This window comes from Sycon ciliatum, chromosome 6, assembly GCF_964019385.1.
Source record: "Sycon ciliatum chromosome 6, ocSycCili1.1, whole genome shotgun sequence".
In the NCBI taxonomy this organism is placed as follows: domain Eukaryota; kingdom Metazoa; phylum Porifera; class Calcarea; order Leucosolenida; family Sycettidae; genus Sycon; species Sycon ciliatum.
The window spans coordinates 10,457,002-10,601,180 of NC_088648.1; the positions used below are offsets into that span (position 1 = coordinate 10,457,002).

A 144,179-nucleotide genomic window follows, 5' to 3' on the forward strand; every position below is an offset into this window, starting at 1 on the left:
TAAGTTACTTGTACTTGCTCACGGCCAAACAGTTCGAAAACTGGTCACGTGGGACTCCCGGGAGAGGTGAGAGAGATTCAAAAGGGCAGTCCTTGCGGACACTCCCTGAAATCCCCAAACTCTGGGTGGACTTGGAAATGATCTCAACACACCTCTGTATTAAAGTAGGTTAGGACAACATGCAAAAAAGGATTGATGGCATCAGGGTATCTGTCCAAGGATCCAAACGCATTTACCCCTGCCCCCCCCCCCCTTCACAGTGAGGGTCAGATGTGCTACTAATGTGGGTGGATAAATCAGAGTGGATCTGATTATCATTATTATTATTATTATAAGCTTATAAGCTTCGCTAGCACCATTGATTGCACAAGAGTTAATCTAGCCAGAAGTATTCCATGGTTAACCCCGAAATCAAAAACGGTGGCAGGTACACTATTACACCTTCAAATAGCCGAACCCGTTGGAAGCAGACCCTACGCTATACGTGGCATAAGTGTAGACACCAGCCGAACTAGCTGGCATGCCCATCATTCTGATCAGAAATACTCTAGCCGCCTTTATTTTGGAGCTATACCACGTTCTACATGTAGCCTTCCTAAGTGTGTGCAGACTCCACTGTAGCCACTTCATGTTTCACACAGTTATACACCACTACTCAAAAACGGTCTCTTGGCTACAAATTCTTCCAAAAATAGTAAAATCCAAATTTTCGGGCCAGGCCCATCTTCAGGAAATGCGTCTAGTCATTCCCAATATTCACCACGATGAAGCAGCACAGGGCACACAACACAGCTGTAACTCACCGTGTTACTTGTGTTCTGTCCTCAAACTTGAGAGAACGCATCGACTTGAAGATCTTCATGAGCCCCACATACTGAACACAGCACACAGAACACAACAGAGAACACATTACAAAATGGAGAGAGAAAGAGATCGGGGGGGGGGGGGGGGGGAGCGGGAGATAGATAGATCGATAGATAGATAGAGAGAGATAGGGAGAGAGAGAGAGAGAGAGAGAGAGAGAGAGAGAGAGAGAGAGAGAGAGAGAGAGAGAGAGAGAGAGAGAGAGAGAGAGAGAGGAGAGGAGAGAGATAAGGATATACGGAAATCCTTGCAAGTGCAAGATCACACTGACATGCAGAAGGTACAGTATTGTAGACATCGATACAATGATACTGTAGGTACAGAAGACCATGACAGACTGAAATAGTATACTGATTATGGAGGTGACAATACGAGTCGTACATGACTTCACGCATTCCTGCACAGCACTGTATAACATGTCATCGTATGTGTCCTAAAATTACGGTGTATTAACATTTCACTGTCAGGAACCTGTCAGGTTTCAGGTGAAATGCAATACTAGGTGATCAGCAACCCCCGCAGGCACAATGCATATTACAGTGCCTGTCAGGTGAAATCTAAATATGGTAGCCTGGTTTGTCAGTCGAAATTGCCGAAATTTACTTGTAAGTTACACCGAAAAGATGTGTTCTAAAGTGCTGTAAGCAGTCACACCGGAATGGTAGCCCCGCTATCTGAATGCAGCAACCTTCCAGGGAAATGTCAAAAACTATACACAGTGACAACCTGTCCCTGAATCACCACTCACAATAACCAGTTGAAAGGGAATTGCAGGCCGCTGGGTGGGCTACACACAACCAGTACAGTGTGGTCGATATGTCCGCCCACGACTAACAAGACAAACAGCAGTCATCTTCTGCTTCATAGCCCATTGAATGATGTGTGGCTTGTAGCACTGCCCAGCTTATTATAATCTATAATGGACTCATATGCAGCGTGGTGCATGCCTTCTGCCACCAGGCCCACCAACCATCATCAACAATCACATGAACAGTTTAGCTGCATAATGACTGTGGGTGGGTGTGCTGTAAGTACAATGAATATGTACAGGGTAGATCTGCATGCACAGTTTCCCACCAGTCACCTTTGGCATTGTAATGGGCATCAATAAGAACAATGCGCCCTGTCAGACATTACTATCCACAAACACAAATTGCCCAGCAGTCACACAACAAGAGAGTGTGTTATGACTCAAGAGCACATGAGCATATGGTCTACGTAGTAGCAACAGGCATAGACCATAACCATTGTTTGTGACAGCTATAGGCTGCCAGTGATTGGTAGTGTGTATGTACTGGCCAACTAACTGTTACGTCCCCAAGTGCCCATTATCCCATTATACGACCATACCGCACATACCCTATTGTTTCGGCTCAATAGTGATGATGTCACCATCTGGAAAGTAATGTCACACCTCATGTCCTGGAAGACCGGTCCTGGACTACTGGCCTACCTGCCCTGGAATGGAGAAACTCACTGGCAGCCTGGACAGGCTAGACTGCTTGTCCTGGATGGAACCACTACTCCGGCATACACTGGACTGCTTTGTAGATAGACTTTCCAACAAGTTCTCAGATGTAGATAGCAGTGTTCAATGTTCTCTGTGCGTGGCCACAGTCTTGCTCTAGGCTTTTCGGCACCATGTAATGTTTGTGTGCATTTACATCATCATTCTGTATATGCTCGGATTATCGACTGATTATTGGCACTGCCACAACTGCGGTGATCTCGTGCGCAGAAGAACCATGACAGGGTAAACCGATCGAGCACAACATGTTCATTTTTTCTTCAATGCAATATTTATGTACACTACAATTCTGTTGTCGATCGTCAAAGTCCGGCGCAACAACCCTTCTTCATACAATGCTGTTATTTGCGAGAATTCCAGTCTGGACGTTCTTCACTCAACCCCTCAGTTCTTGACCTTGCAAGATCACCCTATTCCACATGGCTCACATGTCAAGCAAGAACGGAACAGCTCAGGAGTCTTGACTATTTCTGATTACTAGTGCCAGCTATGGCAGAACGATTGGTTTTTACAATCCATGAAGTGAACACTGACTACTAGTATGTTGATTGTTGTGTCCACTTCACACCATGACATGGCTACAGACAGTGCATTTACTGAAACAACTAACTTCAAACAAGCACAACACACAGGCTGTCAACACCGGGCCTGACTAAACTAGGCAAGCGCTGACAGTTTCACTGAACAAACCCCGAGTGCACCAACAACAACGACGTGGTGTAATGACTGACAGAGCCTGTGTTTGGTAGGGTTTCTCCTACCCATGTTTCCAACTCAAACTAGATTGACTGCAACGAGGCGTATAAAATCCGAACATGACAACTGGTGAGTACTAGACTGTAGTCATTCTGGTGAGTGGTGTGTCCAAATAATCGCCGTACGACTAGGCAACGAGAAACGGAAGATACCTTTGTGATAGCTAGTTTTTTCGTTTTGTGATCCGCCCCGAGATGGTGAGTGTGCAGCAGCTGAGCAGGAGCTGCGGAGCGCTTCAGGGTGGAGCGAGTCGGCTGTCTTCTCCCGTTCGTGGGCGCTACACTGGTGGCAGACGAAGCGGCATGGCAGCACTGCTAGCCACATCCTGCGCAGAGCGATTGTCTACAACGCGCGAGGCCGGGCCGTCACTTGGCTTGAAGGCCAGAGTGACATCGCAGTAAAAGATCGCTTGTTCCACGTCGAGTGCAAGTGCAAGAGGAATGGGGATGCAAGTCACTGCTCATTCGCCTGGCCGGAACTTCCGAGAGCAATTGTGACAAGAAATGTAGAAAGCGTTCGAAGAGCGGCGGATCACGATCATGGCTATCACTATCAGTGACACACGCACACCGCGTAGATCTACTATACCGAGACAGACGACCTGCAAGAAAATCTGCGAGCGCTCCGACAACACACACACACACGGCTATTCCATGTAAAACCCGAGAACACATGCGTGGTTTCCTCCTGCCACTTGCCAGTCATGCGACAGAGATTTCTCGTTACCTTTAGACTTGGTGTAAAAGCACAGTACACTTTGCATGCTCATGCGAGCAAACAAGGCACGCACATCCGATATCAAAATTTTGATCAGAGTCAGCGACTATCTCCAACAAACAAGAAGAAATAGTCGAATGCTGGAACCATACGACCAGCCCACCTCCAGGACAGTACACACAACAGCTCGCTACAGCACTACAACTGCACGCTACAGAACTGCACATGCACGTTAGACATAGACTAGGCAGAAAGCACCACCAACCTGCACACAATAGAGAACACCTCCGCCGTCGATAATGGCAGTATCAGCGTGCAGCCAACCACGAGGAGGTTTGTGTACCAGCGTGCCAGTTTGCGACCATTCCTTGTCCGTCCCGGTTACCGTCTGTGGAGTAGATTTCTTTCTCGGCCACATGGCGACGAAGCTACAGACTACAGTGCACACACGCAGCTGGGCATTCGCAGAATTCCAACCAAGTGCTGCCAAATCGCCAAAGACTTCGCGTCGAGATAGGGAAAAATAGTTTGTCCTCGTCGGGGAACACACAGCATGCACACTAGGTCATGCAGGCCTGGGGCTGCTTGATGCCACAGAGCGTCAGAGGACGACAGTCAGTACCTGAACGGCACTACCGATCTCTCACGGCCAGAGTGCAACAACTGCAGTGGCACTGCAGGTCTGAGACGAAGATGCACAAAAAACTGCTCCCACAGCCACACGTCTTACACCCGTCCAAATACCATGAATACTGGGGAAATACTAGTAGCCGACTACCCAGTCTCAGGTATGGCAACACTGACAGTGTGTCAGTAGATCTAGTGCATGCTGGCAATGACCTGAAAGTGGAAGATGTCACTGTTCGCGAGCGGACTCTCTCACTCTCAGTACAGTGAAGAGTGTGTCTGTAGTCGTGTGTGCAGAGGGTCACACTGACAGAGTCACAGTATGTTATGCACGTAGCGTGTACGTATGTCATGTCTCATGATGCACTATATGTGACTATACTATACTACCATGTACTACAGCCAGGCAAGAGTCATTAGATCTACGGAGAGTAGTGTTGTAGACTCTGATCTGCGTGTCGAGCCAGTGTAGATTTACAGTCATGACTCATGTAGATGGTGTCGGAAGATCATCACTAAAATCACCCGCTTCCAAAGTCTTTCTTTTCGAGCGGTCAAAATGATCATGCATGCATTAACCGCGCATGGCTAGGCTATGGAGTATGGTCGTATGCATGTAATGGTCTTATGCGATCCACTGAACATGCTGAACTGAGCAATCTGAGTCATTTCTGACTCATTATCCTGAGGTCGAGAGTGAGAGCGATAACCGTGGATCACGATAACCAGATACATGTACGTACCTCGGGAGTTCTTTTTCACGACGACCAGCTGCATACAACAACATACAGCATAGACCATGTCATGTACATGTAACGTTGGATGTACAGTGCTGGCAACTGAAATCCGACCCCCGGAGGGGTGGGTTCACATTCTTTGCGATGTGAGCGTACTGCTCAGGGGGTCGGATTTCAGTTGCCAGCACTGTACATTGTACAATGTACAGACATGTACAATGTATAGTGTACATGATGCAGACCAGGCCCAGATCCAAGATACAGTGTGCGAACAACATCTCAGCGCCCCGGCCCGTGTCGGTGAGAAACGAAGGCTTGGGAGCATAGAATACAATCATGTACATTGTAGAGGATGTATCTACTACTATCTATCTTCAATACTTACAATTGTTTTTTAAAAAGAAGCATGGGAGGCTTTAGGTCTGGTCAGAAGGAGGGAGAAGTAAATCATAAAAATAATAATAATGCACTACTTCCTGGAACAATGTTACATGGTCAGAACAGATTAAAACTCCAGCATGATCAGACAGCGAGATAAACATTTGAGAAAGACAGATAGCCAGACGGAAGAGCATAGTCATAAAAAAATAATAACATAATTTTTGATAGTAAAGAACTCTTCCTCTCCTCTCCTCCATGCGCTCTCACAGCCGACTCATTGCTACCCTCGGTAGCCATTACACACACCAACAGCCATACAAGGAAGAGGAGAGGATGGAGGAGAGGAGAGGAAGAGTTCTTCACATTTTATTGGCCGAATAGTACCGTTCACCATTTGAGATTATTGATAGTGTCAGTTTTTGTCAACTATCATGTCATGTACACGTACATGTACATGTACATGTACATGACTTTAGTGATAGTCTGTCCCAGGCTTTCAAATCAAGTGGCAAGAAGAGGAGAGAGACGATTAGTCTCTGAAATCGTCTTTGCAGTTGAGTCAGTCTGCCAGTGGTACATGTACATGGACATGTACATGACATTGTAGGTTTACTGCATCTGGGGGGGGGGGGGGGCAACGGGACGGGGGGGGGGGCAAAGGGCCGGGGGGGGGGGAAGCAGCAGTATTGCATTTTGTGTGGTATCATGTAGGGTATGTTTTGACACCTGAACTAGTCGGAGACTTGACATACCGGTATTTGAGGATAACAGCAGATGACAATGCGGAGGACACACTGTGTTGCAGTCAGGAATACAGTGTACTGTTCTCAACACAGTGTGTCATCCCGCACTCCTCCACATTGGTACCAGCTGTTGTCCTCAAACCTGTTAATTACTTATACTATCAAGCAAGGCTTGCAGATCATACTACTAGTAGTAGTCGGAGACTGTTGTTGGTTAACAGCATGTAACAAGGTGGAGGACACCGTGTTCGGAAACAGTGACCTTTCTACAACCATCCACGGTTACATGATGCGGTCAACCAACATGTTTGAACAAAAACAAGGTTTACATGTATCTCGGAGACTCTACTATCTGCGTGCCTGCTGTGCCAGTGCGAGTAGAGCATCATTCTTAGTATTTCTTACGGACATGGCTGCATATAACAATAAACAATGGACTCGAACAATAATTACAGTGGTGGCCAAAAGTTTTGACCCACCCCATGGAATCGTCAGTACAGCTCAGCCTGGCTCCTAAACACGCCGTTTTTGACTTCTTTGAGGCCAAAGCCGATTGAAACTTGGCAAGGACACTAAAATTTGAAAGAATCCGTTGTCAACTGAGATTTGTGATGGATCACGATACATTTGGGTGGGTCAAAACTTATGGCCACGTGACCAAATTTTGCTCTACCGTACCGTACGGTTTCAAAAAAGTTGTCAGGCTGATGCACGTGCCGGGAAAGTTGAAAATCAACACTTGACTTCTCACTTTGAGAGTTTGCGATATCAAACTTGATTATTTTGACGACGGAGATGGTATTTTCAGCCAGGATAGTGAACCGAGGTCAGATTAGCAAGGATGTGAGGGAAATGGTCGTGAAGCTGAGTGTTGACGGTCTCTTTTGGCGTGGTATCGCTCCTCTGTTGGATTTGAGTAATCCTACGATACGTAGAATTGTCAGGAAACAAAAATTGACTACATTTCACCTCGATCAGACCGACCAAGAGAGACCAGTGCAAGACAAGATCGCCACCATATCATGAAGTCAATGGAGAATCGCCTCAAATCCATCACTGCCTGCGAGCTGAGATGGTGAGCGACGGTGATAACGCGATTTCTGTGCGTTCTGTGAGACGCAAGTTGCAGAGAGCAGGCCTTCGTGGCTGTATGGCCATCAAATGGCCCTTCATCAGTGCTGTGAATAAGGCAAAACGCCTTAAATTTGTATAGACGCACAAGGACTGGAGCAGTGATGACTGGTGGTAAATTCTGTGGACTGATGAGTCTAAAATCAACCTCAAGGGCTCTGGTGATGCAGTTTACGTCAGGAGGTGGACAGGATAGGCTCTGGCTGGCACATGTACCCGCAAAACTGTGAAGCGCCGCGACGGCAATATCAATGTATGGGAGCCATGGCCAGCAACGGCGTAGCGCGCATTTGCCGGGTGATGGATACGATGAATGCGGACCAGTACCTCGCATCATCCGAAAACATGATGTTGCTGAGCATGATGCAGCTTGTGGGTGGTGTGGGTGGTGTCTTATGGCCGCAAACGCTCCGCAAACAGAACGGAGGCGCGGCGGACGGTGAACGGCATCACCGTCCTGACATGGCCCCTGCAGCCACCTGACCTCAATCCAACTGAGAATCTCTGCAAAATTGCTGGGCTGAAGCAGCACGATGTTGAAATCACCCCCAGAAACCAGTATGAGCTGTGGCGAGTGTGCCGGGAGGCATAGAAGTTGATTTCTCCTCACGAGCGCAAGAAGATCGTCAATTCAATGCGGCAGCGTATGCAAGCGATCATCAAGGCCAAGGGAGGGGTTACAAAGTGGTGGATGTATCTGGAATAGGCCAGGACTGACTTCTAGACTTTAGTTTAGTTGAATACTTTTTAGAAATCACACTATTCCGTGTATCCTGTTGGCGGTTTATGATAGTGCGGGCGTTGGCCATAAGTTTTGACCCGCCTTTTACATATACTTGACCACAGTAGTCCCCAGATGACTCCGTCTTTCAGCATTTTTCATTTCTACTTCACTATTCAGCCTGATTCAGAGGTCCTCGACCAAAAATTTAGTAGCTTACAGCACAAACCTTCAGAATTCGAAAAATCTGCATGGTGGGTCAAAACTTTTGACCACCACTGTATATCCGTTTCGGTCTCTTCCTCTCTACGCTCCCATAGGCATAGACGAAGCTTAGTCCGTCCCCGTCTCTCACTGTCTTACTCGGTGCCTGCTTCTCAGGCTGAGTACCGGGAGTGCATGCAGCCTGAAGCTGCTGAAGTCTGTGAAGAGTAGACCAGGTAGACAGGACGCAGATTGAGTAGCCAGGACATACACATGTACATATACATGCATTATGTAAGCAAGAGTACAATCATGGTACTACTCTTGCCTTGATGTACCTGATAGCAATGATAATGTAAGTACTTTGCGATGAGCAGACATACAATTCATGTACATGTATGTGACCGCCAGTCAGAGTGCAGTCACAGCTGGAGTGGGAGGGGTAGAATCGGAGACACCGTGTCAATGCATGATGCCTGCAGTCATGTCTGTCGAGGGTGCTAGCGGTACAATTAATTTATATTAGAACATGTTCCGTTTACGGAAGGTGCTGTACATGTACGACTCGACTAGTCATGTTGTTGGTTTGACAGCATGAAACAAGGTGGAGGACACTGTGTTCGGAAACAGCGACCTTTCTCCAACTATCCACGGTTTATGTCCTAGGCACCAGAGCCCCTCAGTTGAAGCCAATGAAGGATCAGCGGAATTAGTTACCCTACGCGTGGGAAAGGTGTCATTTTCTACGAAGACCTATTCTTACGTCAACTACTGCTGCACAGTGAACTCGACTTGCCTTAACACCCCCCACCGAAGTCAGAGCACTCGGATGTCCTGGCCTCCGGCTCCCAGAGTGCGGACAGTGTGTCTTCGTTGGAGTTGACCCTGCAGGAACACGTTTGGCTGCCACCACTGCACCAGGCAGTCAGTCGTACCCTAGGCCCTAACCTGTAACCAGTCCAGTTCGGGCACGACTGACGCCCTGCTGGCAGACACTCGTTCAGGGTATGATGTACATGTACATGTAACTGCGAGCAGGAGCAGAGAGGAAGTGTTCGACGTTGCAAGTAACCAGTTTCCATATACAGATAGCGGCTTTGTTTGACATTTTCCTCGCCATTGGCATTGGGTGAGACTCGCGGAGACGCTGAGTGAGAGCCCTGTGCCAGTGTGTCAGACTATTCCTGCATGCCGCGTGTGCTGCATGTCGTGTGACCGCTGCCCGTGTGTATCGCAACCTGAGTCAACACTAGTTCAGTATAAAGCATTTCGTCATCCTTTACTGTCATTTTGCTTTATTAGGACTACAGTCAACATCGCTAAGGCCATCATTTTTTATATCTATGTTTCGCGTCGTCCGCACGCATACGTTTTGATTTTTTCCGGAAAAAAATAAAATAATCGAACATGCACAGTGAGTGTACGATCGTGCGAGTCATCAGTGTGGACTGGTTGCATACGGCGAAGCTGGGATTCAGAATTGGCCTCGAGGCCAGGGTTGGTAGATCGTTTGTTCTGCATCTGCGAGCAGAATTCTTTGAGCTTACACCAGACCGCATCGATCGCCTCAAGCTGAGAGGATGCGTCGTTTCGGAGCTCTTTGCACCGCTGCTGAAGGCTGAGTACAATAATCCAGCGAAGCATGGGCACCAACGGTTGCCTCCTCTGTCCAAAGTGATATTTCCTCTTGCTGATAACCCAGATTTTGTGCTTCGATGTACGATTTTTCTTTCCAATGTACACCATGCACGAGCTATTGACAATAGTCAATAGGCTATGTAGTATGTACAGTGCTATACACCTCTGATGATCCTTTTTTTTATTATTTTGCAACTTTTTATTTCTTTCCACCTCTCGCATACGATTCTGGAAGTTGACCTGACGCGAAACATAGATATAAAAAATGATGGCCTAATAACGACTGCGGATATAACGACAATTCGTGAATAACGACAGAATGTCCATGCCCAGAGCAAAGTTCCATCCAACTGTAATACATAATGAGACTTCGGGTATAACGACAGTTCACGAATAAGGACACTTTTTTGATGCCATGCCGAGTGTCGTTATAAGCGAAGTTGACTGTATCTATTAATTTTGGTATTATCATGCTCTGACTGTATGGTGCATGTGATATCTCTCAGCCAACGCACTCCCATCAGCCACGCTAGGAAGCTGCTGGTGTGCAGTACATTCATTTTAAATGTACACAATAGCGACAGTTCCCAGATTGCCTAGAGTGCTCAACACCACAAGGATGGAGCATTACCACAAAGGCAGAAGAGAACAGAGACAGCCGGCTAGGTCATTGTTGTAACGCGGCGTTTCATGCACATAGCAAAGCTAAGGCAATTCTCAGACAATTCAGTTGTCTGAGGATTGCCTTTAATTAGCTTTGCTATGTCCATGAAACGCCGCGTTACAACAATGACCTAGCCGGCTGTCTCTGTTCTCTTCTGCCTTTGTGCATTTTAAATGTACATGATTGTAGATTGTAGGTCCGGAGGAATGAGTCGGATTGCCCAGCAGGCACCATACCATACTACCAGGCAGATTGGCAGCAGAGTGTCCTCCTACCCAGTTAGTCAAGTCATTACCACAGTTAGTGTATGACTGTCGCGAGTGTCGGTGGTCAGTGGTGCCTTCCAGTGTGACTGATACCAAGAGTACATAACCCCCGGGGGTTTGTGTACGTGGTGCTGATACGAGGGCAAAACGCACTTCCACCTATTAAGAGTTCGAAATTCAGTGTGCAATGCTATAACTAATAAGTACAGTGTTGTGATGTTACGAAGAAATGGCATGAGTTTGAGCCTTGCACACAACACGGTGACACAACCCCAGGCCTTTTGAGTTTGAGGCAGTTTCTGGAATTAATTTCATGTCATTCACTACACTCACTACAATCACTACATGATGTACATTGCTGCTGTGACCGGTGCTCTACATGAAGGAAAGCCAGCCAGGAGCCGGAGAGACAGAGGAGGAATATGGAAAGAAAACTGGCATAAGGCATAGTATGATACAAAGCACAGGCACAATACCGAAGACAGGCGAAGTACCTGCGCCTGCAGCGGTGATCAAACGGAAATCAACATACATTGTACAGTCATTGTAATAGCTTTGCTGGAGCGCCAGACACAAGCCTGACAAGGTTTTAAAACCAGGACGCAACTAAAACCAAGTACTACCTTGTACGAGTCGTACTGCATGCACTTCAAGTATCTGAATCACCCGAATTCAACATGACTTGTATACGTGTAGTGTATCAGATGATTCCCCCCCAGGAAGGCCTAGCTTCATTATCAAAGCGTAGATCTACGTGGAAGTACATGTACAAGGAGAGGCAGGTACTGTAATGCGGACCAGGGATCATGGCATGGCGGTTAGATGTGCACAGCATGGGTCAGTTTGTAGCAATCGAAACACCGGCTGCCCCAATGTCAATGATCTAGAGGATTCACGAGGGAATGATGAACTTGACACGTGAGATACTTGGCATCTGCTCGGCCCCAAATTGGCCCAATTCCCAAGCGCTTTAAGCCAGGGCTCATCAACTTTAATAACTCATTGCTTCGAACTGTTGTTGTGTAGCGGTTCCAACATGAACGACTGGCTCCAGAGCGAGCATGGTCAAAAATTAATACAATGGTTGATTGAGTACAATGCCAATGCCAATGGTACATAATTGTAGATTAGTAGCAGTGCTGAGTAGTGCTCCAGTCGATCAGCTAATTACTGGTACATGTAAGCAACTCCTCATGCACCATGGGGTACAGTGCAGTAACGGTTAGTTGTGATGTTCAGTGCACTGGTGCCTGGTGGCGCCACAACACCACAAGCCTTGAGAGTAGATCTCGTGGTACCGCATGTAACATTACTACCGGTATGTACTTGCTTGTAGGTGGGATCAGGAAGCTAAGCATGCATGCAGAGTGCAAGCTGCTCTCTCCAAGTCAGACATGGGAGTACATGAATTGTATTGTATTACTATTAGAACATAATTAATCACCATGACCATCCTTACCCCAACCCGCCCTAGCCCTAGCCTAGGCCTGGACTCTGGAGTGCATGCAGTGTATCTCTGCCAGATACTGAACTGCACATGCCCTGGATCGTCGACTACATTGTGGCTGTGAAGTATGGTAGAACTGCACCAATCCATTATACAATACTTCAAAGCCAAAGGATCGGCGATGGCAGTCTTTCGTGTATGTATGGTCCACGCAGGACATCCGTAATTGTACATGTGCATGACATTGTACACGATTGTAGTACATGACAATAGTAATAGTAGGTATAGCACGGTACATAATTTACAGATGTACATGACTGTATGTCTGCAGTCACTCACTCAGCCCAGTGTATGCTTGACGACCATCTGGAGTACTAATTCAGAAATACCTAAATTCTACATGACTGCCATTCATGGATTTGCAGGAACATCATGTAACTATTGACCAACATCTATACCACAGAGTGCAGTTACATGGCTGTACAATTTCCTGATGAAACCCCGAGGGCGAAGATTTCGAGATTAATTTAAAATTGCAATTGCAGTGGAACACCTCGACTGTGAAGGTGTTCGAGAGATGTACTATTCTGCTCAGAGAAATCCAATCCGCTCATGAATAACATATTGCCACGCTCGCGCGTCCGGACGGTGTACCTTTATGTGGTGCTAACGTTAGGGCAGCGTAGCCATCAGCATTATCACATGTATAATTGTAGTGAGCTTTGAGATCGGATTTCTCTGGCCAGGGCTGTGCTTCTGCAGTTGGTATGGCCAAGGGAGTGGAGAACTACTACCTTTTAGAGACGGTTGCGGGGATCTAGCTGATGCATACATGCTTTTTCCGTGCTCTATTCTACCAGTGTCGAAGGCCGGGGGTGGTGGGGTCAGTGCGCTGAGGTCAAATCAAAAGACAGGACGTCACAGTCTGATGATGACGTGCAGCAAGGACCTCCACCCACATGCAGTCTTGTCCCAGTATCTGAAATGTGAATACAATACATGTATACCTGCTGCCTACTACACTAGCACAAGCTTCAAATGTAATGAAAAATGGCGCTGGGATTTTTAGAAGCAATTTATAGTTTGTCACTGGGTTTCCAGCAATGCACGTACTGGTGACCCCAGGCATATATTGCAAGATTTGTGACCCTGAACTGTCCCCGGGGAAAACCGCGGAAAAAATACCAGAATTTGCGGGTAAATATGGCATAATTTGCGGTGAATTTGCGGTAAATATGCAGTGAATATTTTTGATATGTGGCAATGTTGCAGTTGATATGAGGCAATTTTCAGTGAGTATGTAGTGAAATCAATCAGTTACAAGTCTCTGGTGTAAGCACTCGTCATATTTGAGTACAAAGTCGCCACGATGAGACGTTGCTGACCGAACAGTGCACTGTGTGTAAGTATAGTGCAACAAAAAAGTTCAAAATGGCGGGGAAAATCGCGGTCTTTTAAAAAATCGCAAAAAAACGTGGCCGCGGAATCGAAAATTTCCCCGGGGACAGCCTGAAAAATTTGGGCATGGACCTGTGGCAATTTCTGGTTTTGCACCTGGTTTCCATGCACTGCATGCATTGGTGCACCTCATGAATTATTTGAAATATTCATGCACCATCATCCCCCCCCCCCACTGCTAAAGCTTCTATGAAGAACTCAGATTCATGTCTATTTGGGCAACAGTCCATTATTCATCATTATTAATTTTATCAGTATTCATCCTATTTGAACCCAATATTCATGAGCGGAAACACAACTGCCCTTTTCTCAGGGAATGACATTTTTCAGGATTCCAGATAAAACCTCAGCAAACAAAGAACGCATTGGCCCATACATGCACATTTTGTACATGTACGTCCTGAGGAATTATAGCTGAAATCCTGAAAAACTCAATCCTTCGAACAAAGGGAACAACAACACAAGCCAGCCAAATGCAACACAAAGAACATAACAGTGTGGTTTCTGTATCATTTCCAATAAAATAATATAACCCTTCCCCACCCAGGACGACAGGTGTTCTGTTCAAGCCCACAACCCCCGAAAAAACCTAAAGGGGAAGGGAATGCTGGTGATGACAGGCTTGGTCGATCCTTGACTTGGCATTTGGCAATTACAGTCGCACAAACGTACGATCAGCGCCATCTGGAGAGGCTCAGCGTGCGACACTGGTTGTGGCCTGAGATTCAACGAATGAAAAGGCGGAACAAAACCGAGTACAAACAAACAAGAGCAGGGAGTGCATAGACGAGTGCTGCCTATCATAATTATATCATGGAGCGCATGTTTAGCCTACCAATGACAGGATTGCAAGTTGTGATGGGCTCGCTCAACATTGGTCAATGCTAGATATCACAAGCTAGTATGCTCTCTCCTGGGGTTGCAAGCGCTGCACGGCAGCAAAGGGCCAGGCACTGACAATATCCAAGTTCAAATCTTTGTCTTGTGTGGATATCAGTTCAGAGAAAGTCAGTGCTATGGTTACAATGGCATGGACCCTGCCGGCTACCATGGCAAGGGGCTCAAATGAATAGAATTTTGCGAAACCTAACTACACTAGCTTGCATCCACTTGCTACAGTAGAGCGGAAAACACGGAAGCGGTCTTTACCTTGCATGAGCCTGAAAGATACAGTGAAGTCCTCCTCCGTCAAGCCGTCGACCCTCGACCTGGGCTGGGAGTGAGAAACACACAGCAAAAGAACAAGAGAGATGAACCTGTACTACTACGGCAACATGTTTATCCTAACTATGCACCCACCCAATGCATCGGGGGTTCAACACATGCACAATGGCATTGTACCCAGGCAATCGGGCATGGACAGATGGTGCAGTGGTGCCTCCCAGGGTGGACAAGGCATGCATTGCAATTCAACAGCTCTCCCTGACTGTAGAGTGTGCTTACACAGGGGATGGGACTGGGGGAACATGCACACCCACCCAGACTTTCAGAACAGACCAGTGCAAAGGAGACTAGGATGGACAAAATTCAATCGGAACTTTGGGCAACGTGAAACAGATTTCCATAGGGTCAGGCGAGCACAAAACTTGATAAATGCCCTGAAACTAAGACTAATCATTCTGATGAAATAAGCCGAATGCAATATGGAGAGGCCGGTATAAACCTTTGCACTGATCTGTCTGAATATGAACATCATGCACAACAGCACAAAGATACTTAGTTGACTGCTAGCCGTGATGGCAGTAGCGATCGGTGTGGCGAGTGGCGTCCATCTTGACCCTTCGTCGTCTTGACAATCCTGGACTGAATGGAACGAGAGAACACAAACTGGTGACTGACAGGAACGAAACTAACAACAGCATGACCAGTGTGCATGAATGCATCAAGTAGAAATGCATGCAGAAAATGGCATCGTCCTCTCCCCATTCTTTGCAAAACTGAGTGCTAGAAAATGTTCATTGTAAGTAGTATAAGGCAGAGAAAGGAATGTCCAATAGGCTAGACTGCAGTAGTGGGATTTCAAAGCTGAAAGTATTCTGGAATTGTGTGTTGCTCCCTACATGGGAGCTAGCGCTTTTCTTGCCGATTTGAATTCTCACTTGAAAGTGTTCTGCTTATGCAACAGTATCAGAAGGATATTTCGAACTTTCAATGAAAGGATGACAATTTCTTTGATTTTGCTTATTGAATGGGGAGAGGAAAGTTGACCAAGCTAATCCATGAACAATCTCCCCTTTTTTTGGATATCTTGAGGAATGTGTAGGTTGCAAAGGATGTCCAGCTTTGCACCCCAAACTGATTCAGGCAAGGCAAGTTCAAAATTCTGCGCAAATTTCATGCTAACCAAATTATGTAACTAAGTGCAATAAAGGGGGAGGTCAATTTCTTTGAGAATCTCAAAACCTTCAAGCAGGATTTTTGAGGCAGCATCAAGATATCTCCAAGAGGAATTGTTCATGGAAAAGTGTAAAATTTACAAAGACAACACAGGGATACTTAGGATTTGAAGCTGCAGGCTCCCGGCAGTCCCAATGCTGCTGTGAGTCCTGTAGAAGCAAGGAATACAGAAGGCAAGACAACAAAAATCAGCCAAAGGAGCAATGTATAAATGTGGTGCAAACAAAGGAACTAGGAGCCATAATTGCGCAGTTTTTGCCCCTGCAACACCGGCAATGATTAATTTTGCATATGACAAATCACTACGATGCTCCACTTCCATTCGAGCCTTCCTACCTCGTCCCAGTGGTGACGTGATCCTTCCCAGCAAGCATCCAGCCCCGTTCATGCCGCGAGCGGAACTACAAGGAGCAAACAGCAAGGCAAAGAAAACATAAGAACATGTGGCCTGCAAAACCTGTCAGACTATGGCCGAACAAGAGCATGCAAGGCAGAGATCACTAAAACATCGAAGCAGCTAGGATATCACATAAGTACATTCTACTCACAATAGAGGGTGGACAGCAACCCAATAGAGAGCGGCGGACAGCAACCTGTTATTGTAAACTATGCGGCAGACTCGATGCAAACTCTCCGTATGCCAGCTCACATGCGGTTCGTGAAAAGAAAAGCCACTCGAAGCAGGTCATACTACCTTCCTATTCACTAGACCATTTGGAACAAGCTGCTAAAGGAATTTTTGTCAGACAAGCACTCAATATGAAGAAATGCATTCTTTTCTTCAAATAAATTTTCAGGTGGATATCATGCCATGTTTGACATGATATCCATGCCAAGTCAAGGCATCGACCAAGCCTGTCATCACCAGCAAGCCCCCTACCCCAACCATGACCCATACCCGATCCCCGTGGGCTGAACAGAACACCTGTCATTTTGATGGCAACCCTTTTTTTTGAAGATTTCCCAAACCCGAAACTGGAGAACAGACTGATATGGACCGACTCATCGCAAAATTTACAATTCCCATGGAACATTGGGGGTGAAATAAAAATAATAATGATGGCAATAGCTGGATATCCTGTAGAGGAATACAGTGGTAAGCAGGAAACAGAACAAGACATACCCGGAGCATGTGCCCATTCCAAATGCACAGAAGCATGCGTGTACACCCCACATACCCACACAGTGCATATGCAACCACATATGCCGGCATTCACAGGGGAAAAGAAAACAAACACTGGGTCCAGCAGTGTGCAACTTGTGCCTGGCTCACACTGGGCCGATTTTTCGGCCAATGCTCCTACGCCGACCTGAAATCGGCCGACTGTGTAAGACTACCTATATACACACACAAACTTGTCGGAGACATGTACGACAACACGATCCTCACCAGGCGATTTTCGTGCCGATCTGGAGGGTTTTCTTCTTCTTCGTACAATTCAATATTGGCCAAAAAATCGGGCTAGTGCGGACGTGCTTACCCCAACATGAAGCTCGGACTATTGATGCAGTATGCGAGGGTGGATAAATCGGCCCCTCCTAATGGAGAATGACTTAAAGTTGCCTGGGTGCAAAACCCATAATTATTCAGCAACTCCATTCACTGCTGTTGTCTCCTTTGATGCAATATGCCTATAACTCCGCACTGTATACAGTACACTACACGAGAATGCATCTAATTTGAGCAAAGTGCACTAACGCCATCATAAATCACCATGTTAAGATTGTGTCTTTCCCTTCAGCATGAAATTTACCTACAGGCAGCCCATCTGGTTGAAGACTCTTGGCACAATCGGCACTTTTTGCAATGCTGTAGCATGTTTTCACACATCTCATACATTTTTGTGAATTTCCCATCAAAAGTGGCAAAGCCATGGGTGGTTTCCATTCAAATATGGAAGAACGTGGATGCTTGGCAGCTCTATGGGGGATCCTGCAAGCGAGAAAGGAAGTGAAGTCCCGGCCATTTTTAAATCTGACGCCTGGCACATTTTGTCTGCGCGAAAGTCTAGCCGCTTCCGAGCCACTGCATCGCATTGGTAGGAGTGTCGGAAGGTACTCCAGGGGTGTATTCAGCATTTACGATACCCACGCGTAGATTTGTTTGAAATTTAGAGCAACAGCCAGCAACAGAATCTTTTTTGTTGCCTGATAATTGCATGAAACCCAGAGCTGCACCAAGCTAGACTAGTGCTTTGCTGTTCTGTGTAATCTAGAGCCCAGATCACTTCATTCCACTCCGTCACGGGGTACGCGGGGCAAAACAAGTGGGGTGATCAATACTGTCATGGCCGTCGCCTCTGATTGGGTGCAATACATTGAATTCAGCATTGTAGTGCAGGGAGTAAAGTTTAGGTCATACGTCTGCTCCAACTTCGGCACAAAGTAGAGTTCAGGCCATTATAACACCAATGTGATTCTGGGTACTCCTAAAAAAATTCAGCGTTTTCAAATGCTGCAGGTGCCGTATCGTTTCCCTATCTTTCGTTGCATGATTTTCGACAAATACTAATTGCTGCACTGCAACTCAAGGTGCTTAGATATCCAAATCATAGTAACAATGCTATTAATTTTACGGTATTTTCCGGAGTATAAGCCACACTTTAAACACTCATAATGGCCCCAAAAAACGCCGGTGCGGCTTATGCTACGCTGGTCAAATGAAACGCGGGATAGAGGGTAGACGTCTATATTTTTGTAAACAAAACTCTGGGTACGTCTTGAACTCCAGAAATACGGTCTAGTGTATAGCTCATGGTGCCCTTCCTGACGGTGTAACCTCAAGCTCCCCTTAAGTCGGACACTGGTTACTTGAAGTGACTTCTGCTAGGCAAGTTAGGAACAACATCGTACTGCCCACCCCCTTGCAGTGCATGCACGGGTCTGCGATAGTTTCTATTGCTTTCAATATTATATGCCCCTGGTTGCTAAAAGTTGTCTTATAGGCTAGCCTAACAACAGACAAACATCACAGAATTGCTCAAAGCGGCTTGCGGTTGCTGTGAGTTCATTTTCTTCGTTGGAGAGTTGAGCTTGTCACTTGGTAACCTGTATTAGATCGCTCACGAGAGTCACATGCTCACAGCCGCATGCATACTCGTACTCTCGCATACCAACACCAGTAAAACAAAGCAAGCGATCAAAGCTCGTACTATTTTGGGGACAAACGTATTTTGCGCCCTATCGTGAGTCCAATTTTGACCAGCACACTGCACATCTTGAACGGCCAGGGCGTTGCAGGGAAGGTTCCCGTGAAGAATTTAGAATGGCTCAACCCGTGCCACAGAGCTTCCCCGTCCAGCATCTTAGGCCTCATGATTGGGAAGTTGTCATGCGAGACATCGGTCATGTTAAACTTGTTCTGAGAACAATGCTAAAACGAATACGAAATCCTATCGGTATGGTGGTTCCATCTGCTTTTGATCATTCATTCGAACAGAACATTGCATTGTTTACCCCAAAGATGTTTCCCTGAAGGTACTCGACATGAGACACGGAGTGGGGTGGAGGTACGTAGAAGAGTCTCCACTCTCGCAGAAAGAAATGAAAAGAAGAAAATGATAAAAAGACATGGAACTCATAAAATGATAGGCACACTCGTGGAGACAACTCTACCATCACCAACCCACGCCATGCCCCACTCGACACAAACACCACACAGAACGCACCAGCAATCTGGGCTATTGAAAAAATGAAGCACCATACCAAGGACTTCCGCTTAGCCGGAGGAATGATCGGAAAGATCCGGTTTCCCCTACAGGTTATATCCCATAGCATGTTTAGACTCTGCTCGTGCCAACACGATCTAAAACTACTTGTAAATTCATGCACTGCAAACAGGCCCTTACTGGCCTTACTGTTAGGCTTAGCACTACGAAGGACCACTACATACCCGAGTAGAGTCAAGAGCAAAATGGTCCTAGTAAGGAGACCATCATTAGAGCGGGCCGGGCACGACGCTGCCGCCGGTGCACTCTGCCGGACGTGGATGTCGATTCGGCAGACCGGTAGAGCAACGACTGAACGAGCGAGTACTCACTGGACTGCAACGGTCTCACGACGTCCGACGACGATTGGTGGAGCAAAATACTGTCAGACTGCCCTCCACCTACGAACACGATGAACGAAGAATAAAGAACAGAAGAGGCCCTTTCGAGACCAATGCGGAAACATCGTAGATAGTGCATGCCAATTGAAGGTGCAAGCGAGTACGTTGACAACAAACTGCATTCGGAAGAAACGACAAAACAATTCGGCGTCACTTTGAATTCACACTTACAAACTAGCGAACCTGGATGCCTGTCCGTTCTCAGAATTACCGGAAGAGAATCGCTGAAGTCCTTCACCGCCCGCAGTTGTTTCGGATTGAACGTCGGCCGCCAGCCATGCCGCTGAAGATGAGGGCAACGAAGATTGGAGGATTGGTTTTAGCCGGTGCATCCGTGGCGTGCAGTCCAAGAACAAGAGCAGTATAATTTTTGAGGTTCTGAGAACGATTCCGTTCGAGCGGGAAACGTTGCCACCATGTTGTTGGTTGCGCATGCGCGAACTGATGTTTTTTTAGCAGCACGGCCATCGCTGAAAGCCTACAAGCGAAATGCCCTCGAGCCTTGAAGTTGGGGAGACCATCTGAAAAGGAAGAGAATCACGCAGACCACAAACAAATCTTCGGGACACTTGACAAACGAATATTCCAATTCAATAGACGGTTAGCAAGCAAGTGCATACCCCAAAAAGAAATGTCCGACAAGTGCACTGCAAAGAGGTTTCGACCGTTACCAGTCGTATGCATCTGTTGTATGAACGATTCAAACAAACATTGTCTCCAAGAAAGTTTCATACAGATCTTGCAAGCACCAGAGCAAAAAGGTCCAATTGAAAATGAAGAATGAGAGCAGGACCTCACTTTTGTTTCGTAGCCTCCGCTCTTGGACATACGCACGTTAGCAACTGGCCAGGCTAGCAAGCACAACACTAGCGACGCGTCTTCAAATAATCAGTGGTAGCAGTCGACGCAGTCACAGGGTTGAAGGTGGAAAAGCAAAAGGAACGGAACGAACTCTCCTTCCCTCCACTCCAGAGACAACAGCAAATGAGGAAGAAGACCGCTATGCAGGATTTGTGGAGCATGCGCACTACTTGAAAATTCAAGGAGGGTGCTGATTGGCTGAAAGCTGTGTCGTAGCACCATACTAGTGCAGCTGCTTGATCATCAAACTGATGATCACTGACGCCACTGTGCTGGGCCTGGGGATTGGAGATGAATGCGATCTTTGCCGTTGGCATTGGCTTTGGACTTTGGAAGTTTGGTCTTGATAAAGGCTTTCACGACTTTCCTGGCTGAGCGATATCAAAGGAGATTGAGGTGTTTAGTTGCTGATTCAGTCCCGGTTCCTTTTAATCATGATACTAGTATTACTTGTAGTGATGTGCAGAAGACATAAGCTACATGTACGAGTACCGGTATGCATTTATAACTTTATAAGGCAGTTTTAAGCTCAGCCATAAATAGAATCCACAATAATCATCAACATCACAACTCCAAGCAGCTCCAGCTCCCTGGCTGATTGCGCTGCGATGTTCAGACTACACCGTCCGCGATCCGAGTGAGTGAAAGTCTCGTCACGGCCAGAGCTGAAGTGATCAATGTAGACTGTACTGGTGTTGCTAGCCTGTTTGACGCCGTGACATGTCATTCTTCTTCCATGTCATAACGAACCAATTACTGGAAACAACGGCGGTAACTGTAAACATGTGTACAGTGTATACTCTCAGCGTGATAGAATCTGTCCTCGAGCCAAATCCGGGCTGAAAGAACAAGCAAACACAAGTTGATACTTCAGTAGTTGTGATCCGGAGCGGGGGCTGCATTGACTGGTTTGCCTCTCCACCACCCCTCCCTCCGCATTGCCAACATTACCGCTACTACTAGTAATACTATGATACTCATGATCATGACATGAGCGGACTTCTGGCAATGTCTTCCATCTTTTTTTAGGTGGTTTACTCAAGACATAGCCGTTGGAAATCATTGACAATTCCAGAAGGTTGGTGGCCAGCCAGCACTGCGGTCGATGCACAGTACGCCCAACTCAGTGCTTGTATGCGACAAGCTACTTCGAAGTACAAACAGAACACACTGCCATATTGGCGTACATGTAATACCATCCATATGGAGTCACACACACTCCAGACTCCCATATTGCATACCAAGCAGCAGTAGCAACAGCAGCCGCAGAACACACGCACGCACGCACGCACGCACGCACGCACGCACGCACGCACACACACACACACACACACGCACACACACACACACACATGCACGTGTAACGGTGACCATCGATGAAACACAGTCCATCACCAAAAAGGATAGATACCTGTGATCTCTTCCCTTATACAATTCATGCACATGTGTACAGTTATAGCACAAGCAGTGTATCTTATAACGTTAAGTTGCTCTATGTACAAATTTGCGATACGCATACACGCAGGCACTATCAGGAGGAAAAATGCTCGAAGAAAGTTGCGTGAGCCAAAAAGACGAAATTAATGTCGTTCTCAACAACAACAAAATTAATAATATATACTTTGAGATTATAATTATGTACATCATACCCTTTTAGAAGCATTCACAGTTCAGAAAAGCAGCATAGCATGGCAGAAAGGTATACAAATAGAAAACAAAAAGAAAGGCTCAACTAATTCCCGCAGCAAGTCATCAACATAAGAATAATACTCCATCCGGATACAATACCACAGTCACACCTGCACGTCCTTCGCGGAAGACAGTAAGGAGGAAATTTTATCTTGGGTTGCGTCTGCTCATGCTTAGGGAGCATCAATAGTTACGAGGCCATGTCACAAGATCAATGTGGGACACCAGGTCTGCAGGCAGGCATTGCTAGTATTGTCCACAGCTAAGTAGAGCGAGCAGCATGCATTCTTTGCGTGATAACTAAAGCTGAGGCGTGTTCACTCATGCACTCGCATTCAACCATGAATCCAACCGCATAGCCAATACTTGTACATTCCACTATCCATCAGCTTTCGGCTCAACTACAACTCTCAGCCAGATGGAATCACTCTGCACATACGACCCGCCGTCGTTCACGCGATGCAGCGGCACAAACAGAGGACACCCGGACGCAATGTTCATGTCAGACTTGGGCTTGTGGAAGGACGAGCTGTTGGAGTCGGGTACAAAGCTCTCGGAGAGGTCCATACCTGTACCGCCTCTGTCAAGCAATGTGAATGTTACCTGAAGAAGACACACGCAAATAGATTCACATAAGGCCAAAACAAAAAATAGGCTTGTTTCCGGTCGGCAACCCCTAAAAAAGGAGACTCGGTCGGCCGGAACGAAACTTTTTTTGGATACTTTTTTTGGTTCCTCAATCGTTGAGGTATTGATGGACAAGAGCACCTACACATGTACATTGTACATACATAATAGTCAGTCAACTCTGACATTGATCCTTGCCATGATATTATCATGGCAAGGATCAATGTCAGAGTTGACTGACTCACTGTTCTTGTACAGCATGTGGTGTATTCCTGTTTTCGTACATCCTGAGAAATCAAGCAAACAGTTCGAGTCCTTCCAGCTCCGTTATTCTAGCTCGTATCGACCCCGGAGGTTTTCGAGCCGACAGCTGAGAATCTCTGGTACCTTGTAGGTGTTTCGTTTATGGAATTCGGTTGAGATTTGACTGAGTTATGACTCGTTGAGTGCACTTGCACACATGGCATTGCCACCGTTTGTATACATTTGGGACCAAAAAAAGTTTCAGAATTTGGGAAAAAGTGGCCCGGTCGACCGACCGGAAACAAAGTCATTATTTGTTTGGGCCTAATACAGAGTAAGCAATGTGGAGACAAGAGTTTTTTTGTAGGGAGATGAATAGTATTAGGCCGTGATCGTTTGGTCGGATCCAGATCCAGATCCATCGGATCCACTGGATCTGCAATGATCGATTGGTCGAATCCGGATCCAGATCCTCCGGATTCGGATCCGAGCAACCCTGCCCCGGGAGCAGGGTTGACTGGATCCATCAGATCCAAATGTGACCTTTGTGCGTATATGGCGGGTAAAAATCATTTTTGTACTCATTGTCGTACGTCTAGTGGACTTTCGTTGACTTTTCGTACGACGCGCGCGATCAGTACGACTTTTGCCTTTTTGGGTGACCTGTCAGCGCCATTTTTTACTTCGTCAACATGGCAACAGCCAAGGTCCGCAAAAAAATGTTCGGTTGATTCTGAAGGATCCGATGGATCTGAGATTTGGATCTGGATCTGGATCCGACCAAACGATCATAGCCTTAGTGAGGCGGATATTGAACATAACATAGGCATTTTATTTAATCTAAAGCGTCACTATGGACAGGGGCGTCGGAAGGTATTTTAGTGTGGTATGGTCAGCCATCTGAAGTACACTTTACTCGTGGGGGAGGGGTGGTTGAGCCGAAATGTTTGGAAATTTAGAGCCCAGATCAATGTATTTTCTTGGTTCACGGGGTACCTGGAGCAAAAAGTGGTACGGTCAATACCGTAGTGACCGTACCGTGTGCGACGCCCCTGCTATAGATCTTTATGATACCTTCTTCGGAGTAATACAGAGTGCTCGGCTGAACGTATTACATAGGTATTCTATTTGAGTATTACAGAGTTCTCGGCTGTCATCTATCCTATGCTAGTGGACAGCCTGCAGAGCAATGCCCTGCTTAGCAGACAATCAGGGCGAAAGGTTGATTGGTTAATGGCACACCCGGGCATTGCTTGAGCGCATATCCAAGTGGCTGGCTCCATTCTATTTTTGTTTCAGACATGAAGCTGGGTGCGAGTCCCTTCTATCATAAATAACAACATAGGTCCTATGAAAACGCCATCACTGTACGCTAACGTAAGCATGCCTTGCGTGGAGTGGTAAACCACTGCCAGAAGAGTTGTGATGCTATTCCACACAAGACACCAGCTCCAAAGATGGCCTAATCACACAACCTCTGCATCACCAGCTGCAAGGGATGGCATGGATCCAGCATTACAATGAACACTGGACCGTGTGCATGTTAGCGAGGCACTGCATACCACACACACACACACACACACAAGTGAATTTCATCGGCCACCATGCAGGTCGGTAGGCATACTTCGAAGTGCATGATAGCCAGCGCCAGCCTCACACACAGGCGACACTGGATTTCTACAATTCGCCACACCACTCAAGCTCAGGGGAGAAAAATTTCGATGCTTCATCAGCCTGGCAAGTGTTGTCATGGGGGGGGGGGGGGGGGTGATAAAGACAGACGATCTTCATCGGCATGTTTCTCAGACTGGATACAGAGCGGCAAGGACAGCATAAGCGGGCTTGGCCCGGACAACAGCCACAGCCTCGGGGCAATGCAAATACCTTGCGGAACAGCGAAACAAAACCAAACAACAAGAGCTTCATATTTGACCAGCACTGTTCGTGTTCACTGGACCTTACCTTAGATGTGAATGGCCAGGTGAGTATAGCATCAAACTCTCCCCTGCAAAGTGTGAAAAACACCGACAGGCTATTCGACCTTCCCATGCCGTCCCCGTTGGGGTAGAGACGAACACGGACTTTGTACCCCCGTATGGACGTGTAGAACGGGCTGGAGTACACCGAGGTACGTTTACCATCCACTGCCTTGGTGCGTAGCTAGATGGTAGGCACAGACAGCACACAAGAACACAAAAAACACACGTTCAATGCTTAGCCTACAGTGGACAGTACTTTCCGACCTTACACATGAATCTACCTGCACACACGGCAGAGCAATGAGCATACTGACACAAACCGAGGACAGAAGTAAAGACCAAAATGAAAAAAAGTAAAACTGCCCAGATCCGGGCAGGTTGGGACCAAGCACTGCCCCGTAACTAGGAATTGCCCGCAACTCAGACCACAGAAATAGTCATGCTCCTTACCTCTCTCCACCCATTCACTTTCCACAGCATAGTGCCGTCATAGCTGGCCGCCGGGTCAGCTGGGTTAGGAGCTGTGGTGACATGACTAGTAACGTTAGTCGGAGCTGGGGCCGATGGTAGGGACGGCATCTGTGGCATAGCGGGCAACTGTGGCAGAGATACAAACCCGCCGCCCTGCAGCAGGAGAGATCAAACACCAAATGCAAGGGAAAGTTCAGAATCACGTATCACAAGCTGCACTATCCGGTGGTTTCTTTATGATACGGCAGCATTTGTGCTACGGAAATTCCATTGGATAAGGGAGGGTGCTAAATTGGCTTATCTAATGTACTGCTGCAGCGGACAGTAATGGGATATTTCGGTTACTGAAACGCATGCTAGTTCATTGAGGGCGCTGGTTTATACAGCGCAAGGTTGAAGAGGGGCGACTGTACTGCAGCGAAACCTGTGTAAGACGACTGCTCAAGGGACTTTCAAAGTGTGGTCTCTGTAACCAGGTGGTCTCCTTATCCAGTGCCATTTGACTGGAAATAGCATCCCTTGGGCCTGGCTGCAGTTGTCTTCTGGGACAGGTGGTCGCCTTATCCGAGTGGTCATCATGACAGATTTTACTGTAGTAATACCGTGACTACCGGAGATACAACAGGACCTGACCTCAGGGTACACAACACTCTTCGAACATGCAGTGTAGTGGTCAACTACTGGTCATAGTAGATAAGCAAACCGCATTATATTATAGGTTAGTTTGCAATCAGGAATACGATCGTCCAAGCTAAGGTCAAACAGGCAGTGTGCAACATGCAGCACTTGTGCAAGCGAAGAGTGATGCCCACAGTCATAGGCTTATTCTGTGTGATTCACACACTCGTTCACTCAATAATGCACGGGCAAAAAAATGGAGTCGCTTACATTCTGCTTTTCAATTAACGTCAGCAGGGTTGTTATTTGATCATGGAATGACACGGTGCTGCGTTCAAACTTCTCCGACAAGACGTTGAAGGCCGCACGGTCCGTCGTCACCCGCCTCTCCAGCTGAATCAGGCGAGACTCCACGTCGCTGACCCGCAGCACGGTGTGGTCGACGACTCGGGAGATGTTCACTAGCTTATCAGCCAGGCTACGCGTCTGCCAGTAAAGCACATGGACACGAAAGCACAACACACAGGCAGTGAGACCGACAGGGCACCGGGCCAGAAATTCATAACTAGACCACTGTGCCGCAGTATTCTCAGCAAAAGACAAGTCAAGAAAGGACACTGCCAGACTGTCCAACCGTCCTGCTTTGGACCAGAAAATGTGTATACATTTACATGGGACAAATTGCCTTTGTATACAATATACTGTGGGCGTACTGCTTTGGAATGGTGGCAAGGTTGGATAGACTGCACTCCAATGCTACATGTACAATATGTACAACAAAAGAAGAGGGGAGCCATCGACGCACTTTGTTGATGTAAGGGTATGCAGTAAATAAGGAACATAACCTAGAAATGACCTCAGGGAGACTGGGAGAGTCGAGCACCACAGCGGTGACATCTTGTGCAGAGCCTCTCTCCTCTACTGTGACCTAGCAGCAAGCTTTGCTGAACCAATACCAACGTTGAACAGTGAAACCTGTCTAAGATGACCGCTCAAGGGCCTGCAAAATGTGGTCTCTGTTGCCAGGTGGTCTACTTATCCAGGGTCGTTTGGCTGCAAAATAGCATCCCTTGGTCCTGGTTACAGTGGTCTTCTGAGGCAGGTGGTCGCCTTAACAGGTTTACTATACATGCACTTGTCAAGGACGACACAGGCGTTCAAGGCCATGGCTATACCTTAGCCGCTAGGGTACAGTAAACGGGAGCTATCAATAGAATACTAGTACACTGTTCATGAATGGGTGACAGTGTGAGGGGCTGGGCAGCACTCAGCAGAACTTCAGTCTATGTAACCAGGTTGGAGTGACTTATCACATGTGATGGTCAACGTATCAGGTTCATAAGCCCAAGGCAAGGAGAAGCATATTGCAAGACATTAATAAAAGCCTTGAAAATCCCTCCCGGGATTAGAAAAAGAGTTCTTTTTACACTCACAGAGGAACTGTCCACTACATGTACATGGGGTAGAGGTCAACCAGAGCAACTGTTCAGTACATGGGTAGTGGTCTACCAGAGCAATCACACTCACGACGCTGGTTTGCCAATGCTTTCACTTACCAATTCCATAGCCTTGCTGTCGCCATTGGCCGATGACTGCATGGCCTGCATGATATCACGCACATCATCCAGCTGTGTCTGCACTGACATGAGATTGTCTCTGACCTCCACCACATTGCCATCCTGAAGATCCTGGCGCTCGGCGGAGATCTCAACGTGAACGACCATGCTCTCGTCGCAATGAGTGCTGTACTCTGATCGAACACCCTGTGCAGCGCAAAGGAGAAACACACACACACATGGGGTCCATGGTCCCATCAGTCAAGCCATATCAGCTTGTGCTAAACGTAATTGAAATGGGCTCACCCTGAGTGGAGTAAGCGGTCACACCAGTGGCAAGGTTGTTGTTTTGGTTCGGTCTGCAAATACACGAGTTCTCCACATGATAACAACTGTAACCTCAAACCAGAAAGTCCCCTCCCCTTACCCTCACTCTATTCTACAGTCACAACGGAAGGGAGTGGGTCACTGCAGTTTTTGCAGTACAATCACGTGCCAAAGCCAGCGCCAAGGCTCATGCAGCGCGTGCGGTCCTCAGATCGTTTTGTGGAACGTGCATGATGAAATTGAAATGGAAACGCAGCACTGCTTTTTACTCGTCGGTCGGATTTCCTAGGCCACAACTGTACTTGACAAATACTTTTTAAAGTAGCTAAAAGTACCTGCATGTGTTCAGCCCAAGCAGTTCAGCAATTCCAAAGCAACCGGATGATAAACTCTATGTCAGTAGCAGCACATGCATGTATGCATACCGTGACAGGAACACGCACACACGCATGCATGCACGCACACACGCACGCATGCATGTACGCACACACGCACACACACACACACACACACACACACACACACACACACACACACACACACACACAGACACACAGACTTTGTCTCACCTTCCACGTGCATCCACTATGTCGACATTCAACCTCTGACAACTCACACATCTGTGCAACGTGCTCAGGAAGCTGGATATTACAGACACAGGCAGACATAGACATAGACATAGACATAGAGAGAGAGAGAGAGAGAGAGAGAGAGAGAGAGAGAGAGAGAGAGAGAGAGAGAGAGAGAGAGAAAGAGAGAGAGAAAGAGAGAGAGAGAGGAAGAGGGAGAGGGAGAGGGAGAGGGAGAGGAGGAGGAGGAGGAGGAGGAGGAGGAGGAGGAGGAGGAGGAGGAGGAGGAGGAGGAGAAAGATAGAGAGGCAATAAGACAGCCATCCATTTCCTAAAAACCAAGTTTATGATTTCAAGCTGTCGTCTAAAGGAATAATAACATGGTTGGTCTTCCACAGTTATGAAACCCATGTGACACACGGCAGTAAAAGTGCACACAACTGACAACCGTGGTTGTGGCTCATGAATCTGACGCTGAGTGCAAGAGTAAGCACTATACAATGAACAATCATTGCCGGCACAAACAAGAGGAAGTAAAAGCAAATCAAGCTAACATTAGAGAAAGACGTTTAGAAAGCGAGCTGTGGAACGAGTCATATCACAAGTATACTAAATAGCTACCACATCTCCAGTGTGGTCTTCTGACCTCAGGAGTCAAAATTTAGTTGGCGACCAGGCTCTGCGTGGAATGGTCCAGTCACTATTCCCTTTCCTTGGGTGTAAGCAAGCAGTTCTTAGAGAGCCCCCCCCCCCCCCCCCACGTACCACTCGTGACTAGTCCAATGAGGTCATCACACATGGAGTGAGCAGAGTGGAAACCGGTGCTAGTCGTGTATAGAGTGGCAGATAGGGATATACATTAGTAGAGGGTGTTGAAAGGGGAAATTGGCGATTTTTACGGAGAGGCAAACCAAACAAACAGTGCTAGTTTTGAGCTACAAAATCAGTGCTGCCACACCACGGCTTTGCCACTGCTTTGCCAACCCATACAAAGCGTCTCAAATGATGATGTGTTGACATGGACTCAATTGGGGACCCCATGAGCACTGGGTAGTACGCAGTGTCCACATTGAGCAAATCTCTGAATGCAGTTACCTCACAGCGCGGCACTTCCTCGCCGCACTCCTGTGGACAGGCGACTGGAAACTTGACGCACTCGGAGTTGTGAGTCTGCAGTACATGTGCAGACAAATGCACCACCGAAATCAAGAATGTTTTACAGAACAGCAGTACAGCAGTACAGGTATATGACAGACAGACAGGTGAATACACAGTCATGCAAACACGAGTGGATGCCGTCAAACACTCGAGTCAGCTCAGAGACCAACACTAATGTAAGCAATGTTGGCTCCAATACTAGAGAATTATCTTGATTGTGACACAGGGGCCGATTGACCTGACGATATCAGCACTACGACATGTACAGGCCTCAACCCCTACCTCTCTAGCTCCTTGCTGAACAACACAAATGCATAGCGGTGGATCAGTGTAGAAGAAATTTCAGAATCAGAATCACCGGCAGCAGTCATCCACAGCAAAAAAAGCCAACGAGACAACAGCCACAGCAACACTCCAAAATAGCAGCAGCCGAAACAATTGCAGTGGCAGCAGCAGCACCACCAACACAAAAGCAAAACTTGCAGCAGCATCATCAATCTGCACTGCATTCCTCACAATCCAAACATGGCTTTCCCCAGCACTGCCGATGACCACTTCAAGAAACATACTACTTAATTAAATTCCAGCATTTACCTCAATCTCTAGTATTGCCACATATTCATCGCAGTATTGGCAGACAACTTTGCGATACAAGCAGTCATGCTTCATATGACTGGATAAGTTCTTGCGTGCTACCTTCTCCTCGCAGCCGTCGTTCCGACAGGCGACGGTCATGTACTCACAGGAGCTTTGAACATGATCCTGTGGTGGCATATTGGCAGGCCATGAGACACACAAACATAACAATCATGTAAAAGTCTTAGTAGCAATATAGGTTACGTAATTGCGTCCTGATTCGAAATACTTTTTGTATGCAGCAGCATTGCAAGCACCGATTTTCCACTCCATGCTAAGCAATGCCATACACACAGACTATACATACAAAAGCAGCAATTAAAAAAATAAAAATTCACGGTTCGCGTGAAACTCGAACGGAGGCCGGGCTTCCGCATCCGTGGGAATGCCACCACCCTCTAGGATCAAGGCACAGATGCAGCTCCTATAGCAGTGTGAGGTGAGTAGATCAGACCCACTGGCAAAGTGGCCAAAGACCGGAGCTGTAGAGGTTATTCCAATTGCACCATCATTCAAGGTGTTCTGAATGGAGTGGCATGGGCCGTAACAGAAATACTAGTCAGCCAGGCAGTGCACAGCACACACTGCAGCAGTAGGATGATGAATGGAGGGTTTGCAAACGACAGCCATTCGCACAAACTCTATATTTCTATTTTCTAGAGAACACAGTGCAAAACGTTATACGTCTACTGCTTCGAAGAACACCGGTAACTCGAAACATATTCTTAAAAGTTCTTGTATTGATCTACAGATAGTCAGTTGGCTAGGCCTGGATCCTCACCTCGAAATCTTTCAGTTGCCCATGCCAAGTGCAACCCTCCTGGACATGACGACACTTGCATGTTAGGCACATCACCTCTCGGCGGCACCAGTTATCTGGGTAGATCTACAGTGGGAACAACAGAGCAACAGAGCAACAGAGCAACAGAGCAACAGAACAACAGAGCAACAGAGCAACAGAGCAGTGAGCAGACAATGTACATGAAAGAGAAGTAACAGAGGTCTACTTTTTCGTACAAATATCGCAACAACTCAGTTGGCCTTCAGAAAAGGGATGTGTGTGTATTTGTATTTGTATGTGTGTGCATGTGTGTGTGTGTGTGTGTGTGTGTTTGTGTCCATCATAAACTCATGAATCAATGAGTGTATTTTACCCGCAGAACTCCACAACATCAGTATGATCCACGGTATTCGTTCTCTGTGATGGTCACGTCCTCGCATTGAAATTTATGCCATCGTCATCATAACATTGTGCATGATTGCCCGTTTGACTTGCGATGTAAAATAAAAACAATACAATACAAAAAATGCGATGAACGTGGACAAGGAGTGAGAGTGGATACCTGCAGTGACATCTAGCACAGCCCCCCCCCCCCCCCTCCTAAAACCGGCTTTCATTGGGTCAACACATGTGAGCCTGTCAGCAGTCCTACGTACATCTGTTTTGCTGAGCTGTCGCTTGTCCACCGGGCATGTTTTGCTTTCCGCACTGCGGGGACAACATTGACAACATTGACATAATGGGGCAGAAGGAGAGCGAATCAGAAAAATCGAAAAGACAAGCACAATCCCCCATACTAGTACCTGAAAAGAGGTCACAGTACAGTACGACGACAGCATGGCAATTCAGTATCGCATATGTTTTGACAGTTTTGTATTTTCAGTGGCAAGTCTGTGCTTGTGATGCCACAGTTATGCCACTCCACACACACACACGGCATCTCTGATGATGACACAATCGCATAACGTCCATAGGCTTGCCCACTATAATGGCGCAGGAACACAGCAATAATGACAGCCTCTCCTACAGATGCAAACGGGAAAAGTCTGAAGATAAAATTGCCCGTCACCACCAGGACGCGAACCAGGAACCGTCGCTGAAATAACTAAATAACTAAAAGGGACCAATTATGACACAGTGGAGTCCTAGACATGGCATCGCCTATGTACATACCGGAGTGAGCGCTCAATGCAGGACTTGCAGAAGCGATGTCCGCACGTCGTCTGTATCGGATCTCGCAGCGCGTACAGGCATATCGGACACTCCAGTTTCTTGTCCAGCGGCGGGTCAAAGTGCGCGTCGTAGCCTCCATGATCAGGCTGAGCAGAACTAGACGGCCCCCTGTAAGCACGGAGAGTGGAGAAAAAAACCGGATGTACATCTGATCCTGCAGAGAAGACCTGAATGATGTTTACATTGGTTGTATCTGGATGATGTTTACATTGGTTGTATCTTGACATCCGCTGACCTCAGCCAACCAGCTCAAACAGTAGAAAATGATGTTGTAGCCCTTCACAATCGTGATGCTAGACCCCTACTAACACTTCGAAGTATAAATGTTACACCTTGCTCAGAGAACGGTACCAAAAGATCGTGCATTCAAGCAAACGAGAGAGCTTGGAAGTTCAGGGCCCTACGCTATGCTTTGTTGCCTAGCTCATCGTGCATGTTGTTAGAACTGATGAAAATGTTTTTTCCTTTGATTAGGTACATAATTGTACTTGGTCCGGCTCATCGCAATTGTCGCTTATCTCCCACGCACTTTTTGACAGGTAAAACCCAGTCCAATCACGATATCTAACTTACTTTTGCTTGGGAGGTTGTGATGGCAAGATCAAATGAGGCACCAAAGAAGAAATGATCGCGACTAGCGCTTTGAATCACGATGTGCTCGACTTTTTTGGGAAGTGGAAATCTGGCCATTCACTGTCTGTGTTGCCAAAAAAGCCAAGCGCAGCTACCGACCCGAAGACCGGAACTGTAGCAGGGGCAACTGACATCCTGGAGAGCGTGACAGGCACGCGTGCAAGGCCGAGGAGTATGAGCGTCATGCTGAAGAAGAAAGGTGTTTTTGATGCAATGCTGCCATACGACAGGCTGACAAAGCAAGAGATACTCTACCGTACCAGTCTACGCCAGCAGCTAGACACCAGCAAATATATTATTGTCAGCTCATGTAACCAGTAACGGTAACCGCGGCAGCTCGAGTGATGGAGAGCTGAATGAACCGTCTGGACCTGTAGGAGTGTGAGTGCAAGAACGCGCTCCTTCGCTGATTTATTTCGTGCATTTTGCTTACCTTGCTTCCCTTCTATGACTCGCTTCACCTGATTCCATGGCTGAATTTTGTTTCTTGTGGCGGAGAGTATTCATGTATCATGTTTCCTCACTATGCCTATTGAAAATTTCACAGAGCGGCAACAAAACTCCTGTTCTTAGTGGCGATAGATAAGCGACAATTGCGATGAGCCGGACCAAGTATTGCAAAAACGTTTCAATGAGTTACTGAAGTAACGTCTTCTGCCTAGCTAAGACCGGCGCTGACTCTGCCGATCACGGGCGTTCTGGAGTCGACGGGATGGCTGTCCTGACGTTTCCTGGGACCGGCGCTGACTCTGCCGATCACGGGCGTTCTGTAGTCGACGGGATGTCTGTCCTGACGTTTCCTGGGACCGGCGCTGACTCTGCCGATCACGGGCGTTCTGGAGTCGACGGGATCTCTCTTCCGACGTTTCCTGTGACCGGCGCTGACTCGCCCGTTCACGCTTATTTTGGAGACGACGGGATCTCTCTTCCAAAGTATGTTTTTGCTGACGCATCCTATCACCTATTTGGCAACTAACGTCCATTCTAATTGCATTTCCTCCTCGTCTCCTTATTTCTTTCCAGAAAATCTCCCTATACACCAGGGAGTCGTATACATAATACGACGAATATTGTGGCGAGCTGTTTGTGGCCAGCTGTGTTTGATGGTACGGTACGGGACAGATACGGGATAGCGCCAGGCGTGACACAAAAAAACAAACAAATAAACACCAAATTAAAGCTGTGTGGACCCTGGCTAGCGCCAGACGTTACTGAAGTAACGTCTTCTGCATAGCTACGGGAATAAATACCACTTGCATATAAAAATTAAGTTTCAGTCGGTGCTCAAAAAACACGGTCTGTCGCATTACCTGAAGCAAGAAACTATTTCGGTTTGGCCTTAGTACTACTATTATCATGCAGGCACCACAGGTGTGCTCAGTGGAATCTGACCACGCGTCAGACTCTGTTAGACTAAGTTTTCAGCATCCACAAGAACGCCACCACCCTCCAGCCCCCCGGCCGTAGTGCACAACCCAATGTTTGCAGGCCTGGGGTGCACAGCACCTGACGCGTACTTGATTCACACAATAGGAGTTTACTGAGCAGCACTGTGGAGGCGTGCAACAAACTGCAACGGGCAATATCAACCCAGTTTCTCATCTGCACTTACTGCGTTGCTGCTGCTGCTGCGCTTGTCTGCGGTTGTGACTCTGCACCACTGCTGCTGTTGCTGTTTCTACCACGTGCAGCGACTGGCTGTCTAGCGTAGGGGTTATCAAGCTCATCCATCTCAGATGAGGTTCTTTACATGCAAGCACACGTACAAAAGTGTGCGCGCGCGCACACACACACACACACACACACACACAAACACGAGCGCACACCACACGTGTACACACACACGTGTACACACACACGTGTACACACACACACACACATACACACATATACGCGCGCACCCACCACACGTGCACACACACACACGCATACACACACAACAAGAAGAAGAAGAGCAACAACAACAACAACAACAACAACAACAACAACAACAACAACAACAACAACAACAACAACAACAACAACAACAACAACAACAACAACAACAACAACAACAACAACAACAACAACAACAACAAAACATAGTTTCTTTATTTGGGTACCTCCGTGGTACATATTAAAGAATGGTCTCATCTCAGAATCATCTGTAGCTTGGAAACACACCACAGCTGTAATGAACATGACATGCTATTCCCTTCAGTCGGGCTCACTGATGCACGATGGATACCAAACCAGAAGCATGCACAGTAGGAACTGATGGTTACGAGATATAATTATGACAATTGCAGACATGTGGCAAAACACAACTCTTATTATCCAGGATGGGTTTGCTAATTTTCAATCAAACTTTAACCCGAATCCTGAAAGAAGGAGGATTCTTTGAGGACATCCGCCACAATTTAAAACTTTTTTTAGTTTTAAAGGCAGTTTCCTGGAAGACAAATAGAATAATTAGAACTTTGAACCGTTAAAGTTCAACTCTTTTCGATTTCCATGTCGGAAAGCTCTGCCTCTGGGTATCGAGCAGTGTGCAAGTAACGGTTGCCTATTGTGATGTTGCATACCATATGAAGTAACATTGCAAGCACTGGTTTGCTCCTCAGTACAAAGCATATCGATAAAATGATTACATAGCAGACTCAGCGGAGGACGTTCAGGTTGGTTGTAACTGAGTTCATGCCGCCTGGCAATTATCAGACAACTGAGTCAGTTGTCTGATGATTGCCTAGCGGCATGAAACTCAGAGTTACAACCAACCTGAACGTCCTCCGCTGAGTCTGCTATGTACTAAGCTCTGTCTCTGACATTGAGCACTCTCTGCAGCTCGGGGATCAACGGATTTGATAAAATGATTACCGTACTCTCGTGCATATAAGACCATGGTCTTATAATTAGTGCTGAAACGATTATATCGATTACTCGTTACTTACTCGATAAGAAATAGATCGAACGGTTATTTCGATTTTATCGGCTAAACGAGTAGAATGGTACATGTACATGTACTTACACTCGGTGTGGGATTTCCCCCCTTTTGGGGTCGCGCAAAGCGTGCATGCATCGAAAGTGTTGCGAGTACGACACGAATATGACTGTCCACTTGCAACATCGATGTACGTGTAAAGTACAAGCGCGATCTGAGAAACATCGACGTGATCACCGTCGTCGTCTTTTGAGCTGACTACTTTTCTTACCAATCCCGAAAAGATTGTTGGAGGAGAGAGAGACTTTTGCTCGCCGAGCTGAAGCTAAAGGATTTGATGGAGTCCTGCCAGCAGCTAGTCAAAGGACCTTCGGTACCTTAGGCAGACCCTGACGGAGTTTGGAGGCCAGCTAGCTCTCGGTGAGGAGAGAAACATTCGCGTGGCGATCGACTCTCCGTAAAAAAATACAAGCTACATAGCGCCAAAATACTGCAACAGCTATGATTTCAACTAACTTCTCGATCTGCTGCTTCACAAAGTTCAACTATTTACAAGTCCTGACTGTTGTAGTCTGAAGCTGGAGTCTCATCGCCCACCTACAGGTAGCTTTTGGAGCTGATGGATTTCCCGACTTGGACTCCTTCCGCAAACTCTCGCAACAGTGCTACAGTGTATGCTGTGTTCCCGCACGCTCGTGTCGACATGTACCGGATCACGGAGGCGGAAGAGCTTGACGAACTCCGCTGACTCCACGTTGCCGAAATACCGCCGTCGTCTTCGTTCTTATCGCTGGAGACATTCTCCCCTTCCAGGACCGGCGCATAGTTGTCGTCCCGGAGGTAGAGACTATGTTGTGTTTCGAAATAGTTCTTCATCAAGCTCGCGCGAATGATGATTCTCATCATGAACTCGTTCCGACGTTGTGACATGGCGATGGTCTTTGGCGGGGCACTGGCTTGGCGAAAACGCAATCTTCTTGCGCAGTAGAACATTGATCGGCTGCAGATGAGTACAGTTACTTCGTGCTTGGTCCTGTTGGAGGAAACCTGACAGGAAAGAGGCAAGACTCATCGAAGACGAAGCGCTCGCAACAAACAATGGCGCTCGAAATATCTCGTACGATTTAGGGCCTATCGCTTTGAGCCACAGCGCTCACAGCCTTGCCTACTTCATCAAAGTGAGCTCTACATGTTCGTTGACCTCTTCACACTACACAGAAGAGCGAAACAAGGATTATGGCTTAGCACTTGGGTTGCAACCAGTGAGTTGCCTCTGTCTGGTCTGTATTCGTCTGGTCAGTCCGAACCAGGGAGTCGTAAAAGCCCGGGAGAGGACACGGCACACATTCCCAGAAAACATCTTTGCCTCGCGCTGCCGGGGAACGCTGCGCCAGGGAACGGTGTAGCGAGGCAAGGAAATTATTATTTTCGAAAATTGTGATGTCTTCTTGAAATACTAATTGGGACATTCTCCGATTTCTCTTAGAGCACGGAGACGATTTCTCCGTCGAGTCTTCTAATCTCTATTTTCATCCTCAATTCTTCCAGCTGCCTCACTCATTCTCTCTCAGTTTATCGAAGTTAATTTATTCTGAGGCGATGGAAATGCAAGATAAATCCCTAATTGTACTTCACTTTTATTTGAGTTGGGGTGAACGAAATGAGATTTGTGGAAAATGACGCCACTTCCCGTGTTAGCCGCTGGTCGTATCATACAGCCCATATTCCATTGCAGGTGATGGGCGAACGTTCGTGTTGAGATCCGCTGAGCTTCCTCGTACTCGTGGAGTTGAATTTGTGGCAGAAATTGCACTGAATTGCAGTCAAATGGTTGTGAATGAAACGAGATTTGTGGAAAGAGACGCCACGTACTTCCCGTGTTAGCCGCTGGTCGTATCATACAGCCCATATTCCATTGCAGGTGATGGGCGAACGTTCGTGTTGAGATCCGCTGAGCTTCCTCGTACTCGTGGAGTTGAATTTGTGGCAGAAATTGCACTGAATTGCAGTCAAATGGTTGTGAATGAAACGAGATTTGTGGAAAATGACGCCACTTCCCATGTTAGCCGCTGGTCATATCATACAGCCCATATTCCATTGCAGATGATGGGCGAAAGTTCTTGTGGAGATCCGCTGAGCTTCCTCGTACTCGTGGATTTATGAACTTGTGTCAGAAATTGCACTGAAATTGCAGTCGAGTGTGTGTGTTGTGAGTGAATCGCAACAGCTCCCTTCCTTCAGCATCGTCAAAACGCATCATAGAGCATTATTACGCACTCGTTCCATGATTTATGATATTGCCTGGATTCTTTTAAAAACAATCAATGTGTGTTCCCTATCTATCTACAACACTTTTCTACTCGTATACTGAGTACGCGGTGACTTTAGCCGTTTAGGAAACGGAAGGCTCAGCCTCCAGGTTGGCCAGAAAGGTTCTCAGTGAATCTAACCGAAGTCTTGGCGAGTGTACAAAAGGTAAACCTATCATTTGTTTTTCATAACGGAATTGTGCAAAAAAATGCGCACACACGCACGCACGCGCACACACACACACACACACACAAACACTGTGCAAACACACACAAAAGTACAAGCACATGTGCACATACACACGCCCCCCCCCCCCACACCCACACACACTGTCAACTCCCCACTCCCTGTACCATGTGTACTGAGTCTGACAAATCATGTTTATGCTTCCTTCACCACCAGTTTCGGATAATGGTGTCAACAAGGAGTCGTAAAATATTGGTATTTTAGGACTCCCTGCCCTGAAAACGAGCACAGCGCCGTGGATCGAGCAGATCCGGCCGCGCCGGCCTAGCGTGCTTCACTTTCTGGCCGAGGCAAACATCGTCCGCGTGCGCGCATCCCGTGTCCTCTCCCGGGGATCCCGGGCTTTTACGACTCCCTGGTCCGAACAGCTGACAGACTTGTTGCGGGAACATCGGATCTATGCACCCGCTTTCCGTCGTTGGCGATGTAATTGTTGGACTCGTAAAATTTTGAAATTCACAGAATGTACATGACTGATGTAGTTACAATAATAATCGTTTAGCCGATAAGCCGATCGTTATGGTATCAGCTAAGCCACTAAGGAAAAAACGTAATCGTTTCAGCACTACTTATAATCGAAAAGTCGCTGTTTTCGGTCCTTTCACAAGTGCATTTTTCGTTCGATTATAAGACCATGGTCTTATATGCGAGAGACAAACATTGCATCGACATGTACATGTGCAAGTACGCGTATTATTGGTGAATGCCAGCACAATGTAACCACGATGAACCTCGTGTGGTTTTGTGATTTTCATTCACATATAAGTGCATGTTGTTATAAGCGAGAGTGCTCTTATATTCGAAAATAAGAACATGTCCCTAAAGGCACGAGATTGCGGTACGTCATTCGCACCGACCCTATTGTACTCATACATGATATTGTGTTACAGTGCCTTGTCACACTTTCATTAGCAGCGATTGGTGATACATGATGTGTGGCATACTAAGATCGCTGTGTTTATAGCAGATAGACCACTCTCGAACCCGGGCTGCACATTAGTAGTAATTTACCGTCATCGTTGGGGCCGAGCCGATGTATACACACTCGCATAGTATTACGGCATGACTTATCTGGGCCACGTTTGGGGTCAGCAAGTCAAGGCTGGTATCATGATCGCAAGTTGAATGGACCCCGGATCACGCAGAACTATTACTTCCAAATCTGGGTCGATATGCACATGGTTTGGGTACTACGATCTCGTGTTGTCTCCCTAAATGTACAGTCATGTACTGTACGTACATCCAGAGCACTGGATATCATCATGCCCTGGCTCTATCTAGATAACCTAGCATTTGAAACGTGGCTGGGACCCTTTCCCCATTATAATTCAGGCATGGCCTGGGTACTGTGAGCAAACCCATCATAATTATGGCAATGCAGCATTTTTGTACACGTGTACTACCTGAGGTGGAGGCCTGTGGCTTCTTTCTCTGCACAATGGTCGACCCACGTAGTATGGGGTACAAGCAGAAAGACAACTAGTCACCAAACTTACTCTGAATGGCTGCACGACATCACGCCGAGTCCAAAAGCTAGCGATCGCGGGAGGGTGTTTGGCAAGGAAACGACAACGTGCAGCAGCACATCCCTTCTAGCATAAAGCCACCATGGAACGTACCGGGTACAGGACAAAGAAAGCAAGGCCAAATCACGAGTCCAGCATCCGTGTACAATCCCTCTAGCAATGAACACGCAACGGTCGTTGTGACGCTGGGTGTAAGACGCAGTGACTAAACGTTAGCACTATTGGTAGTGTGGTCGAGCAAACAGTGGTTGAGTGGTGCACCATTCCCAACTAACTGTTACTTCTGAAACTGTAAAATTAATGCTATCGCTATAAACAGAAGTACCAGATCTGTGTTGAAACGTTACGTTCACCAGAACTTACTTAGACAGAAGTCCGTGCTCCTCAAGCCACAGACTTTCTAATCAGTAGATCTACTCTAAACAGCTAGTTTCAACGGTTTCAAAGAATACAAAAATAGCTCAGCTCAGTGGTAGGTTGCATATCCACATAAATCCAGCGCGTCGCAACGCGCTGGTAGCCCTACATAATGTACACTGTCACGTACATGTACATGGTGGTAGATCTACATGACTGTACTGAGTAGATCTACACACACGGTACAGTAGATCAACCACGACTCGGGCACGAGTGACGCCATGCTTGCATGATCTGAGCAGCATGCCGCATGGTGCACCGGTGATGCATGAGCAGTGCCAGTGGTGCTTCGGTTGCGAATCCGGGAAAAAACCTTGTCTACTCATGCGTGACCAATCATGAGATGACATGCCTGGGCAGAGTGCCAGAGTGTAGAACTAGTATATACGTAGTATAGTAGTACTTTCAATTAATAATTTACTAGAACTGCAAAATACAAAATCCTACTGTAGACTACAGTATAGTACTCAGTGCAAATGTCAAAATTTTAATGACTGCGACACATTTTTGGAGTGAGCCACTCACTCAGGGACAGTACAGAGAACGTTCCAATCGCGGCATTAATAATAACTATTAGTGGCGTTGCTCATCAGGATGTAGACACGGCTTGCTATCGTTTATGTGCTCAGTTCCTATCCCTAGAAATGCCAGGCTGTGAGACCGTGATGATCTCTGATCACCTATTTCCCTTCCCCCCCCCCCCTCCAAGCCTACAACAAACATGACTCATGACTCATCTGTCATGAGAGACATGCAGATCATAACGGATTGTCCCATGAAGGAACAAGCACACACAACTGAAATACACACACACACACACACACACACACACACACACACACACACACACACACACACACACACACACACACACACACACACATACACACATTAAACGACTAAGCTGCCCTCATTAGGAGCGAACAAAGGGGATAGCATCATGGCTTCACGGCAGAACATCCGGCTTCGTGCATCTGCAGATCCTGCTGCTTGCGATATCTCTCGCCGCAAGCACAGCAAAACTTGGACTGAAGACGCTCCCTCGTTATTGGTCGCTTGCCATGCGCGCGCTCTCTCTCTCTCTCTCTCTCTCTCTCTCTCTCTCTCTCTCTCTCTCTCTCTCTCTCACACACACACCCATCCACACACCCACATACATACACACACACACACACACACACACACACACACACACACACACACACACACACACACACACATATACCCACATACACACACACACACACACACACACACACACACACACACCAGACAATGTCAAGATATTGATCTGGCTCATTGCCATGAAAATGCATAATAATTATAGGATTGTGCCACGACGTGTTGTTCGACAACGGGGTCATGTACATAATATTATTATTGTGACTATCAGCATAAATTACAAGCATATTCAAGTTTTTCAAAGCCAATGAATGATAGATATCATGCACTGGAGAAAGAAAATTTGAGAGAGCGTATGAGAGAAAGACTAGGGGACGGAATGATCTAGGAGGGAGAACGTTTCAATATCAATAATTATGTGGGTTAGTCATTTGAAGTTTTTAAAATGCTACTCTGTGATATGTGACTCAGAGTCAGAGTTCAAGAGCCAGCAACGTACGCGGTGTTGATACAGAGACATCTTACATAAGCATTAGCACAGGCTATAGTTAAATCACAGACACTATCAAGATGTAAGTTGCATAGCATGCTTGGTCTCAGAAAGCAGGTATCAGTTCAGTTGGGTTAGGAATGCTGGACCCAACATCAGACAGAACGTCATCAAGGTTCGGAACTCTGATGTCGGGTACAATGTCACCAAGAATGGGAAGGTTGGCGTTCTCCACAATGTCACCAAGGTTGGGAAGGTTGGCGTTCTCCACAATGTCACCAAGGTTGGGTAGGTTGACATTGGGCACAACATCACCAAGGTTCAGGCGGTTAGAGCTGGGCAGAATTCCACCAAGGCCGGGAAGGTTGGTGTTGGGCAGTATGGAGTCAACTCCAGGTATGGCAGCACCAACAATATTCCCAGCCGACGGGTTAGTCACTACCTCCGATTTCTTCCACAGAAACACTGTGCAAAACGAAAATATAGAAAAAAAACGGTCATTACAGTCCTGTTGATCGCAATCCTCAAAGTCATCATACATGATCAGTATACCGTAGTCTTGTATAAAAGCCACGGCTTCTACGACTTTCTTGGTGAAATTTTGCAGGCTTCTATATGAGACAGGCTTCTTTACAAGACAGGTATGTCTATGTATGTCAACACTAAAACCAGGCTTATGTGTGATTTGATGGGCCCAAAATTGCGGCTTCTATTCGAGGGCGGCTTCTATTCAAGTGCGGCTTTTATACAAGACTTTACGGTAGACGAGTCCATCCCAAGGGTAGGAGAGACACTTACATGAACAGACAGAAAGAAAGAGTCGGGATTCAGCAGAAACGAGATGGAGGCACAGGGCACAGACCGGGAGCCAGCTACCGAGGAGTGGTACGGCCCGAGGTGGTCCGCTACAGGGCTATACCGAGGAGTGGTACGGCCTGAGGTGGTCTGCTACAGGGTCGATCATCTCCCTATGCTCAGTCTCATTACCGTGGGAAGATGCACCTCTAGATCAGTGCATCAAAATTACAGTAAAACCGGTAACTAACGACCACCCCTTGGGGTCAGAGAAAGTGGCCTTTAGTGGCAGGTGGTCCTTGGTTAGAGGTTTGCACCGCACAACCATATGTGAGACCGGCGTCCGTGCCTGGCGAAGTGTGGTCTGTAGTACCAGGCTGGTCGCTAGTCACGGTGGTCTTTAGTTACAGGTTTTACTGTAGTACCAGGCTGGTCGCTAGTCACGGTGGTCTTTAGTTACAGGTTTTACTGTAGTAGCAGGCTGGTCGCTAGTCACGGTGGTCTTTAGTTACAGGTTTTACTGTAGTACCAGGCTGGTCGCTAGTCACGGTGGTCTTTAGTTACAGGTTTTACTGTAGTACCAGGCTGGTCGCTAGTCACGGTGGTCTTTAGTTACAGGTTTTACTGTAGTACCAGGCTGGTCGCTAGTCACGGTGGTCTTTAGTTACAGGTTTTACTGTTGTACCAGGCTGGTCGCTAGTCACGGTGGTCTTTAGTTACAGGTTTTACTGTAGTACCAGGCTGGTCGCTAGTCACGGTGGTCTTTAGTTACAGGTTTTACTGTAGTACCAGGCTGGTCGCTAGTCACGGTGGTCTTTAGTTACAGGTTTTACTGTTGTACCAGGCTGGTCGCTAGTCACGGTGGTCTTTAGTTACGGGTTTTACTGTAGTACCAGGCTGGTCGCTAGTCACGGTGGTCTTTAGTTACAGGTTTTACTGTAGTACCAGGCTGGTCGCTAGTCACGGTGGTCTTTAGTTACAGGTTTTACTGTAGTACCAGGCTGGTCGCTAGTCACGGTGGTCTTTAGTTACAGGTTTTACTGTAGTACCAGGCTGGTCGCTAGTCACGGTGGTCTTTAGTTACAGGTTTTACTGTAGTACCAGGCTGGTCGCTAGTCACGGTGGTCTTTAGTTACAGGTTTTACTGTAGTACCAGGCTGGTCGCTAGTCACGGTGGTCTTTAGTTACAGGTTTTACTGTAGTACCAGGCTGGTCGCTAGTCACGGTGGTCTTTAGTTACAGGTTTTACTGTAGTACCAGGCTGGTCGCTAGTCACGGTGGTCTTTAGTTACAGGTTTTACTGTAGTACCAGGCTGGTCGCTAGTCACGGTGGTCTTTAGTTACAGGTTTTACTGTAGTACCAGGCTGGTCGCTAGTCACGGTGGTCTTTAGTTACAGGTTTTGCTGTAGTACCAGGCTGGTCGCTAGTCACGGTGGTCTTTAGTTACAGGTTTTACTATAGTACCAGGCTGGTCGCTAGTCACGGTGGTCTTTAGTTACAGGTTTTGCTGTAGTACCAGGCTGGTCGCTAGTCACGGTGGTCTTTAGTTACAGGTTTTACTGTAGTACCAGGCTGGTCGCTAGTCACGGTGGTCTTTAGTTACAGGTTTTACTGTAGTACCAGGTTGGTCGCTAGTCACGGTGGTCTTTAGTTACAGGTTTTACTGTAGTACCAGGCTGGTCGCTAGTCACGGTGGTCTTTAGTTACAGGTTTTACTGTAGTACCAGGCTGGTCGCTAGTCACGGTGGTCTTTAGTTACAGGTTTTACTGTATCTGCTTGTCTCAGCTACACATTCCTCTAACAAAAGATGTACAGCTAGCACAGTGTGCCTCGCCGCATGCGAAGAACGGTTCAAGAGGGAGAGACTCGAGTCAGGGATGTACACGGATTGCAGATTTCTTCTCCATAATCAATTATACACTGAATATTCCGTGAACGCTGGAATTGGTAGAAACTAGTACTGCCGGCATGGCAATGCCTGCCATACCAGCGGCACTAGTCTTGCTGGACTGCATCACCGTATTTGCCAGAGTGTGGTGTGCATGCGGAAAGTTAGACTGACGCACTCTCATGCCAACCGCGATCATTTCCATTTCACAGTGCACACTTTGGGTAAGTGGTGCTGGTGACAATCTTAGTTTTGGTCATACAGTACTGCCGGGCGCCGAAGAACGGGCCAGGCTAGAGTTTAACCGATTTTTAAGAACGGTGTAGACTGGATTTTTTGCAGATAAGAACGGAACCGTAATATACACTATAATGCACACTCAGATGTATATCTCTGTATAAATGTACACGTAAGGCTGTACCATCAAATAGGAACGAAACTGCCGTGTTCGCTAAAGATAAGAACGGGCTAGGCTAGAACCCTGCCCCCCCCCCCCCCCTCAGTTCTTCGGCGCCCGACAGTACTGTAGGCGATCCGATCTGACTATGGCTGCTTGCTTGAATGTTGCACAAGATACTCGGGTGAACATAGTTAACATGTACAGCTACTCCAGAGAACAAGTACTACTTGTAGTACATTCTATACTGTGTTTAGCATAACACTCCTCACCTCCAACGCCTATAAGCACAGCAATCAGGAATATAATCGCCAGGATCAGTGCAAAGCAAGCCTGCAACAGCGGTATACATACCCGCACGCACACACACACACACGCACGCACGCACACACACACACACAAGAAGACAGTGCACTGTACATCAATCAGTGCTACACAATAGAGAAAGCTGTGAGCAAGTGCCTATATCTATGCATTCAGTTTACAGTATAAAAGTCTTGTGGTATGAACTCATCCCAGAGCAGTGTAGCTCATTCTTCGGGTTTAGTCCAGATGTTAAACGGATAAATTGCAACAGGGTGTCATGAATTGGAACTTGAAAATCGATATCCAGCCTACTTCGGACCCTGCTAGCAACATGTGGTGACATTCTATAGTTAACTTCAGTTCATTGCATTTCACAACAAATATCACATGCAAAGCAGCTTAGACACTCGACTCTGATGCAACCTTGTCAGTGATCATGTAGGGATTAATGAGGAGTCCAGATCAAGAGAGTTTTAAATGGAAGCAATACACAAAGTTGTATAGCTCAACTCGGCACACAATCATGCAGATCCAAAAAAGGGTAACGGTCTTGCACGAGTGAACTTCCCTGGGCCGCTCCAAAAGGCAAGGCCGGGTGTACATGTATCTAACACATTGACATAGCTTCAAGACTGCCATTCTTTGGGGTATTGCAAGTACTCTGATACCTTCACATTGTTCACACACATCCGCCGTCGAATCTTCTCTGTCTGCCTTTTGAACTCTTCAGAAGATTCTTCCAGCCGATCTGAATGAACATGGAATGAGAAGAAATAAGAAATGAGACAGAATCGAGAAAGGCATAATCCTTTGATGCAGACTTTGCTCATGCCTAAGTCTAACTGTGCATCGGCAGAGCTGAGTGGACGTTAATCCTGGGTAAAGATAGGCACCTGTTGAACTCTACCACATGGCCACACGGCACAGTCATGTAGGCTACAACTCCAGCAAGTCCCCCTGGCCTGAATCAATGTGCCATGATGTGGACCATTATTGGCTCCACCATGCACATGCCATGCACACTTTCCACACACATTCAGTCACAGGGCACAGATGTGAATCCACTCTATCGAAAATTCAATAGAAATAATTTTTTTGATTTGCGTGAGACTCAGTCTGACTGAGTTTCCCGCATCTGAAGAAGTTTCACCGTTATCCTGAAGCAGCAAAGCGCAAATGCAGCTTTTAGAGCGCTGCCATTGGTTAGCTTGGATGCCAAGAGTCACGGACTTCTTTAATCCTAGTAAGTTCTATGAAGAGTAAGTTACCATACACAAATGCAGCTTTTAGAGCGCTGCCATTGCCAAATTGGTTAGCTTGGATGCCAAGAGCGACTAGTAAGCTCTATGAAGAGGAAGTAACCATACCTGCTTTTCCTTCCAAAGCATCCAAGCTCTCTCCTCTGTCCATGACACTCTCCACATTCTGTGCAGTAAGTTCTATGATCTGCAGGCATTGAGAGCAACAAAAAAACAGATCACATTACAATGACGAGGTGTCCACGGAACACTTCAACTGTGGGGAATAAGTGCTGGTCATTGCTCACTGTTCACATACCTCGTCTGGAGCAGATCCATGATTCGGTCAATATAGAGGAGAGGGGGTGAAGGTTGGGGGTGGTAATATTCTGAATACACACACAATGCCTTTGGATGTCCGAGTCGAAGAAGTGTACATTATAAATAATCAGTTTGGTGTCCCTCTGACACAGTTGCCACAATCAGCATAGGAGTGACAGAATCCATCAACTGCCTGGAGGTCACTGTGCAAGAATTTGACTTCCTTCAAAAAGTATTTTCGTTCAAAAGAGAAACAACCTGAGCAGAGTAAAAGTGATTTTGACCCTCAGTCCCTCACTGCAGGGGAAATATGGTCTAAAATCAAAATACCACTTCTTGTAGTCTTCTGGGTGCTGAGTCGGATGGTGTTGGTCAGAGGAAGCTGTGAACCTTCATCCTTTCTACAATCCCAAGTGAATCCTCCCCACCACCACCGACATGGGAGAAGCGCACCCTACTAACTTAGGCAGAGATTGTGTGCAACATTTCCGCACTGGAAGCACCATCACTTCATCGAGTCGTTTCCTTATAGAATCACGCGCAAAGGTGAGACTTTCAGAAACTGTCGACTTCTGGGCACTGAATTGAATAGTGTTGAACACCTTTTTTTATTGATTCAACAAGGCTGCGAGAAATCAAGCAAACCTTACCCCCACTGGAAAAGTTGCCATTTAACTTTCTATATCAGACAAGGAAGTATGAAGGAGAGGGAAATGGTGATATTGTACTCAGGAGGCGCTGTACATACGCGGCCAAAAATCAGTGCTATGAATTCACAAGCAGCTAGTCATTGCGCTGAAACTCTTCACGTGAGGTGACAAATGACGTGACTACTGGACTGGAGCTGTGTCCGTGTAGTGTTTGAGCTAGTATCATTTCTCTCTCATACTTCTCTAAAAATGGACTCGGATGGAGAGCCAGGGATAAATTTATAGTAAAGAAAAAAAGGACCAAGAAACTACAAGTAACGCTATAATGTCCACTAACACCACCAAACCCTTCCAAGTTGGAAGGCTGTTGGAGTGCGCATTCAAGATGTGCTAGAGCTGTTAGCCAGTTAGTTGTAGAACGTCAGTATTGTCGGTCAGTGTCGTGCAAAGTTATCGCATGAGCTGATTGTTTAGTAACTGGTGGTGACATTATAACGTAACTTGTAGTTTCTTGGTCCTTTTTTCTTTACTATAAAGTATAAACCTCTCTAATACTTGCATATTATACATGTATAGAAGGTGATAGGTCATTGGTGCTAGGCATTAGGGCTAAATCTCAGTACGCGCCTTTCCGTTGCAGTCTATAAAGGATGGCTAAGACTTTCTTAATTTCTTTCTCGTAACTTCACCGATAAGAATGGGTCAAAAGCGTTTAGTATACGTTTCTGACAGTTGACCGAGTAATACAAATTGGACATTTTTCATTTTGAAAGTTTACTCTTTGGGAATATTTCTACATGTGTAATGAAAGTGACGCAAACCTTCCTTGGATCAACAACGCTGGACTCAGCATCAAGGAGAGTGTAAGTTGTGAAAGCTGATCATAGGCCATACTTGCCCATTTTAAAATTCTAGCTTTGGGGCATTTTTTTGTTATTAGTGTAAGCCGCTTTCTCTGAGCCAAGCTGCTGAGGCCACACAAGAAGAAACAGGTCTGTCCGCAGATCGTGAATACTGTAGTAGCAGTTCCCTCGACAGTTAAGAAAGGGCTTTCATTGTACACTACTGCCGGGTGGTGGACAACGGAGCGCCGAAGAATGACCAGGGTAGAATTTCACCAAGCACAGTATACCAATGTTTACACACTGACTCAACTGTGCATAGACTGTGGAACATGAAAATAGGAACGGTCTAGGCTAGGAGGCTGACACACCAGTTCTTCGGAGACTGGCAGTACTGTAGTGTTACTAGGAGGGTCGTACCACTCCAAGCTCTGTGCCGCTGTGAGCCTTTCACGCCGGAACTTGTGTGCATCATGTGTGTGTGTGTTTATGTATGTGTGTATACTTTATTTATAGTGGAAATCAAAACCGATGGACCCACTAACTTGCTGGCGGAAACGCGGTGCCGGTGTGAATACCAAGTTTACACTTCCTGGGGTTGGCGGGTGCCTGTGATGTGGCGTGCTCTCGCACATGTACCACCATCCCGGCCTTCCCACGAGTGTGAACATACCCTCCCCCCCCCCTCCTCAATTCACACCCATTGTTGGTGTTTACTATATAAGATCACTGTGCAACAAAAGAGCTCATTGTACTGCATGCAGTGCACTCAGTGCAAATAGTGCCGTTTAGGTCTTGCACAGCGTAGTCTCAGTTAAAGGGGAAGTATACCCTAAAATCAAATTTTCACCAGTTGTAGTCTTCGGGGTGCTGAGTCGAATGGTCTTGGTCCGACTCGGAGGAAGCTGAGACGCTCCCTTCCTCCTTTATTCCCAATCGAACTCGCGCACTTCCACCGAAATTGGGTGACTGTGCCCTACTAGATAGGGATTTGTATGTAAAAAGTCACTAAAAATGCCGTTTCGTTCTTATAAAAGCACGGATGACCGCGATTGGTCCATATGTTGTAGTCTCTTGGCCGCTGAGTCGACCGGTTTTGGTCCGAAAAGGCTGCGATGCAGCGTTCGGCCCTTATTCCCAATCGAACACGGTTGAGTAAGCGGCCACGTGCTCATGCGTACACCAGTCGCCTGGTCACCGTGCCTGCAGGCTACAATTTTCACATCAAGGTTCAACTCAAAGGTTCAAAGCAGGGAGTCGTAAGAGGCTTTTACGACTCCCTGGTCCAAAGGTTCAACTCTAGTGACATAAACGGGCCCAAACAGGCTGTAAATGAGCACATGACCGCTTACTCAACCGTGTTCGATTGGGAACAAGGGCCGAACGCTGCATCGCAGCCTTTTCGGACCGAAACCAGTCGACTCAGCGGCCAAGAGACTACAACATATGAACCAATCGCGGTCATCCGTGCTTTTATAAGAGCGAAACAGCGTTTTTAGTGACTTTTCCATACAAATCCCTATCTAGTAGTGCGCAGTCACCCAGTTTCGGTGGAAGTGCGTGAGTTCGATTGGGAATAAAGGAGGAAGGGAGCGTCTCAGCTTCCTCGGACCAAGACCATTCGACTCAGCACCCCGAAGACTACAACTGGTGAAAATTTGATTTTAGGGTATACTTCCCCTTTAATATGCCCCCTGCTTTTGAACACAGGCTATTGGGATTGGAGCATTCCCGGAGTGAAAATCATCCATGGATGTAGCATTGGAATGTACTTACCACCTCCACATCATGATTCAATCGCTTGATCGCCTCTTCCTGCCTTTTCTTCTTGTCTTCGAGTGACTGAAGATATTTCCGCTCCCTCTTCCTCTGCCGTCGCTCTCGTCTTGCAGTAGGGCTTACGGCTGCTCTCAGCTTACTCGATGCTGAGCGCGACCTGTTATATCAGGCAAACAGAAGTATGATAATTATCCTCTAGGAAGCTAAGTCTCTGCAAAGCAAGCTGGAGTGGACAGCCGGGGATGTTGCAGCACCTTCAGAGCAGTCGTGTCTGAGGGAGATGGAGGAGTGGGTAAAGTGTACAAAGCTGAAATAATCTGCAATAGCTTCAACCTATCGTGAGAATAAAGATTTGAAACCTACGCTTGCTATGTATTACACAAGAAACAAAAAATAAAAATACACATGGGACGCCAAGGGTGTGCACAAAAAAAGAAGAAATAAAGTAAATTATCGTGTCCGTTCCCGAAGGGAACTCACGACGGTCACTAACACCCGGTAAACCCTAGGGTGTGCATAGGGATTTAACATAGTTGTAAAACATCTTCTAGTAGCATCAGGCACCATCATTTACATACGTTTTGTTAGAAACTCCGCGGTTTGAATGACCGTCAACAGGGCTCTAGCCAAAGGGGGTAGGGGGTGCAGTGCCCCCTACTCTGATGCCACCACCCCCCCCCCCCCCCCTCTCTCTCTCTGTTAGCGCACAACCTTACAATCAATCACCAACAGTGTCCTTGGCAAAAGTGCTCCAGCACCGTACTGAATGTTGGGTTTGACAAGCAAGATTTGTACAGTTGTGCTGTTGGAGGGCAATTGCTGTTTTGGGAACCACTATCAGGGGTTGGTATGCAAATAACATGTCTTGTGTGCATTTAATTGAGTGGCAAACCGGTACCTATGATGTCACTTTCATACAATGTATCCCAAAAGATGAAATGACGATCTCTTCACGTCGCACGTTTATGGAGTTGAATCATGTGTGAGTGGCCGCGATGGAGTTAACGAACAAAAGAGTTTAAGTGATGACATGATCCCAAAACAGAAGATGGTCTTGGCACACGACTGGCTGAGTGCCCTATTGTGACATATGCCACATTATGTTCCAAATAGTGATACCGTATTATCTCTAATATAAGCACAGTCTCCAATAATAGCACGTCTCCAATAATAGAACACCTCGGGGCGGCATTCAAAAAATAAAGTGCTCAGTCTCCATTATAAGCACACTGTGTAAATTCATTATCTGTACCGGCGAAAAAACCCTGAAATGTGTGTGTCTGACATGAATTTGGCATAGCAACATGCCTCTGAAATGAGGTTGAAATAATAATGGAACAGTCTCCAATAAAGGAACGTCTCCAATAATAGCACGGGGCGGACGTACATTGAAAAAATAAAGGACCGTGCTTATATTAGAGATAATACGGTATTTTAATTTTCTGCCCAGCACAATGCAACGTTTTTCTGAGGACGTTGTTTTTAGAACCGTCAAGAAAACATCGATACACGCAATAGCCAGCTTCAACAGTTACTTACATATTCTGAACACGTCCTTACAGGGATTTCTCCTTCACGCTCTCAGTTCATCTCTCCAACTCCAGGATGCGTAATAAGCAGCGTAACACGGTGTGGCATTCTGCTGGTGGTCGATAGTCCGTCCACAGAGCACACACTGTGACAAAGTCACTGGACTGAAAGGACATGTGACGAACAACTCTACCACCTGAGAAAGATCTTCAGGTCTGTCTCACAGCGCCACAAGAACGTTGCTATACGTAGTGTAGTGGCTAAACGAGCACCAATTCATTCGCTAGCCAATACTCTGACACTGTTTAGTGGATGAAGTCGTGTCGTTCAGAGCATTTCCAGCTCACTCCACGAACTGCTCGCCTTCCAATAGGCGAGTCACGCATTCTGCGATCGACACTATTCCAACCATGCACTCCACTACTATGCACGGCTACCGGCGTCGTCAACGACGAACGACCATGACTAGCTATCCCGTGCCAGCCGTTTACCAGCGCCATCCGGCCAGTGACGATGACCTAGCAATAGCAATGAAGTGCAGGGAAGTAGATCGTTGACAGGCCGAAAGAAAAACGATGTTTGTCTTTCACAAATCAGATCCACGAGTTCAGTGCTCGTGATAAGCAGTGCTCTGATTGCTTATCTAGCTAGGCCACTGCCAGAGAATATTGCCCAAGCTTCAGATTCTACATAACCGTTACTGGAACATGCACTAGAATCTATCTCAAAAACACAAGACGCCTTCAAACCCAGGAGCTCGATGCCACACAACTACTTCACAAGAAGTCAAGAGCAAAAGCGATCGCCGATTTTTTTAGATGTTGCACCGCACGTGCACATGTAGATCTACCCTCGAGGCCGGCCTCATGCAGCGCGTGTTCACTCCTATAGTGTCTGAGCATCACAATAATCAGGCACCTTCGCCGAAGGGTCTTTCCCTACTTTGACATGCGCGTCCTAAATCCTTTGTTCCGTTCTGGCGTTTTAAACTTTTATTTTGCTTGCTTTCCCTCGCCTCGCGATCGCCGAGCGCCAACACTTGCCGGCCAGGCTTGGTCGATTACAATGCAGAATGGAAAGTTCTGGTGCCAGTGGTGGGTAAAGATCTTTTTATTCACCAGCTTCAGCATATCTAACCTTCTGCTCGTCTTTCGATCTGAAAAGATTTGAGGTAGCCCATTCATTTCAGACTTCCTAAGTTCCTTGTGCTACTTTACATGATTTCATTTGCTTGAGCTGATGCTGAAGGCATTTTGCTCTCGAGTCTCGTAGCCTCGCCCTTCTGCACGTATCGCTGCATCCGCAGTACAGATGCCGTCAGTGGACATGGTGAAAGCACCGGGCTTCGTAGTGGTCTGCACATTCGGAGAGCCCTCCGTGATCGCAGCGTTTGATTGATTCTCCACTTCCTTGTGTTCCTTGCGCTGCTGTTCGGCACAGACAGGGCACATTCGTAGACACACGAAATAATTGATTTGGCAGTTTCGGACAGACTGATTCGCGTCTCGCTCGTTTCGAATAGTGATTGTCCTTTGTGGATTGCCCTGCGCAACCAGTCGTGTTGCCCGTACATTTGTACCCGGGTCTGGGCCATCGGAGTGCCATGGACACGAGCAGTGCTGGATTTGCAGACATTGAACTGCCGTCAATCACACCCGAGGAGAGAGCCGACCTGCAGAAAGAAGCTCTTGAGTTCGAGCGGGAGGCGTTGGTACGTGACCTGGAGCCCACCGAGTACTTCTCCTATCTTCGCTCGAAGCGAGTGCTGGACGCTAGCGACTGCGAGGATATACGGTCCGAGCGCACCCGAAAGAGCAAATCCGAGCGGTTCCTGGATGTAATAGCGTGCAGAGGTTCAGCTGGCTATACGCAGTTCTGCAAGGCCGTGCTGGAACGGCGTGTGCAGGCGCACTTGGTCAAGAAGCTGAACGTACGAATGGCTGAGCTGGAAAGTTCATTCCGGAGAAGGAAAGGTAATGTACATACTTTCAAGTAGGCAGATCTACACTGTAAAAGTACCTACCGGTACAGTGGTACCACCGGTTCACAGGAATTTTATAAAAATGCCTTTCATTCATGACAAGAAAGTGAGAACAGCAAGTAAACAGTACTCACTCTAAGTAAGTAAATGATTTGTTAGTAACTAACTTACTTAGTAAGAGTTGAAAGTTTGGCGAGTTAATTGTTTTACTTTGTTTAGTGGTTTTTAGTGAAGTGCACGTGCTGCGATCGCACATGCACTTTTTCTGCGGCGCCGCCAAAGCGTAACTGGAAAGTTTGTTGATTTTCGATACGCCACAGAGATGCGAGCGGAACCTCCTCGTTGGCGGATCTGATTTTGCAGAATCTGCGTGGTGATGGCTCTGGTGTGCCACTACTGGTGGTGTTTGGTTGCCGTTTGGGATTTTTCCATTGTGTTCTTCTTTGCCAATGTCCTGTTTGCCCTGGAAATCTCTCAAACGATACTGCGTCGTTTTGAGTGGATACTTGAAGAAGCTGGTGAGGAAATCTATGCCCAACTCACGGCCTTCTTGGCCCCGATTGCGCACGAGAAGCGACGTCGTTTCTCTCTCCAGCAATACGTCCGCCAGAGTATGCAGCATATGGACTGCGACCAGGGAGTAGTAGAGGGCTGTACCGCTCTCTCGCTGCAACTACAAGCATCCACGGTGACGCGAGGGTCGATGATGGAGAAGCGGCAACGAAGCCCTGTTATACACTCCGCCGTTCGATATCGATGTAAAACAAGCTAAGATTCAAATACATGTATAGCTGTACCGGGCTGCAGTGAGTGTGCCCAAATCCATGAGGCCGCGACGGTGCTTGACAGGAGCCATTCAGCAGCCTGTCGGCAATCAGGATCCATGATAGTATAGCTCTACTAACGAAGGTCGCTTCAACGAAAACTACTGAAACAATTTCAAAGGACATGCACGTGCATCTTCATTCCCTCCGCCAAAGCGGAGCGTTGAGGAACACAGTCATGTGTGACCGCTGCATCGTGTGTTCCGCAAAAGCGGCTGCGGTGGTTAAGCTTTTCACCTCCGCAAAAGCAGTGGAAACTTGTCATGTGTGACCGCGGCCTTAACGGGCACAAAGTTTAGCAAACCTGCAATAACACATCCCTCTGTTATTCCTTTAGTACAGAGGAAAGAAGGAATAGAATGCAAGTAATGTCTCTCGAGTAAATTTAACGTTGATTTTTTTCTCACTAAAACATTAAACGTTGTGCGTCGTTTGCGATTCAACCCTTTCAGTAAACTGCAATGGCATAGTTCCACTGTGCTTGTGCCTGGCTCTCTAGATCTCTAGAGGGAGAGAGAGAGAGTTATGTTTTGCAGATAATGTTGCCTCCTACGGGGGCTCTACGACTGTTTTGTGTGGTATTCTTCCTACATAAGCTATGCCGTTTTTGAGTGGCTTGGAATATGCGGTGAAAAGTGTTCTTATTCGCGAAGTGTTGTTGTGCCTGCAGTCGTTATTAGCGAAGTTGACTGTAGTAGTAGTCCTACATATTGCCACGCTGGGCTGGTGTATTACACCTGAATGTAACAGTTAGTTGGTTGCAGCGACCCTGATCTTTACCTGCAGGTTGTCTCTGAAACCAGGCCAGCCATTGCACATACGGTGCGTTTGGTGCCAGGGAATAGCAGTCTTGCAGATCAGGCGGCTGCTGCAGCTAGGTGGTCTCTTCAACACGTTTACAGTCGTTTCTCTTTAATACCAGCCCTTTGTAAATCAACACCCTCAATAAATCAGCATAATTTCCGGTAACCAAAAAAATGTCCTATTGGTGCCAACTGCACCAATAGATCAGATTGCCAGCCTCCTACCCAATCCAGAAGAATTTCCGAAACACATATGATGCCAGATTATGAAGGCACCACTGTACATGTATTGTGTTTCCTCTGTTACAGCTATTGTCTTGATGAGTGAGAAGTGGAAGAAGGAAAACCTAGCCAATGTCCGGCGAGAGAGCATTATCAGTGAGGAGGAGAGGCATAACATTATCGAGTCCATGCGACACGGTCTTCCCATTCCGTCCCTCACCGCCATCAAGGTCTCATCGAATGACTGGGACACTGACGGTCAGCTCAATGCTCTATGTGCATTCCTTACAGCTCCGTGTGCATTCCTTACTGATCCGTGCATTCCTTACATCTCCGTGTGCATTCCCTACAGCTCTGTGTGCATTCCTTACAGCTCTATGTGCATTCCTTACAGATCCGTGCATTCCTTAGAGCTCAGTGCATTCCATACAGCTCCGGGCATTCCTTACAGCTCTATGTGCATTCCTTACATGTGCATGATCTTGCATCTCAGTGCGTTACATTGCATATCGTGCAAGATGGGTAACCGGTGCAAGATGGGGTGGGGGCTGAGTTTAGCTTCTGATGATGGAAATGCAAGCTATCGGACAATCATAGTTCTTGATCTCTCTGCTACACAGATACGCAGTCCCGTATTTTGCCGGCTATAAACCGACCTCTCAGCAATAACCAAACTAAGAAAGGCTTAATTTATAAGAAGAAAAGAGGACCAAAGAGCTACAAGTTACGCTATAATATCCACTAACACCACCAGTTACTTTACAATCAGCTCATGCGATAACATTGCATGACACTGACCAATGGTACTGATGTTCTACAACTAACTGGTGTAGTGGAACTGTTAGTGGACATCATAGCGTACTTGTAGCTCTTTGGTCCTCTTTTCTTCTTATAAATTGATCATTGTCTCTCCACCAGAGTGTAATTAAGAAAGGCTTGGTCAACTGACAACAACAGGGTTTCCCGGAAACCCGGAAATCTTTGCGATCCGGAATCCTTCGTATTTTTCGTGATGGATATTTAATCGCAGAAGGAAATCGACTCCTATTGGAAACATCTCCAGGTGCAAATTGGTCTGCGCTCGCAAATCGCAAACTAAAACGGGCGAAAACGTTTCCCGTTTGACAGTAACTGCCATTAGTGAATATGGGCCAATATTCACTAGTTATACAAACCGAGGCGAATATATACTTTGAGTATCTAGTTCTGTCGTTGAACGTGGTCGTGACATTGGTGGTGACGGTGATCTTCGTTGTGGCTGTGGCCGTGCGCGTGGCTTTGATCTGCGTGTTTTCTTTGTATCCAGACTATCCTAGTTACCCGGAGCGGAGTTCATCACCAAGCTCAGCTTCCAACAGCCGGTCAGCAGTGGAGTGCTATCAGAAGCATGATTCCAATCCGTCCGTGGTGATGTCACGCTATGGCTCCTCCAACTCCAGCTCCGTTGGATTGGTGGGAACTGTTACACCTGATACATACGTGCTGGGTTCGCTCAAGGATGACGGTAAGCATTCGGAATGTCTGCCTGTTCCTTTCATGTGCACATGTTAGGGTTCTAGCCAAAGGAGGGGGGGGGGGGAGGGGGAGGGGTGTGCTCCCCCCCTCCTGATCTGATTGAGCGCCTCCTGTGAAAATGTGCCCCCCCCCTACTCATTTGTTGATTTGTGTTTTTCAGGCGATTCAATGAAAATGCAGTCAGTAGTCACTAACAGGGGGCCATAAAGGGTGTGAGGTGAAGTCGGGGGTTCACACACACACACCCGTATTTTGCATGGCAAGACAATTTTGGAAATGGACAAATTGATTACGGGGTAACTGTTTCCCCTGCTGCCCCCCCCCCCCCTCCTCCCCTTACTATTTTGACCTGGTCAGAACCTTGCATGTACTGTCGTGGACGTGGAAATCCAGTCGATTGACCGGGACCAGCGCCCTCAGCCCGTACAGAACAGTGCACAGTCATGTTGATCTGATGTGACCAGCGCGCTGCGGCGCATAATAATTATGTGTGTGTACTGCTTACCCACGGCTGCTTGGCCAGCGCCCTGGGGCCGCTAGACGTGCGACCGGTTTTCCATGTCCACGACAGTACACGTACCTCAGTCTGTTGGTTTTCAGTACTGCGCTTTGTCGACGGGGCATGTGAGTCAAGTTGTGGGTATGATCAGCTTTGCCACGTCATACGAAGCATCTCAAATGATGAGATTTGTATATGACCCCTATCTGCCAGCCTCATGTCTTTGACAAGATTTTGTGTAGCTAGTTCTGCATTTCCTTTGACTCATAGTGATCCTGTTGAATAGGTCTGTCTTTCATTGATGCATTGTATAATAGGCTTGTGATTGGTTGTTGCTTGTAAATCTGGTCTCTATTTCTGTTTTCTTCCATTGTATGAAGCTGTTATCCTGTTTTGTCTGTGCGCGCACGTGCGTGTGTGTGTGTGTGTGTGTGTGTGCGTCTGCGTGTACGTATGTTTGCTTGTGGATGACTGCGTGTCTTCATGCGCACATAATATGCCATGGGGTGGGTATATGTGTGTGTGTGCATGTCTGTGTCATGGGCTTTACATGCTTGCATTTTTCATGTTGCAGATGAACAGCGCCGGTCCTCGTTCCCCGTTCGTCCCATGTCCTGACACTGTCGATGAGGGATACTAAGGCATTGGAATCCAAGTAGAAAGCTGGGTAGGGCACGGAGAGAAGTGTTCTGCCTTATTGAAGTACCATAATTCGTTTTTTTAAGAACTCGCAGACATGTATTTTAAAACAGATTCTGCCGGCATATTGCAGCTGACATTTTGCTTCGCTTGAATAATCCCAATACTGTACGGGCCATATTCAAAGGACTTCTCCACATTTTAACTGCTATAACACATTACCATCACGCATGCTACTTTGGTTTATCACTGAGGCCGTAGTCTGGGAATGCCACATCAACGAGTTGAGCTTATGTCTACTTTCTTCGCCCATTGAGAACAGCCCTGGTATATTTGCTAAGGCACTTTTCTTTGCATGATATGATTTGTTCAAGCAGCTGTAAAGATTGCTTATCGTGTCTGACTAGACGGTCGTATCATTGTATCATTGTGTATTTCCTGAATATATATCTCAGTACTGCTTGCATCCGGTTTTTTGTGTGCCATATACATATATGCTGAAAGATTTCTGTGATTTGCTTCTAAACTACTTCACACTTTAATCAAAATACCTGTTTTGACCAGGAAGTTTAATGAAATATTAATTTTGTTATCACAGTACTACAACGTTTAATTTAGTCTGCCGGCTTTTCCATGTTCTCATACCTGTGCTTGACCTAGGAGACCGTGGATGCCCATGTTGGCAAAGGTAGTGTCTTGGGTGGGTTTTGTTTTCAGCTATACATTTTAGTAGCTCTAAATAGCTTTCTCGGAGACTAAATGCAAACTAGAATTACGCATGTGTGTGATTATACTGTTTAGTGTTTATGGATAGTTGTTTAGTTTCTGCTTGCATCCGCCGCGTACAATACAGAGAGCGGCCTTCCACTGCACAGTCTGTCAGTCCAGCTGTGGAAGTGTGGACAGGTCTTATCAGCAGTCCCCTGATGGTGACAACCGCAGCAAGACATGCTACATCATTTCATGCCCGTTATGACTAGGAAATCAAGGAGACGCCTCCGAGTCTTTCGGGACTTGGCTGACAGCGAATTTTCGCACCTCCCAGCAGAAAAAAGTCGGGGCTGAGTGACCATGGTGTACTGTACCGAGAAGTCCGGCGGAGTGAGAGCGCAGCCGCAGAGTCATTCATCGACAAGGCAAAATAGCGCACACCCTTGTCCTCGAACAAAAAGTGTTTCTGCGCTCACAGTCTGACATCTACGTACAAAATACATTGCTGTTTTCTTGACACATTTCTTGGCTTGCTCCTCCAACCCTAACCCGTCAATCCTTCCAATCTCTTTGTGGAGAGAGAAAGGGAATGCTCAAGGAAAACTCGTTGCCACCAGGTACAGCCCATGGCTGACCTTGCTGAGAAGCCTGAGGACTTAGCAACCAAAGAGTGGAGGGGTGACAGAATAGTTCGTCCTGGCCTTCGGAATCTGCAATGGCGAGCTGCCGGAGCGACCAGCAGTGCTTCGTTTTGTTCGCAAGCGTGGTGGGTGTAGCGCTTTGGTTTACTGGTAAGTCACAATGTCAATGGCCAGGCCAGGGGCAGGGGTCATTCCGATTCACAATCCCATTACTCAATCAGATCCCATAATCGATGCAGTGCCCTCAATATTCGACTGCAGCCAGTGCAGGGCCGATGTACATACATGTACCACCCACGTATTGACGATAGACCTTCACCACCCATTGAAAGATCCGAGCATGGTGGTGCAGCGATGGGCCAGTCATCACTCCCTAGCCTAGGGCCCTATTGATGCAAGGCCTTCCTTCCTGCCGGAGGTTTCGCAGACGCTCTGATGGAAATCACAGATACAAGTCATAGCATACCGAAGCAGCTAGCTGGTTACCACTGCTAATCACTTGTTTAGACTCCTAGCATTTGAGCGCTGCAGGAAGGAAACGTAGAAGAACATAGTATTTTCATCCAACCCGGCAATCATCCAAGGTATTGTCCTGTGGCCCCTTTGTGTTACATATACATTGAAGAAAAAATCTGAAGCCAAATGGTGGGATTTGAACCCAAACTGTCAGATTCTCAGTCAAAGAACTTGGGGAACATACTACAGCGCTGGCAACTGAAATCCGACCCCCCTGCCGACGCGCCGCGCCGGCAAGGGGGTCGGATTTCAGTTGCCAGCACTGTACAAGTGACAACTGCATAGTAAGTATAGTAGGTTTGTGCCCGAGCAAAAGCTTGTGCATGACTGTACAGTCAACTGTTACTTTGCGTATAACGCCGACACTCGGCGGGGCATCAGAAAAGTGTCCTTACCCGAAGTCTCCTTATAATGCATTACAGTAACAGCTAGGTGGGACTTAGATCCGCAGTCGTTATTAGCGAACTTGACTTTATTGGTATTTTCAATTGTGTGTGTGTGTGTGTGTGTGTGTGTGTGTGTGTGTGTGTGCAGGGAGGGAGAGGGGGGGGGGGGGTACCGACACATACGACTCATCCATGTGTACACTCAAACACACTAAAAACACACACACACATCCAGTGACAGACACACACACAAACACGCATCCATGTACCTTGCACCATGTATACGTCCGTCGCAAGACAAGCGTGCGAATCTGAAAATCCACTGCATGTGCACCCACAGACTTTCTCTTATAACAACAATAGCGGATCTAAATTTGACACTGAAATACACACAAATACATACGCATATACATGCAGGTACCGGTACATATTAGATAAACTTTGTTTTTGTTCAAACATGTTGGTTGACAACATGTATTAAACAAGGACGTGGACACCGTGTTTGGAAACAGTGACCTTTCTACAACATGGATGCTTGTAGTAAGGTCACTGTTTTGAACACGGTGTCCACGTCCTTGTTACATGCTGTCAACCAACAGACATGTACTGGCGTGGACATGAAAATCCAGTCGATTGACCAGGGCCGGTGCCCTCATTGTCTCCGCTCATACAGAACGCTGCGTGCAGTGCACATATCGATCCGACGCAACCAGCAGCGCATAAATGCTTGTGTGTACTGCTTATCCACGGCTGCATGGCCAGCGCCCTGGGGCCGCTAGATGTATGACCGGATTTCCAGGTCCACGACAGCACATGTACAGTACACACATAAACACATGCATGCATGCACACACACACACACACACACACACACACACACACACACACACACACACACACACACACACACACACACACACACACAACAACAACAACAACAAGACACATGCATGCACACAGACACACACACTTTCCATGTCAGGGCTCAAACACACCACTTCCTCTGTGCTATGTCATTTTGAGCTATACAGTCGTTCAGACTTGGAATGGCATTCATACCCTGCGGGCGTGCAACGTGACATTTCTCCACGAAGAAAATCATGTCAGTAGGCATGCTGGGTATCCCAATGGCATTGGTGGTCACCTGTATCAGAGCTCGCATGTCTGGTTTGTTTTTCCTTTTTGCATTAGCATGTGCTGCTGGAGACGCATGCACTCCGAATCCGTGCGATAATGACTCAACGTGTGTTGCTATTGACACCGGCAGCAGCACCGGCACCACAGCTACAGGCGATGCTGCCGACTACGACTGTTTGTGCACCGCGGGTTATCAGGGGGATAACTGTACGGACGTCGTCGACATGTGCAAGGACGATCCTTGTCTGCATGGCAACTGCAGCTCACTGATCGGCGACTACGTATGCAACTGCACTTCAGACTTCACGGGCAAGAACTGTACCGAGTCAGTCGACTATTGCAAGTCAAAGCCATGCGTCAACGGCGTGTGTAATTCATCCAGTGCGGGATATGTTTGCACGTGTCCTGTTAGCTGGACTGGCAGGCTGTGCGAGACCTATCTAGATCCATGTTTGTCATCGCCATGCAGCCATGGCAGCTGCATTGCTGGGAGTACCGGTTACATGTGCGAATGCAATGCGGGCTATACCGGCGGAATGTGTGCAACTGCAATTGATCACTGTGCGAATGCGAGCTGCTTGAATGGCGCCACGTGTCACACCAGTACGATCAACTTCACATGTACGTGCCCGTCGGGGTTTACTGGCCAGCTCTGCCAAACGGATATAGATTACTGCAGCTCCGTGACGTGCAGAAACGGGGGGACATGCCACGAGCGTATTGACTCCTTCAGCTGCAGCTGTGCGGCAGGTTATACGGGTAGTGTGTGTGAGACTGATGTGGATGATTGTAGCAGTGTCAACTGCCACAATGGATCGTGTGTGGATGCGGTGAACGGCTATGCGTGCCTGTGCTCCGCTGGTTTCACCGGGCGGCATTGCAATGTGTCGATCGACTACTGTGCCGGCGTCGACTGCAATCGTGGTGTTTGCATCATTGCAAACCACACAAGCAGCTGTCAGTGTGAGAGTGGGTACACAGGGCAGCTTTGTGCTACGAATATTGACGATTGTGCAGCGGCTAATTGCTCGAACAACAGCACATGTGTTGATGGTGTGGACATGTTCACCTGCCTATGTCGACCGGGGTTCACTGGACATCGCTGTGAAACAGGTAAGATCCGTAACACACAAGAACTGTGTCCGCTATAACACTGGCGTGATGCATGACGAACTTAAAAGGACGATGTATGCTTGTAGTCTTTGGGTGGGAGGTTAATCTATGGAGAAATTGGGACCATGCCAACGACCCTATGCACACTGATACTCATTGTACAGTTGTAAGAAAATCATATTCAGATGTGCTTACCAAAATCTGATCTTATGAGATGGGTACCCTCCGATAGTACATAGAACAGTATTGATAGGTCTGGGACTGCACAATACCCAGTGCTAGTTGACTCAAGCAATTGGGTGTTTGGCAAACACATAAACTACAACATAGTCCTCCATGCCATTGGTGAGCTTACTCCATCTCCAATGCTCGCTGCTGGTATTGAGGTCTAGTGCATAGGTTTGCAGAGCCTGTACATGCCGGCTCATCATTGCAGCTGCTTTGCGCAGGCCCACGCAGTAGCTGCCCTGCTCGCTCTGTCTTGACCTTCTTTCCTTTACATGTAGGTCAGTCTATCCTCTTTGCTCTTGTCCCGGTCCTTTTTACTTCTTTGCGAGTTGGGTGTCTGATTCTTCAGTAGAAAAAAATCACGGTTCGCATGAGACTCGGCTGGAGACAGTAGGAACAAACAGTTCAACAAATGTTAACCCAGATCTTAACATCAGATATGCATGTTTAGCTTATCTGACTAACTTAGCTTAGTGGTCAAGCTTTATTGCAGGGAGAGAAGGTGAGAGGAAGAGAAAGAGAGTGGGAGAGAGAGAGAATGGGGGGGGGGGGATTATTTCCTTGGACTCAATCAGTGACGGTGTTCCTTTTTGTTCTTCTGTGTTTCTTTGTGTTCTCTCGGTTTGCTGACAGATGTTGACGACTGTTCTGCTGAGCCATGTCACGCTACTGCAACATGCGTGGATGCTATCAGTACCTACACGTGTCTATGTGCACCGGGGCACACAGGCAGAAACTGCTCCACGGTCATCGACCACTGCAACAACTCCAGCGTGTGTGGCAGCAACGGGCTGTGTGTGAACAACGTTACAGGCTACTCATGCAACTGCTCGGCAGGATTTACCGGTAGTGTATGCGATGTGAGCATTGATGAATGCTCCAGTAGTCCATGCTCAATGCACGGTAACTGCACAGACCTAGTCAATGGGTACGTGTGTAATTGCTCGGCTGGGTACACTGGGGTGCACTGTGAGAGCGATATTGACGAATGTGCGTCCAACCAGTGCCTCAATGGCAGCACCTGCATTGACAGTATCGATGGCTACCGTTGTGCATGTGCTGGAGGATATACCGGCTTGCACTGTGAGAGCGACATTGACGAATGTGCGTCCAGCCCGTGTCGCAATGGGAGCACCTGCAGGGATGGCATCGATGGCTACGGATGCATATGTGCTGGAGGATATACTGGCTTGCACTGTGAGAGCGACATTGACGAATGTGCGTCCAGCCTGTGTCGCAATGGGAGCACCTGCAGGGATGGCATCGATGGCTACGGATGCATATGTGCTGGAGGATATACTGGCTTGAACTGTGAGAGCAACATTGCCGAATGTGCATCCAGTCCATGTCGCAATGGCAGCACCTGTATTGACGATATCAATAGCTACCGGTGTGTATGTGCCGGAGGATATACCGGCTTGAATTGTGAGAGCGATATTGACGAATGTGCATCCAGTCCATGTCACAATGCCAGTACTTGTGTGGATGGTATCAACGGCTACAGATGTTTATGTGCTGCAGGATATACCGGCTTGTATTGCGAGAGTGCCACTGACGAATGTGTGTCTCAGCCATGCCACAACGCCAGCATTTGTGTGGACGAGATCGACAGCTATCGATGTGTATGCGCCGCAGGTTACACAGGAGTACTGTGCAATATCCCTGTTGATGAATGCGCCTCTCAGCCATGCCTCAGCAATGCTACTTGCATCGACCAGGTCAACGGGTATCGGTGCGTGTGTGTTAGTGGATATACGGGTGTGAGGTGTGCTCATAACATTGATGATTGTCTGCCACAGCCATGCGGGGATCACGGCAACTGTACAGATGCCCTGGACGGCTACCACTGTGCGTGTCATGCTGGCTTTACTGGAGCACGCTGTCAGATGGAGGTACTGGAGTGCGCATCCAGTCCGTGTGCTAACAACGCTACGTGCGTCGAGGACATTAACGCGTACCGCTGCCAATGTCCACCGTCACACACGGGCATCCACTGTATTACAGCGGTGGACCCGTGCATTTCGAACCCGTGCCATGGCAACAGTACGTGCTCCGGCGTTGCCACGGGGTACCTATGCGCGTGTCCACCGACGCACCGTGGCAGGCTGTGCAATGAGACAGTCATCTGCACGAATGCAACGTGCTCTAACAATGCGACATGCACGGAAACTCCCAACGTCGTCGACCGCACAGCCGCCGCACAGTTCAACTGTACGTGTAGAGGTGGATGGACGGGCCAACGATGCAACGTCTCAGTGGATGACTGTGCTTCCACGCGGTGTGCACACAATGCTACCTGTGTGGACAAGCACATTGCTTACGACTGCCTGTGCCCAGTTGGATATACGGGTGATCATTGTCAGACGAACGTTGACGATTGTGCTGACACTCCGTGTGCCGACAACGCAACATGCGTGGACGGTGTGAACTCGTTCAGCTGCGCGTGTCCTGTCGGGACAACCGGAGCACTGTGCGATGTGGATACACTGGAATGTGCCAGCCAGCCATGCATGTACAATGCCACGTGCGTGGAGGCGAGCGTGGGTGCGGGCTACGCTTGCGTCTGTCCCGCCGGCTTCAGCGGCGTGGACTGCGAGACGGAGCTGGACCCGTGCGACAGCGCGCCGTGCATGCAGGGTGGAACATGCTCCAGCGATGGTGGTGTTTACACATGCTCCTGTACGGCCGACTACACCGGTCGGCGCTGTGAGTCGCGAGTGCTCTACTGCACGGGCCAGCCGTGTCGGCACAACGGAACCTGCGTCGAGGACGCCATCGACTACCGCTGTGACTGCCTGTCACGTTTCTCGGGCAAGAACTGCGAGACGGCTCCGGATTACTGCTCGCCATCGCCATGCTCCAACAACAGCACTTGTGTGAATGACATCTATAGTGGATATACGTGCAACTGTGCACTGGGCTGGACGGATCATAACTGTGCTGTGAATATAGATGATTGCCAGAGCTCACCCTGTGCTAACGGAGCTACGTGCGTAGACCTGCTGAGTGCCTATCGTTGTGACTGTGCCGGCGGTTTCGAAGGGCACAATTGCTCAGTCAACAGGGACGACTGCACTGGTGACCCGTGTAGAAACGGTGCAACGTGTGTGGATGGCATTGCAGCATACACGTGTGCATGTGCTGCTCAGTACACTGGCGCACAGTGCCAGTCGGATTTGAACGCATGTCGCAGCTCTCCGTGCCAGCACAACGCCACCTGTTCCAACAGCGGCTACTCGTTCAACTGCTCTTGTCCCCAGGCCTACGCCGGTCTTCTCTGTGCCGACGATGTCAACGAATGTAACCATAGCAACGCCTGTCAAAATGGCGGCACTTGCCTGAACTATGCAGGTGGTTACAACTGTAGCTGTGTGTCAGGGTACACTGGCAGGCAGTGTGAGAGCGATATCGACGAATGTGCCACCGTGCCGTGTAGAAATGCTGCAACCTGTTACAACACTAACGGAAGTTTCTCGTGCTCGTGCGCCGGTGGTTTCACCGGGCAGCTGTGTGAGTCGGATATTGACGAATGTAGCAGCAACAGCACACTGCAGTGTGAACATGCTGCTGTGTGCAGAAATCTAGTGGGTGGATTCAACTGCACATGCACATCAGGGTATAGCGGATCGCGCTGTCAACACGACCTGGACGAGTGTCTACAGTCGCCGTGCCGGAATTCCGCTACCTGTACAAACTTTGACGGCGGATTCAACTGCACGTGTGCGTCTGGGTACAACGGGTCACGCTGTGAATATGATATTGATGAATGTCTGCAGAAACCATGTCGTCACGGTGCCAACTGCACTAACAACGACGGCGGGTTCAGCTGTGCGTGCACATCGGGGTATAACGGATCACTCTGTGAGAATGATGTGGATGAGTGTCTGCAGTCACCGTGTCGGAATGGCGCTAGCTGTACAAACCATGCTGGCAGCTTCAACTGCACATGTACCACGGGCTACACTGGTGGACTGTGCCAGCAGGATATTGACGAATGTCAGAGCTCGCCGTGTGCGAACGACAGTACATGTATGAACATTAACGGCAGTTTCCTGTGTCAGTGTAATGCCGGGTACACTGGAGGCCTGTGCGATACGGAGCTGAAGGAGTGTATGTCCAGCCCGTGTCAGCATAACGGTACGTGCGGAGAGATGGTCAACAGCTACGTGTGTTCGTGTCCGCCCGCCTACACTGGTCACAACTGTCAAACCGAAGTGGACGAATGTCTACCACAGCCGTGCAAGAACGGAGCCACGTGCCGTGATCTGATCGGCCGTTACCTGTGCGTATGCCTGCCTGGGTTTACCGGTATGGACTGTGGTACAAATATCAACGAGTGTGGCTCTTCACCGTGTCGTAACAATGGCACGTGCTCTGACGGTGTTGCTACATACAACTGTACATGTCCTATTGGGTTTTTTGGAAGTCGATGTGAACTGGAGACAGACGAATGCCTGTCAGGTCCTTGCAGTAACAATGCTACATGCGTGGACGGCATTGCTCAGTTCTCCTGCACTTGCGATGCAGGCTACACAGGTCGTCTCTGTCAGACGGATATCGATCACTGTGCGGCCAGTCCTTGTCGGAACGGTGCGAGCTGTGTCGACCAGATACTCGGCTACTCTTGTCTATGTACACCTGGGTACACGGGTAAGACATGCTCAGCTGACATTGACGAGTGCGGCTCTTCACCCTGCTTGAATTCGGCTACGTGCACGGATCGTGTCAACGCGTACACGTGTCAGTGTGCGGCAGGGTACACAGGACGGAAATGTGAAACTGACATTGATGAATGCGCCTCGCTACCGTGTCATAACAATGCTACGTGCAGCGATGGCATTTCCGCGTACGCATGCACCTGCAGTGCTGGCTTCACTGGTTCAACCTGCATGGTGAATATCAATGATTGCATACCAGATCCATGTCAGAACAATGCTACGTGTGTTGATGAGGTTGCCGCCTACTCTTGCCAGTGTGCGCTCGGTTTTCGGGGCAAGAATTGCTCGGAGAATATCGACGAATGTGCTGTTCAGCCTTGCCGGAACGGTGCAACGTGTATCGACAGTGTAGCCTCGTATAGGTGTGAGTGTGCGGCGGGGTACGACGGCAAGAACTGCTCCAATGATGTCAATGAATGTGTGCCGAGTCCATGCTTGAACAACGCCACATGCATGGACGGAATCGCTGCGTACGCGTGCCGGTGCAGCGCCGGGTTCAACGGCACAAACTGCTCGCACAACATTGACGATTGTGCAAGCTCACCATGCCTGAATGGTGCGACGTGCTCGGATCAGATCAATAACTATCACTGCTCCTGTGCTACTGGCTTCATGGGTAGGAATTGTGAGACAAATATCGATGATTGCCTGACGAGTCCATGTCGTAACAATGCCACCTGTAATGATCACATTGCAAACTACTCATGCACGTGTGCCACCGGTTTCACCGACAGAACTTGCTCCAGCAATATAGATGACTGTGCTGCACAGCCGTGCAGTAACAATGCAACGTGCGTGGACGGAATTGCTGCCTATGCCTGCTTGTGCCAGGCAGGTTTCACTGGTCGGAACTGTTCAACGAATATCAATGAGTGTGCCAGCTGGCCATGTCGAAACAACGGCACGTGTCACGACGGAGTAGACCAGTTCGCTTGCTCCTGTGTCTCTGGGTTCACCGGCTACATGTGTGAGAGAAACGTGGACGATTGTGTGCCGCAACCGTGCGTTCACGGCACGTGCATCGACCGTGTGGCCGGCTACGTGTGTGTATGCGAGCCCGGCTTCAACGGTACCGACTGCGGACTGCCGATTGACGAGTGCTTGTCTTCACCATGTCGTAACAACGCAACATGCCATGATCGTCACAACGGATACGTGTGTGACTGTGTGGCCGGGTTCTCCGGTGTGCACTGTCAAACCGAGCTCAACGAGTGTCGGTCGTCTCCGTGCAGCAACGGCTCAACGTGCGTTGACATGGTCAACGGCTACGCGTGTGCGTGTCCCGTCGGTCTCACTGGCGTGCACTGTGACGTCAATCCGGACGACTGCGCGCCGGGGACCGGCAATGTCTGCTACAACCAGGGTGTGTGTAGAGACGGGCTGAGCAACTACACGTGTGATTGTCCACCGGCATTCACTGGCTATCACTGCCAATACGGTGAGTCACATTTTACACTAGATGATACTGTAAGGGCCTGGTCACACATGCACTCGAAAGTAGCGGATACGCTGAAGCAACGTCGCAGAAGCGAAAAATACCATGCCATCGAGACAGATTTCCGCGACGTGCAAATTTAGCGTTTTCATAAATCGGGCTGGTTCACGATGGGAAACGTTTGCGATTCTATCTCTTCAGTTGGATCTTGTACTGGCTACAATCAATGTACGGAGAGGTTTGCGGCGATTTATATTCGCGAATGTGTGATGGTCGCGAAAATAGCGAAATTTGATCTCTAGCGAAAGTTTCTCACTTTGCAGTAGATGAATAAGGTGGGATGTTTGATGCTCCATGGGATGGTCAACCTCCATGGGATGGTCAACCTCCATGGGATGGTCAACCTCCATGGGATGGTCAACCTCCATGGGATGGTCAACCTCCATGGGATGGTCAACCTCCATGGGATGGTCAACCTCCATGGGATGGTCAACCTCCATGGGATGGCTGATCCAAGGCACATTCTGTACAAGGAACTGTGCAGTGTTCGAAAGTGCATTTGATTTCTATTGTTTCACAATGGCTCTATATTCATACAATAAGAAATGCCGTCTTGTGAAGCAGCTCGATGCAAATACAAGGTCTAGTGTACCTGCAAGCACAATTTTTGAAACATTTGACCATCCTCCGAAAAGTGGTGCAATGCATCCAGTGGGCTTTGCATTCCAGCTGTTCAAATGGAATGATGGCGTCTAATAAGAGGATGGTTTCTGTCTAGGGTGCACACTGGACTGTGGACTGTGGACTCAGGGTGCAGGGCACTAAGGAGCCTTACATGATCGGATACCAATGAGCAGCATTGCAGTAGTCCTGACCCACTTAGTGGAACCTTGCACAATGCTGTACCCTGTAGTTAGTGACATAACAGCTGGGTGTGCACTGTGCAGTATGCTGTTAGCCTATAGATATATCTCAGTGTCTGGTTAAATCTACGTTTCGCGATGGGAGTATATTGATGGGCAATGTCAAAGTGATATGGGACTGCCATAATGTCTTGCACAATGAACATATGATTGACCAAGGAGGGAGTCTTCCAGTGGTGTGCGTGAACTAGCGCACGGAGTAGGCGGGGGAGGCGGCACATCATAAGACTGTGCAAGCATTGCTATGAGAGATGACTGAACTAACTTGTCAGCTTACCTTTATATTTGGACCCATGTCGGAAACTATGCATGTACGGTATGCGTATGCCGTCCATCACATACACTATGCATCCTCTGTGTGTTGTTGCGGTGAGCTCTACTACGTACTAGTATATCTGTGTGCTCTCATTCTCTGTGCTGTTGCAGTGAGCTCAATGTGCTCTCCGGCGGTGTACACCAACACGTCGTTCTGCCTGGCAAACTGCTCCAACTGCCCAGCTAACAGTCACTGTGAACAGAGCGGTGACGGCATCCAGTGCGAGTGTGACTTCGGCTACCACGACTCGATGACGTCGGCACACCGCTGTGATGATGTCGACGAATGTGCCATGATGATGTCATCGTGGGACTGCACGAAGCTGGGGCAGTGCAGCGTGCCCGCACCGCGCGCCTGCCACGTTCATGCCAGGTGCACGAACTACGCCGGCGGGTACAACTGCTCCTGTGCGGCTGGCTATGCCGGAGACGGGTTTGTGTGCAGTGACATAGACGAATGCGCAGGCAACACGCACACGTGTAGTGTGCACGCTGCATGTGCTAATCTACCTGCCACGTACCTGTGCACATGTCAGCTGGGCTGGTCCGGAAACGGGACACGTTGCCATGACATCGACGAATGTCACATGACCACGGACGAATGCCACCGTCGTAGCAACGCGGCATGCGCGAACACGAACGGCTCGTACACGTGCGGGTGTTTGAGTGGATTCTCCGGTGACGGCGTCTACTGTGATGATATAGACGAATGTAGCTCACTGTCGACGTGTGCTACCATGGCGACATGTGCGAATTCGTACGGCTCCTATCAGTGTGCGTGCAAGATTGGTTACCGTGGGGACGGCAAAACGTGCACGCAGATCGACGAGTGTTTGGACGGCACGCACGGTTGCCACGCCAACGCAGCGTGCACCGACGCGCCGGGAAGCTACACGTGCCGGTGCCTGGCTGGCTATGTTGGCAACGGTTACTGTTGCCAGGACGATGACGAGTGCATGCGACCTGGCTCGTGTGGCGTGAACACGGTGTGTGTGAATACGATGGGTAGTTTCCGCTGTGACTGCACGCCCGGGTACAACCACAGCGCTACGGATGCGCTCAGCTGCCCGGTCGATTTCGATGAGTGCACTAATCGTGTGCACAACTGCCACGCCCAGGCCACATGCAGCAACACGCCGCCGGGGACGTACACGTGTGCGTGCGGCTCCGGGTACACTGGAAACGGAGTGTTTTGCGACGACATTGACGAATGTACTAGCGGCAGTGTGGCGTCGCAGTGCAACCGTAACTCCTACTGTGTGAACACCATCGGGTCTTTCCTGTGTCCGTGTCGCAACGGCTGGACGGGATACTTTACTAGCCGTGGCAGGCAGTGTCTGGATATCAATGAATGTGCCACTACGGGCGCCTGTGGCACGGGACAATGTACCAACACCGCGGGGTCTTTCTCCTGCAGTTCGTCGGCGGCGGGAACGATAACGAGCTGTCCGCAGGGCTATCAGGTATTCGGAGCTCAGTGCTCGGACATTGATGAGTGCAGAACCGGACGTAGCAATTGTAACCTGATGATGTCATCGTGTGTTAACAGCGCTGGAAGCTATTACTGTCAGTGCAAGGCCGGATATTCTCATCCAAGCAATACCATCATAGTCTGCAGTAATACCGATGAATGTGTACCTGTATCACCGTGCGGTGCAAACTCACAATGCACAGACACCACCGGCAGTTACACATGCACCTGTCATACTGGCTATGCCTGGAACTCCACCACGCGCCAGTGCGACGATCGGAACGAATGCTCGACGCTCTGCACCGGCGCGCTGGAGAGCTGCTCAAACGTCGCTGGAAGCTACCGCTGTGCGTGCCAGGCTGGCTACGAGCGGCAGCAGCAGCAGGGTGGTGGCGGCGGAACGGGTCTGGGCGTTTGCGTTGATGTCAATGAGTGTAGTGCTGGCCTAGTGCAGTGTCCGGTGTACTCTCACTGTGTCAACACAGCCGGCTCTGCACAGTGCCAGTGTGCAGTGGGCTACACCGGGGACGGCCTGAGCTGCTCAGATGTGAACGAGTGCGTGGACAGTGGCGGCCATGGTTGCCAGGCCGACAGCAAGTGCACCAACACGCCGGGCAGTTATGCGTGCGAGTGTGAAATCGGCGAGGGCAAGTCGTGTGCGTGCAATGCGCAGCACGCGTGTCCCGTGGGCACGCAGTGCGTGTCCGGAAGCTGCACATGTGCATCCGAAATTATCGGTAACGAGTGCGTGTCACAGCAAATATACGCCAGGTTACAAAGTGGCGGCGGTGGTGGTGGTGGATCTCAGCCACCGGTTACAACATCAACTGAAGCCTTACCGGGTCTACCCGCTGCATCATCATCTTTCCCTATATGGGTAGTGCCAGCTTTCGGCGTTCCTTTGTTGATCCTTCTGGTCTTCAATGTCTACCAATGGAGAAAGGTGAGATCTAAACTGTTGAGTACCACATCCTGTGTCTCCTTAGCCTTGCAGTATATTGTAGCAGCGTGACCAGAATGTTATTACGCTGTATGGAGTCACAGTCTAAACAGCAGAGTGCCACAGTACTTGAAGATCTGAAGACTGCCAGTGCCTGAAACGTACAGCAGACTATACTCTCATCTCTTTCTTTCAGGCGAGATATGGAAGTGTGGCGCCTGGTGTAGGTGTGAAAGCATTTGTGCAGGATTTCACTTTACTTGCAACTTGTAATGGACAGATGGAGGGTGATACGATAATCAGGGGCGTCGGAAGGCAGGCGCGTGCCCCGTATGGCTTCCTGGGTGCCCGGAACCCCCCCCCCCCTTCGCTCAAAATGCAGGATTTTGCTTCATTTTTTAAAAATTTTCCCGGGGAGGGGCCGGAACCCCCCCTTCCTTCAAGGGCACCGGCGCACGAAATTTAGGAAATTTAGAGCCCAAGTCAGTGCATTTTATTGATTCACAGGGTACTTGGGGCAAATAGTGGTACCGTCAATACCATAGTGACCGTGCCATGTGCGACGCCACTGATAATGGTGTTGGTTACAGTGTGCGTGTAGCACATCAGTCAGTGATGGCTAGTACGTGTTTATTCTGGTGTGAAGCTAGTCCCTCCAGTGTTGGCAGTGTTGACAATGGACATGTAGTGGCTTACATTATAGTTGTGCTTGCTACACGCTGAGCAAGAAGAATGAAATGCTTTGCAAAAGCTCGCTTGCTACAATGTGCTTCAACCAGATTGTTATTGCGGTGCTGTTGTTTGTTGTTCTTTTTGCTTCACAGTCTCGCAGTAAAGGCAGGACACCTGGTCGTGCCAGCGCTGCCAGTGCCACGGGGCATAACTGGTTTGCGGCGGCCGGTGAGAGTGCGGAACATCTGCATGCTGCCGTCAGTATGGATAGCATAGCCACAATGACCAGTGAAGAGGTGAGTCATAGATCACCATGGTAACACATATCAGCACAGGGGTACACATAGGTCACCCTACCACAGGGTTACACAATGCAGTCATAGGTCACCCTACCACAGGGTTACACAATGCAGTCATAGGTCTTGCTAACACAGGGTTATGACTACAGTCCATTCATAAAAAAGAGATGGGCCCTGGCTCTGGCGAGTTCTCGTATTAAATTTTGGCGTTTTTCGTGATTTTATTGTATGTAGCAGTACTGTGAAATTTGAAAAATGGTCCAAACCGCTGCTTTTTGTGCCAGGATGCGTACAGACGTCAGCTGCATGGTGCATATTTCTGAATTTTCTGTGATATCAATTTCAAGTATACAGATGTAAGGCATCCACTACAGGACTAGAAAGCTTAAATCCCCAACCATTGATAAATGCAGACGGTTGAAGATGTGTGGTTTACTGGACACTTGCATATGTGACATGTAGGTTGTTGGATGTTGGATGTTGGATTTGAGGCACTTCTTCTCATCCTGTCTTCCCCTCTCTCTCTCCACTCGACTATTGTGCAAGACTTCGGCAAGTTATAGATTCCTACAGGCAGTTATCATGCTCCGCATTGGATCACACTTTGAATGGGATTACTTAATCAATTGGGCACTTGATAGCTGCAGGATCAAGGATGCTTGCATTAATTGTATGGGTGTACGCATGCGTGCCTTTTGTCCGTGTGTGTGTGTGCGTGTGATTGTGTGCGTGTGTGTGGGTGTGTGTGTGTGTGTGTGTGCGTACATGTGTGTGTCGTTTCTTATGTTGCTGGTTGTCATCATCCTCATCCTCATCACCATCATCCGGTGCAGAGTATATCAGGACACATGGAGGTCTGGAATGATAAGCAGCAGGTACAGGCAAAGCGCAAAGCACCCATGTTCCGCGGTCTCGGCTTCTTCCGGCGCGGGTCCACCACCGAGGACAGTCCTGTTGACCAGCAGAGCACGGACAACAGCCAGGCAAACATAACACACAGAGAAAGCAAAACCTCCATTGCCAGCCAGGCGGGCAGCAAGACGTCCGTGAAGGGAAGCAAGCATCGCATTCACTCCAGCAGCAGCAAGAACTCGCTAATCTCAACGAGCAAGAATTCTCTAGTCGGCAGTAAGTCCAAGGTCTCCTCTGGAAGCAAGCTGGGTGGGCACGAAGAGCACTCCACAGTTGTTATCAATGCTGCAGCTAATCAATTGGCAGCTGAGGAAGAAGGAAAGCAGAAAGATAGCTCAGTAAGTATACTCGTATCTGCAGTATGTTGGCCTGTGCTGTCTATTTTGGGTGCCGTAGCCATGATGGATCTCGTAAACGCACACCCGGCAAGTATGTGAGGAATTGTCTAGTTTCTTCTGAATGCCTGCATCCCAATGCCATCCCCAGTGTTGTAATGTGCACCTTGCATCATACGTGTAATCAGTGTGCGATTGAATGCTGGCAAAATCCGGCCACTGACTGCCCACATGTGGGCATGGCAACCCCTTCCTGGATTTTCCTACCCTGAACCACTTCTCTTTATGTGCGCAGGCTCCACTGCAGCCACCTCATTACATGAAGATCCCTACACAAACCATCCCCAAATCAAGTGGTCTCTTTGCTGCAAAATTATAATATCTCAATCAAGCACTTCTTTGAGAGAATCATGTTGCCCTGTGTGTTGCACCTGCAGTTGCCATCGCTATGGCTGGACTTGGCAGGATTAGCTCATGTGCTCAAGGAACCAGATCAGATTGTTCAACAGTTCAAGGTAAGCGTGTCTCCTGAACCGACGACCTGCACAGATCTTGTGCCGTGTACAGCCTTAAACACACTGCACACGCGGCCATGTTTCCAACAGGCAAATAGCTCGTGTGTAGTCAGCGTAGTTCGGTGACCGCACCAGCAAATGACTGTCACTGGTGCTACATAGGCAAAATGGCGCCTATGAGGTTGCGGGTGATACTTGGTCACCACACCACAGATATTTATTACTTGAGTATTTATTGATAACCGCAATCAGTAATACAAGCTGGATCGACATTTGTGTACACTGTATTCATGTATTGTAAAACTGTGGAGACAATGTGCAATAAAACGATGAAAAAATGTGAAGAAATTGTGTAGAGAAAGAAAGGGATTCAAACAAGTTTTCGTACAACACTCATCAGGAATCATCGTTGTACTAAAGGACACTGAAACAAAAATTGAACTATTATAGAAAATCTAAGTTAGAGAAATAACACTAAGAGCAACAACAGTGAAATTTACAAGTGTGAATTTTAACAATCAAAGCGAGAAATGAACAAAGGAGAAAGGAAGGAAAGACAACGTGATAACACATAACAGCAGTACATTACACCTAGAACATTAACGGCCAAGCTTGGCCGCACTAAACACGACACGTTACTTGAACAATTTCAACCCAATTATACTATCTTTCTGTACACACAAATTAGGCTTGTACAGACGCTGATAGATAGCTTCCAACACTTTTAACTGTAGTCCATAACCATGACGACCACGGCACAATACAGTGAACGAAGAGTCAGAATACGCACCGCAACAATCAGGACTAGCCAGCAGATGATTGTACACTGAAGACTTGCTACCACGAAACCTACGCACAACACTAACACTCTCACCGGCACTCTCACCATCACTCCCATCACTGCTCTCCGACTCACTGCTCCCTCCGCCGTCCGTTCCATCCTCCGCTTCCCCTGCACTCTCTCTGTCTCGTCCATCCCGCCTGACCGGGTCCATTGAACCCAACTCGGCCGTCCCCCTGCTATCACGTCCCTCCTTTCGCCCTCGTCCGCTGAGTGCGTAGCTTCTGTTGTAGTTGGCTGTTGATCGTCTTGGTCTTTCAATTATGGGCTTGGATGGTGGATTAGTTGTGGTTGCTGTAGATTGCGTTGTTGGTGTTGGTGTGGGAGTTACTGATATGCAGGGTGGGTCTTTTTGAGTCGGCATTTGTAGTGTTAATGCAGCTGTCAGTGTTGCTCGCGGTCTGCCACTGGCAAGCTCCACCGCCGCAAGAACCGATGGCGGAGGATCAGGAGGAGGCAGTGGGACCGGGACCGCAAGCGGCACCGCCTCAGCCAAAGCCGCCGGGGGCACTGACGAGGGAACCACCGACGGCCGGAGCAAAGGCGGCGACACAAGCCGACCCGATGAGCAACCACGCCCATTCTCCTCCACCACCGCCACCAACGACGGCGGAGCAAGCACAGTCTGAGAGCCAGGATCCGCGGGTTGTGTAGGCAACGGCTGTGTGGTTAATGGTTGTTTTCTAGGTCGCCCTCGCTTCGGTCTTTGTTGTTGTGCGCAAGGTGGAAGTATGTGACGTGGTGTGTGTTGTTTGATGCGTGCGTTCAGGTGCTGAACAGTCCTACCAACATACCGACTAGCGCATTGTCGGCATTCAAAGTTGTAAATAAGATGACTAAGGTGAAGGGCTGGTAGGACATCCTTCCGCACCGTAAACGCACGCATCGTCGTAAAAACTGGCACAAAGTGTACTGCATAGTATGTTCGACGAACAACGGACTTGACTGCACTACAAACTTTAGTCGACTCCTGTCCTTTCCAAGGCAAACATAAATAGACGGGACAACGAGCAGGACCAAACAAAGGAGCCTTAGTAGTTTGTTCGACTTTCAACAACTTCTGCAACAAAAACTCAGGGTAACCGTTCTTAACGAAAACTGACCGGAGAAAGTCAAGCTCTTCCTGCAGCTTACAGGACGAACAAATACGCTTCGCACGGTCTACAAGGTTACGCACTAAGTTTACTTTATATTGAGACGAACAATAAGAGTCATATACAATGTACTGACCAGTAAACGTCGGCTTACGATAAACGGTTGTCAAAACGTCACTACTCGTTTTTTCCACCAGCACATCGAGAAATGACAACTTGTTGGACTGTTCATGCTCGCATGTGAAACGAAGGGCAGGGTGAATACCATTTAACACGTCCAGAAACTCGTTACTACGCTCCTCATTATTAAAATATGTGAATGAGTCGTCCACGAAACGTACATAAAGGTCAGGCCACAATGAATCATCAATCTTCGACTCACAGTAACCGACAAACACGTTTGCCAATACTGGACCAAGGGGCGAACCCATCGCGACACCATCGACTTGTTTGTACATGACATTGTTGAACGAAAACTCAACTCCAGTTGTGACCAGCAACAACAATCGTCTAAACGCACTTTCAGATATCCAAGGAGTGTCAATGTCATCATTACGGTACAAAACATCCATGCAGATGTCAACAGTTTCTTCAATCGGCACATTAGTAAATAAACTGACGACGTCAAACGAACACATGTGTGCGTTGGGTGGTACAGGCTTGTTGCGGAGCTTTTCGACGAAATCAAAACTGTCTTTTACAGTGCGCTTGCAATAGTGGTCCTGCACTGGTTGTAAGTAAATACACAGCCACTTGGAAATAGAATACTGCGGCGAGGCCGTCATAGAAAGGATGGGACGTACTGGACATGTGGGCTTGTGTATTTTTGGTAAGCCATATAGCCTAGGCCGGAGCGTGCCTGTCGGTTTTATGCGATCGAAATCATTGGAGAATATTTCTCCGTCGGCTTTCAGTTTCTTTAGGTAAGCTACTAGTTCTTTTTCTACTTTCTCTGTTCGATCAAAACTTTCAACCGGGCCGATGGTCTGGAACTTTGATGTGTCATTTAGGATGACAGACATCTTGTCGATGTAATCAGTTCTGAGCATCAGAACTGTAGCCCGCCCTTTGTCCGGGCGCGTGACGATAATTTCAGTGTTTTTGCGGAAGTCACGCAGGGCTTTCATGTGTTCCTGGCCTAAGGAAAACGATCGCTTGTCTGGAAGTTTGTCCGCATGCTCCTCAGCCTCAGCTCGGATCTTTGCAGCGCATATTGATTGTTGGGCCTCTGATATTGGCGTAAAGCGTAATAACTTTCGATAAAACAATTCGAACTCGGTCATGATAACTTCCTTTTTCTTTGATGATGGGGGAACGCCAAAATCAGTGCCACGGCAAAGGAGCTACTTCTGTACAGTAGTCAATTCCAATGGGGTTAAGTTGATTATTGTTGTGTCGGGATCGATGTTAACTTGGCCGTAACGTTTCCTTCTGAGCCAGTTATATGTCTTGTCATGTTTGGTAATAAGTTTTATTCGTTGTTTCTGGTCGTTCTCAGAAAGGAGCATTGAGAAACGGAGGAAGTCATGAGATGACAAAAATGTACGTGCACGATCATACAAAGACCTAAACTGGGAACGAGACTTGCACACCGTGTCACCGGACCTGGCAATCTCATCCTTCATGAAAACGCGCTCAATGTTCAACGTGTGGTATGCCTTGGCTCGGTGAACACGCTTTTCTACACCGCTAGGACATACGCCATTGTCTAAACATCGTCTAAGAAAACCTACGTTAAGGGCGACACTACGGTAATGAAAACGTGCTTTCAGCGTTAGATTCAGAATATCTATCTGAGGCTGGGTGTATCTCGATTTAAAATATTTGAACAAACGGCGAGGAGACAACAATTTGATAACCGCAATCAGTAATACAAGCTGGATCGACATTTGTGTACACTGTATTCATGTATTGTAAAACTGTGGAGACAATGTGCAATAAAACGATGAAAAAATGTGAAGAAATTGTGTAGAGAAAGAAAGGGATTCAAACAAGTTTTCGTACAACACTCATCAGGAATCATCGTTGTACTAAAGGACACTGAAACAAAAATTGAACTATTATAGAAAATCTAAGTTAGAGAAATAACACTAAGAGCAACAACAGTGAAATTTACAAGTGTGAATTTTAACAATCAAAGCGAGAAATGAACAAAGGAGAAAGGAAGGAAAGACAACGTGATAACACATAACAGCAGTACATTACACCTAGAACATTAACGGCCAAGCTTGGCCGCACTAAACACGACACGTTACTTGAACAATTTCAACCCAATTATACTATCTTTCTGTACACACAAATTAGGCTTGTACAGACGCTGATAGATAGCTTCCAACACTTTTAACTGTAGTCCATAACCATGACGACCACGGCACAATACAGTGAACGAAGAGTCAGAATACGCACCGCAACAATCAGGACTAGCCAGCAGATGATTGTACACTGAAGACTTGCTACCACGAAACCTACGCACAACACTAACACTCTCACCGGCACTCTCACCATCACTCCCATCACTGCTCTCCGACTCACTGCTCCCTCCGCCGTCCGTTCCATCCTCCGCTTCCCCTGCACTCTCTCTGTCTCGTCCATCCCGCCTGACCGGGTCCATTGAACCCAACTCGGCCGTCCCCCTGCTATCACGTCCCTCCTTTCGCCCTCGTCCGCTGAGTGCGTAGCTTCTGTTGTAGTTGGCTGTTGATCGTCTTGGTCTTTCAATTATGGGCTTGGATGGTGGATTAGTTGTGGTTGCTGTAGATTGCGTTGTTGGTGTTGGTGTGGGAGTTACTGATATGCAGGGTGGGTCTTTTTGAGTCGGCATTTGTAGTGTTAATGCAGCTGTCAGTGTTGCTCGCGGTCTGCCACTGGCAAGCTCCACCGCCGCAAGAACCGATGGCGGAGGATCAGGAGGAGGCAGTGGGACCGGGACCGCAAGCGGCACCGCCTCAGCCAAAGCCGCCGGGGGCACTGACGAGGGAACCACCGACGGCCGGAGCAAAGGCGGCGACACAAGCCGACCCGATGAGCAACCACGCCCATTCTCCTCCACCACCGCCACCAACGACGGCGGAGCAAGCACAGTCTGAGAGCCAGGATCCGCGGGTTGTGTAGGCAACGGCTGTGTGGTTAATGGTTGTTTTCTAGGTCGCCCTCGCTTCGGTCTTTGTTGTTGTGCGCAAGGTGGAAGTATGTGACGTGGTGTGTGTTGTTTGATGCGTGCGTTCAGGTGCTGAACAGTCCTACCAACATACCGACTAGCGCATTGTCGGCATTCAAAGTTGTAAATAAGATGACTAAGGTGAAGGGCTGGTAGGACATCCTTCCGCACCGTAAACGCACGCATCGTCGTAAAAACTGGCACAAAGTGTACTGCATAGTATGTTCGACGAACAACGGACTTGACTGCACTACAAACTTTAGTCGACTCCTGTCCTTTCCAAGGCAAACATAAATAGACGGGACAACGAGCAGGACCAAACAAAGGAGCCTTAGTAGTTTGTTCGACTTTCAACAACTTCAATGGACCCGGTCAGGCGGGATGGACGAGACAGAGAGAGTGCAGGGGAAGCGGAGGATGGAACGGACGGCGGAGGGAGCAGTGAGTCGGAGAGCAGTGATGGGAGTGATGGTGAGAGTGCCGGTGAGAGTGTTAGTGTTGTGCGTAGGTTTCGTGGTAGCAAGTCTTCAGTGTACAATCATCTGCTGGCTAGTCCTGATTGTTGCGGTGCGTATTCTGACTCTTCGTTCACTGTATTGTGCCGTGGTCGTCATGGTTATGGACTACAGTTAAAAGTGTTGGAAGCTATCTATCAGCGTCTGTACAAGCCTAATTTGTGTGTACAGAAAGATAGTATAATTGGGTTGAAATTGTTCAAGTAACGTGTCGTGTTTAGTGCGGCCAAGCTTGGCCGTTAATGTTCTAGGTGTAATGTACTGCTGTTATGTGTTATCACGTTGTCTTTCCTTCCTTTCTCCTTTGTTCATTTCTCGCTTTGATTGTTAAAATTCACACTTGTAAATTTCACTGTTGTTGCTCTTAGTGTTATTTCTCTAACTTAGATTTTCTATAATAGTTCAATTTTTGTTTCAGTGTCCTTTAGTACAACGATGATTCCTGATGAGTGTTGTACGAAAACTTGTTTGAATCCCTTTCTTTCTCTACACAATTTCTTCACATTTTTTCATCGTTTTATTGCACATTGTCTCCACAGTTTTACAATACATGAATACAGTGTACACAAATGTCGATCCAGCTTGTATTACTGATTGCGGTTATCAAATTGTTGTCTCCTCGCCGTTTGTTGAGTATTTATTATAGAACAATAGAAGTATTTCTTGCGTCGGCAAAAAAGTGCTCAATGTTATTATTTATTATTATATATATTTGAGGATTTCCCAAAGACGTAGTCTAAATTGAAGGGAGTTTCATATGCTCTGGTACATGGTCACCACACCACAGATGTACGAGCTACGCCCCGGGTAATCAGCACAGTGGTATGTCTTTGTGACATGCTCACACTCAGCACACTCATTTCTTACACTGAGAAGCAGGTCAGTTGTGTATTACAGGAAGAACACCGAAACAAGCAAGGCGCGGAATATGAACAGTGGTGTCGAGAGAGAACTGAACGCCGGATGTCATGGTGAACACAGTATCACTGCTGTCAGGCTGGCTACACAACATTCTGGTGTATTAGGCTACATAAGATTGATGTGAAGCTCAGATAGATTCTAGCAGGACATATTGGATTTGGAAATTGGCTCGAAATTCTGAAAAACAGGAAATTGTGGCTAGCCCTTGGTAAAAAGAAAAAGGACCATCCTTACCTTCCTTACCATCCTTACCATCCCACACATCCACCGGGGATAGCTTGTCATCCCTGTTCAGTTGCCTTCACTGAGAGCAGTTATCAGGAGGATCAGGCGATATAGAATTCACCGAATTATCTGTGCTGTAGTGTATCGTGCAATGGGAGTGTGGTGACCAAGTGGGTGGTGTTGATCAGTAGAGTTGTACTTCAAGTAAACTGAAATATCTGGATGCACCTTGCACTTTGTATGCACTGGTGTGTAATGGTATATCTGAGTGCCATGGTATATCTGCTGTGTGCTTCCGTGTTGTTTGATGTGCTGTACTACAGTCTGTTCCGACCAATCTCACAACAGCCGACAACATTCCGCCGGGCACGGAGACGAAGAATAGATACACCAACGTCCTTCCCAGTAAGACCTGTTGACAAGAGTAACCGCTTCTTGAGACCATTGTCATTCATCACTGACAGTGTTTATGAGTAACCGTGCCTTGGTACCATTATCATACATCAAGTGACGGTGTTTATACAGTCACGTTTGTTTCTGCCAGTGCCGTGAAAATCATGAAGAGCCCGTAGTCACAGAGGCATAGCCACCACATCATTCAAATGGTCTTTTGGCTAGCCACAATCGGACATGTACTTGCCTGGTCCAGACCCCCAGTAGTGAAGCACTGTTTAGCAGCTAAATTGCAGAATTGTCTGGTTATTCCATGGGCAAAGTAAGCGAAGCACTTCCTGACCAAACGGTCTTTGTCCTTCCTCATGGCAAGTGGGCAAACCCCTTGAGCTTTCACTGTCAGGGATTATCTTCTTTCTATGCAAGTTGAGTTGAGCGGTGGGGTGAATCATTAGCCGGGGCATAGGGAAGGTGTTTGTTAATGCTATTTGGACATGCCATCAACAGACCAGGAAACATCCATGCAGTGTGCAGAACAGGTTTGCATGCACGCGCAAGACAGGGTATGTGCATGAGCGCACACTTACACGCAGGGTATGTTCATGACTATGGCGATCCAGCATGAGGCAGATCAAGTGGGAATACTTGGCTCTGGGTCACTTCGCCTTCACCGCCCATGCCGTTGTGCGGCACGAGTTGTGCATCATGAAATTTTGTGTATGAATGCCGTTCTCTCTCTCTCTGTATGTGTGTGTGTGTGTGTGTGTGTGTGTGTGTGTGCGCGTGCGTGCGTGCGTGCGTACATGACATGCGTTCTGGCAGACCCACGCACTCGTGTTGGTCTGAAGTTGAAGTTCGGTGAGCCCAACTCCGACTACATCAATGCCAACTTCATACGGGTAAGTCCAGTATTAGGGCATGGATATAGCAAGGATAAACATCAAGGGAGGGTGTGCAGTTAGCTATTTTAGGTTATACATTTATACGCATCAACCATTGTGTCACCATAGTGCCATTGGCATGTCATAATACAACGATGGAGCAAATCTATCATTTTCGCTATTGACAATTTTCTGTTGAGGCTGTAATATTATGTGTTATGTGCAGGTATGCCTGAAGACTTCAAGATCGTTAACGTATAATTTCGCTAACCTATGAATTTTGTACACTTGTTAATTCTGCGATTCATTATAATATTATTCGCATGGCTTACCGTAGATTGCTTTTGAATAAAGATTTGCTATTGACAAACGGATCTCACCCTCTTTCTCTGTGTCTGTCCTCTGGTGAACTAGGGCTTCGATGGAGCACCACGCAAATACATCGCAGCACAGGGACCACTGTATTCCACTGTGCACGACTTCTGGCGAATGGCTTGGGAGCAGAAAGTGTCCGTGATCATCATGCTGACTGGGTTAGAGGAGAGAGGAGTGGTAAGGAGCGGTGTCACTGGTGTGATGTTTCTGCGGTGTGTGGTGCACCGCTGTCCCTGAGACCCATGGTCTGCCTGCATTGCTCTTCTGTTTCTGCACTCACTGCCTCCATCTCTTACCTGTTCTCTGCCCCCCCCCCCCCCCATCCTCCGACACTTAGATGCGCACAACTTACATTAGTGTTAGGTTCTCACTCCCGTATACTCACGTACACACACACTCACACTCCAATGGCCTTACGCACCGTTTGACCCCACCCACTAGCAGCACAGTGAACAGTACAAACAGTGGTGCAGAACATAGTGCTCATGGACCCGGAACCACTGGAGTTAACTGGATCACGATCTAAGCTTGAAGTTCATTGCCAAGCAGCAATTGATAATACATGTACACGTACAGTCAACTTCGCTAATAACGACTGCGGATATAACGACAATTCGCGAATAACGACAGCATTTACCTGCCCAGAGCAAAGTCCCTTCCAACTGTAATACATATAATGAGACTTCGGGTATAACGACACTTCGCGAATAAGGACACTTTTTTGATGCCCCGCCGAGTGTCGTTATAAGCAAAGTTTACTGTATACGCTCATTATACACTTGTCCGCGTTGACGTCACCAAGCAAGCTTGGCTAGTGTTCGCCATACATGTGATGGAGCTACAGTCGACCTACCCTTATAACGATAACCTCTATAACGATATTACCCTTATAACGATATTTTTCTGCCAAACCAAATCACTCCATTGACTTGTGTATACAGTGCCTTACCTCTATAACAATATTGTTATAACGATATTACCCCTATAACGATATAAAATGGGCTGACCAATCGACATTTTCCATTTTATAACAATATCTAGCAAGCAACATGTAGAGCCCACTGTCCAGGTAGGGCAAGCTTCACTTGATAAGTCGTTGGGACATGACGAAATGCAACAGGGGCACCAGTGGGCACCTTGCTGTGTACATAATGTGCATGTAAAATGATGTATGTCAGTTTTTTATGCTATGAAGAGTGTAAAAAATGGAAAAAACTCATGCATTATGACGTATGTGTATGAAATGACCCAGTTACCCCTATAACAATATTACCCTTATAACAATATTTCTTGGTGTGACGGAAATATCGTTATAAGGGTAGGTCGACTGTATTTTGGTACTTCCAGTATAATAATATTATGATGGTGTCATGTTTCATTCAAGTTGCTCAAGTTTAACCACTGAGCAAGATGATGATGGGTGACTGACCCAGTATGTCAGAATGTTTTACGCCCGGTTATGATTGGACTTGCATTGCTTTGCCTGTGTTTGCCGGCAGATAAAGTGCGCCCAGTACTGGCCATCAGAGGACAGCAGTGAACTAGGTATCTACGGAGACATGGAGGTCATGCTGAAGGAGAGATCTAAGAAGCCTGACTACACCATAACCAAACTATGGGTGACCAATATCCAGGTAATACTATGGGTGACTAATATCCAGGTAATACTATTGGACCAGGCTTTGGAATTCTTTATTCTCACGATGGCACCATCGCCAATAAGAGAGGCTTCCTCTTGGCATTGATTCGTGTTGTTGTAGTTGTTGAAGGGGAGGTGTGTGTGTGTGGGGGGGGGGGGGGAGATGCACCAGTTAAGAGCTCTCTCGTGATGGGGCGTTTTTTGATGCACTATAATCGCTAGTTTGGCCGTGGAACGCTTTCCTTTGGATGAGAGCAGCAGCCGTTGATGTGCTGTTTCTATCGATGATGGCAGCCATTGGTGTGCTAGTATTGCTCCATGGTTCGCACCCAGTGCTGGCGCGCTGTAATTCCCCAAACACTCCAGTCAACTGAAGGTGGTCTGGATAGTGCGACATGTTGACAGGGCAACGGCAGCATTCGCCCCTCAAATGAAACTACATGTACAATGCTTGCACACTGAGTGATCCTACGGGAAACACCTCAGCAGCCAGTGTGTGATGGAATAACAGTGATCCTACGGGAAACACCTCAGCAGCCAGTGTGTGATGGAATAACAGTGATCCTACGGGAAACACCTCAGCAGCCAGTGTGTGATGGAATAACAGTGATCCTACGGGAAACACCTCAGCAGCCAGTGTATGATGGAATAACAGTGATCCTACGGGAAACACCTCAGCAGCCAGTGTGTGATGGAATAACAGTGATCCTACGGGAAACACCTCAGCAGCCAGTGTGTGATGGAATAACAGTGATCCTACGGGAAACACCTCAGCAGCCAGTGTGTGATGGAATAACAGTGATCCTATGGGAAACACCTCAGCAGCCAGTGTGTGATGGAGTAACATTGCGGCTGCCTACTCTGCAAGTTCTATTGTCATGTGCTTACCTATATTGCGATGCAAAGGAAAGTCAAGCTTGCTCATCCTCGTTACCATCAGCTATACAATTGTGTTCAGAACACCACCGGCTGGGGAAGTTTTGCTTGTGCAAGGCCACGAGCATGCCTGCGATACCAAGGTGGCAGATGCAATGCCTAGCGGTTAGGGTGAGGTAGCTAGTCTCACAACCAGTGCCCAACAAGGGGGAAAAACCTGAAGCCTGATCAATGCACATAACTACATTCCAGTGCACTGACTTAAATTGTTTCTTGTTGTGTTTGATATTGTCCTTTGTGTGCGTGTCTTTGTAGCAAAGCGAAACACGAGAAGTGCACCACTGGTGGTTCACCTCCTGGCCTGACTTTGGCGTTCCTAGTACGCCGAAAAGTCTTCTGGTGTACCTGACGAAGCTCAAGTCACTAATGCGTCTCAGCGAGGGCCCGCTTCTCGTCCACTGCAGGTATGCAATGCGGGCAGGCAGGCAGGCAGGGCATTGTGTGTACACTGTCTGTGCAGTGGGGGTTAGGGGTGATGTCTTTGTGCATGACATGACTAATCCTCGGCAAGGGGGTGTGCAAGTGGGTAGGAGGCTACCATGTCCGTGACCGTCAATAATGTAAGTATGCACATTTTCGGTGTATTAAAATTTCGGCCTCCCAGGGCTAAAACACATTTCGACCCCATTAAAATTTCAGCCTGTACTATCACACTGAACCTTGCAAAACAAAATTAAGGCCACAAAATGTTTTAGGCTAATAATGCCCAAGCCAAAAATAGCCGAAAATAAATATACGCCGAATAGTTGTTGATTTATAGTATGCACTTCACATAACCAAGACCTTAGTAGAGGTTTATCATAATGATATACAGAGCCGTGACATGAAATTTACAATGAGCTGAGCAAGCACTGCAACTCACTTTGAGTATGTTCTTGTCTGTATTTGCTACTCGCCTGCAATCAGGCTATCGAATACTGACGTATGCTGTGGACCTGCGTGCCAACACACATGCATTATGTGATATTCCCTGTATTCCCTGTACTTAAATGCATGTATTGTCATATTTCCTGTGTTCTCTGTGCCAACACACATGTATTGTCTGATATTCCCTGTATTTGTAGTAAAGAAAAAAGGACCAAGAAGCTACAAGTTACGCTATAATGCCACTAACACCACCAGTTACTAAACAATCGCGTAGCGTAACTTGTAGTTTCTTGGTCCTTTTTTCTTTACTATAAATTTATCCTTGGCTCTCCATCCGAGTCCGTTCCCTGTATTCTCTGTGCTTACATCTGCATGTATTTGTGTGATTTTCCTGTGCTCTCTGTGCCTACTACAGCGCCGGCATTGGAAGAACGGGCACTGTAATTGCCCTGGATGTTGGCATGCAGCAGCTGGAGAGAGATCGTCATGTAGACATACTGAACACATTTGCCATGCTTCGTCAGGATCGAGGTGGCATGGTCCAGACGAAAGACCAATACCGATTTGTCTACCAGGTAGGTCAACTGCATTTTATTTATTCATATAACTCACTCTCATAACATATGCATAGCAGCACTGACATGGGGAGCAGCCCCAGAGATGAGGCTGATACCCAGCCATGGAAAATGTACAAAAAGAAAAGAGAGAAAGAATGGCAAGAATGGAACGGGAAGGAAAGAAAAGCTCAGCATCACGTAAAACCCAGAAGATATTGCGTGCATTTCAATTTTTGTATGCTGGCTCAACGCATGAAATTGAGATGCATCGTGAGAGTTAGAAGAACAACTGCATGTCCGCTCTTGTGTGGAAGAGATACAAATGGAACTATCAGTGCTGTGCACGCTAACAAGGCCCATTCTCACTGTACAAGGTGTGTGGGCGTATCCACTGCATCGGAGGTGCAATGTATGACATTTCAAAAAAAAATAGTCCAGGACTCTCAGTAATCTCAATCTGCTGGACGTCCCCCCCCCCCCCCCCCGGGCCCCCTCCCTTCCAATGTATCATATTGACTCACCATGCAGCTCCTCTTGCCTTCGGATGTGCATACAAGTAGTTGTTGCCAAAGTGCACCCTGTGCGCCAATAGTGGCTAACAGCTTCTCTGATGCCAGTGGTGGGACGAATGTAAGTCTTATCTTGTATTTCCGTTGCTGTTCTGTTCGTCTAGGCACTGCTGGAGTATGGTACGTACCTGGAAACGATAAGCTCCAGCAAGAACACGCCTGCTACACCGTCGGCTGCCAGAACTACTGCATCATAGCCAGCGCAGACCATCATACGCTGTGAGTCACATGTTCGCAACTGAGCTTCAAAAGTTCTGCGGTGGTCGAGCCAAGCCTGCAGCATTATTCCTGGCGTGTTGTCAAGCGTGCCTCTATGCTGGAACCTGTGGTAATGCAAGCGTCAGTGCCCGCTTCATATCAAGTTCAGCACGCTTGGAGAAGGAGTTGGTCGACCTGTATGCTGGACCTGTCGTTAAACAATGAACAGATGAGGTCAGATGACAATGTTCTTTGATCCTGTGCAAGAACTGGCTCCACGCTACGGGCACCGCTGCCGTTGTGTGTGTGTGTGTGTGTGTGTGTGTGTGTGTGTGTGTGTGTGTGTGTGTGTGTGGCTAGAACTGCGTGCTTGTAGTGTTCAGTCTGTGTATGCCAGGAGCTGATAGCGTGTGTGAGGTATGACTGGTACACAGAAACACTGCTCCTCCAAGGAAATCAATGACTCGACATATAGAAATTCTTGAGATTTTAATAGATATTATCAGGACCTCCTACTTTGTAGTTTTTATCATGGTAAATAATACCAATTTAAGTTGAGTGTAATTTCTTATAGTGGAGTATCGGCAACTAGCTGAGAGTAAACCACAGTGACTGCTCACGTGCTTTGATGAGATTATAGAATGTTGGATAATGCCACACTTTTGAGGAACTTGATACTAGTGCAGTTATGGCACTACCGGCATCACCTGCTGCCCGTTGACTCGTTGCATTTTTTGTTTTTGCGTGATTGAAATCAAACCTTGACACAACCGAACAAACAATAGCAGATTTGGATGGAAATGTGTGTGTGTGTGTGTGTGTGTGTGTGTGTGTGTGTGTGTGTCCATGCATGCGCATGCTGCATAAGAAGTGCCAGGTTAAGGCTGGCTTGGTCCGTTGCCATAAACTATGACTACAAAAACCTTTCGCCGCAGTCCTGCACATGTGCTTGCTCTTCGATGTACAGTGGTCCCTCTATAATCCGGCACCATTTGTGCCATGACAATCTGCTGGATTAGGGAGGGTGCTGGATTAACAAATCTGATTTACTGCTGCAATGTGCATGAAGAGGACATTTTGGCTACTGAAAATTGTGCTGGTTTATCGAGGGTGCTGGATTATAAAGTGCCGGATTAGAGAGGGACGACTGTACCTTGATGACAAATTGATCACTTTTGGCTAGGGTAATGCTTGTATAATCAATGGTGATGGTTAGGGCTATTTCAGATTTACTCTGATCCAGTAGCCAACACATGTGTCATGTTACCACCTTCACTCACGGTAACGGGGGGGGGGGGGGGGGGGGGTAAAGCAAGTCCTATGATCAGATGGTGCACACCTTCATTATGTCATTGGCTTCTGCGCCTTGGCCTTATTGTAGTTTGAGTCCTTATGACTCTATGGGACACGTTTTCCAAGTCCACACAGAGTCGAAGTACAATTACAAGTGTGGGTGTGCGTGTGTGTGTGTGTGTGTGAATAATATAATTATGTGTGGAAGTACAGTTCATCGTGCATAGTCTAGGAGCTGTTGCATCATTCATGATCCACAGCAAGAAGACGGTAGCAATGCCTGTACATGTACCATGTCATGTGTACCTAAGGACTAGGTGAACTACAATATGGAAAACATAACCGATACCAGTTGTACTAACTAATACTTGGTGAAATTTGACCCACACTGGACAAAGTACATACATGCACAATGTACATTGTATTTTGTCCTGACCTGCATGGCCCGGCTCCACGCCCTGGAAGAGGTATGTAAGCCTTGGATGCGGCTGGATGTACTTCGGAGTACGCAAGCCGCACCAAATTTATGTTGTGATGTACATGTACATGATCTGCTATGATTGTACAGTCATGTAGATCTAATGGAAACTGGTCCAGGATGCCAGTTACTACTGGTCCAGGATGCCAGTTACTTGCATATCAGCGAGTCGAATTAATTATTTCACATACCGCAAATGTTATACAATCAATGTCATGATATTGGTAGATCTGCTCAGTCATGGTAAGGTATTCACAAGGTAGTGAGGCGTAAGGGCCTAGTAATTATAGCTATGAATATGATGACAGGATTTATGACACACGCACGACACATCAAGCATGAAGCAGGTCAAAGTACACTCCCTATCCCCTGCATACCTCTAATCTATTACTAAAAAAAACAAGAAAGTAGTAGTACCAATAATATGCGAAGTTGTAAATACATGATTGTGTAGTTTCACAGTGTGCCGATCATGACCTTAAACTTATAATCTTGCCTCCCGGGCATGCCTTTGTCTTGTGTTCTTTTTCTTTTTTTGTTGGTTTTTAAATATCGTACGGTGTGTGTCCTAGTAAAAATCCAGATGTAATGAATTCATGACATGCTAACTCCATGCTATGTACCTGTTTTGTTGGATTCATCAGGCATGTACTCCAATGTACCATCAAAGAGTGTTGTTCTATGCCTGCAAGTGCCGTTAGACCCAGAAATATTGTATATATCACATGCTTTACTGGTCAATATGTTTGATTGGGGTTTCCAGTTTTTGGAATGGGCTTTTGTTTTTTTTCCGCCCTCCCGCGTACCTTTTCGCGAAAAAAAGGACGTTAAACAATGAATTAACAAAGGGTGGCCTTAGTACATGATTGAGTCATTATAGATTGTATTAGATCGGATTGCAGGGCATGTCCTTGTACGTGTGCTAGACTTAGACTTTAGTTTAGATCATAGAGTCAGACTAGGATACACATCATACAGGTTGTACTGTTGATAGAAGACTGCATTCTGGCGGAGTTATTATTATGTAGAATGATAGTGTTGGTTGACAGCATGTTACAAGGCGGAGGACGCACTGTGTTCGGAAACACGAAACAAGGCTTATCTGTAATAGCACATGATTGTAGATCTACCATGTACCAGTCAAAGAAACGAAAACGTCTCCAGCGGCCAGCGACTACGACTCATAGATCTACGAGTACGAGCTGACAGCCGCACTTTTGGCTTTCTCGATTCTCGATAATATAATTTTATGACCTCGTACAGTCATAATTATGTACATTCATTATGAATATGACTGTCAACTGCACGTGTTGCGCGATGTGCGCTCCCGCTCTGCCGAGGCGAGAGTACACCTGCGCTGCCCAGACCAGCCAGACCAGACTCCCCCAGAGTCAGCACGGTCAGTTATCCTGCATGGATTGGTAGACCGTAGCCTGCGTAGGCTAGGCGTAGAGCTCTACATCATGACTCCGAGGCGGCGAGGGGATATGATGTAGGCACGTATACATGTATTTGCTGCATTTCCTGCTGGCCTTTCCAACTACTGTTGAAAGTTTTCTCGCACGTTTTGTGGAAAGAATCTTTTTTAGTGATCTTCGTCTTCCAGACTTCAAGTGGACACAGGTTCGTCCCCCATATCCTGAGACTAGTGCCCTGTTCATAGCAAATCACCTCCGGTGTGGCGGCGCTGCTCAGCTGAGCAGCGTTGGACGCTGACCATGTCCTGAACTCAGCGACTGCACTAACGTGCAGAGTTTGTTTCATAGTACCTGTGCCTGTGAGTGTGGGAGATTTCGTTTCCTGATTGGTGTCGTGGACCACCATGGCCTACAATCCCAACCCTGGCGATGTGTTCAGGATTAAAAGGACCACCGACCCACCCAGAGGGCAGAACTATTTAGGTGTGCGCCAGGGAGAAATGGTTGTGTTCAAGAAGTACACAGCCAGGTCGGAGCAGGGACAGAAACTCGGCCTTGGACCAGGTTGGTGGAAGGTGAATGTGCAAGGAGTGCGCTCGAAAGCTGGTAATCGTTTCGTGGCAGCGAATAATTGTGAGCTTGTGCAGCGTTCGGTGCCTGGGAGTGGGAGCAACCCGACTGCCTCGATGAGCCCAGATGGAAGCCATGAGGGTGCGTTGTCTGGAAGCTTTGATGGTGGTGCTGCGAATGCTGGAGGTACTGCTGGAGCGAGTGGAAGAGGATTTCAGGAATCGGGTGATTACCCTGGAGCCGGTTCGCAGCCCCGTGACTCATCCGCTGCTACTGCTGCTGGCGGTGCAGGTGATCGTGATCAGGCTGAGTCGCGCGCACGTGACATGCACACCACGCACCCAGCCCCAGGTCCGTCTGCAGGTGAGGGCAGTGCCAGTGTGGTACGGTGTTCACTTGAGTTGAGTGCATGCTTCACTAACAAAATTTTAATTTATCATTGCTTGATCAGTGCAGTGGATGATCAGTGCAGTGGAGGCTGTTCTTACTTCTACTAAGTTCTAGTACAGTCGACTCCTGATAGAACGAACACGATTGTGCAGGAGAATTAGTTCTTTATAGCCGAAGTTTGTTATAACAGAAATGCACTGACACCATACAAACAATACATCGTGACTGGCACGTGGCCCACGGCTGTATGAGTTCACTTGGTTATCATGCGGCCCCACAACAATTGGTTCGTTCTAAACGAAACCAGTTCGTTACAAATGGCCAATTCGGTGTGGGTTCAAACAGGGACATGGACAGTGGTTCGCTATAATTATAACGAAATTCGCTATAAGAAACGAGTTTGTTATAAGTTGAGTCGACTGTTTATTTTTTTACTTGAGTCTGGGCTGTTGAATCACAGTGTATGTACGGAATTGGTAAGCTGTGCTTGGTGACAACCTGTTCATTCTTCAACGCTCAGTTCTTTGAGGCCCGACAGCAATATAATGAGCTGTGTCAGTGGCTGTATCATCTACGATGCATGCGGTTATGTTGGGTAAGCGCCTCTGGCACCCCTCAGTCTCGCGTAGCTCCTGCAAAAGCTATTCAGTGCAGTACAACGACCACGTGGAACGTGCATCGCAGTCGGCGGAGAGATGGTCGTACATTACGCCGTTTCGTCCTTACTTGTTACTACACATGTTTGCATACACCCGAGCGTGTGTTTATGAAATGTATGTACATGTATGCATGTGTGTGTGTATGTGTGTGTATGTGTGTGTGTTTGTTTGTTTATGTGTACAGGTGGTTTGGGTCAACCCACTCCTGCCCGGCTTCTGGTTCGTGCAGCGCGTGACATCGAAGGTGACCCAGCCAATAGTATCTTAGGTGCAAAGGAAGGCGATGAAATGCATATCATCTCGGAAGCGACAACTGACGGATGGTTTGAGATGGAGCGGTTAGCCGACCACATTGTGGGCTGGTGTCATACTGATGATGTAAAGGTTGTTCAAGCTGGAACTGGTAAGTGTTTTCTTGTGCTACGGATGTTACAGTTGCCAGGATATCTTTGCCAAATTCAATGCTAAGGCAATGCATGGCCATCGGTTCTATGCCTGGGAGAACCAACAAAGAAAAAGATTATGGTTTTCGTGAGACTTGGTGAGACCGAGTTTTCACAGCCTCGTAGGAACGCTACTACCCTCGGCGAGAACCAAGTCTGATGTTGAACCATTTGAATGCAGCAGTGACAGATATGTCCTGAAGGTACTGCTCAGTGTGATTAGCTGTGTTAGTGTTCTAGTCCCTCATGTACAGGCAACTTTGCGTATAACGACACTCGGCGGGGCATCAGAAAAGTGTCCGTATTGCGAAGTGTCGTTATAACCAAAGTCTCATTATATGTATACAGGTAGAATGGACTTTGCTCTGGGCATGGAAACTATTCTCTGTCTTTATTCGCGAATTGTCGTTAGATCCGCAGTCGCTATTAGCGAAGTTGACTGTATACCCTTGCCCCCCCATTTGGCATGAGTACAGAACATGAAGCATGGATTAGTGAAAGTTTGGCGAATAGGTGAAATTTGTACTTTGCCTGGTGGACGTCAACACTGTTCTACAGACACTGTGCACGAAAGATGAACAGGCGGTGACAGTTCGCTGTGCTGGCTTCAATTCAATCGACCCTATCTGTATGAGAAAATTGCAGCAATTTCAAACCACGGACTGTAACTGAAGTTAACATGAGTGAAGATGAACTATAATGTCTGTTTGTTTTCAACTTGGGACTGTTTGTAGGTTTTAATCCCAGTAGCCTGGATGGTCACTCCGCAACGCCAGGGGCAGGCAATGATCGCATGGGTCAAATTCCCGAGGGTGCACAAGGCGGTACCGGTTGGCAGATGCTGCAGGGATCAGATGGTAATGTGACACCTCGATCCCAGGCAGATGAAGTCTGGCGACAAGACGTAGTGACTGCACAGCCATTGCCAAGGCAACGCGCTATGTCCGACAGCAGCTGGCAGCAGCTGGACGCCCCTACCACTGGCCCGGCAACGCAGCAGACGCACCCTTCTGCAAATAGTGAGGAAATGAGGAGCGGAGCGTCACAGCAACGTGGTATCTCTGCTGGCCCTCATGGCCACCGCCACCCTGACTCTCGACTAGCAGCCGGCACGACAAGGCCAAGTCAAGACTCTGGACGGCGTGCAGCAGCAGCCGTGGCTGACAACCAGCTAGGTAACCGCGGCGTCACGCATGTTCCTACCACAGCACATGCCGTGCAAGGTGCAACCATGCACGCACAAGACGTACAATTGCAACAGCAGCAACGACAGCAGCGACAGCAGCAACAGCAGCAGCAACACATACAGTTGCACTCGCAACAGCAGCAGAGACGAGATCACCAGCCACAGGAGCAGCACCAGCATCCGCCTCCACCACGACATTCACAACAGCAACAGCCACAGACTGGCGTTCACCCGGATTCTGGTCAACAACGAGGTCAAGGTCAGCAATCTGCTCTGTTGAAAGTTCTTGCTGATTACACAAGTACGGTGGGTGGAGATATTTCTGCTCAGGCTGGTGATGAATGCTATGCCCGAACTGCCCCGGACAGTAATGGATATATTCAAATCAAGTTGCTCAAGACAGGCAATGTTGGCTGGATTCCAGCAACATACGTGGAAGAGAGTGCGAGCCAGGAACGAGGGAATCAAACAGCAGGCCAAAGTGGTATGTGCACATGATTGCCATGATGGTAAAAAGGATCAATTGCTGATGTTAGCTAGCAGTTCCGATTGTACAGTGCGGGCCAAAGAATCCAACCCCATTAATATTAGTGTTGAAACGAGCGTATCTATAACAAACGAGCGATCAGTTCCACTAACGAGCAAGCTATCGAGCGAGCTAACGAGTTTCACTGATGTGGCAAATAATGATTTTTTAATTTTGTTTCCTAAGTTCGATTTTTTTCAATTCAGCCGGTCCAAATTATCACCGCCGGCGTTTGGGGTTGCTGCTACTTCACTTCGGACTGCTGTTTGGTGTCGAGATGTCTTTTCAGCGCCGTCATTGAGCAGCCTTTGTAAGAATAGACCGTTTTGCAACGACTGTAGCCCTGTTCTTCGCTGCATCGCGGGAGAAAACTTCCAAACGACTGATCGTAACTTTCACTCGAATCGAAAGTTGACAGAACTTTGTGCTGCAGCAGGTCAGCAGATGCGGAACAAGACATCAGTGCAGTCCACCAAAGCTGCAACGACAACTGAAACAACTCAGTGTCGTGCAGGCGGCATGCAGTCACTGTAACTGCGAGTGATTTTCACTTTGCGCGGGACTGGACTCTTGATCGACCAGGGAGTCGTAAAAAAAATTCCAACTCCCCGCTCGACATGTACTGCCATGTGTACGGATTACGGTGTACGGTATTCGTTAGTGCAAACGAGCTGGCTGCACAAACGAGCCGAGTTTCTGGCGAGCGAGCTAACGAGTACCCGGTGAGATAGTTTCAACACTAATTAATATAATAGCACCGGGTGCTACGCAGCCCTAGCACTACACTTACTGATCTGTGCACTCAAACGTACTGCTACTTTTTCACGAGGTTGGATTTTTCTGGCCATCACTGTAGAAAGTGTGGTGGTAGAGACATGCATGTTAGGACAGCAGTTTTTAGCCCCACTCACCTCCTGTGTTGTAGCTGCGGGCTCTATGAAGGATCTCGTGCTGGCTCGATGACGGGTTTGTTTGTTTGAAGTTTTATTTTACATCGCAAACCAAACGGGCATTAAAGCCCAATATTAGTCTATGATGGTTCTATGAAGGGTCTAGTACTGGGCCTCTGGGGGGGGGGGGGGGGGGGGGGGGATAGCCACATTGTCAGGGTGAAGTGATCAGCACTGCTTACTCTGCTGATCTTCAGTATCTGGTGATCGTTTATACCTGCAATGCTTGGTTGACATAATCCTTCTGCAAGTCTGCGATTGGCTGTAGCAACTGCTGGAACTGTTGAAACGGTTGTAGTGATATTGCTGACCATGCTGTTGATATGTTACTACTCCTGCAGGTGCTGTTTAGTCTCCATGCATTGGTGTGTTCTTGGTCTAAACAATGTTTGGGGTTGTTTGTGTGTGCATGTGTGTGTGTGTGTGTGTGTGTGTGTGTGTGTGCGTGTGTGTGTGTGTGTGTGTGCATGTGCATGTGTCTCGTGTGTGTGTGTGTGTGTGTGTGTGTGCGTGCGTGCGTGTGCATGTGTCGCGTGCACATGTGTGTATCTGTGATTGTGTGTGCTGTGGCTCCGGGTGTTGTCTGGAATAGCAGGTCGCCATGATAGGATCCCTGAGGCACAGCAAGCATCGAATTCTGGTGGGTTACATCCTGGTGGGGTAAATCCTGGTGGGGTAAATCCTGCCGCCGTTCCATCGTCTACTGTGTCTACGTCCAGAAGGAGAGCCCGAGTTGGTCAAACTGCTTCGGCTGATCATCTAAACACGCATCCACACCTTCAGCCGAAAGTGGGTGCTTTCCGTGACGAAAACGTCACTGTCATTGGCGAGTCCAGGGAAGGGTTCTGCTACATCAAGCTACAAAGGGACGGCAGCGCCGGTTACTTTCCGGAGAAATACCTCATCATCCAGTCACAGCTTCCGCGGACACCCACTACTCCTAGTGATGCAGGCAGTGGTGCAGGCAGTGGTGCAGGTAGCGTTGCAGGCGGTGGTGTAGGCGGTGGTGCAGGCAGTGGTGCAGGCAGTAGTGCAGGCAGTGCTGCTCGTGGTCATGGATACGATACTAGATCACGTAAGTTCTCTCTATTAATCGATTCTTCTCTAAATTTATCTCCCCCCCCCCCTTCCCATCTGGTTAGGATAAAGTAATTAACCTCTTAAGCTTGACGCTACCTGAGCGCGCCCCACGTCAACACCTGCAAAAGTCGCATTTTCCCATGCAAGTACTAGCTGCTCAAGGATCGATAACTTTACCATCCCTTGGACGAATTCCACGATCTTGAGCTTCTTGGAAAGGTCTTGAGACGAGGGACAAACTGTTGTCTAACCCAGCTTGGAGCGAAACCAAAACCCCGTGCTACAGTCTGGCAAACTTCATCCATGCGCTCGACAGACTTGAGTACGGCCAAGACTAACCGAGCTCAAATATTCAGCTGCCATTCTGGTCTCCTTGCTCATATCGAGCTCAAATTCGTTGTGAGGACTCACGGGATCCACTACCATCATTTGATCTTGTTTCCATGGCAGCAGGTAGCGCAAAAATGATCCATGATGGAAATACGCGTTCTGCAGACTGCGCAAAAATTGAGTTGAAATTTGCCGTGTCGAGTCGCATATCTCAACAACCGGTAGTCGCATCCCTTCGGCAATTGTTTCTATCGCCAGCTGAGAGTTTTCTCTTGCAGATACATGTTTCGATTGTGAGAATCGACCAAGTATGGAGTGAGTGACGATAGTTTGAAAAAGTCACTATGGACTAAACACGGACCCCACGACTGTGAGATGCAGGTTCATTGTACAGTGTACAGCGCGCGTCGTACTAGTACGACGGCCGTGGGGCATGCAACTCATGTGCGTCGTACTAGTACGACGCTCGCACTAAAGGGGTTAAAGTTGGATTTAGCTGCCAGCTGCAGTATACAAAAGTACTGCTCGTTGGAACCTATGAAGAAAAGCAGTGTGTTATTAGATTGTCTGTCAGAGATGGTGAGGTGGTGGTAGCTACTAGCCTGATATCCACCATCACTTGTGTACACTTCATGACAAGTGCGGAAGGGTTCAATCTTACTGATGTCCCTGCAGCTGATTGTGTTTAGTTGGGTTGGTGAGACACTAGGTCAGCCTTTTCGATGCTGCCACAGTCTGTGTGATTGATTGCTGTCGCAGTTTGTGTGGTTGATTGCTGTCACAGTTTGTGTGGTTGATTGCGGTTTTCTAGCTAGTCTTGTTTTAGGATAGGGGGCATTTCATGCTTGAAATGCGTTAACCATCTGATATGGAAGATGTTTGTTTCTGGCGTGGTACTGCTTCTTGCAGGCACACAGCAGCCAGAGCAGCAGCAGCACCGAAACCAACAGCAAGGTGCTACGGAGCATGTCCGTGAATTTGCCTGGGCAAACGCCAACGTGTATCCCGACTCATCCGTCAGGGATCCAGTGGAGTTGTATGCAGGTCAGAAGGTCGGGATTATCCGAGGTCCGACTAACAACTGGTATCGTGTGCGTGTTGAGGAGACAGGTGAAATTGGCCATGTGTACTCTGACTACATCACATTTACGGAACCGCAGAAGCCTTCACCGAGGCATGGAGGTGAGTAAAGGTGATCTCTGGCTAAAAGAGAGATTACTGTAAAAGCCATTATTCAACGAGGCGCATATATAACGATTTCCCAAAATTGACTGGCTTACGTGTAGCAAAGGTAACGCTTCTCACTCATTCTCAACGCTCAATAGGACAGTATAATTATGTATCGATTTCTGTATAACGTTTTCTATTTTAACGACAGATTGCTCCTCGTTAACTCGTTAGAGTTAGCACTTCGTTATATATATGGCTTTTACAGTAGGTTGCTTCGTAACATGGCTAAAATGAACGATTTTACAGAGGAGGACCCTTTTGAGAGTCATCCAGGCCACATATCTATGTGGCGTCAACTGCAGGGCTTGTGTGGATGGGACATTCAGGGAGGGAGGGACCTGTCTAGGTGTTGCCTTGGTTGCTCAACTCTGCTTTCCCCGTACTTGAGAAGAAGTTCAGAAACGGGAAAGTTGAGTAGCGTGTAAACATTGCATTTGTCTGCTACACATACCATCACGGCATCAGCTATAAGCGCATTGCGCATTGCCAAATATGGAAGGTATGAGTAATGCATATGAGTACACTGGGATCAGCAATGCACTGTTCAACACCCCAGACGACCATGCCCAGATGGCTGTGTGGGGTGTTTATGGTACAAATTACGTCATTGCGCAATGGGCTTATTGTGGTGGTGGTGGTGGTGTAGTCACTCTAATGTTCCTAGTTTGTACCATCCACAAAGTAAATTGACTTGGTACGAGTCTGCCTTCAAATTGTCTGGCTCATCCAGTTCTCGTAGACTTTGTTGCCACATCCATGTCGAAACTACTTGTGCTGATCGTCCAGGGTTTGAGTTTCCGGTGGCCATTTTCAATGCCAAGCGAAGCACTTCTTTGACGATTGTCCATTTTCTTAAAGGGGAAGTTAAGGCAAAATTAAAATTTCACCAGTTGTAGTCTTCGGGGTGCTGAGTCGAATGGTCTTGGTCCGAGAAAGCTGAGATGCTCCCTTCCTACTTGAATCCCAATCGAACTCGCGCACTTCCACCGAAACTGGGTGACTGCGCCCTACTAGATGGGGATTTGTATGCAAAATGTCACTAAAAGCGCCATTTCGTTCTTATAAAAGCACGGATGACCGCGATTGGCCCATATGTTGTAGTCTTTTGGACGCTGAGTCGACTGGTTTTGGTCCGAAAAGGCTGCGATGCAGCGTTCCTCCTTTATTCCCAATCGAACATGGTTGAACAAGTGGTCACGTGCTCCTGCGTACGCCAGTCAGCTGGTCACCGTGCCTGCAGCGTACAACTTACTAGCCTGTTTGACCTTTTTTGGGTGCAGTCCTGTCACTCGAGTTGAACTCGAGTTGAACCTTGGTGTGAAAGTTGTTGCCTGCTGGCGTGGTGACCAGGTGATTTGGGCACCCAGGAGCACGTGACCCCTTGTTCAACCATGTTCGATTGGGAATAAAGGAGGAACGCTGCATCGCAGCCTTTTCGGACCAAAACCAGTCGACTCAGCGTCCAAAAGACTACAACATATGGGCCAATCGCGGTCATCCGTGCTTTTATAAGAACGAAATGGCGCTTTTAGTGACATTTTTGCATACAAATCCCCATCTAGTAGGGCGCAGTCACCTAGTTTCGGTGGAAGTGCGCGAGTTCGATTGGGATTCAAGTAGGAAGGGAGCGTCTCAGCTTTCTCGGACCAAGACCATTCGACTCAGCACCCCGAAGACTACAACTGGTGAAATTTTAATTTTTGCCTTAACTTCCCCTTTAAAGGGGAAAGGGTTTGCTCCCCACACCGGAGCTCGCGCTATTCCGCCGACTTTACTTGACACTTGACTCCGGTGTGGGGAGCAAACCCTTTCTTACAAATCATCGCCGAAGTCGCAACCACTACTTCGTATTTTTAAAGGGGAAGTTAACCCTAAAATCAAATTTTCACCAGTCGTAGTCTTCGGGGTCCTGAGTCGAATGGTCTTGGTCCGGGGAAGCTGAGATGCTCCATTACTCCTTTATTCCCGATCGAACTCGCGCCCTTCCACCGAGACTGGGTGACTGCGCCCTACTAGATGGGGATTTGTATGCAAAATGTCACTAAAAGCGCCATTTAGTTCTTATAAAAGCTCGGATGACCGCGATTAGCCCATATGTTGTAGTCTTTTGGACGCTGAGTCAACTGGTTTTGGTCCGAAAAGGCTGCGATGCAGCGTTCCTCCTGTATTCCCAATCGAACATGGTTGAACAAGCGGTCACGTGCTCCTGCGTACCCCAGTCACCTGGTCACCGTGCCAGCCTGGCCCTTGCAGGGTACAACATACAGCCTGTTTTGACCATTTTTGGGTGCACTCCTGTCACTCGAGTTGAACTCGAGTTGAACCTTGGTGTGAAAGTTGTCGCTTGCTGGCGCGGTGACCAGGTGACTTGGGCATGCAGGAGCACGTGAAGTATGTGGGTTTGTCTTAGCTGGAGCCATATTATTGCCAACGTGTTCTGTCTTGCACAGGAACAGTGGAGGTGAATCCAGATGTGAAGCAGGCCAGGCTCCTCAGAGACGTGGCATTCTTCGAAGACTACTTGAAGCCATTCGCTCGACAAGGAGAAATTCTCATGTTGATCGGAGACTGTCACGACCACTTGTACAAGGTGATGAATGAAAGCGGTGCAGAAACAAAGGTTTTTGCCAATGCTTTGAAAATACTGCAGCCTGCTCAGCTCCAACGCGTATTGGATGGACAACAACTCGCTCAGCCGAGAACTGGTATGTTCCAGGCTTATTATTAGTGTATACCCCAGAGTAGGCAAGGACTAATCCTGCCTCTAGGTATAGTTCCAGATGGTGACTGCTTCTAATGTTGGAGCTCGCGCTTTCTGCCGACTGACTGACACTTGAATGAAATAACGATTGCCTTCAGGAGCACAGGAGAAGAATGCTGGACCTTCCACTCGGCAAAACTGCAATAAAGCACCACTCCCTGCGGAATACACAGTGTTTCCGGGAATACACCCCTCATGAGTTGAGCATGAGTAGGCCAATGAATTTTGTTTTCTTTGAGCCAATATATCACTACAGACAACAAGTTATAGCGATGCTCTGTTTCCAGGGCAACAAACACCTTGCGAGCACCAAGCAGCAGTGTGAGTCAGGGTCGCACATGGAGTTCTGAAGACAAATGCTGAGAGTCGTTGACCATTCGCAAAGCTGTCACTTCCAATCATCTAGGCACACGCCCGGGCGAGGGACAACAATACGAACTGAGATGTTGCAACTTTTGCAATAATTTAGAAGAAGGTCTCGGGCTGCTCCTAACGTAAACGCGTGCGCTTCCTTCCGACTAACTAACACTCGACAAACTCAATACTGCAGTGGAGCACAGTTCGTACTGTTGTCTCTCCCGTGGACGCGGGACTAGATAATCGGAAGTGACAGTTTTGCGAATTGTCTACGACCCTCAGCATCTGTCTTCAGAACTCCATGTGCGACCCTGACTCACGCCACTGCCTGGTGCTCGCGAGGTGTTTGTTGTGCTGGATACAGAGCGTTGTTGTGATTTCGTAACCCTAGTGATGGTTTTGCCTGAAGAACATAATACAGTGCTCTCGGAGCGCAAACCTTATTAACCTACTCAAACTCAAGCAGTCAGTGGTGAATTCCCCGAAACAATGTGCGTTGAGAAGGAAGTGGCATTTTGTTTCAAATTTGCTGAGTAGAAGATCCGGCATTCCCGTTGTGTGCTCCTGACAGCAGTCGTTGATTCATTCAATTGTTAATCACTCAGAGTCAGGAAGCGCAAACTCCGTCATTCGTCATGTGGTCTTGTGAGACACACTTCAGAATGTCCTCTCTCGTTCTTAGCTGTTTGCTTGCTATTGGCATGGTCCGTGAGAGCGTACATTAGATCATCCGTAGAACACGAGACTCTTAATCTCAGGGCCGTGGGCTTGAGCCCTACGTTGGGCACCAAATAATTGTGACATCGCAGCCGCACGTACAACAGGGTGACTGAAAGGTAATCCTAAGCGGGGGTATTGACAGCAAATGTATCATTTCTTTAATAACTTCTCTGTGTTCTCTGTCCTTCATTGTGTCCAGATCAAGTCCAATTTCCAGTCCAGTGCCGCATTATTGATAATGTGTATAGCGATGATGCACACGCAGGTTATCTCAATGCGTATCGTGGAGATATGGTGACTGTCACGGGTCCTGCCGGATATGGTGTCTATCGTGCACAGTCCGCATATGGTGAAATTGGTACTGTACCTGCGTCCGCTGTTGACCTGCCGTATGCGTCTCGTCAAACACAAGGTGAGAGTGGTTCTTTGCTGCATGCCTCTCTCAATATTCATTGCGGTCTGTTTATACGTCCTGTTTCTGTTTCAAGTCTCGCATTTGTACTCGGGCTATTCTTCTTCAAGCCCTGCTATTCTAATGTCACTTTACAGTATCAGGTGTTCTGAAAATAATCAGGCTGAACCTGTGTTCTGATCATAATCAGGATGAACCTGTGTGAATGCAAGCATGCATGGTTGTGAGGGTTTTAACTTTTAATTAAGACCATGATTGAGAATCACTAGGTTGCAGGCTCAGGGAAAGGACCACCAAAAATGAATATTTCACTACTTGGTGGTCGTTTTGGCGCTGAGTGGAGTAGTATTGGTCGGAGGAAGCTGCGACACTCTGTGCCGTGTTCCCGATTTGCTAGCTTCCGCCAAAATGGGAAAAGTATGCCCTTCTAGATAGGGCTTTGTACAGAAACGTTCACATTAACCGTCGGTTCGTTCTTGTAGAGGCACGGAAGAAAATGAAACTGTCCAAACCTGTGTTTTCTGAATTGAATGGTGTTTGTTCGAGAGGGCTGCAGTTCATCCTTCAGCCTCACTTCAAATCTAACCTGGTCATGTGACTATTTTTAGAAGCATGAAGGACCATTACGGACCACTGATTGATGTACGAGCGACCTATCCAGTGCAGTCACATGCATGAAATCAATAATTATTGAGAAGAAAAAAAACGTTTCATACTGGCTATTTTTTTCTCTACAAAATCCACATTATCTCCAGACACTGGGGCGAATAATGGAGTGTGGTGGTGGGGCCCATTAAGCTCAGCCGACCAGAGGTCTCGGCTTCATAACTCCTATTACTGCCGCTGTATGCAGTTAAAAGCATGTTGTAAAATGATGTGTTGTTTTCCTGTGTAATGGTATTCCCCAAACTGTCTCGTCTAGTCGCGTGCATGTGTGATATGAGCATGCGCGATTTTGTAGTCGAGAGTCTTTTTGTCAGTCTTCTTGTTCGTCTCTGTCAGAGTAGTCTACTTTTCCGTCTTGTCAATAGAAATAATGTAATACAAACCAGTCTTGTCCTTTGTGTCCTGCGTCCCGGGGAACGGAATGGCTGAGATTCCGTTACAAGCATTGTAGGTGAACACCAGATGCATAGTGAATAATGAAATAGGGTCGCGTTTGGATTGGAGTCGAGAATGAACAATGCATTGCAGGGGGTTCAAGGAAGTCGCCGCAGCTGACTGTGATGTGTTTTGCTTTTGCTTTTGTAGATCGCGGGCAATCTGTGGATTTCAGTCAAGGACGTGAGGTGAGTTGTAAGGTGAAATTGTCAGAACCTAATCTAGGCCATGTGGAACTGGGTACCATTGAGCCGAATGAAAATACACAAGTGTGGGATAAGGTGGTGTCGGCATTGCAGCCATTCTACGCGGGATAGCCTACCCCCTCCACATTTGGCATGTCTTCCACAACTTCCCTTCTCTCCCAGTTGACATGTACAGAAGGTATCGGTTATAGCGTGGGTGTTTGAAAAACGACTTTCTATTCTTATTTCGGATATTTCTTACACACGATAAATCAACTGTGACATATGTGCATGCGCACAGGGGCAGGAAGATCATCGTACATGCAATGTAGTGCTACTGACTGTGCATGCGGCTGGTCATAGTCACATAGGCTCACCATGTGGCTATGCAACATGAGTTACATGACCAAAACAGTTGAACCTACAGCACTACGACGCAACACGAGTCAGATCAGAACTGCATTGGACAGATGTTATTACTACAGGCGATACACTTTGTACTAATCTGGCATGTTTCGCGACACAAAGTCCATTCTTAGGACTGGTATACTCTACTATGCGATAAAATTGCTTGTAAGAATAAAAGTGCACTTGAAACCCATGTTCTGATTATGAAAACATTAGAGTTCATTCTTGTAGGCAGTATATTCTTTTACACGACCACGCTATAACCGATACACACTGTACATGTATGTATGTGTGTACGTGTACGTGTACGTGTGTGTGTGTGCACGTGGATGTGTGTGTGTGCACGTGGATGTGTGTGTGTGTGTATGTGTGTGTGTGTGTGTGTGTGTGTGTGTGCACATGAATGCATGGATGCGTATGTGCTATCGCATGTGTGTGTGTGTGTTTGTGTGTGCGTGCGTGCATGCGTGTGTGTGTGTGTGTGTGTGTGTGTGTGTGTGTGTGTGTGTGTGTATGTGTGTGCATGAATGCATGGATGCGTGTGTGCGTTGTGTGTGCGTGCATGCGTGTGTGCTATTCTCTAAGAGACAATGACACGCTCAAAAGTCATTCTTTCTTCTGCATGTCCTCTGCTGTAGGGTACCAATGCCTTACTGAATTTCTTTGGAATCCGAGGAGGTTCGAGCCGCAGCAGTGCCATCTGCAGCAAATACAACGCTCTACTGCAGAATTTCTACCAGAATGGAGACGTGTGTGTGCTGGATGTGCACAACGTCTTCAAGGCTCACAACCTGCAAGAGGCCGCCGACATTCGTCAAATCTGCACGATGAGTAGCATGTTCATTAAGCAAACCGACGACCTTCACCAGTGCTTCAAGCTCGTCACGATCATCCTGATGGAGATCGGCCAGCGCGCAACTGTTCACGGTGTCCTAGCCTCTCAGGAGTACAAGTCCTTTGTGGAACAGTGTGACGAAGTGTCCAAAGGCCTTCAGGAAGGTTTTGACCGTGACATCTTGGGACCAGCAGCTGGGGACTTGACAGCGTGTGGACGTGACTTTCAACAGTGCTTCGGCCAACGCCGCGACCTGATCTCACGGGTCATCACCAGCCTGATGGGTCACTGCCGGGAGACGAACGTCTATCTCATTGTCTCGCTGATTGCTTTGGACTTCTGGATGGGCTCCGTGTTTGACTGGAGACTGGAAGGAAGGTGGCTGCGCTACATGGAGGCGTTGGTCTGGAAATCAACGGGGGTGCCCGGCAATGCCTTCCTCTCCGTTCTTGCCGCAAAGGAACTCGACCACTTCTTCTCCATTCCGTTAGACGCAGAAGCCCTGCTGGCGTGTGTTGGACAGTTGTACAACTCTCACAACATGGACGAGAGCACCGCCGTTCTCATCTGGACCAAACTGGTGGTTCTCAAGCTGCACGAGTCGAGAGAGAACGTGAAGGCGTTTCTTCATCACATCAGTCGCCACAGCACAGCCAGGCGCAAAGTACTGCCCTTCGTTCTTGCCCACGCATCCACCAGCATTGGTCCTGAGATCGCCCTGGAATTCTTCAACGCCATGCAACTCGGTCTTGATTTCGACATGGCGGCAAGAGCGGCCAACCAGGCTGTTACGAATCTGAGCCAGGCTGATAACATCGACGGTTTTCTGACCATCAACAAAGGCTTAGTTGACTACTGCTTCCAGAATGGTGTGAAGCCAACAGTTGATCAGCTGCTGAGGACGATCACTTCGAGCACAGCCAATCGCAGTGCACTGAGCGCTGGTATCATTCTCTCGATCACCTTCCTGAAAGGAGACGCTCGCCTGAAAGTGAACGAGTCTCGTCAGGAATACAAGAGACGCTTGCAGGTAATGGACTTGCTGAATGCAGTAGCGAAACAGTCGAAGAACACACTGATCAAGGAGTACCCAGAGGTCATTCTCAACCTGCATGCCAAATTTGGAAGTGACATTCGGAACACAGTGGGAATCATCGATTCATCTCCTTTGCTGAGTCAGTTTGGAGGATTTTCAACCGATGTGCCATCTTCAGCAGCCAGCGTCCTCGCCAATATGAGATTCTCAGAGAAATATTCTGTGAAGGAATTCCTCCAGGAGGCAGTGGATGTGCTTAACCTGACAACCGACCGGCGTATACGCGTTTCACCGGACAGCGCCTCAACTCTCCTGTGGATGGGTTACTGCTATTCTGCCCGCAATCACCTGGCTAGTCTTCTCCAGGATGGAGTTTCCATCGCTGCTGGATACGCTGAGATCGTCTCCATGCCAAAGAAGGTCCGGCAGAGCCGCAGTGAGCCAGCTACCCTGGAAGCCATCTTCTATTCAACGGTGCTGGATGTTCTGCAGGTTTACGGCCCTATCTGGGCGGTCACTGGAGTGGACAGCATCATCCTGAAGTGCTCGCACGTCTACTCGCGACAAAGCCAGGCCACGTCTTGGGCAAGGAACCGAATGTCCGGCTATGTTAGCGCTGTCTCAGAGCTTGACCGTCTTCAGATTAGCATGATAGACCGCAGCTACACCAAAGCAGAGTACAATCGTCTATCGGAGTCACTTTCTGCCCTCAACACTATGTTCGCTGCGTGCGGATCAGAGCGCGTTCCGCGCCTGCCCAATCCGGATGACGTCATCCAGCGCATGAAGAAGAATCAGAAACTGGCGGACTGGCTTCATAGCCGATCTGTTCCGAATGCAGGTGATGCTGCGCATGACCTCGACGTACTCTCGACCAGCAGCACCGCAACACTCTGCGTCATGGAGAAGCGTGTTGACGAAGTGTGGAAACGCTTTGGCGAACCGCTGCGTGACCAGGTGGCAAGCGACTGCCCCGAATCGCTGGTGCACTTCATCCTCTACTTCAGCAGCAACAGCAAGATCTTCGATGACAAGAGCCATACAGAGTACGACAGCAGCTCTTCCATGCAAGATAGAGCCTGGGTCAGGCGTATTCGCAATGCAATCAAGCAAGCCCACGGCACGTTCACAAACCTGCTGAACGGCATATCCGAGTATCGCATCATCCGACGCATCCTGGAGAACTTGCAAGACGTCAACTTGACGGAAGAGCTGGCCTTGATCCAGGCGTACCCGCCATACCAGCGCTTCCAACGGCACGGCAGCAGTGCCGGACACATCACTGTGGCCGTTGCCATCATTGAGCACCTGCGCAATGGACACGTCAACGACATCAAGAATGTGCTGAGCGACATGGGGATCGTAGACGACGGTGATTCCGACATGCTATACCTGGAACGTCTTGGCACTTCCATCTCCGACGAGAGCACGCTGGCAAGCTTTGCGCAGGAGTACGAGACACTGTATCAGCTGTTTGACGGGCTACAAGCCGACCATTTCAAGCTCTTCAAGGAAATGGCGTCGGGCAACTGTGATAATATCCGCAACTTCTTTGCGACTGACTACCACTCGGACGATGGCCGACGAGAATTCCAGGCGAAGGTAGACCACCTGAACATGCGCATGCAGCGTGACTCGTTCAACAACAATCTATTGTCGTCGCTGCTCGACACGCACAAGATCATGAGTCCATTCTTCCCGCTGAGCCAGAAGAAACCGCTGAGGGCTATTTTGCAGGCTGTGGCCAACATCCGTGTCAACCTGCACAATGTGAAGACCTGCAATGAGCAGACGGATTGCATCATCGAACTGTTCAAGAAGGCTATTGCCAGTGCCACTGAGACCACCATCGATCAGCTCACCAAGCTCTCCTCTGGAGGCAATCTAACGGTGGAGCTTGGCGCCATGTCATGCAGCTCCTCTGTTTTCTCCTTCTCGTATCAGTACTCAAGCGAGATGACTCAGCAGCCGGCCAACGGTGAACAGCAGCGTCACGGACACAGCGGTGTCATGAAGGAGCGAGAAGTGAAGGATTTCCGCAGCAACCTGCAGTACCTGCGCTCCATGCAGGGAGAGAACGACATCACGGCGCCGGGACAGAGCCAGACCATCGGACGCATGGCCAACGACTTTGCCGACGTGCTAGCCGTGGTGGACAAAGTCATTGAGCTGCTTTTTCACCATGAGGAGGAAGGTCACCCTGAGTACCAGAATTGCTTGGTAACCTTTTCATTGGACAAGGAGGGATTGCAGAGGAAGGCTGCAGAGCTGCAGGATCAACTATCCGATTGGTCGAAGAAGCTGGCGGAAGTGCGCAGACAATGCCGCTTGCTCCGCCTGTTTACAAACAAGGACATCGCCACCATTCTTGCACTGTACACGCCTGAGACTGGGCGCCAAGCAGCACAACAACTTTGCACTGGACGGAGCATGCGCGAGACTGCCATCTTCAAATTAGCCGACATTAACTTGGAGCAAGACGCACCACGCGAGGACATTGTCAATATAGCAGCTAAGCTGGTGAGCAACTATGTCCGATCTTTGTCAAACATTGCACAGATCAAGGAAGGCTGTGATTTGGCTGACTGCATCAGCAAGTCCATGGAAGAGAGAAGCACCGACTACGACCGCATTATGCAAATGTTCCGACGTCTCTTGGAGACGGAACTGGTACTCCGTGAGACCAGGCTACCCAGCCAGCAGGGCAAGCAGTATATCTGTGCTGCTGAGCGGACGGACGCCAGCAAAGGCAATCTGAGCAACACTCTTATGCTGCTCTGCACCATCTTCCTGTACAAGCACAAGTGTCTGCCGTGCACTGGACAGGTCCTATTTTGCTCGGAGCGCACAAGCAACAGCGAGCTGCAGGCTTTCTTCACTCGGATTGCGGCGTTCCCGCAGCTGATATTCGCCATGGTGGGAGTGGAGCTACTGGGCTACAATGAACGTAGTCTACTGCTCGAGCAGCAGCATCAGTTCGACACTGATCCCACCTTCAACAGCGTGGTCTACTACATCTGCCTGGATCCGACTATCTGCTCCTGGTGGCCTCAGTCGTACGTGACTAGTCTTCAGCTGGCCTCTCAGCCCATTCGTGCGCTCTCCGACTGTCTGAAGTCTCTGCTCGGACACGGTCAATCGCGGCCAGAGCTGACTGCTGTGGTAGGGAGGTCAGGCAGTGGCAAATCGCACTACATTGTCACCCAGCTTCGGAGCGACCCTGGCGCTATGGCTGCCACTGTGGCTGTTTCTGGCTCAGGAGACACGTCCAATGTGATCAGAAAGCTGTCTGCACTGGACAATAAATCCGCAGTGTTCTTCAATCTTTCGAGTCATGTCGACATGGACTATATCAATCGTGTCTTCTTTGAACTGATTGTATGCGGCACACTGGGTGACCCAGAGTTCTCAGCACTGTTCACCCTACCGCAGACTTCCTCCTGGAAATGGTTCGTGGAGATACCTCACTGTGAGGACAAAGACGATCCCAACGCAACCTGCGAATCTCTGGCTAAGAGAGACTACCCTATGATCAGCCTGCTGTCTGAGTTCCACACTGTCACGGAAATGAACAACCCCATTCACATCGGTCAGCAAGAGCGGCGCATGGCTGCCATACTGACATGCTACTACCAAGGACGACTCGATCCACCTGTGGGCCAAGCTGATCAAGGCGACGAGATGTGGCAGATTGCCAAGGGAGAAGTGCTGGACGACAATGAGTGCCGAGTTCAATTGCAGCGTCTATTCTCGGACATGAAGTTGACCAACTCTACCAAGATGCATCAGATGGCGTTCTTGCGCTACCTATATGATCGGCTGGAGCTCTTTAACAGAGTTGTATTCATTTCCAGTGTGTCGTTCATGTATTGGAACTTGGCCACCAAAGCACTGCTGCACTTCATGAGAGAATCGCACTATCTTGGCACACGTGGTCTTGAGTGCATGTGGCAGAAGTGCAAGCAGTACTTCCTGATTGCTGATCCCACTGGTGGAAGCTTTGCTACCTTGGAGCCGCCTGAGCGTGCACAGCTCCCAGTGAGCAGTACAATGCTGCTGCAGCGTGACGGAAAGGAGAAGGCACTGCTGGCAATCGAACTGGAGTCGGAACCGGCTGGCTACCTGAGCTGGGCATTTGGTCTATCTATGGACAGAATCAAATACCTACTCGATCAGAAGCAGTTCGTCTTGACCAGAGACTTTATGTACAAGCTACTGTTGATCAATGAGCGTAAGAAGGCTCGTCTTCCTCTGATCATAGAAGGAGAAACGGGAGTTGGAAAGACGTTTCTTCTTGAGATGTACACCAAGTTCATGAACTATGAAGCGGCGTACAGCGCAGAGCGGGAGAGTGCACCGAGACCCATCTCCCGTTGCTGTGGTTGGATTTGTAAGCTCGTGCTCGGTGGCCTCTGGAAAACAATGAAGAAGGAGTCACGTATGTGGTTCGCTGGTAATGAAAATGAAACCTATCCACAGCAGAAGCATCTTGCTGCAGAACAAGAGGAGCGCCTGAATCACGAATTTTTTCACACCCCAGAACAGCTGGGCACCTTTTGGAGAGAGCTTTTGGAAGACCATTTGGACGATGAGACACGCAAAACTGCAATCGATGGCCTGTCCAATCAAGTGGAGGTGTGGTTGAAGAGGTTTCCCATCCTCAAGCCAGTCGCAACTGTGAATGAGTTGCGTGGGAAGAGCAGCCTTTCAACCGTGGAAAGTGCAGAGCTACTATCGTCCTATGTCTCCAGTCCCATTGAAAACCTCTTCTTCAAGCTTCTCATCCATCCAGGTATCTCCAAACAGGCTCTGGTGGCGTTCATGGAGGCGCCGAGGGTTCTAGCAGCGCGATGTCCTGACCAAGAGGTTGTGGTGTTCTTTGATGAGGTGAACACTTCCAGCTGTCTCGGTGTCTTCAAGGAGATGCTCATTGACAGAATGCTAGATGGCAAGCCCATTGAAGACAACATCTTCTTCATCTCGGCTATCAATCCAAGCCTTGCCAAACCTGCCGCCCGGGCAGTTGCTTCATCAACACCAGCACTGCCCTCTGCAGCTGGGCAACAGCCTGATGCGAACGCAGATCTCATCGACGCATTTCGCCAGGTGTACTTCGTCCATGATCTGCCGGAAGTCATGAACCAGCTGAAGTGGGTCTATGGCAGTTTGAGCACGGAGCAGGAGCTGAAGGAATACATTGCGGCTAAGATCGACGTTCAAAAGAACCTCATTGTGAAGACGGACAGTACTATCGTCGAGTTCAGTCTGGACTTGAAGAAGGCATTTGCGTCCATTCTGCTCCGTGCCCACCAGTACTGTATATTGTTCCTTGGCAACAGTTCAGTCAGCCAGCGTGATATTCAGCGAGTGTTCCTTCTGATTCCGTTCTTCTGGCACGTCGAAGAGAACTTGATGAAAGAACGACAGAAGCAACAGAGCTATGCTGCCATCACGAATGTCAATACAGTGCTGAAGAAGAGCATTTCCCTGGCTATCGCTGTGGTCTACTACTTCCGGCTGCCACGCGAGCCAATCAATGACCGCAGCAGCATATCTCATGGTGTCTGCCGTTCCGGTTTCCAGCACTATCTGCACAGCGACCAAACAGGCATAGCACAGGCACACATGTACGAGCTCGCTGATCTGCTTGCAGTGTGCCCTAAGTGCTCTGATCCACAGTACGAGGGCGTGTACGCGTTGCGAGCGAACATCGACGAGATGATCAATGACTTTGTGACACGCGAGCACTTCAGCTTGCCGGAAGGCGTTGCCCTTACCGAAGCTCTGAAGGAGAACATCTTCTGCACAGTGGCGTGCATCCAGACGCGCATCCCTCTTGGAATAGTCGGTCAGCCAGGCTCGTCCAAGACGCTGAGTTTCCACATTGTCAGAGACAACCTCCGCGGTGAGCACTCGGTTCGGCCTTTCTGTAAGCAGTTTGTGGCGATTGACTCTTTCTTCTACCAATGCTCGGAGCAGTCCACTTCAGAGCAGGTGGCCAGTGTATTTGACAATGCAATCGAGAGACAGAACTTCTACAACCAGCAGGCGAGCCAGGAGCGGGAGAATGTGCGCCGGAGCCATGTGAAGTTCGTCAACAACGAACCTGTGGTGAAGGAAGTTGTCAGTGAAGCTGGAGCACAGCAGTCCAAGGTGTCCACCCACTGTGTAGTCTTCCTTGATGAGGCTGGACTACCCACAGAGGAGAAGAGCAAGATGGTGCTCAAAGTTCTTCACCCGTATCTGGATGACCGCAAAGTGGCCTTTGTTGCTCTGTCTAATCACTGGTTTGATGCAGCCAATGCCAATCGGATGGTAACGCTGTATCGCTCACAGGCCGACCTGAAGGACCTGGTGGCGCTGGCACTTGGCTGCATCAAGCGAGGAGGCCCACAGGCTGGCGAGGCTAGCGCCAGTAATGACGAGCAGCTGTACATCACTGGCCTGTGCGAGGGATATCAGGACGTGACCCGAGACACAGCCTTCGCCAAGCTCTTCCATCACCGAGACCTGATCTACTTGCTTCGGCATCACTACCGCAATCAGCTCCTCCACAACAAAAGGCAGATCCCGCGAAATCCGAATATCTTGCTCGAAGCTCTGGAGGAGAACTTTGGTGGAATGGTGAATCCGGATGACTTCTGTCGGCTGGCGGATATGTTCTTCAGCGCTGTTGCCAGGCATGTGGATAACTATCCCACTAACATCAGCGATGGAAGGTTCAGTCTTCGCAACACTGTGAAGATACTGAGAGATATCAACGTGGCCAATCGGCATGTTGACGAGCAGGAGTTCCTCAGAACCGGTCACCCGCTGGCCCCGCGCTTCCGCATGATCATCGACCCAACGGATGACTACACAGCGCTGGACATCATGCGGAAGATGAACCTGGTGGATAGCCACAAGACGCATGTCATACACATGAGCAACCTGTCTGGGGATGAAGATGAGCTGCACAGTGCAGAGATCCTGGCCAGAATCCGCCGCTTCTTGGAAATGGACTGCACCATCGTGCTCGTTGAAACGCGTCGTGTTCATGGCAGTCTGTACGAGCTGCTGAACCAGACGTTCCGAGTCATTCACAACGATGGTGGCCGGCACATCTACGCTAACATTGCCGTCGGTGCCACAACTTACCCGTGCCGTGTCAACCCGCACTTCCAATGCGTGGTCATACTCAAGCACACCGAAATGGAAGACTCGCCCACGCCGTTCCTGAGTCGATTTTCCAAGTTTGTGCTGCGACCAATGGACGCCATGCAGTACGCACTCAACAACGTGGATCCCAGCGAACTTAGCACCATTGCCGACATCCGCGATCGCTGCAAAGGGTTCATGGAGCAAATGGGGTCACGCAACTTCTACGGCTGCAACATGGAGCTGACTCCGAACGCGCTAATGATCTCTCACTTGCACAGCACGGTCAACGATCGATTCACCTTTGTGCCTGTCACGTCATGCACTGCGGAGGTACGCGAGCAGTTCAAGGCGTCGGTGGTCGACGACGCACAGCTCTCCGTGCGATCTCTGTGTGCACGTCTTCTGCAGCTGTTACCTACGGAGCACTTTGTTCTTGGTCTGAAGACGCTGAACGACCCGGCCGCGTATTTGACCATCTATTTCGACATTTTGGAGCACTTCAGTTTGCAGCACATCATCTCGGTGATCAACAAGCGCGCCCTGCATCAATCGCATAGTATGTCAGCGGTAGCCAGCGGGATTGTCAGTGTCAACAAGTTCATGATCTATACACGCTCATCGCTGGCTGTATCTCGACTGGCTGGCCAGCCGAGTGAGTACTTTGGCAATGAAACGGCAACCAAGCTAGAGATTGCAGATACGAGTACGTTCCGAAAATGCAGTGAGGCTGAGGTCTTCCTGGAGAAATTTGTCAAGTCGCAGAAAACGTGTGCCATTCTCTTGGTGGACACATCAAACGGTGTTTCGTCAGCTATGTCCATAGCCCTATTCAAGCATCTCATCAACGAAGCCGCGGTATCCCTGCGCACGTCTGTAAATGTGCCTGCGAAAAGCTTTGTCCTGCTGCTGCACTCTCCGCTGTACATTCCCAGCTCCAAGCGGGCGTACCCGTGTCCTCTTCTAGACGGCTGGGACTGCTGTTTCATGGACTTGCCGGGTGGTGTCAACGTGCCTCTGATGAATGTCAAAGCTCTGGCCAAGTCGTGTGCCCTGCATGGCTTAGCTAGATCGCCCGAGGGAAATGAACAGCATTCTGATGATGTTGATGAAGCCAGAGAATCTGAGCACCTAGCTGCCTCCTTGGAGCACGGGCTAATGAACATCAAGGAGGAGCTGTCTCGCGTCTTCTGTAGCCGATTAGGCAATATCAACACTCCAGCAGACATTGTGTCATCATTGGAACCACGTGACCTCATTCCGCTTTACACACCAAGCGGAAGACTTTCTCCGGGCTCTGGCCTAACCGCATCCAGCCTGTCTGAGCGGTCAAGAACAGTCACGTTCATCCTGACCCAGTATCCGTCCATTCTCAAGCACATTGGCCGACGTCTCTTCCATCGATTCACGCCTCAGCGCTCGTTCCAGCTTCTGGACAGACTGGCAAAGCATGTTGCTCAGCGAAAGTCCTTCTTTAGCTTTGCCGATCTGGTGGAGATGCATATGCGACCGGAGCTGGAGAATATCTTCCAGAAGGTGATGGTCACCCTGTGCAAGGATTTCGGATTGGCAACGCTGATCCGCAGCCAGGTGCCAGAGGCGACGCTCGGGACACTGCTGGGTCTGATCCCGCGCATGACGGTGCAGGATGAGCGGAGCTACAACCAGCACCTCTGCTCCATCTCCTGCGCTGGTCGGGTGGTGGAAACGCCGCTGTTCGCTCAGTGGAAGCACCGTGTCGAGTCGTTCATCAGGAACATTGATATGGAAGAGCCGACGGCTTGTGATCTGCTGCACAAACGTGTGAAGAACGATGAGTGTCTGGGTCAGCTGATTGAGTGTGAAGACCTGATGGACAAATACATGACAGACCTGATAGCCACTGTGTGCAACTGGACTGGTAGCATGAAGGCTGTGAAAACCGCCAAGATTTACTTGACACTGAAGTTCAAGGAGCACAAGGAGAGTGCGCCGGAGGACTGCGATCGACTTTCGCACATGCACTATGTGCTGCACATGGATGAACGCTCGGACGTGCTGCTAGTTCTGCACGGTTCCGGAGCTCTTGAGCACCTTCTAGAACCCGGAGACTTTGATGCCGATCAGTATGTCCTGAGTCAAAAGACTACAACTGACAGCTACTTGGACCAGTTTGCGGAGTGTCTGTTCCGGAATTTGTGGAGCCACTTGACCAGCCTGAAGCAACGCCTGGGCACTGATGAATGGTGGAGCTACATGACAAGGTGGCGGCAGAGCTATCGATTCATTACCGAATTCTTCAAGCCAACCGACACAGCACTGCTGTCCAATGAACGAGATGAACACGCTGGAGTCCAGGAAGACTTTTTCAATGCGGTGCAGAGAGTATACTCCACTCAAGCCCCCTTGCTACGCTTGATGGTCGCGGCAGACATCTTCTTTGGCTCGCACACGCTATGCAAGACCGATGATGCAGTGCGGGCGCTTTTGGAGACCATTTCGCGGCTCAAATCAGAAGGTCTGACCACACCATTGGACGTTGTCAAGCAAATTGTCAGCACCCTATCCGGCAAATGTGATGAAGCAGACCGAACTAGCCTGTATCTGGAATATCTGAAGTGGATATTGCACTCTCTGCTGAAGTGTGAGAGTAGCAAAGTGCTAACTTACGTGCTTCAGGCAATCAACCAGACAGCTGAGGAGAAGGTGAAGATGACGTTTGAAACAGCCACACAGCTCTTCATGATGATCACCACTCAGCAGAAACAGTTGGGTGCTCGGGATGACGTACTGTGCATCTTCCTAGAGGATCAAGTCAGCAAGGAACTGCTCCGTGATGCGGCGCCGAGATGCCTTGAGCAGGAGTTCAGTGCCGGCATCTACATACCAGGCCTGTATATTCCGAAAGACTTTCCAGAAGCAGCATTGCCCGCACGACCCGAGGTGATCAAAGGCATCCTTAGCATGCAACTCGCCCATGTGTTCTACTCATTCATGTGCCAGCAGCAGGAGAAGCGACACATCGAGTTCAACGATCGCGTGACCGATGCTGATCCAGCTGGCAGCACAATAACAGCGCAGAACTTTAGTCCTGGTCTGATGCTCCGCTTTGCTGCGTTCACACGGGTTGCGTTCAGTGCAGCAGCCACGAAAATCGCTTCACTGGTGGAGGCACCGGGCGGGCCAGAGTCGGCTGACGATGTTGAGGGTAAGGTAGCCGCGCTGAAACCTTTACTGAACAGCTTGTGTGGCAAGCATGCGAAATGCGATGCCTGGCTTTCCTTCCTGGTGTCCCGTCTTCTGTCCACGCATCCTGCGCAGACCTTGATCCGACTTCTCAAAATGTTCGACGGAGACTGGGTGGCGAAGTGTTTGCAGATGGTTGGCGGCAGTGTCAGTTTCAGTCAGAATACATTTGTCTTCATGCAAGTCAGCAGTGCGGCCAGGGAAGATGACAAGCTGCCAGGCACGCATGACAAGTACCAGGAATTCTCTAGCATGTTTGAAGCAAGCGTGGCAGCCGATAACAACTTCAAAGCCATCAAAGAGTGGTATACGCAACACAGCAGGCCAAATGCACCCAAGCTCATCCCTAACATGGAATCCCGCCACTGCGCCTCCATGTTCATTTTCCTGAAGGTGTACCGTGATTACTTCATGGAAGAGGAAATGGATAGGGTGAGGACCTTGGGCCAAGCATTGCCATTGACTCCGTTGCTGCGTGACAGCCTTCGGTTGCTGTGCCGTGGATGTACTGTTGCAGTTCCAGATCTTAAAGCAATATTCAAGGCGGGCAAGTGCCCAACACCGGAGCTGCAGTACGCACGAGACATCATCGTCCACTGCTTGGCGTACATCCTTGCTACTGGCCAGCCTGGCAATCATCTCACGACTTGTGTCTACACACCTCGTGATTTCCACAAGACACTGCTGTTTGGTGCTGTCAATTACCGTGGCTACATTGATCCGGATCCGACTGGCGTTCGCATTGACTGCTGCTGCCAGTTTGATCACGATGGTAAACCAACGTATCTGGCTAGCTCCGCGCAAACAATACCTGTTGCTCTAACTCCACTGGGTACGCATCTCAACGCACTGCTGACATTCACCGGCCTCTGTCTGCACGGCGTTACACAGAGTAACACTGCAGCGGACACACTGGAGGCTGTGCTGACGGAGAGTGACGTCCAGACCGAGTGTTCCAGGGCCGGCAGCTTTCTGCAGCAGGCGCTCCAGTTCTGTCTGAACCGCATCGTGCAGCTTCACTATCACCTGTACCACGATGACAGTCGACTAAACCCGGACAGTGGCCTGGGCATGGTGATCTCGTCGCTGGAAAGACTGCTACATCTTCAAAGCACGTCCAGTGCACAGCAGCTGAAGCCATTCTACCCGGCCGATGAGAGAACAGTAGGTCTGCGTCAGGAGTCCGAGGCGTTCTTCCAGAAGGAAGTCGTCGACCACACACTGCATCTGATATGCGTGCGACTGCAGCGCGGTACATCTGACGGCGATCAGGTGGCCGCTTTCAGAAAGCTACACCGTCCTAGCCTGAGCATGGCGGATGTGCAAGGTGCTGTTGCGAGACTCAGCACAAGCCAGGACGCGGCTCATCCCGTCCTGCACGGTCTGCTTGGCAATCTGGAGGCGTTCCAGTCGCTGCGCTACGCCACGGACATTGCCAACTTCTACATGCTCCTCCATCGCTATCTAGCCTGTCATGTCTCCGAGGCGGAATCACAGAAATTCAGTTTCTCGGAGGCTGTTGCCACGCTGAACCAGAACAGGCGGCATCAAGACCGACTCCGCAAGTTCTTCAAGAAAGCACTCGAGAGCTTCAACAAATTCCACAACAGAATCGGTGGCACGCTGCAGCCTGGCGCTTGTAGCACGCGCGTAAGGTATGAGGCTCTGGATGACGACAACCCTATTCACTACATGATCAGCACGCAGGCTGAAGATGAAGGCGACATTCTCTTCAGGGTGATGCAGGAGATTCTCCGCCACCAAGACCTGTTCTTGGTTAAGTGCCAGGAGGTGAAAGTCCAAGGCAGCAACGAGGCATTGCGCTACAGTCTCCAAGCCGGCCAGTTTGAAGATAAAATCTCAATGCTGCAGGTGGCCAGCTATGGTGCCGGTCTTCTGCGCGTGTCCAGCGACGACATGGAACAGACTTGCCTGATGCATAGTCAACTGGTGCAGGATGCTGATGGTGTGTGGCAGTCTAAGTTCAACCTGGCTGCTATCGAGCAGTCGCTGGTGCAGCAGTATGTCAACAGTGCGCGCATCGTTGACCTAGCAAACTTCCGTGTTCAGTTCCGCTTCCGTGAAGATCAGTCCGAGCAGAGCGTACTGTACTTGGAGCCACTGGCCGCAGACCTGCCAACAAGGATCTTCCATCAAGAGCTGGACCATCATAGCCGTGATGCCATCAGCCAGGAACTCAAGCGGCAGCACTATCAAGAGTCGCTCAAGGTCCTGCAACACTTGGTGACAGTGTCCACTGAAGTCGTGATGCTGAAGCCCACGTCGGAGTCGCGCGAAGGCGTGCATGCAGAAATGGAGAGAATCGGGCAGATGAGGCTGGACGACTTCCTTGAACAGCAGCAAATGCCAGCGATGAAGCAGTCACTCTCTGCCATCTCGAATCAAGACAGTGTGCGGATGTGCCACATTGTTGATCTGTACACAGCTGTCAAAGAGCACCTTACGGGGCATGAGTATCTCTACATGCGCATTCCACACTTGCTCAAGGAGAAAATGGAGAGTAGCCTTGATGAGAAGGTAGAAAAGGCACTGGACGACTACTTCTACGAGCAGTTGGGCGAGCTAGCTCTGCTGAGCATCATTGATATTGCTGATGAAGCTCTTAGTGTTCTTCAGGACTCTGTGCCCCATGTGCAGAACTACCCGGGCAATTCCCTGAAGGAAACACTGGATGTGCTTGGTGTCCTGGATGCGGGAGATGTTCTCTCTCGGCTGCCGGACGATGTTCGTGGACAGCACCTGAAGGAAGTGATGGCAAAGCTGGTGAGGCACGGCTGCACGGCACGAGAGAAGCAAGTTGAGAGACGACAAGAACGCGCAGTGTGGCTGGAATGGGACGGAGAAGTGCCCAAAGCTCCCGGGTGGCTCCAAGTCGAGGCTCAGGTTGACTACTCGTGGAATGAATTTGATGAGCTGGAGGGTTTGAGCATATCCAGCCAAGAACAGGAAGGCATGGAGTCCCCGTCACACGATCAGTATGAAGACTTTGACTCATTGCCAGAGGCTAGGAATTTCTTGGACAGACAAGGTGATGAAGAACTCCCCCCGGGTGCTGGCAATGCAAGAGAGGATGATGCTGCTGATCCGATAATAGGTATTGATAGTAGTAGTGATGATGATCATGAGGATGAAGGATTTGTAATGGTGAACAATGAATTAGAAGGGCCTCATCCAGTTGAAAACACACAACAGCCGCTTGACCAGTATCCAGAGAATGTACACCCACAACAGCAGCCGCAGCGACGACCCCGACCTCCGTCATTGAGAAATGCCCCACCGGCGGGACGTCTGTCGTCTTCTGGTAGTGGTGATGGATTCCGTTCGGCCAGCTTATCGCCGCGGACGCAATCACCTCCACCGACCATTGCACAGAGGCAGCCATCACCGGCATTGCAACAGCCACCACCTCGGCAGCCACCGACTGCACGTCAGTTGCCACATAATATCGGTCATGAATCACAGGAGCATGTTCCCGGCGGTGTACAGCAGCGGCAGCAGCCCATGTGGCAAAGCAGCATAGACGTGCTCTCACAATCACATGACAGTGCGCTGCCAGTCCAGCAACAGCAGCGTCAGCATCAGCAGCAATCTTCAGACATGATGTACGCAAGCTTTGCCGACAGCGGACAAGCAGCATCCGCTGCCTCGCAGCGCCCAGTCCCCGTGCCACGAGCTAGGCAAAGAAAGTTACCTCCAGGACAAGTCACCAGCACTAGCGGTGCACCCAGTACAGATGTTGGCAGCGGTGGCACTGCTGTTGTCTCTACTGCAATTGAGCAAGACCACTCGAGGCAAACTGGGCAAGATAGTCAAGTGGAGAGATCAACAGTACGTCCTTACTCGCCGACGCACTCTACATCGCCAGGACCTGCCCCGCAGTCGGAAGTAAGAAGAGCACCGTCAGTGCCCAGCGCAAGAATGCCTGCCCTTGAAGAGAATGTAGCATTGCACCGTGATGGTCTTGATCCTACTGCAGAAGGCACCGGTGAAAGTAACACAAGCAGCATTTACATTCTGCCAAACTCTGATGACGACGACTTTGATGAGAGCATTGTTGTGTTACAGCCAAGCAGGGGCAATGTGAGTGACACACAAGAGCAGCTAGAACCACAGTCAACAGTAGTCAACCAGGAGCTGAGCAAGAAGCTGAACGTTCAGGCACTGGCCCAGTCTGACACGCCCCGACTCTCACTTTCAACACAAGAGCTACCGCTAACCATGCCGTGTTCTGCCATCACCAACGCCCCGCGTGGAATCTCACGCCGCCAGCTGGTGCTCCGTGGTGACTCCACTTCGGAACAGGAGCCCGTCAAGTACGGCGGTGTTCGTGGCAAGGTTCTGCAGAAAGCCTGCAAGACGTTTGAGGTAGAAGAAAGCACGGTCCTGATTGCCGACTGTAATGGGTATGTGCTGAAGGACACTGAGGATCCTGCCAAGCACGTCACCACCAATCTGTGTGTCTACTATGTGGTCAAGGCGGAGAACACCATCGAGGTCACCTTCCACCTGCATGGAGCTGCTGCGGACAGCAGCGCACAGGTGCGCACCATGCAAGCACAGTTTGAGAATATCGCTTCTCTATCCCTGCTGTGCACGACCGCACTGCGTCTATTCGGCTTCACCTCGCCCATCCGTGCAATTCTATGTAGCAGTGACGGTGTCGTGTTTACTGACGAGTCACTTCAAGGTCTACTCCAGTCGCACAAGGAGACTGCACTCCACTTACACACTGGAAGTAGTCAGTTAGTAGCTGTTTTCTCCGATGTGGTTGGTATCAGCGCGCCACTATCAAGTGTGCTCCACTCTGCAGTAGAGGATTACCTTGCCAGCAGTCTGATGGATCGTGCCAACTCTGCTTTCTACCCACCTCTGTCTAGCTTGCCTGCAGACTGCACTGAAGCTCAGGTCATGTTTGTCCTTGATGCTGGTGCAATGTGCGACACGACAGTGGTGTGCGGACAGCGTCAGGTCACTCTGGAGCTTGTGAAGTGTACACGTGTTGAGCTGCTTCATCGAGAGCTGCACGACTGGTTTTCTGTGGGCGATCCTCACAGTATGCTGACCTGGACGCCTAGCGATGGGATTGAGCAGGTGGTACCCGATATGTCCATCTTACACCAGTACACGACTACCCAGAGTATCTCCCCTGCTAACCACGAGTGCCGCATGTCACTGCTTGTTGCAACAGCGCCACCGCACAATGTTGTCGTTGATGTGAGTGTCTTTCAAATGCTGAGGACAAGCATAACCGTGGATGTCCACCAACGCACGGTTAAAGATCTGGTCAAGGAACTGTCTCGCCAGCTGAGACTGACTGCCGAAGTGGAAGCGTTGGCCTCTCTGATTGACACGTCTACTATGTGTGAGCTACTAGAGAGCTCCCTACTGGAACCCAGTCTCCCACTGCTGCCTCAGCCTGCACTTCACCTAGCCTTACAGACAAGACGGGACATGTTTACTGTGACTATCCGTGCACAGGATCATGAGCAACAAGCTGATAGCAAGGCCCTGACATTGGTAGCTGCGGACAGCATCACTGCGCAGCATCTGCTTGGTAAGGCGTCACATTTGCTGGAACTCACACACTACTTCCAGCAATCGAGACCTGTTGGAGTCGCTTCAGACAGTGGAATATGGCTTCCAGGTGCCATGCCTCTTGCACGCCTGCCACGAGAGGATGACGGGACTGTTGTAAGAATTGGCGTGCTCGACTATGCCGATTGTTGTGTTGTTCGGCTGAAGTTCCCAAGTGAGCAGTTTGGTTTGTTTGCAGTGCCCATGGCAGTGGCAACTGGTGAACTGTTGAAGCTAGCAGCTCAAATTGCTTCTTCCGAAAGTTCCCTATGTTCTCTGCTGGTGGAGCAGAAGAGCTTAATAAACACCCAGACAACAGCAACAACTGCCATGAGCATGCTCGAGTTTTTAACGCAACTCAAGCAGGATCACGACTTGCCTGGCGTTGAGACATTGGGCACATCGTCTCATCCATTGGAATGCGATGTGTCGCTATCTGTGCCGCAAAATGCTGCTGCGACTGGTATGGCAATGTCTGATGGCCTGCAGCTAGCTATGGCCGATGCTAGTGTCGGACAGACAGATGACACAATCCCAGTGAGGATAGCTCTGTTGCATGACCCGGACACTGTACAGGAAGTGCATGTGCCTGCGCAAACCTCCATCTCTAAGTTCTACAGCAGTCTCTGCGAGAGCCTGGGTCTGAACCCATCTGAGCAGCACTCACTTTACGCTCAGTCCCTGGATTCCGAGCAACCGGAGCACATTGAGATAGAGAGCGATGACGATGGAGATGACGGAGAGGGAAATGAAGACACCATGATCAGCAGCCTGTTGACAAGTGGCTACACGTCTAATTTCTACATCGAAGCGCCAGCTCTTTCTAGTGTGCACCGCTTGCAACCTGCCGAGGCATCTTTCATTCGACTGCCCAGCAACACTCTGTCACTTTCTGAAGAGACATTTGAAATCATCGCCCCGACTACTCTCGCGGCTGGCAGTACCACTAATACGCTGAGTGTGAAAGTGCAGTTGCTTGGTGATGCAGCTAGCATTGTTCAGCTTCAAATTTCTATGACGGCCGTGTTCTCCGACCTGATTGGATTGGCAACGGAACATCTGAGACCTGGTCATACCTGCACTGCCCTGTCTGTGGACGGCGAAGACATAGAGCTTGGCGAAGAGGAGCTGTCATCGCCGCTGACCGACATACTAGACGGCAGTCAACTTGTGGAGCTCACGTTCACATCCTAACCTTCCGCAGGTAAGAGCAATCTTGGTTGTTCAGGAAAACTATGGATTCACTTGTTGTCTGATGATTGCGTACAAGCATGAAAGTCGATGAGACGTTAAGCTACGACGAATTCTGATCGAACCTCTGTCTCTTTCTTATGTGAATACTCTCCGTGCATTGAACACTTTCCCGTCAGTTTGCCAAACCTCTATTAACCCACATGCATGCACGCATACACACAATAAAACTTAAAACAACCAAAACATCAATATGCACATTTATCCAGACACACTCTCACATACACACGCACGCATGTGCGTGCCAAACGTACAAAACGTGGACACATGTACACCAAAACAGATAGAATACAAGGAAGTGGGGTTTGCCATAGTTTTTTTCTTCAATTTTGTCTGATAAATATTTACGAGACTTTGCATCGAGCGACACCGTGGATAACATTGAGCCAAGAATTATGCAATAAACCAGAAGAGATATCTCTTCACAAGTAGGCAAATAAATGCGTAGGTGCCCGGCAACAGCAATCGGGCGAGTCACAGCAATGTACGTATTGCAGCTTCAATGATACACATACACGGTTGACCACCCATGCCTCCATTTTCGGCGGGTCAACCACATGGTGGCCCGGCAACTTCAAACGGGAACACACCGATACAACATACACAGTTGACCACCCATGCCTCCATTTTCGGCGGGTCAACCACATGGTGGCCCGGCAACTTCAAACGGGAACACACCGATACAATAGACACAGTTGACCACCCATGCCTCCATTTTCGGCGGGTCAACCACATGGTGGCCCGGCAACTTCAAACGGGAACACACTGATACAATAGACACAGTTGACCACCCATGCCTCCATTTTCGGCGGGTCAACCACATGGTGGCCCGGCAACTTCAAACGGGAACACACCGATACAACATACACAGTTGACCACCCATGCCTCAAACCGGCGGGTCAACCACACAATAACATACAGGTGTCACAACACTGAGACAGTACAGCACAACACTGAGAGGCAAATGCATTTGACCCTCCTTGGGGCCTCGTCATGTGGCACAAGATACCGACGTGTCATGTCTAAAGGGAGGGAGGGAGGGGAGAAAACACAACCTTGAGTCACTTTGGCTAACTGGATGACAGAAATTGTTGACAAGGAAGTTGCTTTGCTGACACCTGGACACGAGGCAGGGCAAAGCGGCCACGCAAGATTTATTTTTTCATCCACCATTTTCGGAAAAAAATATTTTTTATTCATGTGCCGCGTGACGAACCGTGACAAAACACGTGCATGCGTGGGCTAACTTGGCTTTGCTGCTCAAAGCCGTCATTTAACCCACATGCATGCACGCATACACACAATAAAACTTAAAACAACCAAAACATCAATATGCACATTTATCCAGACACACTCTCACATACACACGCACGCATGTGCGTGCCAAACGTACAAAACGTGGACACATGTACACCAAAACAGATAGAATACAAGGAAGTGGGGTTTGCCATAGTTTTTTTCTTCAATTTTGTCTGATAAATATTTACGAGACTTTGCATCGAGCGACACCGTGGATAACATTGAGCCAAGAATTATGCAATAAACCAGAAGAGATATCTCTTCACAAGTAGGCAAATAAATGCGTAGGTGCCCGGCAACAGCAATCGGGCGAGTCACAGCAATGTACGTATTGCAACTTCAATGATACACATACACGGTTGACCACCCATGCCTCCATTTTCGGCGGGTCAACCACATGGTGGCCCGGCAACTTCAAACGGGAACACACCGATACAACATACACAGTTGACCACCCATGCCTCCATTTTCGGCGGGTCAACCACATGGTGGCCCGGCAACTTCAAACGGGAACACACCGATACAATAGACACAGTTGACCACCCATGCCTCCATTTTCGGCGGGTCAACCACATGGTGGCCCGGCAACTTCAAACGGGAACACACCGATACAATAGACACAGTTGACCACCCATGCCTCCATTTTCGGCGGGTCAACCACATGGTGGCCCGGCAACTTCAAACGGGAACACACCGATACAACATACACAGTTGACCACCCATGCCTCAAACCGGCGGGTCAACCACACAACAACATACAGGTGTCACAACACTGAGACAGTACAGCACAACACTGAGAGGCAAATGCATTTGACCCTCCCAAAAACCAGTGTTTACGACCAAGCATTTCTCACGGCATCGCTCATTAGCATAACTTCCTGCAAGTAACCATGGCAAACCCCTAATTGATACCCACAGAGCCACACCGGCACAAGGACTGCACAACAAGCGGAAGGCACAACACTGTACAACACTACAAATGTACCTCACTTCTGTTCTCAACACCACATGGGCGTGGGCTGTTCCAGTCTTTGCTGCTAGCCATTGCACAGAGGGTATACCGGCTGCACGCCTGACATAGTGATCGGATGCTGCACTTCGCCAGCAGTCTGCACGGCATATGGCTGCTTCACAGACACTTGTACTCCGGTGAGCCATGAGTGTGGCCCCGCCAATGCGCACAGAATGGGAGCTCACCCGGTTGCAGTTGAGGATCCTAGTCGAGAAAACTCGGGAGAAGTAGCCGCCGTCGACGAACACAAACACTGGCCGTGAGCTGCCGGCAGTAGCGGTCAGGGACCGGAACTCGGCCATAGCCGAAACTGGGTACATCAGATTATGTGTGCGCAAATACCGGGCTTAAAGGTCTGAGTCGCTCATGAGATCATTGCTGGCAGCAATCAGAGCGGCGAGTTCAGCGGAGGAGTTGGCACCAGGCACTGGTTGGCTGTGGAAGCCAGTTCTCGGAAGCGAGTAATCACAATAGGTTCCTGCTGCATCTCAGCGGCCCGTTGCCCCAAAAACGATTGTCCTTGATAGAAACCGCAGAAGCCAACATCAGAGGCATCCGTGAATAGCTCAAGGTCAGGGGACTTTGAAAACTCGACATCGTAGAAGAAGGATTGGCCATTCCAGTTTGCGACAAAGGAGCGCGACCATTCGATGTCCAAGTGAGCTTTTGTGTTGATGTTGACTACTGACTGAAGAGACTGAGAGAGTTGTCCAGCTAAGATCCAGGAGTTGCCGCCAGATGAAGGTCCTGCCAGGAGGAACCACCTTTGCGGCAAGGACAAGGTTCCGATCAGCGACAGCAGTTTCCGCGTTGTGTAGCTAGTGCGCGTGGACTACTCACTCAAAGCCGCTAGAAAGGCAAATAACTTCTTGTCAGGTAGCCGCATCACCTGGTCCTCGCTGTCGACTTCTATGCCAAGTACCGTCACCACTGTTGCTGGCCGACCACCTTGCTGAGGTTGTCGAAGACCTGCGAAACCGTTGCTTTCAGTTGAACTCATTCCATTGACCATCAAGCACACGAACATAAGCACCTTGTTAAGTGCAGCGTACTGGTTCTTGTGCTGGCCTGCACAGCTATCAGGAATAGTTTTACCCAGAATGACTGGGTTGATGATTTCTCCCTGAGATAGGGTAATGCCACGTGCACAGCAGATGTGGTGCATAACGAACGCACAGTGGGCATAAAATCTTCATATCCACATCAAAGGCCACAAGCGTTTGACAACCACACCTGATACGTAGATGATCAACGATCGTCCCTGCACTCAACGTCGCTCCAGCAGTAGTAGCATGTTGCAAACCACCATCGTCCGTTGTCCATGTAAATGCCTCTGCTCCTTGTCTACTTCTTTGGCTAGATTTTTTGACAGGTAATCACAGCCATTTCTGAGTTGGCGTCAACGCCACTCGCCATGTCGAGGCCTAAATAACTGGTCCTCTGCTTCGAGTAGTTCTTGCTTGGCCTCATGAACTTCAGGAAATTCACTACTCTATCTGCCCACGCAACAAATAAATATTTCAACCAAGCGCGATCGATCGCTGTTTGAAGTTGTGAATTTTCAAGCGCTTCCAGCTCACACGAGTCAGCGCTTGTCTACGCAGACTAGCACAACTAATACTCTTGTACAGCTTGGCGGAGAGACAAAGGAGAAAACGGAGAAAACACAACCTTGAGTCACTTTGGCTAACTGGATGACAGAAATTGTTGACAAGGAAGTTGCTTTGCTGACACCTGGACACGAGGCAGGGCAAAGCGGCCACGCAAGATTTATTTTTTCATCCACCATTTTCGGAAAAAAATATTTTTTATTCATGTGCCGCGTGACGAACCGTGACAAAACACGTGCATGCGTGGGCTAACTTGGCTTTGCTGCTCAAAGCCGTCATTTTGTATTCACATATTGATACATTTTAGGGCTGGTGAAATGTAGCATTTATGTCTAACATTCCTGAGTACAGAATACTGAGGCGTGACCTGCCCAACAGAAATGTTGTTTGTGGGTGCCAAATTTGGGTTCTCCGTGTCATTTCTGATTCACTTGAGATGTGCACTTAGTCTTGCAGGCAGAGCGGATTGCGTAGTATCTGGATGCAACAGACACTTGACGCCAGGGGATTTTCACTGTTAGCGTGCATGCACATACGAGTGCGTGAGATTGTGTGCATGTGCTTGTAGGCGTGTACGATTGGAAATCGACTCTTCAATCAGCCGTGTGGTGTCGACCAGGCTAAAATTAGTGGTGGTCAATTCATCAGCCTTGCAAGCTGTTGAATGGTGCAATCTCAGCACATGTTGCTTTGTCTAACATAGCTTGTTTGCTATCATCGCTTCCGCGATGGGCATGTCTGAGTCTGAGGTGTCGGTACGCATGTACATCCACACGTACTTGCCTCCACATGTTGTTGAAGATCACGTGTGACGTTTCTGTGGTTGTATGTGTCCGTACATGCATGTGTACATGTGTGTGTGTGTGTGTGTGTGTGTGTATGTGTGTGTGTGTGTGTGTGTGTGTGTGTGTGTTTGTTTGTGTGTGGGTGTGCGTGTTGCGGAATGGATGTGAACCGCTTTTGTTGCCTCTGTCCCAGGTTGCTGACCACACCGTCTGTTTGCCATACCGCAGCGTCACAATCACTTTCACCAGCTTGCACCTAGCCAGTGAGCTTGCAACAATATTCTTCCAAACAAGACTCCAGTATGCTATTTCATGAATTTGTTTTGAAAGCGGTCTCTGCATGTTTTTCTTACTTTCATGCTGCATTTTGTTGACTTCACTCATTCTGCCCATGATTCTTTATTGAGAGACTCAACCTGAACTGCAGTGTGTTTTACTTTTCTTCGATTCGACTGCGTTACACGTTTGCTGTGCTTTGGCATTTGGACTTTCTGCGATTGCAGCTCTGCATGTGTGTCTTGCCTTGACTGGTGGACGATCTTCTTACGCTGTGTTGTTCTGCAGTGTGCTGTGTACTCGAAGTAGCTTCCCAGTTTTTCTGCATTGCAGTGTTCTGCCTTGTGTTGCCCTGCCTGGCATTGTCTGGCCTTGCATAGCCCTACGTTGGCAACATATTTCAAGTTTCAGCTGGCTTTCTTCTTTTAATATCATTGTCTTGCCCCACTTAAAGCAGTGTGCTCTGTGGTCAAGTGCCAATTTTTGACGTGCACAATGTATTCCAATGCCTCGTTTGCTAGCTTTTTTGAAATATTTTTTAGAAGGACTTTTTCAAGAACTCTCCCTAGAGGACCCAATGTACTGTTTGCCGCAGTTTCTCATGCATGGCTTGCCACCGCGGCTTTCTGTTCACTTTTTTTTGATGCTGTTCACTTTTTCGCCAGTCGCGGTTGCCTGCTTTCCTTCGCTCAGCTTGCTTTTCCAAGTCTGCCTCGCCGCCGCATTCATAGTATTGTATGCCTGTTTGTGCCTTTGCCACACACTGCACATGCACATGTACGCTCATGCAAGATGATGCAAGATGTTTTTTTCCCTATTCAAGTTCCAAATTTAGATCCTTGTATTCATTGAATGAACTACTACTAGTAGGAGTTTTCCTTCTTTTTTTCCTTTTCGAATCATATTTTTTAAACAATCATGATTGACATTTAAAAAGACGTGTGCGGTGATGGATGTGCCTGAGAACGTCTTGTGGCTGTGTGTGCACGGATAGTTGCATTCGTTTGTATGTGCCGCGGTGTGATGATAATAGCTGAGCATGGCCCTTTCTCGGACAGCAGATGTTGCCACTGGATGTGGACAAAGATGCATCTGTGTTTTTGCCTTCACTATCCTGGCGAGAGCGGAATGGAATCGTTCTGTCTTGTCTTGTGTGGCTTGTGTGTATTGCGTGGTGTGTGTGTGTGTGTGTGTGTGTTTGTGTGTCACTGTGTGTGTGTGTGTGTGTGTGTGTGTGTGTGTGTTTGCGTGCATGAGTGTGCATGTACCGTGATCTAAGAGTAGACTACTGTCCTGGTTCATTGCTCCAGACAACAGTAGATCTACCATGAACCAGTGCAGCGAATATTCCAGTGGGCCATCACCTTCCCAGCTGTAATGCACTCCGTATCATGAAGGAGTGTTGCGAGAACTAAGCCAGGGACCGCTATAGCGCTAGCGCTCTTCAAGCCAAGCTGGCTACAACACTGCAACTACATTAGTATGTACATGTACATGTGCATCAAGGATTGACCCCATTGTTATTGGATACATTATCATTTGTCCGTTTTGGTCATCGAATCCAACTAAAATCAAAAACAACACCTTATTTTGCGACTCCCTGATGTAGATGTACATGCCTAATAATAACTCTTGCCCAGCTGCCACCGTGATGATAGGGAACACTGTCTTGTCTTTGAAGGATTCAGTCTAGACGTCTACGGCTGAGTGGGTCCGGTGCTAGGGTAGTGCGGCTGCGCTCTGACCGCCAGGCTAGAAACCGTGTCTTCTTCGTCATTGGGCAGTGGAGCGGATGAAGCCGTTCGGCGTTGGCGCTGAAGCCAAGAAGGATGATGCCGAATGCTTTGCTACTACTAACGGCATCAGCCAAGTCCGTACTACCGACACTGTCACTCACTACTACCAACATCTATACTGATGATGGCGATAAAGTAACGGCCAAAAGCCAAGGATACACAACAAGCAAGCCTCCACGAAAAAGAGAAAAACACAGAAAACACAGACTGCAAATACTCAAAAAGAAAAAGAGAAAGGGAAAAAGGACAAAAGAAGAAGAAGTACGAGAGAAAAAGGAAAAAAGAACAAAAGACAAACATAACGAAAAAGAAAAAATCACGACTCCAAGTCCAAGCCTAGATCCTGGCTAGCCATAAAAATAAACCTTTAAAGGGGAAGTATACCCTAAAATCAAATTTTCACCAGTTGTAGTCTTCTGGGTGCTGAGTCGAATGGTCTTGGTCCGAGGAAGCTGCGACGCTCCCTTCCTACTTGAATCCCAATCGAACTCGCGCACTTCCACCGAAACTGGGTGACTGCGCCCCACGAGATGGGGATTTGTATGCAAAATGTCACTAAAAGCGCCATTTCGTTCTTATAAAAGCACGGATGACCGCGATTGACCCATATGTTGTAGTCTTTTGGACGCTGAGTCGACTGGTTTTGGTCCGAAAAGGCTGCGATGCAGCGTTCCTCCTTTATTCCCAATCGAACATGGTTGAACAAGCGGTCACGTGCTCCTGGGTGCCCAAATCACCTGGTCACCGCGCCAGCAGGCGACAACTTTCACACCAAGGTTCAACTCGAGTTCAACTCGAGTGACAGGACTGCACCCAAAAAAGGTCAAACAGGCTAGTAAGTTGTACCCTGCAGGCACGGTGACCAGCTGACTGGTGTACGCAGGAGCACGTGACCGCTTGTTCAACCATGTTCGATTGGGAATAAAGGAGGAACGCTGCATCGCAGCCTTTCCGGACCAAAACCAGTCGACTCAGCGTCCAAAAGACTACAACATATGGGCCAATCGCGGTCATCCGTGCTTTTATAAGAACGAAATGGCGCTTTTAGTGACATTTTGCATACAAATCCCCATCTAGTAGGGCGCAGTCACCCAGTTTCGGTGGAAGTGCGCGAGTTCGATTGGGATTCAAGTAGGAAGGGAGCGTCTCAGCTTCCTCGGACCAAGACCATTCGACGCAGCACCCCGAAGACTACAACTGGTGAAAATTTGATTTTAGGGTATACTTCCCCTTTAAAGGGGCAAAAATTAAAATTTCACCAGTTGTAGTCTTCGGGGTGCTGAGTCGAATGGTCGTGGTCCGAGGAAGCTGAGACGCTCCCTTCCTACTTGAATCCCAATCGAACTCGCGCACTTCCACCGAAACTGGGTGACTGCGCCCTACTAGATGGCGATTTGTATGCAAAATGTCACTAAAAGCGCCATTTCGTTCTTATAAAAGTATGGATGACCGCGATTGGCCCATACATGTGTCATAGCCCGGGAGTGAGGGCTTGTAACTTGTAACTTACTTCTGGTAGCTACTGTGCGTAGAACGTGGACACACTATGTCTTCCGTAGTTGGAACAGTTATGTACTCTTGATGATAGGTTTGGCTGCTTTCAATAGATGAAGCGCACGACTGTGCACTTGCGGTAGAAAGTGCAATACAATGTAATTATGAATTCGCAATATAGTAGTAGTACGCGAGGTGTGGATGAGTGTGAGTGCACCTACTTGACCACTTGGTTGGCAATGCTTTTAATCAGGTTATTGCAGTCTAGACGCCGGGTCTAGTCTCGCCCCTTTCTAATACTCTTTCACACTTTGCATATTTATGTTATCATGATGACCGCCGCTTCTACATGTAGATCACGCAGGCCTGTGCTTGTATGTGTGTGCGTGTGCGTGTCCGATCGCCGTTCCGCGCAGAGGACAAAGTAGCAGTTTAGCTGCATGTTTAGCAAGTACTATCGCTACTGCCCCTGCTTGCTGTTTTCTACAATGTGTTATATCATAGCAGGCTGTTGCTTTTAGCGAGAGGTTCTTTCGGTGCTCTTCTTCCAAACAGGAACATATTCTCTGCTCTGACGAGATCAGTAGGTTATGTGTGTGTTGGGTTAGGACTGGGTGAAGTTGCGTTATGCCAGCCGTGACTATACTTGTCGCAAAACGTTCCGAGGGTTAGAGACGACACAGCCATGGGTGAGACTAACCGGAACGCTGTCCGAGCGAGTTATCACAAGTGGTGCTGTGACCAGGATGGCTGGCAAGAACGAGGCAACAAAGTTCACCATTCCTAGAAGAGGCACAAAGATCTCGGCCAGGCGCTTGTAGACGGTGCAAGCGCAGCATAAGTATATTGAAGATGTTCAATGTATCCTGCCTCACTACTGGTTGTGTTGTTGTGGGTGCGGGAACTGGCCTCCACCAGGGAATAAAGAGGTTTGTTCTCTGTTGTGCTCGATAGGCATGGCGCAGTGATGACTGAGCTGCCTTTTGTGATGAGAATAGCATGCTGCATGATGGGCATACAGTTCGTAAGGAGGGGTATGGATGTGTCGTATCTCTCTAGTCTGTTTGGTCTAGTCCTCAGGCTGGGATGCCAGCCGGAGTGATTAGGGTGAACTATTGGCGGCCTTGTGCGCGAGGAATCATGGCATGATGTTGAGAGGCATGCATGATGCGGCTTGCACTGGTCGGCTTGGCTAAATGTGTGATTAACGGGAATCCGGATGGCGCACGAGGCTCCGCGAGATGTCGCGAGTCAGGCGTGGGATCGGGAAACCTGATGCGACGGTGGTCGCTTGGCATGTTCACACGGCGGTCAGGGTTACAGCGGTTGAATACGCTGTGCCCACGCGCCTGGTCAGACCATTTCTTTGGGTCGAGAGTGTGATCCGGCAGCACCTGATGAGCGTGCTGTCGAACAATCCATTCCTATGGTCGGATGCGACTCTGGAACGGGGATGTTGACCACGGGGACAATCGATGGGTTGTCAGTGGAGATGCTGGTAGATACTGGAGCGGCTGTAAGCTTAGTATTTGCGGATCAGGCTAGCCAGGAAGCTGGGCTACGATCCAGATCGACTCACGGCGGATGCGCCTGGGTTGAAGTTTTGCGGGGCAGATGGTAAGCCTCTGGTGGTGAACGGAAAAGTGGTTGTTCACCTTGGCGTTCAAGGATGTGTTTGTTCGCCGGAAATGCGGGTAGTCGATGGGCTACGATTTCCATGTGTGCTGGGACGTGATGTGCTGTCCAGCATTCCCTGTAACATAACCTCTACGAATGGCAAGCTATGTTTCAAGGTCGAAGAAAGGCGAGGGGGTGGTGCAGATGAGGCTCCGCTCCGCTTGCAGGAGAAGATTGTTCTCCCACCACACCACGAGATGACCGTGGCGGCTGTGGTGGACACTCTTGCATTCGATGGGATGCCAGAGTTGGGGTTCACGGAACCAGATTGTGGGACTGCGAGCGACCCTGGTCTCTTGGTGGCAAAGTGTGTTGTGCGGCCACAAGAAAATCGTGTTCCCGTGCGATTGATGAATTGCACGGCGGAACAAATCACTCTGCCCAAGAGAGCCCAGATTGGCAAGCTGTGTGCAGTTGCAACTGTGGTGGACGGTAGTGAAGAGTTGGACGAGGCGAATGACTGGTGTAGCTACGGGGCTAACCAGGACTTGTGGTCTGTACTGCGAGTGGGGAACCCCGATGGTGGTCCCGGCGCAGGGAAGCGCTCTCCAGGCGGGAAGAGGCTGCTTGAAACCGGTGGTGGTGATGACGATGGTCGGTCACACCATTGCGCGATGAGGGATGATGAGGCAGTACACGAGGCCGACGTTGACCAGCGTGGTCGTGGTACGATGCCTGATGGCTGTTGCTCTCAGGAGGGTAACCGGGAGGCATGCTCCCCACCTGATACAGGCAACAGCGAGCAGCCTGTGGTTGAGGCCGAGCAGTTGGCTAGGCTCAGAACCTTGGTCGAGCAGTACAGATGTGTATTCGCTATGAACATGTCCGAGCTGGGTCGGACAGACGTGTTGAAACACGAGATTAGGACTAGCTGTGATGGTCCAGTTTATGAGCCCGCAAGGAGATTGCCTTGGAGCTCGCGAGAAACATGTCGGAAGTTGGTTGACGACATGCTTGAACAGGGTGTGATCGAAGAATCGGTCAGTCCATGGTCTTCACCAGTTGTGTTGGTGCGGAAGAAGGACGGATCGACGAGGTTCTGTGTTGATTATCGGAGAGTCAATGCGATAACCGTGAAAGATCCATACCCACTCCCGCGTATTGATGATACGTTGGACGCGTTGGGCGGTGCGATGTACTTCTCGACGCTTGATCTGTGCTCTGGGTATCATCAGATGCCAATGGACGAGGCAGACAAGGCCAAGACGGCATTTTCCACGCCTGATGGGCACTATGAGTTCCACGTGATGCCATTTGGTGTGTGCAATGGCCCGAGCTCATTTCAACGGCTGATGAGTGCCGTTTTGCGAGGTTTGCAGTGGCAGATGTGCCTGGTATACCTCGATGATATTATCGTGTTCTCAAAGACGTTTGACGAACACTTGGAACGACTGGAAGCAGTGTTCCAAAGACTACTGGAGGCTGGTCTTCGGTTGAAACCCTCGAAATGTCATCTGTTGAGGACAGAAGTCAATTTCTTGGGTCATGTTGTCACGAAGGATGGTGTGCGCACCGATCCGGACAAGATTGAGACCGTGTCAGAGTGGCGGTGCCCAAAGAACGTAGCAGAGGTGCGTTCTTTTATGGGTTTCTGTGGCTACTATCGACGGTTTGTGAAGGATTTTGCATCCATTTCTCGCCCGCTGGTGAAGCTGACGAGGCAAAATCAGAGGTTTTCATGGGATGGCGAGTGTGAGATCGCATTCCAATTGCTGAAACAGAAGATGTCTTCAGCACCCACGTTGGCGTATCCGAGGTTTGAGACCGATGCGCCCCCATTTGTAGTCGATGTGGACGCAAGTGGCCATGGTTTGGGAGCTGTGTTGTCCCAGACCGACGCAGATGGTCGGGAGCGACCTATTGCGTATGCAAGCAGAGGGTTGAACTCTGCAGAGAGGAATTATGGCTCGACGAAGAGTTAACTCCTCGGACTAGTGTGGGCATTTAGGCATTTCAGATGCTATTTGCTGGGTCGAAGGTTTGTCGTGCGCACAGACCATCAAGCACTAAAATACCTGAACCGTTTCAAAGAACCAAGTGAGATCGTGGCGCGGTGGCTTGAGTTTCTGAGTGATTTCGATTACGAGGTGCGTTATCGGAAAGGTAAAGTCCATGCCAATGCTGATGGCTTGTCTCGACAAGTGCAGGATCAGAGGTGTGGCACCACAGTCCCTGATGAGGTGATCGCTGTGGTATCAGACGAAAGGAGCTCAGTGGCGAATGCTGAGTCGGTCCAGAGTGACCTTCCTACGCCCTTTGTGCGGCGACGAAACTGGACATCAGCTGATTGGGCTGATGCTCAGCAACGTGATCATGAATTGACACGGCTGAGTGAGTGGCTCAGCTCCGGGTCATCTTCGCCTGACTTGACTGGTGTGAGTCCGGCTCTGAGGCATTATTTCCGAGGACGAAAATGTCTTGTGGTGCGAGAGGACGTGATATGTCGCGTTTTGCACAGTGAGAACGCAGGAGAGGGCACAAAGTTTCAAATTTTGGTGCCAGTTGCGTTGCGCGGTCAGGTGCTGAGTGAGTACCATGATCATCTAGGTCACTTAGGTGTGACTAGAACGTATCACCAGATTCAGTCCAAGCTCTTCTGGTATGGCATGAAGAGAGATGTGGAAGACTGGATTGGTAGTTGTGCGTCGTGCAGTCGACGATCGAGGCCTGTGGGGCGTGGCAGTGGCGCACCACTAGAGGTCACTTGGTCGGGATATCCATTCGAGAGAGTTGGAATGGATTTGATTCCCGGATTGCCAGAGACAGATGCTGGCAACAAGCACATTTTGGTAATTGTTGACTATTTTACCAAATGGGTTGAAGCGTATCCGCTGAAAAGCATGGATGCATCCACGATAGCTTCAAAGTTTGTGAGTGAGTTTGTTGCAAGGTTTGGAGCACCGGAGAGTGTGCACACTGACCAGGGCAAAAACTTTGACTCCAGATTGTTCAGAGATGTCTGTTCAATGCTTGGTATTAAAAAGACCAGGACGACGGCTTATCACCCTGCTGGAAATGGGTTGGTAGAGCGTTTTAATCAGACATTGGAGAAGATGATTTCTCACTATGTCGATGTGCATCAGCGAGATTGGGATGTGCATTTGCCGGCGGTTTTGATGGCTTACAGAGCCACGCCTCAGGCGAGTACGGGTTACACGCCTGCGTATCTACTGTTCGGTGGACAGATGTGTCTGCCACAGGATGTCGCTTATGGCTTACCACCTGATGAGATGGTCAGCTTATGCGAGCCTAGCTACGTCAGAGATTTGAGACAAAGGCTAGCGCATGTGCATGCAGTTGTGCGGAAGAAGTTGGAAACCGTGCACAAGCATCAAGCTCACTTGCATGATTCGGGAGCAGTACCCGTTTCATTCGCAGAAGGAGATCTGGTATGTTTGTTGGTACCAGCAGTTCCGGTGGGGACTACTCCGAAGTTCTCCAAGCTCTGGCAAGGGCCGTTTGAAATAGTAACGAAGTTGTCAGACGTAGTGTATCGGGTGAGAGATACACGAGCGGCCAGTGTCAAGGTGCAGATTGTGCACGTGAACAGGCTAAAACGATGTAGAGTAAGGCCTAACCATCTTCACGCTGTGAGTGAGGTGGAGGAACCTGAAGATGCTGAGTCTGTCGAAACGCCCCCGGCTGATGTGTATGTGCCGGACCCTACAGACTTGTTGTATTGGGATTCTGATGAGGATGCCCAGCATGAGACGTATGGCGGCGTGGACGGTGTTGGCGGCCAACCAGTTGTGCAGATCCCGCTACCAGTCAACCAGCCACCGCCACAACCAGCCCAGATTGCGGTTCAGACTCGAGCTGGGAGGACCGTCCGGCCACCGCAGTACTATGGGATGCAAACCCAGTTGAGAAGACGACGGTAAGCCGAATGTTGTCGCCACGAGGACGTGGCAGTCTTTTCGAAGGCGCGGGGAGATGTCATAGCCCGGGAGTGAGGGCTTGTAACTTGTAACTTACTTCTGGTAGCTACTGTGCGTAGAACGTGGACACACTATGTCTTCCGTAGTTGGAACAGTTATGTACTCTTGATGATAGGTTTGGCTGCTTTCAATAGATGAAGCGCACGACTGTGCACTTGCGGTAGAAAGTGCAATACAATGTAATTATGAATTCGCAATATAGTAGTAGTACGTGAGGTGTGGATGAGTGTGAGTGCACCTACTTGACCACTTGGTTGGCAATGCTTTTAATCAGGTTATTGCAGTCTAGACGCCGGGTCTAGTCTCGCCCCTTTCTAATACTCTTTCACACTTTGCATATTTATGTTATCATGATGACCGCCGCTTCTACATGTAGATCACGCAGGCCTGTGCTTGTATGTGTGTGCGTGTGCGTGTCCGATCGCCGTTCCGCGCAGAGGACAAAGTAGCAGTTTAGCTGCATGTTTAGCAAGTACTATCGCTACTGCCCCTGCTTGCTGTTTTCTACAATGTGTTATATCATAGCAGGCTGTTGCTTTTAGCGAGAGGTTCTTTCGGTGCTCTTCTTCCAAACAGGAACATATTCTCTGCTCTGACGAGATCAGTAGGTTATGTGTGTGTTGGGTTAGGACTGGGTGAAGTTGCGTTATGCCAGCCGTGACTATACTTGTCGCAAAACGTTCCGAGGGTTAGAGACGACACAGCCATGGGCGAGACTAACCGGAACGCTGTCCGAGCGAGTTATCACACATGTATGTTGTAGTCTTTTGGACGCTGAGTCGATTGGTTTTGGTCCAAAAAGGCTGCGATGCAGCGTTCCTCCTTTATTCCCAATCGAACGAGGTTGAACAAGGGGTCACGTGCTCCTGCGTACACCAGTCACCTGGTCACCGTGCCTGCAGGGTACAACTTACTAGCGTGTTTGACCTTTTTTGGGTGCAGTCCTGTCACTCGAGTTGAACCTTGGTGTCAAAGTTGTACCCTGCTGGCGTGGTGACCAGGTGATTTGGGCACCCAGGAGCACGTGACCGCTTGTTCAACCCTGTTCGATTGGGAATAAAGGAGGAACACTGCATCGCAGCCTTTTCGGACCAAAACCAGTCGACTCAGCGTCCAAAAGACTACAACATACATGTATGGGCCAATCGCGGTCATCCGTGCTTTTATAAGAACGAAATGGCGCTTTTAGTGACATTTTGCATACAAATCCCCATCTACTAGGGCGCAGTCACCCAGTTTCGGTGGAAGTGCGCGAGTTCGATTGGGATTCAAGTAGGAAGGGAGCGTCTCAGCTTTCTCGGACCAAGACCATTCGACTCAGCACCCCGAAGACTACAACTGGTGAAATTTTAATTTTTGCCTTAACTTCCCCTTTAAAAGTCTCTTGAATGATCTATGGCAGGGGAGGGACTTGAACTCTTGGGGCAGGGCGTTCCATAATCTAACGGCAGAAACGAGCGGCCGACAGTCACCAGAGACTCGCCTGGTTGCAGGGACAACATACGCATTTGGATCATTGATCCGAGTGACACCTTCAGTCTGGCGACGTAGGCGCTTGGACAGGAGATTACTAATTCTGCCGGTGTGGATACGAAGCATGAGGAGGCGGAGTTTACAGTGGGCGTTTTGGATGATGGGGATGAGGCCAAGACGGGTGTAGATGGGATCTGTGTGGGAGGGGAATGGCTGGTTGGCAACGCAGCGGATACATCGCTTGTCGAGGACCGAAAGCTGATGCCGTTGGTGCGCAGAGAGAACCGAGAAGAAGGCATTAGATCCATATAACATGTCCGGTAGTATTAGCGATCTGTAAAATAGCAGGGCTTGTTGCTCAGTTAGGCAGGAGCGAATGGCTCGCAGCGCCGTCAGTTTATGGGAGGTCTTCCGTGTAATAGTCCCAACTTGAGTCTCCCACCGCAGCTGGGAGTCGAGATGTAGACCTAGATATCGAGCATTTGTGGTCTGAGCTAGGGATTTCCATTGCATTCTATGTTAATTAAGTAACAAGGGCTCCCTGCGAGACGCATGAAAGGCCAGAACGTGGGTTTTGGAGGGATTTAGTATTAAGCCTCTTTCTTCCAGAACGTTGGCCAGGTTGGAGACCAAACGGGAGAGGGTTAAATTCAAGAATTCGACAGATTGACTGATGGCGTCTAGCAGGATATCATCAGCAAACAGTTGTGAGTGGGCTGGAGCTGTGATCTGTTCTATTTCCATTGTGTAGATGGAGAACAAAAGAGGACCCAGCACACTTCCCTGAGGAACACCACACTCACAGGGAGAGAGGGCGGACGACTGCCCATTGCTCAGGACGACTCGCTGACGGCGGTCAGTTAGGTAGCTCATGAACTACCTGAGCGCCGTTGAGGTAATACCAAGCTGAAATAGATCTGAAACCAAAATTTGGTGTTTGACCTTATCGAAGGACTTGCTCATATCGACAAGTACAAGACCTGTATGGTGCTGCTGATCCGCTCCCTCCAAATATCTGTCTACAGCCAATGTCAGGGCATCTTCTGTGGTGTGAAGTGGGCGATATGCGAATTGGTTTGCGGGGAACAAGGAATTTTCGGAGAGGAACTTACAGAGTCTCGTGTGGACTATTGTCGCCTGACTTGAAGAGGGGACGAACATCCGCAATCTTCAGAGATGCAGGAACAACACCAGAAGCCAGAGATGCATTGATTAGTATGGTGAGGGACGGTGCAAGGACAGGAGAACAGTGTTTGAGGATTGCAGCTGGAACCTGGTCGCTCCCTGCAGCTTTGCGCACGTCGATGTTGGAGAGCAGCTTAGCGATCTCTTGCACACTTGCTGGAGCAAATTCTTCGAGGCATTCCTTCTTCGTGGGACCTGATGTATATGGCATACTTCCGTATATGGTGCAACTCCCGCACCCCGTATGCACCCGCCTAGAGCTCCTGCTTCCATATGCGCTCGTACACACTTTCCTTGGTGTTCGTACACACTTCCCTTTTGTGTTCGCACACTGCTTGGAATGTTGTTCTTCGTTTGTTGTCCTCCTTGCTAGTTGTGAATAAACTCTGTCTGACACCACATGGCGCAGTGAACATTTCGTCCTGTAGTTTCCATTCTGTCCACACCAACCTAGTTTGTAGTGTCTTACCTGGCCCAGTAGCAGTGTAGCACTCCGTTGGATTTGGATTAGATTACCCTGCAGTTAGTTTGTTAGTTCGTTTTAGATAGGAGTGTTGTTCAATTTATTTCGTAGGACGTAGTCGTGTGAGCTGTCACAACGAGCATTTGTGATCAGCATGGCGAGCAGCGATCCCGCAGCACCTTCTGGTAATGGAGTGCCTGACGTCGCCACGCTCCTGCAGCTCCTGACAACTCAGGCACAGGCGTCTGCACTGCGAGACCAGCAGTTTCAGACCCTGATGGAAAGGATGTCCAACCAGACCAGTACTAGTTCTACAACCCCACCCGCACCCAAGTCTGTGTCCGCAGAACGACCAGTATTGTTATCTACTGCCACAATGGCAGAATTTACCGCTTGGGAGGAGGCCTGGCGTGACTATGCGCAATGCCAATGTCTCGCCAGCCACGACCGCCATACACGTATGTCAGCGTTTCGCCAGGCCCTAGATGAGGACCTTCGCCGTTTCATCCGAGAAGGCATTATCGCCTTCCCGGAAGACGCTGACATTGCTGATGCCATCCCGGTCCTCCAGCAGTACATCCGGCGGCAGAGGAACCCGCTGCTCGACCGAATCGAATTTTACAAGAGACGGCAGCAGCGTGGGGAATCATTTGACTCCTTTTATACGGCCCTCCGTGAACTGTTTCACGCGTGTGACTTTTCTGGGTGTTCAGTATGTCATAACTGCAACCAGGCGATGTGCAACCCCTGCAAGGCAGGCCTGTTGAAATTCAACAACGACATACTACGTGACCGCATTGTGACAGGTGTATTTGAGGACGACGTGCGTCACAAGCTGCTGGCCCTCCAGAACTTGGATCTGGAGGCAACCGTGAAGCTCTGCCGTGCTGAGGAAGCAGCCTGCCAAACTTCCTCTGGCATTCCCTCCAGTGGTCACGTGCACGCAGCTAAGAAATCATCTTATAAACAGCAGAAGGCGAGCCGGCCCGCTCCCATGAAGTCTACACCAGACAAGCCCGCCGGTGACAAGTGTCCCAGCTGTGGTCGCAGTCCCCACACCAAAGGCACATGTCCTGCGAAGTCACGCAAATGTAACGGATGTCAACGTGTCGGACATTTCCAGTCCATGTGCCCGCACAAAGGCAAACCAACAGCATCCGGCAAAGTCGGCCAACTTAAGTTGCAACGTGCCTCTGTTCGACATGGTCTAGAACTCAGTGTCCACACGCAGCTCAACACAGAACCGACCGCCGAAGCCATGACATGGATTCCAGACACCGGCAGCGATGTTGACGCCATTGGGCCAGCACATCTTTCCCAGCTAGGTGGCTTCCCTGAGAACCTTGCCGTCGATTCCGACACTGTTTCAGCAGCAAACGGCACCTCTCTGGTTAGCCTGGGAAAGATTTCTGCCACGCTCTCCATTGGCTCAGCCCAGCACACCACGGTACTTCATGTGTATGAAGACCTTGATGAGGCGTTGCTGTCATGCCAATCTCTCCGTGCTCTTGGCATTCTCCCTGAGTCCTGGCCGCGGATCTCCCGTGTGAAGTCCGAACCCAGTAGTGCAGACATTGCTGACGTTAAGGCTCAGCTGATGCAAGAGTTTGCTGATGTATTTGACGATTCCCAATTGAAGCCCATGGCTGGTACTCCCATGGAGATAAAGCTTCAATCTGACGCCACACCAACTCGTGTTAATGGTGCCCGCGCAATCCCATTCGCATTCCGAGACCAGATAAAATCTCAACTGGACGATATGGTGATCAATGGAATTATTGAGCCAGTCACTGAACCGTCAGACTGGTGCCACCCGATCGTCATCGCAGATAAGAAGTCTTCTAACGAGAAGCGCCTCACCGTTGATTTGCGTAAACTCAACGACCAAGTCTGCCGACCAACACACCCAGCTCGTACTCCGCGTGACGCCGTGACAGCTATTGGTAAAGCCCGTTTCTTCACCACACTCGACGCTCGTCATGGGTACTGGCAAATACCCCTGTCCGACGACTCGAAGCCGCTCACGACATTCATCACGCCCTGGGGTCGGTATCGCTATTGCCGCAACCCTCAAGGTCTGTCCTCAGCAGGCGACGAATTCAACTGCCGCACAGACGCAGCATTTGACCG

General features: G+C 48.7%; 7 protein-coding genes across 10 annotated transcripts in view; 4 read left to right on the top strand and 3 right to left on the bottom strand.

The window, feature by feature from the left end:
- Positions 1 to 4,603, bottom strand: part of LOC135819345 (SHC-transforming protein 1-like) — an 18,961-nt gene extending 14,358 nt beyond the window's left edge. For 2 of the 3 annotated variants that reach the window (XM_065332537.1, XM_065332535.1), the window contains exons 1-2: positions 4,131 to 4,602; positions 804 to 874 (exon numbers count right to left, since the gene is read on the bottom strand). In XM_065332537.1, the coding sequence (XP_065188609.1) occupies positions 804 to 874; positions 4,131 to 4,283 (224 nt within the window). In that variant the 5' untranslated portion in view covers positions 4,284 to 4,602. Of the gene's footprint in view, positions 1 to 803; positions 875 to 4,130 lie in introns of all 3 variants that reach the window. The other variant, XM_065332536.1, reaches the window with a different exon arrangement.
- Positions 4,604 to 22,639: 18,036 nt separating this feature from the next.
- On the bottom strand, positions 22,640 to 41,099 carry LOC135819346 (TNF receptor-associated factor 3-like). Its single transcript, XM_065332538.1, has 13 exons — positions 40,741 to 41,099; positions 35,381 to 35,512; positions 33,076 to 33,243; positions 32,559 to 32,610; positions 31,903 to 32,007; positions 31,080 to 31,247; positions 30,423 to 30,497; positions 29,328 to 29,399; positions 28,432 to 28,638; positions 27,146 to 27,361; positions 26,237 to 26,410; positions 25,770 to 25,967; positions 22,640 to 23,540 (listed from the first exon to the last, which is right to left on the bottom strand). The coding sequence occupies exons 1-13, from the start codon at positions 40,758 to 40,760 to the stop codon at positions 23,316 to 23,318; spliced, it is 1,812 nt and encodes a 603-aa protein (XP_065188610.1). The 5' UTR covers positions 40,761 to 41,099; the 3' UTR covers positions 22,640 to 23,315.
- A 1,374-nt stretch (positions 41,100 to 42,473) lies between these two features.
- On the bottom strand, positions 42,474 to 52,575 carry LOC135819348 (uncharacterized). Its single transcript, XM_065332539.1, has 6 exons — positions 52,557 to 52,575; positions 51,015 to 51,174; positions 47,555 to 47,633; positions 46,856 to 46,935; positions 46,154 to 46,214; positions 42,474 to 43,264 (listed from the first exon to the last, which is right to left on the bottom strand). Coding segments are annotated over exons 1-6 (741 nt in total). The 5' UTR covers positions 52,559 to 52,575; the 3' UTR covers positions 42,474 to 42,905.
- A 996-nt stretch (positions 52,576 to 53,571) lies between these two features.
- LOC135819349 (uncharacterized) lies at positions 53,572 to 59,630 on the top strand. Its single transcript, XM_065332540.1, has 4 exons — positions 53,572 to 54,520; positions 56,465 to 56,635; positions 57,684 to 57,881; positions 58,966 to 59,630. The coding sequence occupies exons 1-4, from the start codon at positions 54,151 to 54,153 to the stop codon at positions 59,007 to 59,009; spliced, it is 783 nt and encodes a 260-aa protein (XP_065188612.1). The 5' UTR covers positions 53,572 to 54,150; the 3' UTR covers positions 59,010 to 59,630.
- Positions 59,631 to 60,171: 541 nt separating this feature from the next.
- On the top strand, positions 60,172 to 90,270 carry LOC135819350 (fibrillin-2-like). Its single transcript, XM_065332541.1, has 14 exons — positions 60,172 to 60,532; positions 62,476 to 63,534; positions 64,396 to 69,918; positions 71,265 to 73,567; positions 74,389 to 74,532; positions 75,369 to 75,785; positions 76,220 to 76,297; positions 83,374 to 83,455; positions 84,266 to 84,342; positions 84,739 to 84,876; positions 86,199 to 86,333; positions 87,530 to 87,678; positions 88,557 to 88,716; positions 89,372 to 90,270. The coding sequence occupies exons 1-14, from the start codon at positions 60,457 to 60,459 to the stop codon at positions 89,462 to 89,464; spliced, it is 10,434 nt and encodes a 3,477-aa protein (XP_065188613.1). The 5' UTR covers positions 60,172 to 60,456; the 3' UTR covers positions 89,465 to 90,270.
- A 2,516-nt stretch (positions 90,271 to 92,786) lies between these two features.
- On the top strand, positions 92,787 to 130,961 carry LOC135819351 (uncharacterized). 2 transcript variants are annotated; one of them, XM_065332543.1, is made up of 10 exons: positions 92,787 to 93,587; positions 94,458 to 94,676; positions 95,451 to 96,386; positions 97,971 to 98,453; positions 99,698 to 99,970; positions 102,469 to 102,723; positions 104,056 to 104,268; positions 105,520 to 105,557; positions 106,601 to 124,994; positions 129,941 to 130,961. In XM_065332543.1, exons 1-9 carry the CDS (start codon positions 93,059 to 93,061, stop codon positions 124,982 to 124,984), a joined length of 21,330 nt encoding a protein of 7,109 aa, XP_065188615.1. In that variant the 5' UTR covers positions 92,787 to 93,058; the 3' UTR covers positions 124,985 to 124,994; positions 129,941 to 130,961. The 2 variants fall into 2 exon arrangements, with proteins under 2 accessions (XP_065188615.1, XP_065188616.1); XM_065332544.1 differs by having other exon boundaries at positions 97,974 to 98,453.
- An 11,242-nt stretch (positions 130,962 to 142,203) lies between these two features.
- The window catches only part of LOC135820040 (uncharacterized protein K02A2.6-like), a 3,459-nt gene continuing 1,483 nt past the window's right edge, over positions 142,204 to 144,179 (top strand). The window contains exon 1 of the mRNA XM_065333343.1: positions 142,204 to 144,179. This exon is cut by the window's right edge and continues 1,483 nt beyond it. Within this exon, the coding sequence (XP_065189415.1) occupies positions 142,204 to 144,179 (1,976 nt within the window).

Bases quoted from the DNA above. Each gene is read 5' to 3' on its own strand.
- LOC135819350 (XM_065332541.1), top strand. From the start codon at position 60,457: ATGGCGAGCTGCCGGAGCGACCAGCAGTGCTTCGTTTTGTTCGCAAGC. The intron at 73,568-74,388 runs GTGAGATCTAAA...TTTGCTTCACAG, and splicing joins ATGTCTACCAATGGAGAAAG to TCTCGCAGTAAAGGCAGGAC. The intron at 86,334-87,529 runs GTAATACTATGG...GTGTCTTTGTAG, and splicing joins TATGGGTGACCAATATCCAG to CAAAGCGAAACACGAGAAGT.
- LOC135819349 (XM_065332540.1), top strand. From the start codon at position 54,151: ATGGACACGAGCAGTGCTGGATTTGCAGACATTGAACTGCCGTCAATC. The intron at 54,521-56,464 runs GTAATGTACATA...CCTCTGTTACAG, and splicing joins TTCATTCCGGAGAAGGAAAG to CTATTGTCTTGATGAGTGAG. The intron at 56,636-57,683 runs GTCAGCTCAATG...CTTTGTATCCAG, and splicing joins GAATGACTGGGACACTGACG to ACTATCCTAGTTACCCGGAG.
- LOC135819351 (XM_065332543.1), top strand. From the start codon at position 93,059: ATGGCCTACAATCCCAACCCTGGCGATGTGTTCAGGATTAAAAGGACC. The intron at 96,387-97,970 runs GTATGTGCACAT...TGTCTGGAATAG, and splicing joins TCAAACAGCAGGCCAAAGTG to CAGGTCGCCATGATAGGATC. The intron at 102,724-104,055 runs GTATGTTCCAGG...CATTGTGTCCAG, and splicing joins ACTCGCTCAGCCGAGAACTG to ATCAAGTCCAATTTCCAGTC.
- LOC135819346 (XM_065332538.1), bottom strand. From the start codon at position 40,760: ATGTCGTGCAGCCATTCAGA. The intron at 33,244-35,380 runs GTAAGTGCAGAT...CCGTGCTTACAG, and splicing joins GCAGCAGCAGCAGCAACGCA to GGGGCCGTCTAGTTCTGCTC. The intron at 32,611-33,075 runs GTATGTACATAG...TTGTCCCCGCAG, and splicing joins TGCATTGAGCGCTCACTCCG to TGCGGAAAGCAAAACATGCC.
- LOC135819348 (XM_065332539.1), bottom strand. The intron at 46,936-47,554 runs GTATGGTTACTT...ATGTTCATTCAG, and splicing joins TGCTTTGGAAGGAAAAGCAG to ATCGGCTGGAAGAATCTTCT. The intron at 46,215-46,855 runs GTATCAGAGTAC...CCGCTGTTGCAG, and splicing joins TGTGTGTGAACAATGTGAAG to GCTTGCTTTGCACTGATCCT.